Raw genomic sequence first — 144,179 nt, 5'->3', positions numbered from 1 at the left:
AGCCAGTTTGCCGTGGCATACGGAGCTCCATCGCAGTCTTTAACACTGGTAGCATGCCGCGACAGCGTGGACGTGAACCGTATGTGCAGTTGACGGACTTTGAGCGAGGGCGTATAGTGGGCGTGCGGGAGGCCGGGTGGACGTACCGCAGAATTGCTCAACACGTGGGGCATGAGGTCTCCACAGTACATCGATGTTGTCGCCAGTGGTCGGCGGAATGTGCACGTGCCCGTCGACCTGGGACCGGACCGCAGCGACGCACGGATGCACGCCAAGACCGTAGGATCCTACGCAGTGCCGTAGGGGACCGCACCGCCACTTCCCAGCAAATTAGGGACACTGTTGCTCCTGGGGTATCGGCGAGGACCATTCGCAACCGTCTCCATGAAGCTGGGCTACGGTCCTGCACACCGTTAGGCCGTCTTCTGCTCACGCCCCAACATCGTGCAGCCCGCCTCCAGTGGTGTCGCGACAGGCGTGAATGGAGGGACGAATGGAGACGTGTCGTCTTCAGCGATGAGAGTCGCTTCTGCCTTGGTGCCAATGATGGTCGTATGCGTGTTTGGCGCCGTGCAGGTGAGCGCCACAATCAAGACTGCATACGACCGAGGCACACAGGGCCAACACCCGGCATCATGGTGTGGGGAGCGATCTCCTACACTGGCCGTACACCACTGGTGATCGTCGAGGGGACACTGAATAGTGCACGGTACATCCAAACCGTCATCGAACCCATCGTTCTACCATTCCTAGACCGGCAAGGGAACTTGCTGTTCCAACAGGACAATGCACGTCCGCATGTATCCCGTGCCACCCAACGTGCTCTAGAAGGTGTAAGTCAACTACCCTGGCCAGCAAGATCTCCGTATCTGTCCCCGATTGAGCATGTTTGGGACTGGATGAAGCGTCGTCTCACGCGGTCTGCACGTCCAGCACGAACGCTGGTCCAACTGAGGCGCCAGGTGGAAATGGCATGGCAAGCCGTTCCACAGGACTACATCCAGCATCTCTACGATCGTCTCCATGGGAGAATAGCAGCCTGCATTGCTGCGAAAGGTGGATATACACTGTACTAGTGCCGACATTGTGCATGCTCTGTTGCCTGTCTCTATGTGCCTGTGGTTCTGTCAGTGTGATCATGTGATGTATCTGACCCCAGGAATGTGTCAATAAAGTTTCCCCTTCCTGGGACAATGAATTCACGGTGTTCTTATTTCAATTTCCAGGAGTGTACTTTGCACACCTTCCAAAAAGTGATTTATTTTATTACCACACTCAGACGATAAAATTTTGGGACTGTCTTTATACGCGAGACCAAGCACGCCAAGCATCCTCCACCCAAAAAATTAAAAATTCGGAATTCCTTGCGTCAGTGAAGGCGTTTCAAAATGTTCAAATGTGTGTGAATTCCTAAGGGACCAAACTACTGAGGTCCTCGGTCCCTAGACTTACACACTACTTAAACTAACTTATGCTAAGAATAACACACACACCCATGCCCGAGGGAGGACTCGAACCTCCGGCGGGAGGGGCTGCGCAATCAGTGACACGGCGCCGCAAACCGCGGGACCACTCCGCGCGGCGTGTTTCACATGTTGAGTGGTGCAACAATCCGTCGGATGCAGCAGCTAACATGATTCACACTGTGGTGTCCTTCCAGACGGGCTGATCTTTTCGATGACTCTCCTGGTCATCAGTAAGAGGCTCAAAGAAAGGGATAACAAGTTTCATATGGTGAAGCCAGATGCCTGGTTGTGGCGTAGCTTCCTTCAGCCACTCAGCTGAGACGAAGTTCTGTTTACGCGCTGCACATATGGGCATCACCATTTGACACACAGATTTCTTCTAAGGCAAGAGGATCCATGAGCATGCGATGCTTGTGAGGTACGCCCATTGGTGCACGAAGTTTTTGCGTAATACATTTAGTCTGATGATAAGAGGACAGCCCCTACTGAATTTTTGCTCTGCAGCGCAATGGTTGCTGATTTTAAACTTCCTACAGATTAAAACTGTGTTTGCCGGACCACGACTTATCTTTTGCTGGCAAGCCTTCTGCAGACTACCTATCCAAGAACGAATCACGACCCGCCAGAGTTGTGACAATACTTCCAACATTACTTCTTATCCTACGTTACAAAATTCTGTCTGGAACCAAGCGGCCATCGGACGTGCCAAGATGTGGAGTTATTTCGCGAGGAAGACTTTGTGCGGATATTGGCTCAATAGCTAACTCTGTATCTCTAATGAATAGGTTTGAGGCATTGTCTCCCGCAGGTAATGAGAAGAGCTGGTGGGTGTTGTCTCTCTTGTTCGTGCACCTGTCTCTTCTCTGTGACAATCGAAGAAACGGAACTGAAATTATATTAAAACAACTACCTGTTCTCTTACTCCTTTACGGATCTGAGGATTGGATAGCAAACATGAAAGACCTAAATCCAGTAGTGACGTCAGAAATGAAATTCCTCATATCAGTTAAAGGATATAAACAAGAAGGTAGATTAAGAAACGAAGATAATACAGGGTTATTACAAATGATTGAAGCGATTTCATAGCTCTACAATAACTTTATTATTCGAGATATTTTCACAATGCTTTGCACACACATACAAAAACTCAAAAAGTTTTTTTAGGCATTCACAAATGTTCGATATATGCCCCTTTAGTGATTTGGCAGACATCAAGCCGATAATCAAGTTCCTCCCACACTCGGCGCAGCATGTCCCCATCAATGAGTTCGAAAGCATCGTTGATGCGAGCTCGCAGTTCTGGCACGTTTCTTGGTAGAGGAGGTTTAAACACTGAATCTTTCACATAACCCCACAGAAAGAAATCGCATGGGGTTAAGTCGGGAGAGCGTGGAGGCCATGACATGAATTGCTGATCGTGATCTCCACCACGACCGATCCATCGGTTTTCCAATCTCCTGTTTAAGAAATGCCGAACATCATGATGGAAGTGCGGTGGAGCACCATCCTGTTGAAAGATGAAGTCGGCGCTGTCGGTTTCCAGTTGTGGCATGAGCCAATTTTCCAGCATGTCCAGATACACGTGTCCTGTAACGTTCTTTTCGCAGAAGAAAAAGGGGCCGTAAACTTTAAACCGTGAGATTGCACAAAACACATTAACTTTTGGTGAATTGCGAATTTGCTGCACGAATGCGTGAGGATTCTCTACCTCCCGGATTCACACATTGTGTCTGTTCACTTCACCATTAAGAAAAAATGTTGCTTCATCACTGAAAACAAGTTTCGCACTGAACGCATGCTCTTCCATGAGCTGTTGCAACCGCGCCGAAAATTCAAAGCGTTTGACTTTGTCATCGGGTGTCAGGGCTTGTATCAATTGTAAATGGTAAGGCTTCTGCCTTAGCCTTTTCCGTAAGATTTTCCAAACCGTCGGCTGTGGTACGTTTAGCTCCCTGCTTGCTTTATTCGTCGACTTCCGCGGGCTACGCGTGAAACTTGCCCGCACACATTCAACCGTTTCTTCGCTCACTGCAGGCCGACCCGTTGATTTCCCCTTACAGAGGCATCCAGAAGCTTTAAACTGCGCATACCATCGCCGAATGGAGTTAGCAGTTGGTGGATCTTTGTTGAACTTCGTCCTGAAGTGTCGTTGCACTGTTATGACTGACTGATGTGAGTGCATTTCAAGCACGACATACGCTTTCTCGGGTCCTGTCGCCATTTTGTCTCACTGCGCTCTCGAGCGCTCTGGCGGCAGAAACCTGAACTGCGGCTTCAGCCGAACAAAACTTTATGAGTTTTTTCTACGTATCTGTAGTGTGTCGTGACCATATGTCAATGAATGGAGCTACAGTGAATTTATGAAATTGCTTCAGTCATTTGTAGTAGCCCTGTAGAGATACGCTTAAAATATTTGCAATAATATATACTTCGACACACATGACTAGAGATGTAGGTTGGTTCAAATGGCTCTGAGCACTATGCGACTTAACTTCTGAGGTCATCAGTCGCCTAGAACTTAGAACTAATTAAACCTAACGAACCTAAGGACATCACACACATCCATTCCCGAGGCAGGATTCGAACCTGCGACCGTAGCGGCCGCTCGGCTCCAGACTGTAGCGCCTAGAACCTCACGGCCACTTCGGTCGGCAGAGATGTAGGGAACATGTAAACAGAGTGAAACAAGGCAAGTATCCTGCAAAGCTTTGGAGTCATATGCATGCGACAACATGCTTACCAATACGTTCCAAAACGCCGCGCATAAAAACGGGATTTTTTGGTCCTCACACCTCGGGTTCTACTGGCGTGGGAAGGGTAGGATCAAGTGTTTTGGACATTGCTTTGGCTATGGACCATTTGTATACACAACAGAAGGTTCATCTTACACTCACTGTCCCATAGTGCAAGGTCAAAGGTCAAAGTATGAATATTAAACACTTCCCCCTACTTAGGCAAATGGAATAAATGAGTTAGATCTTTTTCCATTTGATGTGAGCTACAATTAGCGTGATCAGAATTATGCAGGCACCATTAGTTCATGGACAGTTCTTCGGAAGCTTCCAAGAAAAGGGATTTTTACGATTTTTCGCTGTCACCAGCGGACCAAACCCCAACCGAGGATTCCGAGACAGCTATGCACAAAAATGGCAGAAATTTTTACGATGTATTCCTAACATTCCGATCTCGAACAAATTTGAAAGTTTTCGTGATATATTTATCTCTTTTCCAGATGTTGAGTTTCAAAACTACGTTACTCGCACACCTAAAATATGCACGTAAACATTAAATAAATTTATCAATGGTGGGTTCCATGTGGTTCCCAAGTCGTGCAGCGACCGTAAACCACAAAATTACCAAATATGCAGCAACCAATTGCGGATTCTGAGACGGCTGCCCACAGAAAATGGCTGCAATTTTACGATATATTCCTAAGATTCCGGTCTCGAGGAACTTTGAAAATTTTCTAGGTATCTTTATTAGCTTCCGAGATACAGAAATTCGAAGTTACCCTACTTGTCCACGTAGAGGGCGGCGTGAGGCGAAAACTTAGTTTATTAAGTGATGTATCACGAAGAAATACGATGTAGCGAGTCTCCGTCATCATCAGAAGGGTTCTGGGAACTCCAGGTTGAAGTACTGAAGCACATGCAAAATTCTGGTGCGTGTGAAATCCGATATGAGATGTAAAATTATTTTTGCATTATTTTAATTTCACGTAAGAAAATTACCTTAAATTCACTAACTCATCAAGTTCTTTTCATATGAGTGACATGCCCTGCTTGGCAGGGAAAAGAAGGGAACCAGAGGAAAAATGCTCGTACCAGAGAAAAAGAACCCGAATATGCCCCTCTTTATTAAAAGGCTCTGACTGAAAAGTGATGTAGCAGCGCTTCGTTCTCAATTCGTCAACACCGTTAAAAAAATTTCGCAAAAATATCGATATGCGAACATATTCGCACTTTTTTATGCTGAGACAGGAGACAGTGGCAGCGGAAAGAGATGGAGAAGCAACAGATACTGGAAGGTAGCAGACAGCGATATTGTGGGACAGAAAGAGCGAACGAGACAATGACAGTATGAGAGAAAGAAAGGGACACAGTGGCAGCAGAACGTAGCAGACAGTGAGACGACAGCGCTAGAAAAAGAGGGAAGGAGACGGAGCCAGAGGGAGAGGAATAAAGAGAAGGAGAAAGTGTAAGTGTGTGAGAGACATTGATAATGAGAGACAGAGTCTATGAGAATGACAACGGGGAAGAGATAGATAGATAGATAGATAGATAGAGAGAGAGATAGAGAGAGAGAGAGAGAGAGAGTGACAGTCAGAAGACACAGAAGTAATGGGAAGGAATGAATGAGATAGTAACAGTAAGAGAAAACAAAACAGAGACAGTGACAGTAAGAGGAGACAGTACTAGTAGGGTAGTAGGAAAGAACGAAACCAATTGTGGCTTTGAGACAGGAGACAGTGACAATTTTTCAGAAAGTGGTAATGACAATGAGTTGGTTTCGAATGGGTGGACTAGTGAGTGTGAACGATTTACGGTTAGGGCAGTCTTTGGGAGGAAAAGGTCAGTTGCATGTTAAGAAGAGTTCAAATATATTAGCATACCAATATATTTGCGAAAATTATTACAGCTGCTGAGGAAGATAGGATGAGGCAGCTGGTACCCCACTTTTCAAGTAGAGTCTTTTAATAAAGATGAGCATATTCGCTTTTTTGAGTTCCGATAGGAGTATTTTTCCTCTGGTATGCCATATACTCAAAGGATGGAGATACGGCGGGCAGAGGAAATATAAGAACTAAGAAGCTGAAGTCGGAACAGTTTCCTCGAACCTAATCCACGAATGAGGGTGGTGATGAGGTTGCAGTCAGCTGCAGATCGTCGCTCGTGATGAAGGCAGCTAATCTCAGTCTTGAGGTCTCTGTGGAGCTGTTGATTTGCGGCATCGTTCCGAAGACTGATTGTGGCTTTCTGGTCTGGCGCCGAATAGAGGGTTTAAACCAGACGCTTTACCTGTTCTATGACGAACTAATCTTCGACCTACGCTACAAAGTGGAGACTCGCAAAGTCTCAAAAGATGGGTCAGGTTAGCAGTAGATACCGGAAAGAGCTCTCGGGTGCAGAGTACGTATGGAATACACTTTATTATTACTGTTATTTATATTAAACGAAGTTCAGAGACTCCCAATAGACAAACCAGCAGCAGATAAGCCAATTATTTCAACAGGTGGGAGAGGAAATGTGTAGATTGAAGATCTCAGAAAATTATTAAGAACCGGAGTATTCACAGTAAGGTTTACGAATCTTGTAGAGTATAGTCGTCCCTACATCATACACGGAACTGATGAGAATTGGTTGAAGGCTGAGGTACGAAGTAGAGAAATTTTCGACAACACATGGAATGAATATCGAGAAGATAGACTAGACTCTCCGAGAGAAGGAGTGTTTATACTCGTAGCTACAAGCAGAATTATTAGGTATAGTGAGGTCCAAAAAAGATTCGATTGCGAACTGATATGGACAAGAGCAACCGGGGTGTGTGGACTTATAATAATAGTTGGGTGTTGTTACCGACAACCAGATGAAGGTCCATCGCTCGTAGACTCTTTCAAAGACAGCCTAAACTTGGCAGTACGGAAACACTCCGAGGAAATTGTAATAGTAGATGGTAACTTTGACCTGCCCATTACCGACTGCGAAAACAAAGCATACGTTATCGGCATCAAGCAGAAATAATATAAGATTTATAAGTGAAACAGTAACCAGTTACAAATTTGGTGTGACAGGGCTTATCTGAATCAAACGGTTTCGGATTTCTTACATATCCGTTTTCAGCTGGTTTTACAGGTTTGGTTGTTATTTTACTGGGACCTTGTTTTGTATTGGATATTGGTTTGCTGCACTAGGATAGACAGGGAGTTTTTTATTCACTATTCGATAAAATTTGCTAAAGACTTAGTCCTTTTGACCTGAATAAAAACTTTTATGTAAATGGTTTAAAGATATTAAAACGTGAAATCTGGTGCAAAACTTACGTGCTGTACACTAAAGTGACAAAAGTCATGGGACACCTCCTAATATCGTTTTGGATCTCCTTTTGGCCATCGTAGTGCAGTAGCTTGACGTGTCATGGGCATTGGAAGTACCCTACAGAAGCATTGAGGTATGTTGTCTCTAGCCGTCCATTATTGCGAAAGTGTTGCCAGTGTAGGATTTTGTGCACGATCGTTCGATGGGATTCATGTCCAGCGATCTGGGTGGCCAAATCATTCGTTTGAACTCTCCAGAATGTTCTTCAAACTATTTGCAAACAACTGTGGCCTGGTGATATGGCGAATTGTCATCCATAAAAATTCCATCGTTCATACAATGAAGGCTATCACGACCGGATGTTTCAGCTGCTAAGAATTTTTCCGGGTTGTATGGCCGTGGTCCGTGGAACTCTTCAATCCCTGACGTTTCGTCCAAGGCTACGTCGGACATCCTCGGAGGTGCTCCTGGTTGTGCTGAGTCTCAGCACAACCAGGAGCACCTCCGAAGATGTCCGACGTAGCCTTGGATGAAGCGTCGGGGATTGAAGAGTTCCACGGACCACTGCCATACAATACGGAAAAATTCTCAATTCCATCGTTGTTTGGGAACATGAAGTCCATGAATGGCTGCAAATGGTCTCCGAATATAGCCATTAAATATTCTCCGAATATAGCCGAATATAGCCATTTGCCGTTAATGATCAGTTCAGTTGGACCAAGGACCCAGTCCTTTCCATGTGAACACGGCCCACACCATTATGGAGCCACCAACACATTACACAGTGCCTTGTTGACAACATGGATCCAAGGTTTCGTGGTATTTGCGGCACACTCGAAGCCTACTATGAGCTTTTACCAACTGAAATCGGGACTCAGCTGACCAAGTGACGGTTTGCCAGTCGCCTAGGGTCCAACCGATATGATCACGAGCTCAGAAGAGGCGATGTCTTGCTATTAGCAGGGCACTCACCTTGGTCGTCTGCTCCCATTTTTTTCCCCATAGGGGCCTAAGAGAAGGGTCGGGGGCAAAGAAGTCAGGGGTCGTCTTCCGAGCCCTGGCCTCAATGTCCCGTTCACGCCCTCCCAGCGCTAAGGAAAGGAAAGGGGTTCGATAGGATTTAAAGAACTTTATTGGATCAAATTCACTGAGACCAGTGCTGACTGCAGTACGAACTGTGTAGCAGTAGCAGTAAGTTGTTGCTAGCGAGCAGTCGCCTGTCTGCGCTTGTCAGTCCTGTCTGGTGTATCATGTTCGTTGGTCCGGTCGCGATGCAGCGATGCCGGAGCCTATTATTGTATAAGGTAAAAAAGCAGCCTCGCGCATATGTAGTAATTATGTAAACTCACATGTAAATCTTTTAAAAATGTCCCAATAATAATCTTTGTCTAATTTCTAACAAGCATTCATTTCAATTTAAAGAATTTAATATTTTTTAATGCATGATCATTCCGATTGTTGCAAAAGAAAAATCATTTGCTTCCTTTCATAAATAACAAATGTATAGGCCAGTATTGCACAGAGCTGTGCCGGAAAAGAGCTATTGTAAGAGCAGATAGTTGCCGACTTTATCAAGGTGAGAATTTTTGCTTTTTATTCAGAATGATCTTACAGGGCCATGACGCAGTACTGCTGTCGTCCAAATTTTACCAGGTTACTGAATTTATTTTTTTTATTACGAGGTTTAGGAATTTTTCTGTTTCGAGCTTACATTAAATGGGAAACAAATTTTGTGTGGAGGTTAAATGTGAAAGAATTTCTGTAGGGAGGTTACAAATGTGGAACGAATGAATTTTGTGGGGACGTTACAGTTAAATTAGAATCATTAACTAAATAATATTTATTTTAGTATTTTCTGTTGGGAGGTTACAGTATACATATACTTTCCATGTATTTATATGCCGTGAATCATTTTTAAGTGTGCCTTCTAGTACTCGGAATGTCTCAATGGGCAGGAGGATCCTCGAATAATGCGCCTAAATAGTTTGATAGTCGTGTGCGGTACAATGCATGGTGGCGGAACGCCTCTTGAGTCGTTATCAGGTGGACCCACAAGTCCAGAGCGTTTTCGGGAGCGGCTTGCAAAGTGTAATACAGCACCATGCCCTTCAGCCAGTTGACGGCGTTCGTTCTTGTAGTGGGAAAGTAAGTGGTATCTGGGTGTAAGAGTTCGTCTGGCATGACAGACTCTGGCTATCGTCGCAACAGGAGTGCCAGCATACGTTGTACAAGATCCCAGCATCTGCCTGTCACAGCACATGTCAGGCGGTGGGCATCCGAATCGACGACGGCACAGTGCGGACACAAAGGGTCGTCGGTGAGATGGATGGAATGGTGGCGCTGGCGTGTGGCTAATTTTCCGTTCACCACCATATAACAGAGGGAACAAGCATACGTGGGCATCTATGGGGTGTGGACGGCTCGCCACACCCTGGTGCAGCGGATGGTTGGATGTTGTTGTTCGACGTTGTTACGGGGTTGTCGTGCCTGATAGATGCGGTAGTAATCTCTCGTGCTCGGCGTCCTCGTCGCCGGTAGAATGGTTCAAATGGCTCTGAGCACTATGGGACTTAACATTTATGGTCATCAGTCCCCTAGAACTTAGAACTACTTAAACCTAACTAACCTAAGGACAGCATACAACACCCAGTCTTCACGAGGCAGAGAAAATCCCTGACCCCGCCGGGAATCGAACCCGGGAACGCGGGCGCGCGAAGTGAGAACGCTACCGCACGGTCGCCGGTAGATCCTCGGTCATCTACATCTACATCTACATTTATACTCTGCAAGCCACCCAACGGTGTGTGGCGGAGGGCACTTTACGTGCCACTGTCATTACCTCCCTTTCCTGTTCCAGTCGCGTATGGTTCGAGGGAAGAACGACTGTCTGAAAGCCTCCGTACGCGCTCTAATCTCTCTAATTTTACATTCGTGATCTCCTCGGGAGGTATAAGTAGGGCGAAGCAATATATTCGATACCTCATCCAGAAACGCACCCTCTCGAAACCTGGCGAGCAAGATACACCGCGATGCAGAGCGCCTCTCTTGCAGAGTCTGCCACTTGAGTTTGTTAAACATCTCCGTAACGCTATCACGGTTACCAATTAACCCTGTGACGAAACGCGCCGCTCTTCTTTGGATCTTCTCTGTCTCCTCCGTCAACCCGATCTGGTACGGATCCCACACTGATGAGCAATACTCAAGTATAGGTCGAACGAGTGTTTCGTAAGCCACCTCCTTTGTTGATGGACTACATTTTCTAAGGACTCTCCCAATGAATCTCAACCTGGCACCCGCCTTACCAACAATTAATTTTATATGATCATTCCACTTCAAATCGTTCCGCACGCATACTAGCAGATATTTTACAGAAGTAACTGCTACCAGTGTTTGTTCCGCTATCATATAATCATACAATAAAGGATCCTTCTTTCTATGTATTCGCAATACATTACATTTTTCTATGTTAAGGGTCAGTTGCCACTCCCTGCACCAAGTGCCTATCCGCTGCAGATCTTCCTGCATTTCGCTACAATTTTCTAATGCTGCAACTTCTCTGTATACTACAGCATCATCCGCGAAAAGCCGCATGGAACTTCCGACAGTATCTAGTAGGTCATTTATATATATTGTGAAAAGCAATGGTCCCATAACAGTCCCCTGTGGCACGCCAGAGGTTACTTTAATGTAACTCAGTTCGACCAGAAAGTCGCGGATGTGGGCAAGAGACGGAGCTATGTGGCCCACGGCGACCGGTGGACGAAGATCTCGCGGCGCGACCATCTGTGAGAGCGTCCCCGTCAAACTGTTGTCAGTCGCAGTCCATGCGAGCCGGTTCGTCCGTAGGTACAATGCCAGCGCGCGGTTGTGGACGTTATAACCCTCCTAACTGCTACTACTGTACCATAACCTCAATGCTAGAAACAGGTTGTGACATAAAACTATTTCGTAAAAGCAACTATGGCACAAAGCAACAGAGCAGTGTTACCCTCTGAGAGGATTTTTGTTATGTTGACCGTGTTGTTCCTAACGGAGGTGGCTTATCGGAAATGAAAGTCAGAATTACGTAAATATTAGAATAGTAACAAACAAAATTTTGCCTAGCTATACTGTTTATAGAATAAGGGAAACGGTCGCCAGCCTAATTAGGCAAGAGAAAGACTAATGTTCTCGTTTAAGAAAGTAGGTATAAGTAACTATAATGGACAAACACAACCTAGACTTAACCACACGCGAGTGCAATGAACTCTGACACACACATATGTTTTAAGATTGAAGCTAACAGTTAGAGCAGCAGAACTATTTGCAAAATTATAAGAGATACCAAAACACCCTATTACTTTCAGGCTTACAGAAAGTGAATGGTCTTTATAACATTACTAATAACATGCACTTCTAATACACAAGATACACAAACACTTAGCAAACATGAATATTTAATGTTTCACAACTGCAGCTTTCTCACTTTTACCACAGCGAAACACAATACTGACCAAATTGCAAGAAACTGACTCACCTTTTAGAATTTACTACAGACAATAATGTGATCATTTGCCTTATAAGCCTCAGTCTTAAGAACTTTTAATATTGAAGTTAGCAACAGCACTTTAAATAGCAGTTTTAATAGGAAAAATTGTTTTGAGCAAATAACCTTTACTTTAACTCACTCTATTGCCACAATAACTTTAACTTTCTTTTTATTAAGTTCAAGAGGCATTAATTAGCAAAACTCTAGGCTTTAATTTCTTTTAGTAAGGACTCTCGGATATCACTTTAGCTCAAACGGAGAGGAACCGGAGAGGTGTTATGATGAGGAGAAAAATCAAGGTAAGTACATGAATTCAGAAACAAAATACCTTATATTTCAGCACATTAGCACGTCCATTAAGCTGATCCTTCACTGTACATCATTATAGTATTATGTTACAATGATTGCGCAATGTGGTGGCAACTGCATGTTGGTAGGTGGAATTGTAGGCAGAATTGCTGGACTCTGTCATTTCTTGGTGGCGATGATAGATACAAACACCAGAATAGTTCCAGCTATTTATCCATCCATCCGAGGCCTTGGAAAGAAGCAGGAAAAGCCTCTCTCGGAACCATCACAATATGCATCTTTTACATGGCAGTGCACGGACTCGTAGCTGGTCCATGACTGCTGGCTCGTCTCCGACCGACTATCAGTTCCACCTTTTCCACCTAGGCCAACCACAATTTGCGCGCGCTACACAGTCCCGTTCCCGAGGGGAGCCACTACACCTTTTACGTACAGAATAACTAAGAGCCCTAAGTGAGGATCAGCAATTTACATAACAGCAACCAAATGCATTAAATAAAACAAAACATTTACACATATTGAAATCTGTACAAAAAATTATTCACACAAAATTACAATCATATACAGTAAGTTTTGTTCCCTCCAAATGGGACAAAGCATTTACAGTACAGATACACTACTTTGCGTTGAACCAAACCATGACATCAAAGTTTGTACAAAGAAAAGAGTATACTATTTTGTGTTATCTATTCAATCAAAGACATTTACAGGAGCTTACCGATGTAATATTAAATAAAAAAAAATAAATAAATAAATGAGTAGAGCATTAGAGCTATGGTGTTACAACGTGAGTCAACCGCAAGCCCCCTGCCAGTCGAGGCCTCGTTAAAGTAGTGTAGCGAACTTTGAATGTATGACCTACACTCACAAATTGTCCGTACGTCGCCTGGAAAGTGCGGGCCATGGCGTTGTCCATTAACGCCACGTCCCGCCACACTGTCCTAACGGATACGTTCGTCGTCCGTCTCACACTGATTTCTGCGGTTATTTCACACAGTGTTGCTTGTTGTTGGCATTAACAGCCCTAAGAAAATTCCGCTGCTCTCGGACGTCAAGTGAAGGCCGTCTGCCACTGCGTTGTTCGCGGTGAGAGGTGATGCCTGAACTTTTGGTATTCACGGCACACTTTTGACGCTGTGGATCTCGGAATGTTGAATTCCGTAACGATTTCCGAAATGGGATATCCAATGCATCTAGCTCCAACTACCATTCCGCGTTAGAAAGTCCGTTAATTCCCTCCTGCGGCTGTAATCACGTCGGAAACCTTTTCACATGAATCACCTGCATACAAATGACAGCATCGTCAACGCACTGTCTTTTTATACCTTGTGTACATGATACTACCGCCATTCGTATATGCGCATATCACTATCTCGTGATTTTTGTCACCTTAGTGTATTGTTCTTGCGAAGTAATACGGAAAACTTTGTATGACAACTGCTCCGAACAACTAATCCGACAACACACACGCTAAATAAATATTCTAGAACTCCTAGTTATAAAAAGAACTGATATTTTTGAGAGGGTCACCAATGAGAGAAGAATTAACGAGCATTGTGTTATTACAGGAATAGTGATCACCGAAAGCACAAAAATCTTGAAGTAATCTAGGAGAGTATTGAGAGTTTGGGCGCACTGACAGACAGTCGCTGTTAACCAATTTAAAAGACGAACTGAGGATATTTGCTTCAGTTCTGGCAACAGCAGAAAAATTGTGCCTATAGTTGAAAGACTGGAGATATATGTGCCAGCTAAGTAATAAAAGTCGACGAAGACCCACCTTGGATATATTGCGAAAACAGATACTGAGTCAGCGGAAGAGCGCCTCTGGAGATGTCCAGCATAGTCCTGGGACCGAGCGAGGTGGCGCAGTGGTTAGACACTGGACTCGCATTCGGGAGGACGACGGTTCAATCCCGCGTCCGGCCATCCTGATTTAGGTTTTCCGTGATTTCCCTAAATCGCTCCAGGAAAATGCCGGGATGGTTCCTTTGAAAGGGCACGGCTGACTTCCTTCCCTAATCCGATGAGACCGATGACCTTGCTGTCTGGTCTTCTTCCCCAAACAACCCAACCCAACCCAACCCCATAGTCCTGGACGAAACGTCAGGAACGGAAGAGTTTCTTGGACCACGACCTCACATCCCGAAAGGTTTACCAGCAGCTAGATACTACTACACTCTTGCTGCAGGAGAGATTGCAGGTATCCTAATAGAGGAAAGTAAATAGCAGCTCGTGTATTTGTAGGAAGGACCATGTATAATTCCTATTGTCATTTTCATAGGGCGATCCTGGCGAAAGATGAGAAAGGTCTGGTCATACACAACGTCAATGAACGGATCTAAAACTTCTGTTCAATCTATTGTGGTTCCTCTAGCGTCGAAATGAACACACAATAAACGAAGTATAAATTTTAAATTCAGCTTTCAAAATCGAATTCACTCAAGACGACACGATGCCAACAACTGACCGCTGCACGGACTTACAGCACCCCGGGATTGAAAAACAAAACTATTTGAAGCGAACAAGGCATAAGAAAACGATGGGCTTGCAGTTAGATTTTAAATTTGCTGTTCCACGAATGAGCTCCTTTCCTAGCTCATATTTATTGAAAATTCCCTCAAATGAAAGTATTATAGGGGAACGTGGGTTGAAGTAGCCGTGACAGGAAACGTGGCCATTGCATACTTTTTGTTTTGAACAGTGCTACTTCCTCCCGAGAAGTGACCTACCAGTTCTAACATACACCATCGTTGTTGTCACTGAGTTTCACAGAGCAAGCTCATTCCGTTACCTTTTTCGTAAATTTTTTTTCTGGTTTTCAGTTAGTTGAGTTAAAATAAGCCATTTATATGATCCTTGTTACTTCATTTACACGCAGAGTTGCTTTCTTTACAATAACGTTTTATGGCATTAATTTCTTGTTATTTTTTCGATTTGATACTTCCATCTGAGAATCAATAGTGCCAACAAAGCATCCGATCGCGAAAACTGGTCACATTACTTGTCGGAAAAAGTAACCACTATGTTTACACCAACAATAGATTCTAGTTTTACTTCCAGATATCAAGCAGAATACAACATATCAGACTGACTTCTAAACCCTTCTATGTGTAAACCTAGAAATCTTACCATCCCTCATTCAATCCTTTTACGACAATTTTGAAGTGATTAATTTGTGTTATGAGGGGTGAACAGAAAGTTCCCTTTCGAAGGCAGTACAGTTCAGGATCGGTATGCCGATCAGACAAAATCGTCCCAATGCACCAGCTCGAACATACACTACTGGCCATTAAAATTGCTACACCACGAAGATGACGTGCTACATACGTGAAATTTAACCGACAGGAAGAAGATGCTGCGATATGCAAATGATTAGCTTTTCAAGGCATTCATACAAGGCTGGCCCCGGTGGCGACGTCTACAACGTGTTGACATGAGGAAAGTTTCCAACCGATTTCTCATAGACAAACAGCAATTGACCGGCGTTGCCTGGTGAAACGTTGTTGTCATGCCTCGTGTAAGGAGGAGAAATGCGTACCACCACGTTTCCGAGTTTGATAAAGGTCGCATTGTAGCCTATCGCGATTGCGGTTTATCGTATCGCGACATTGCTGCTCGCGTTGGTCGAGATCCAATGACTGTTAGCAGAATATGGAATCGGTGGGTTCAGGAGGGTAATACGGAACGCCGTGCTGGATCCAACGGCCTCGTATCACTAGGAGTCGAGATGACAAGCATCTTATCCGCATGTCTGTAACGGATCGTGCAGCCACGTCTCGATCCCTGAGTCAACAGATAGGGACGTTTGCAAGACAACAACCATCTGCACGAACAGTTCGACGACGAATCCAGCAGCATGGACTATCAGCTCGGAGACCACGGTTGCGGTTACCCTTGATGCTGCATTACAGACATGAGCACCTGCGATGGTATACTCAACGACGAACCTGGGTGCACGAATGGCAAAACGTCATTTTTTCGGATGAATCCGGGTTCTGTTTACAGCATCATGATGGTCGCATCCATTTTTGGTGACATCGCAGTGAACGCACATTGGAAGCGTGTATTCGTCATAGCTATACTGGCGTATCACCCTGCGTGATGGTATGGGTTGCCATTGGTTACACGTCTGGGTCACCTGTTGTTCGCATTGACGGCACTTTGAACAGTGGAAGTTACATTTCAGATGTGTTACGACCCGTGGCTCTACCCTTCATTCGATCCCTGCGAAACCCTACATTGCAGGACAATGCACGACCGTATGTAGCAGGCCCTGTAAGGGACTTTCTGGATACAGAAAGTGACCAGCACGTTCTCCAGATCTCTCACCAATTGAAAACGTCTGGTCAATGGTGGCCGAGCAACTGGCTCGTCATAATACGCCAGTCACTACTCTTGATGAACTGTGGTATCGTGTTGAAACTGCATGGCCAACTGTACCTGTACACGCCATCCAAGCTCTGTTTGACTCAATGCCCAGGCGTATCAAGGCCGTTATTACGGCCAGAGATGGTTGTTCTGGGTACTGATTTCTCAGGATCTATGCACCCAAATTGTGAAAATGTAATCAAATGGCAGTTATAGTATAATATATTTGTCCAATGAATACCCGTTTATCATCTGCATTTCGTCTTGGTGTAGCAATTTTATTGGCCAGTAATGTATATATTTGGTAAGACACTGTATCCTGGTGTGTGAAGAAGTCCATAACTACCCGCTGTACATCCACGTCCGACAGGCATCGTCGACCGTTCAAGACCTTTTTTTAAGGGACCGAAGGCTTGATAACCGCATGAGGAGGGATCAGTACCATTGGGGGGGTGTTCATTTGCCTCGAGCGCTGGCCTCACAGATCGGCCGGCATCTGGTGTCGAGCCACGACCAGCACTGAACTTGACACACCATTCCAAAACTATGGTTTTCGACAGACATGCTGCTCCACACAATTCTTAATTCTCCTATGGATGTCCACCGGTGTTTGTCCTTCGGTAGCCAAGAGAACAATAACAGCAGGGCGTTCCTGATTGGACGCATTTGATAGAAACGTTGCCGTAGTTTTCACATTTACACGACACGAATGCCACAGTAATCCCCTGACTACACGTCGGTGCTTATACACCCGCATAGGAGTCTCGCTAGTTGTATATTCGCTGCAGAACGATCTCAAATTGAAACTTTTTGATCTTACTTTACCGTGTCTATTTTGTTACATCTCTCACAACACAAAAATCTTATTGAAAACGGTCTGCTGCAGCCACATTTTATTGTTTCAAACACTAGGGCAAGTTTCCTAGAAAATATGCCTGGAAATTGAGGACAATAAACACGGTAAACTGTTTCGATGGCACTAGTTTCTTTACCCCTATAGGTAGGGAAAAATAGACACCGCGTAAGTCTTAAGAAAAATGCATACATTTTGTATACATTGAGGTGGCAATATTCGTGGGATAGAGCTAAGCACATATACTGATGGCGGTTGTATCACATACACAAGGTATAAAAGGACAGTGCTTTGGCGGAGCTGTCATTGTACTCATGTGATTAATGTGAAATGTACTCCGACGTGATTACTGCCTCACAACGCCAGTTGTCTGACTTTGAACACGGAATCTGAATTTGAATTTGATTTATTGCTCATTTAGAGACCTGTTGTCTAACATTTTATAGTATGTCGTTCATTTTACACTTTTCGTATGAATTAAAAAATTTGTTCCATATTACAAACAGCAATTATTTTTTCAGTAATTACAATACAAGTAATAATAAATTACGAGTACATTAGAAAAAAAACACAAAGAATTCATATTTTAAGAAAATATGATGATGAGACATGATAGGAAAGACTTGCTTTATGAGTCAACTTGATCTGAAAACCTCGAAATTACTTCTAGTCTTGCAGTTTAACGGATTAACATTTCTAAACACTACTTATAAAAACACGGCAAATGACCTTGTCGCAGTGGTAAGACCGGTTCCCGCCAGATCACCGAAGTTAAGCGCTGTCGGGCGGGGCTAGCACTTGGATGGTTGACCAACCGGTCTGCCGAGCGCTGTTGGCAAGCGGGGTGCACTCAGCCCTTGTGAGGCAAACTGAGGAGTTACTTGATTGAGAAGTAGCGGCTCCGGTCTCGTAAACCGACATACGGCCGGGAAAGCGGTGTGCTGACCACATGCCCCTCCTCATCTGTATCCGGTGACGCGTGTGGGTGAGGATGACACGGCAGCCGGTCGGTACCGTGGGGCCTTCATGGCCTGTTTGGGCGGAGTTAAGCTTTACTTACAAAAACACTATAACTATTACATACATTGTGGGAAGAGTAGTTGTGTGTCAGTGTAGAGTACGTTATTGCTTGAAGTTATTAATTAACTTTCAGTTCCTATATTATGTGTATTGAATTTTACCTATTAGGTTGCTTATATATTAAGTGTTTAGTTACAAGTGGTCCATCCTAACAGTGGTACAATGACCGCGGTATGGATATGCCTGCTGTTTATACTGCGAGGTGCTGGGGCTAGCAGTGTATTTAACACTAAATTCTTCTCGAATCTTCATATGGAAATGATGCTCTGGGCCCCCCCTTTTCTAACTCCTACTTTTACTGTTGCACATGGATTAAGAAGAAACGCGAACTGACTGTAATCGACCCTGCAAGTGGAGTAGAAAAGAGTTTGGCACCTGCAATAATTTAATTTGATAGACATTAATTAAATAAAGGAAACTTTCAGTAATGTAGTGAGAAATGAAAGGGTTGCTCTACCGATTAACAGAATGAAAGTTCTGCCGAAAATACCAATTTGATTTATTATGACTAAACTCAAAATCATAAACAAAACACATGAAACATTTACAATACATCAAATTGGATCAAATTGGATACTCAAATAAATGCTGTGAAGCTGAAGTTGTCCATAAACTAGATTGTGACATTTATGACCAAGTGGTATGTGGAGCCAATTCCTTGCAACTCAAATCTTAAGAGAAACACCCAGCCAACTCAACATTAATTGCTGCTACGGTAGTGATAACTCAGACAGTGAACACCCAAGACAGAACAAAGAAAAGAAGAACAGGCGCGCTCTGCTGAGTCCTGATTGTCACAGCGCAAATTCCCTAGTCTGCCGGTGCTGCGGACGTACATTACCAAGCTGTCTTCTTAACTGCAAGGACACGATCTGGCGTACCGGAAGCGATGGCTGGTTGCTTCGACGTCCCGTCGTGGTGATGATAATGTCGCGAGTATAGCCCGAAACAAATTGTCCTGGTCTGGTTGTTCCAGATAAAGACTTCCTATCAATACAAATACGCCTCTGAGGGAGACGAAGAAGGCTCGCCACACAATCACTGACGGTACGGTGATTGATTTTAACAAGCGAAGTCACACAGTAACTCCGATACAGTCAACTTTAGCCAAAACTGCCCAAGGCAGACAACATAGGCCGCTTGTATGCAGAACGCTCAATTGCCAACTGTACTCGAAAAGATACGTTGAAGTCGAAACTTCAGCAACTTCGTTAAACAGTTACTATCAAATAAAAGTATATTAGACAGCCAACGGAAGGCAGGCTGTCCAGAGCAGCGAGAGCTCAATCTTGTAACCTACTCCGACCGAAAGGCGAGAGCCGACACTCTCAAGAGCATCTGTACAAGCCGAACACAGAACATTCCCGCCCCCACGACAGTGGCCGTAGTTAAACGTTCCAATCAGCAACTCGAAAACAAGTGGAGAATTCCACTCTATTGCCGAAGCACTACCATTCCACCAATGGAGATTTCTGCGCCGATTTTGCTACGTCACGGAGCTATGCCCTGAACAAGCCAATCACAGTTACGATTTTGCAGAAAACGCGGGAATTTGCCCGCCATGACTGCCTGGGTACAAAAGTCATTCCCACGCCTCGCTGGTAGCCCACCAGAAAGTGTTTTCGATAAGTTTCTGTGAAGTAACGAAACCTCTAGCCCAGCCGCTCCTTCAGGCCCCTGCGGGCGTGTCTCCGCCGCTATTACGACAATGTCGGCGTCTGGAAAGCATTCACTTGACTCCCTCACACCTGTCGGCTTAACCCTTTCAAGATCAGAAGAGCCCGCCTGTCACTGGACCACCCGAGTGACGAGAGATGCCGCATGGGAAGTCCGCGTGTGAAGGAACAGCAACTTTTCACTGCAAGCAACTAGAGAGGAAAATCGAATTACTCAGGGTAAGATAGAAATATGAGAGGGGGCTTCTGCCACCTCTCAATACTTAAGCTATAACGGGTTTACAGGTTGTATTACACTGTTTATTCTTATACAGCTTAATTATTCTTGATGTTGTGTAAGGCTGTCGGTGGTACGTGTTGATGAGCGTGTTCGGTGTTTGAGTGTGTGTTTTGGAACTGTTCTCTGTGTTGGTGTACGAATTGGAACTGATATCTTCCATGCTTCGAGTGGCCTGCATTTCTCTGTTATACGGCCATGTCTGTAGGTATTCTTCATTTAATGTCCTTGAGACATCATCAGTGATTTTGTTTATTATCTCCCACTCGTCTTTATCTCTTATCGCCCGTATCATGACATTGTCGTACTGCGTTGTGTCTGTTGTCCCGCTCTGTATCAGTGACAATGAAAAAGTATGTGTTCTGGGGGGGTTCATGTTCCCCACATGTACAAGTAGTATTCTCGTGGCGGCCTATGTGGTTTAAGTGCGCAGTATAAGGTCTGTGAGCTGTCAGAAAGTAAACCATAGTCTGGGTGGGATTCATATGGCTCAGTCTCAGACGTTCCTCGATGTTTGGGCGGAAATGATATGCCCTACGGCCCTTATCGCTTGACTCCCATTCCCTTTGCCAGGTATCCATCAGGCGTTTAACGAGCTGGCGCTTCTTGGTGATGTACTGTCCGGTAGTCTCGATTACCTTATCCTGTCTTCCGCTCCTACGCCAGCACATTGCAGTGCGAGACCGGATGTTTAAGTCAATAGGGAGGTTCCAAACACCATGCAGAGTGATTCCACTGATGTGGAATGGGAATTGGGGCTGGATGCATCAGACATTTCGAGAAATCGTTAGGGAATTTAGTGTTCCGAGATCCACAATGTCAAGAGCATGCCGAAATACAAAGTTTCAGGAATTACTTCGCACCATGAACAATGCATTGGCATTCACTTAACGGCTGAGAGCAGCTGCGTTTACGTAGAGTTGTCAGTACTAACAGACAAGCAACACTGTATGAAGTAGCCACAGAAATGGGCTATGGCAGCAGACGACTGATGTGAGTGCCTTTGTTAACAGAACGACATTGCCTGCAGCACCTCTGGGCTCGAGGCCATATCGGCTGAACCCTAGACGAGGTAAACTGTGGCCTGGTCAGATGATTCCCGGATTCAGTTGGTAAGAGTTGATGGCAGGGTTAGAGTGTGGCACAGACCCCACTAAGCCACGGATCCAAGTTGTCAACAACGTTCTGTGGAGTCTGGTGGTGACTCCATAATGGTGTAGGCTGCGTTTACTTGGAACAGACGAAGTCCTCTGGACCATCTGAACCGATAATTGACTGTAAATGATTATATTCGGCTACTTGGAGACCATTTGCAGCCATTCATGGACGTCATATTATTGATGACTATACACCATGTTACCAGGCCACAGTTGTTGACGATTGGTATGATGAACTTCTTCAACAATTCGAGCGAATGATTTGGCCACTCAGATCGCCATACATAAATCCCATAGAATATTTATGGAACATAATAGAGAGCTCAATTCGTGCACAAAATCCTGCACTGGCAACACTTTCGCAGTTATGGACGGCTATAGAGGCAGTAGGGCTCAATATTTTTGCATTGAACTTCGAACGACTTTTTCAGTCACGTCGAGTTACTGCTCTAGGGCAGGCAACACGAGGTCTGTCACGACAGTATACATGGGAATGAACAGTCAAGATCGCAATAATATTTGTTTATTTACCGGTTTCAGATTATGCAAAAGCCACCTTCAGAATTTTTGGCCCTTTAAGGGTAGGAACAGCAAAGTTACAAACAGCTTTATTACATATGGCTTTAAAATAAGATACAAAAAAGCTGTAGTATAAATTACAAACAGTAGTATTGTATACGACGCTAACAAATATTTTATTTTTCACTTAAGAACATATGGTGTGGTGTGGTTCCTTATAATTAATGTAGATTCAAAATGTGTAAGTGGCAAGATTCTAGGAGTAACCAGGGTTTGGTGAAAAGTCAACTTGCGTTAGAGCGGCAACTTCACTCCACCCTTCATACATATCACCTTCAGTAAATAATTCTGTTTAAATCGCGCACTGTGACGTTTGGATTCTTTTGATCCATCTTTTTTTCTCACATTGGCTTCTTTGCTCATAGTGTTAACAAGTATCTTCGTAAACCAATTCATGAGTCAGGCTAATCACGCAAAGTAACTCCCAAAATAAAGAACCTTATAACGTAGCATAGCAACTTCAGAACACTAAACTTGGGGACTCTACCCAATATAAACATCTCAACATGTTCGTACACTACTGGCCATTAAAATTCCAATAGCAGGAGGGACAGATTACAACTAAATTTCAGGTATTAAGTATGTAAACCGTAGTAGGAAGAATACATTATCAAAATTTTATCTCATCTGAGAGTATACAGCGTGATTGCTATATTTATTACATAGAGCTGCTACCTCTCTCAGCAACAGTGGCTCTAATGCAGCTAGGCATCGAGTCGAATTGAGCTTGAATGACAAATGTGGGCACGTCATTTCATGCTGCTTCAGCTGTAGCCAGAGTTAATTAATTGTAGTGCCTAGTTTTTCTTTACCAAAACTATGGGTCCGCAATTGAGTACAGTACACAAATGACGTAGTAAATGGTAGGATTAGCCCTCAATCAGTTTCTAGAGGGTTCATTGATCGAAATGAGGTAACGCAAGATAGGTATGCAAAGTACATAACGTACAGGTAACGCGGGCACGACTTTAACTGGCCATTGCTATTAGGAAATATACGTGAGTCTACGTTTACTTATGATAATCTATGGTAGCCTACTTTGGTTTTACAACTCTAGTAACGTCAGTCTCTCGGCAACCCACGGCATGAAGTTTCCAGCGTGTGAGAAAAATGGAGGACATACTGGCCAGAGCAGCACCCTCTGTACCAAGGTGCGCTATGACAGTACGAGTAACATGCGGTCCTGTATTATCCTGTTGAAAGATAACGTCACAGAGAAATCGAAGACAGAGCACAGAACCAAGTCTTAGCACTCCAGAGATGTAATGGCTGTTGTCCAGATCACTGCTTATGTGGACTACAGGTGATACTATTGCGTACCAAATGGCTATCCGATACATTCACACCAGGTGTTGTGCACGTTTGTTTTAGCGAATGCTCTCTGACAACGTTCGTTCTCACTGGAGCCTGTACACAAAGATATGTCCATTGTGAATCTGTATGCAGAACAGTGACTCGTCTGATAATGCGTGGTCTCACTTCTGTGTCCAGTGTTGTCGTTGAATATGGCACTAATAAAAATAATAAATTCCTGTGGCTCAATGGCCTGCTGCTAGTCATCCAATTGAACATCACAGCCGCGTTTTGCATGTCCATAACCTACCCCATTTATCCAACTGGCGACATGGGAACAACTGTTTCACGTGGTAGGCGAACCAAGTGTCGTTTGTGGCCACTTCTCACGTCGTTGAGAGGTGAAAGCTAGGTTGAAACGCAGACTGAAAAGATCCGTGGTTCGACCGGGCTGCACTAGGCTATGCTGTTCCATTACGGGAAGCCACACTAGTTGTCGCCTGGTTGACAATCTGTGGTGCATCGGACGTCGTCATACTGACCGTGTGGGTACTTGTTCTGCTGCAAACAAGCCCATTCCATGACTCGGTCTCTATAGGCACTTTTGTGCTGCTGTGTATTCTAACACGTGTATGTATAGATCTCTCCATCACACACGAGCATAACACAATCTTCAAACAAACAATATTTAAATGCTGTTTGTGAATGACAACCTCCTGCATGATCCTTCTTTACGTACATAATGCAGATAGCGTTACTCCTACTTAATGTGTTAAGATACGCTGAAATGCTAATTATATGCATATCCAAGGGTGTAATACATTCAGTTTGACATTTGTTGCTTGCCACCTTCGTGCTAGTGCAGTTTCAGTGGACAGAATTGTACATACGTTTATTTGAATCGCAACGGTTATAGGTATTCGAACACCAGTGGATAAAATTAAATACCCTTTTCCTCTTCACTTCACTAACTTAATTTTTCAGCATTGCATTCATTAGGCTTTATCGTATAATGTTGTTCTTGCACCATTGTAAAAGTATCTATTTCTGAGGGCTACGAGTTTCACAGTACACGCCAATCACCCTTGAGAGACCCATTTCAGGAGATGGAGCCCAGTCGATGTCGTACCCAACTTTGTCCAATGTGATACGTTACTCTTGGACGCCCTGAGAATTTTGCACGAGTTACTGAACCGCCCGCCTCAGATAAACCCATATGCCACTGATGAATGGTAGATCTACTGGGAAAATCATTTTCATAGATACGTAAACTGCATTTCACAGTTGCTGAACACTTTGATTCTTCGATCTAAAACACACAGAGATCACGTTTGGGTCCAGCAAGCAACTGGCGTCAATGCTTTTGATGGTGTAATTCACTTCTGTGCTTCTACATGAGCCAAAACTAGATAAATCTTCTTGAGAAACCAGTTCTGAGAATCGTCATAATAAATATTTATATACCGTAGCGTCCATACTGATACCCTCTGCATTTGAAGTGAGCTATTTATGCTTGGGACAGCCTTGATAAAACCAGAGCTGGAACGGTTTAGAGATCATAAATTATTTTGAAGACTTTCGTTATTTCTGCTTCTTATGGTATCTCTTAATAATCCGTCTAAGTTTTTCCCTTAATAACAATGTAGTGGCAACAATAGCTACGTTAGAATCCAATGTTTGCACCATGAATGCTCATAGGGAACTATTATTATCACCACACTTCCTACTTATGCGTGCAAAATAACTTACCACTCCCCGTGAAGGAAAATGTGAGCAAGCTACTCTTGCTTCGCAAGTACAATGCATTCGCATGTTAGGCTGCAAAAATTCACCTGCGTTACTGCTAAAGCGGACGTGATAAAAGTAGGTGACGATTACTGAAGTCTATATTATTGTACATCGTTACCAGACACCTCGAGAATACTTCATAGATTAACTTCAAATTTTTACACGATGCTCTGTCGAACATTCTCACGGACATAGACTATATACATTTATTAATATATATAATATGTAAATAAACGGGGTAGTCAGAAACAGTCTGAAAATCTTATAAGGCTGTTGCAGGGTAGGCTGTGCTGAGAAATAAATATTAAGAAAAAAGTTCGATACGTTGCGCCGTTTCCCAGCATGGAAGTTAGCCATTCAGGTCGTTGCTTCAAGTCGTTGCGCTCACGAATTCAAGCAGCATGTCAGACACGGTGTTGCCAAATGTGATCTTTGTTAGGTTTCCTAAGACTGAACAAGAGAGTGATACAAAAATTAGACATGGACAGTAGCAAGGATCGAGCACCAGCCAACGGCTGAGAAGTCTCGCGGCGCAATCATCTATGGCTACCCTATGAAGGACAACTGACGCTAATTGTATCTGGCAGTTTGCTTGAATCGGCACGCACAACTACCTGATCGGCTAAGTTCAGTGCTAATTAAATCGGAAACGGTGCAATGAATCGAATTTTTTTCTTGACTACTATTTTTCAGCACAATCTATCCTGCAACACACTTACAAGCTTTTGAGACTGGTTCTGACCAAACCGTATATTTATATCTGTAATACTACATAAAGAGATGTAGTTATTTGAGGTTTTTACCAAGAGTCTCCAAACGTTCTAGGCCAATTCACTTCAAAGTTTTACACGATACTCTAATAAAGTTTCGTACGGACAAAGCCTACATATTTGTAATACATATACGTAGTACGTGAATATATAACATGCTATATGAGAGGGAAACATTGTTGGCAAAACCTCGAAACGCTCTTGAACAGTTTATTTCAAATTTTTGCACTACGCTCTTACATTACCGGACGGACGTAGGCTAAAAATTTTTGTGATACGTCACTGGGTAAATTTGTTATAAAAATCTCGAAATGTTCTTGACTTTACTTCATAGTTTTATATGATACTCTAATAAACTTTCGGACGGACATAGCCCACTTCATAGTTTTATACGATACTCTAATAAACTTTCGGACGGACATAGCCCACATTTTTTAGATATATACGGTACATAAATGTATATGAATCCATATTTGATAATATACGAAGAGGAAACGTTGTTAACAAAAATCTCTAAAAGTTCTTGAACGATTTACATCAGATTTTTAGACGATACTCTAAAAAACATTCAGACGAGCGTAGGCTATGTGTTGCCCTAAGTAACAATGTGTAGGTGTTCTGTTAAATACTGTGCTATGCTGTGCTGTGAAAATCTGCGGTTTCGTTTTGTTTCTCGCAGTCATTATTAACTAAGACAGTAGGGTATTTAACCATTAGAAAAATTGTTTCTGCCATATAAATTCTTTCTCCTTGTATATAAATTCGAACAAATATTGTATATACAACTGTGAGTTATTCTGTTGTCTTCCTTGCAGCAAGTTTTAACAGAAAACGGTAATGTTGTATTTATCGACCTATCATTGAAATACTACTACAGAATTTGAATCGTCCGGAACTTTATAATCCTACCCGTTTTCAGATTAAAATTTTACGAAATTCTGTCAGTATAGCTACTGTCGTAGATCTAGCAACATGAGAGGTCTCTCACACTGCTTTTTCCAATGATCCCAACCGAATTACTCATTCATTTTGAGCAACTTCAGTTTCTTTGGCAATAACAGTAATCAAGGCTCAATGTCAGAGTGACATGGCAAGAGTAGTAGATAGAAAGGGACGATGAGGAAATAGACATAGAGCGAAGGAGAAGATGGACAGAGAGGAGGAGGTGATGAACAGAGAGAAGGGGAGGAAAAGGGAATAAAGCGAAGGAGAAGATGGACAGAGAGGAGAAGGAGGTGATGAACAGAGAGAAGGGGAGGAAGAAGAAATAAACAAAGAGAGCGTTGAGGAGGAGATGCAAGGAGAGACGTGAGAGAAGAAGATTAGGACGAATATCCAGTTCTCATACATATTTAGCAATTGTAAAGCATTAGGGTATTTTATAAAGGGGAATGTTGTTACCAAAATTCTGGAAAAGTTCTTGACCGATTTACTTCAAATTTGTACACGACACTTTAATGAACATTCAGATGGACATAGCCGTTGTACTTTGTTAAACGACAATGAGCAGGTTTTGTGTTAAAGCAAACTGCGAGAAAGAATATGCTGTGGAGTGCTGTTTCGATTTCTTTCTCACAATGTTTCAATTACGATAGGAGGTCATGTAAACCATTAGACAAATTGTTTCTTCCATATTATTTTTAGCCGTTATATATACTTTCAAACAAAAATTGTGTACACAACACTGCGCAGTTCTTTTCTTCTTCAAAGTAGGAACGAAAGCTGTATTTATAGATTATCTGTTTATAGTTAGAACTTCCACTGACCGAAACTTTGTATCCTACCAGTTCACAGATTAAAACTATGCGAAGTACTGTCCTTGAAGATACAATCCTCACAGACCAAGCATATAAAGAGGTGCCCCTCGTACTCCATGTACAACGGTCCCAACCGATTTACCCGTTCATTTTAAGCGACTTCAGTTCCCAATAAATGATTTGTTTGCAGTAATCTTTGTCATCCCAACACAACATTGGTGAGGGGGGAGGGGGAGGAATAGAGGGAGGGGACGAGCGAGGAGATGGGCAGAGAAAGTGGGGCTAGGAATTTAGGATCTATATCCAGTTCCTATAAATATTTAGCGATTGTGAAGCATTGCCATGTTCGCCAGTGATTTTATGTAACCGGAACTTAAGTGTTGTGGCTAAAAGTTACAAAACACCATTATAACATCTACTTCGCACAAACCTGAGGTTGGAAATAAGCGCTTAGAAGTCAATACTAGACGATTTTGTCAGTTTCTCGAACGAAGTGCCAAATTTTACTGCGCATGTGTACCTAACTTGTTGTATACATGTATATTTTATAAGTAACCTTATGTAAATAACAGCTACCGTGATGTCAACGACTTGCAGCATTGTAACTCGTTAATTAGCCCCGTCTTAATGATGCTTTACTGAATCTGTAAATGCGTACACCTGCTGGTGAAATTCGAAGCTCTGATTCTGGGAACGGTAGTCCATGAAATACTACAGTGCACGGGGCACAAACGTGTTAAAATGAAAGACTCAGCACTGCACAGCTGCTTTCCATCGCTACCGGTGCTCTTGTGAGAACTGGTCGTGTGTCACGACTCGGTAAGTTGGCTCATTTCCCGGTAGTGCAGTTAACGTCACGATGGAGTCTGCGTTAAGGTCCCAGCCAATGGTGCACTGCAGGCCTGTCAGCTTTCTCTGAATGAAAGCGCGTGTCATCGTTTGTAGTGACCACAGCCTCACAGGCATCGGAAGATTGAAATAGCCCTAATATTAACGATTATACGGACGGCTGGAGGAAGGACTGACTAGTATGAGAACTGTGAAGGGAGTAGGAGGTTCACGAAAATGAAAACAAGAGGAATAGGAGTAATTTATTAAATGTGTCTCAGATTATCGTTGTTGTCATTGTTGTTGTTGTTGTTGTGGTCTTCAGTCTTGAGACTGGTTTGATGCAGCTCTCCATGATACCCTATCCTGTGCAAGATTCTTCATCTCCCAGTACTCATTGCATCCTGCATCCTTCTGAAACTACTTAGTGTATTCATCTCTTGGTCTCCCTCTACGATTTTTACCCTCCACACTGCCCTCCAATGCTAAATTTGTGATCCCTTGATGCCTCAGAACATGTCCTACCTACCGGTCACTTCTTCTTGTCAAGTTGTGCCACAAATTTCTCTTCTCTCCAATTCTATTCAATACCTCCTCATTAATTATGTGATCTACCAATCTAATCTTCAGCATTCTTCTGTAGCACCACATTTCGAAAGCTTCTATTCTCTTCTTGTCCAAACTATTTATCGTCCATGTTTCACTTACATACATGGCTACACTCCATACAAATACTTTCCGAAACGACTTCCTCTCACTTAAATCTATACTCAATGTTAAAAATTTCTCTTCTTCAGAAACGATTTCCTTGCCATTATTATCGTTAGAGAGCCTTAAAAAATACACTGCCTGTGAAAAATGTGAAGCTTCCAGAAGACGTGGTCTAATGTCAACGTAATGTATATCGGTGGATGTTTTAATGATTAGAGTTGCAATTCTCCATGACAAGTAGAATGGCCACTATAGTGTGTTACTGTTGCTCGTGTTCGGTGTTGTTACAACGCCTAGTAGGGTATGTAAGAGGAAGGACAGCGTTAGTATTGAGTGATCACTGTGAATAATACGGAGATGCCACGTACTCGTGTGAGACAGCGTTATCAGCACCTCACTGAGTTTGAAAGGGGTCTAATTTTCGGTCGCCATTTGGCCAGCTAGAGGAATCGTGCAATATCCGGATTGTTGGAGCATTCGGATGTGACAGTGGCCCTATATTAGACTACATGGGAAAGTGAGGGCAGGCACATTGGTCAAGGTTCCGTTCAACCACACGTGGTCACCACCAGGGAGGATCGCTGTATCGTGCACCCAGCACACAGTAACAACTTCACATCTGTGCCTACCAGCCGAGAGCAATAATTGGCTCTCTGCGACAGTCTGTGTCATCCCAACACACTGGTCCGAGACTACTGCAGCCGGACTCAGGAATTACCGTCCCGTGCGTAGGCCGCTGTTAACACCACAACACGAACGGCTGCGTCGGGTGTGGTGCCGTGACCAAAAAGAAGGGACTGCTGATGAACGATGCCACACTGTGTTCAGCGATGACTCACCTTTCAACGCTATCCTGGCTGACCACTGTCGACAAATACGGCGGCGATCTGGGGGAGAGATCCAATTCTTCCAGCGTTTTGGAAATACACAGCGGTGTTAGCCCTGATGTCATGATACGGGGAGCAATCGGGTACGATTTCAGATCGTGGCTGGTAACGGCAGAGGAACTCCGACGGCATGACTGTACGTCACGGATATCTTGCACCCTTACGTATTATCTCCCATGCGACAGTACCGTGGTACTGTTTTGCGACAAGACAACGGTCGTCCACACATGGCACGTGTATCCATGAACTATTGGCGTGATGTTGAGGTCGTCCCGTTGCCAGCAAGGTCCCAGATAGGTCCGCGGTAGAACATGTGTGGGACGAGCTCTGACGTCAACTGTGTCCCAGTGCCAGTATCCAGGATGTCAACGATCAGTTATAACAGTTGTGGGCCATCTTGCCTGACGGACAGAAAACAACCGTCGAGGATTGCGGAGTGCGGTTGTAAAAAATTGCATGAAACCGTCAAGAGGAGTCACTCGTGAGATCCAGATTGCTACCAGCAGTTTTTGACTGTGTGTAGGGAGTTGAAAGTGTGATATACACTACTGGCCATTAAAATTGCTACACCTAGAAGAAATGCAGATGACAAACGGGTATTCATTGGACAAATATATTACACTAGAACTGACGTGTGATTACATTTTCACGCAATTTGAGTGCATAGATCCTGAGAAATCAGTACCCATAACAACCACCTCTGGCCGTCATAACGGCCTTGATACGCCTGGGCATTGAGTCAAATAGAGCTTTGATGGCGTGTACAGGTACAGCTGCCCATGCAGCTTCAACACGATACCACAGTTCATCAATAGTATTGTGACGAGTCAGTTGCTCGGCCACCATTGACCAGACGATGTCAATTGGTCAGAGATCTGGAGAATTTGCTGGCCAGGGCAGCAGTCGAACATTTTATGTATCCAGAAAGGCCCGTACAGGACCTGCAACATGCGGTCGTGCATTATCCTGCTGAAATGTAGGGTACGCAGGGATCGAATGAAGGGTAGAGCCACGGGTCGTAACACATCTGAAACGTAACGCCCACTGTTCAAACTGCCGTCAATGCGAACAAGAGGTGACCGAGACGTGTAATCAATGGCACCCCATACCATCATGCCGGGTGATACGCCAGTATGGCGATGACGGATACACGCGTTCAATGTGCGTTCACCGCGGTGTCGCCAAACACGGATGCGACCATCATGATGCTGTAAACAGAACCTGGATTCATCCGAAAAAATGCCGTTTTGCCATTCCGGCATCCAGGTTCGTCGTTGAGTACACCATCGCAGGCGCTCCTATCTGTGATGCAGCGTCAAGGGTAACCACAGCCATGGTCTCCGAGATGATAGTCCATGCTGCTACGAACGTCGTCGAACTGTTCGTGCAGATGGTTGTTGTGTTGCAAACGTCCCCTCTGTTGACTCAGGGATCGAGACGTGGCTGCACGATCTGTTACAGCCATGCGGATAAGATGCCTCTCATCTCGACTGCTAGTGATATGAGGCCTTTCAGATCCAGAACGGCGTTCCGTATTACCCTCCTGAACCCACCGATTCCACATTCTGCTAACAGTCATAGGATCTCGACCAACGCGAGCAGCAATGTCGCGATACGATCAACCGCAATCGCGATAGGCTACAATCCGACCTTTATCAAAGTCGGAAACGTCATGGTACACATTTCTCCTCCTTACACGAGGCATCACAACAACTTTTCGCCAGGCAACGCTGGTCAACTGCTGTTTGTGTATGAGAAATCGGTTGGAAACTTTCCTCATGTCAGCACGTTGTAGGTGTCGCCTCCGGCGCCAACCTTGTGTGAATGCTCTGAAAAGCTAATCATTTGCATATCACAGCATCATCTTCCTCTCGGTTAAATTTTGCGTCTGTAGCACGTCATCTTCGTGGTGTAGCAATTTTATTGACCAGTAGTGTAGATTGGTTTGACAGATTCTAATAAGCCTTACATTTCTGTTGTTAACGTAAAGTGACGCTTGAGGTGGTGTAAAGAGCGCCCCCCATTGGACAGTGGATAACTGGAAACGAATGATTTACGATGATAAGTCACACTAGACTGTGTGGCAGCCCGATGGAACAGTTTGGATTTGCTAATTTCTAGAGAAAGTTACCTGCCATCATGTGTACTGCCAACACTGAATTACATTGAAGGTTGTATTACGGTATTAGGATGTTGTATGCGGTTAGTGAGGAGTTTCCTTACTGCGCTTAAACAAACGCTAAATGTCGAAGAATCTTAAAACATTTTGTACTGCCTACAGTAGAGTAACAGTTCGGAGACGATGAATGTTTGTATCAGTGCAGAAATGCACCCTGTCATAAAGCAGCATCTGTGAGCTGTGGTTTGTGGACAAAAACATTGCTGAAGTGTACTAGCCTGCCCAGAATCTCGACATGAACCCAACTGAACACATTTGGGATGAGTTAGAACGACGAGATCGCTCCAGATCACAGCGTCCACATCACTGCCATCTCTGGTTTCGAGTCTTGGGGAAGAAAAGGGAACCGTTACTCTACAGAGTTTCAGACACCTCACTGAAATCCTCAGCAGAGTTCAAGTTGTCAGAAAGGCAAATGACGAAGCACACCCCTTACTAATGTCCACTAATAGATCTCCAAATATATTTAATCAGATGGTGTAATTTTATCTACTTCACTACGTAATTTCCCATTACTTTAGAAGGAGAATTTTATGTGTGGATCCATAGCTGATGAAACATTTTTCCGGAAATAAAAGTCATGAAGCGACACTTTATTTCTTTTATATTCTTGGTTTACATCACTTTCTTTTCGATTACTTTCGGGATAGCAGCCTTATGTTCAAGCACTTCATCTACATCTACATTTACATCTGCATGAATACTCTGCAAATCACACTTAAGTGCGTGGCAAAGGGTCCACTGAACGACTTTTACAATAATTCCCTGTTATTCCAATCTCGAAAAAACGAATACCCATATCTTTCCGTGCGAGCTCTGATTTCCCTTGTTTCATTAGGATGAACGTTCCTCTCTCTGTGGGTGGCATATGCAAAATATTTTCGCATTCGGAGGAGAAAGTTGGCGATTGAAATTTCGTGAGAAGATTCTTCCGCAACGCAAAACTCCCTTTCCTTAGTGATGTCCACCCCACATCCTGTATCAAGGGCAAGCGACACTGTCTCCCCTATTGCCGGCCGTGGTGGCCGAGCGGTTCTAGGCGCTACAGTCTGGAACCGCGCGACCGCAACGGTCGCAGGTTCGAATCCTGCCTCGGGCATGGATGTGTGTGATGTCCTTAGGTTAGTTAGGTTTAAGTAGTTCTAAGTTCTAGGGGACTGATGACCTTAGAAGTTACGTCCCATAGTGCTCAGAGCCATTTGAACCATTTTTTCTCCCCTATTTCACGATAATACAAAACGTACTGCTCTTCTTCGAAGTTTCTCAACGTACACTGTTACTCCTATCTGGTAAGGATTCCAGACCGCGCAGCAGTACTCCGAAAGAGGACGGACAAGCGTAGTCTAGGCAGTCTCTTTAGTAGATCTGTTACAGTTTTTAAGTGTTCTGCCAATAAAACGTATTCTTTGGTTTGCTTATTCTCATTGCCATCCAAGTTGGTAGGTCAGCTGCGGTCAATGATGACGCCAGGTGCCATCTTCACAGTTCCTCTGATAATAAGAAAGAGCGCTTGAGCATATAACTGCGGTCCCGAAACTTGTCTAAAGGAAGGGAATTAAAACGAACAAACTAAAAACAATGAAACGTCGCTGTGAAACTGCTATTTGTCATACCACTCAGTAAGTTTTTTAATTCTGAAGTCGAAGAAACGTGCCGTCTGTGAAGAAACCCAATCCATGACTGCACTTATCACACCTTCGTCATCGTTGAACCGCTCCCCAACACAGAACGCCATTAATAACTGAAAAAAGTGAATGTAAGATCTTGACTGTAAGATGGATGATCGAGTTGGTCCAATCAAAAAGAGATGATTAATCCTTATGTTTGTGCTGAACATATGGCTTTGCATTGTTATGGAGCAAAATCATACTGGAAGAAAGTGGGCCATGCGGCTTGTTTTGTATGGCAGCCGGAGTAGCCTTCTACTCAAGAATCGAATTTCAAATCGTACCTCACTGTCGGCGGCTGGCTCAACTTCTACTGCACAACACACAAACAGACTATACGGCTGCAAATAGCGTCTAAGAATGCTGGGAATATATGCGAATCATTTTAACTCTTATTCATAAGCGGACCTTACTTAAAAAATGCAAACCACACTCTCTCGCTAAAGAGAATTATAGGCAGTAGGTACCTGTTAACAAGGTACTCTTAAAATTTTTTATGAGTAATAAACGCAGCTTTAAATAGTTCTGGGTTTTATTTTGCAAACAACTGCGGTCCGTTGTCTCTCCATCTCTTCTCCAAGTTAATACGAGTAGCCCCACCTCCTCACCCCAGCTCAGATCCTGGGCACACCCTTGGTCAGACGATGATTCGAGAATCAAAGTGCACAGAAACTGTCAGGGTTTAAATCAGTTACATAAATTTCTGTTAGAGGTTACCTGCATGTGCCCACATTCGTAGCTGAGTAGTCAGCGTGACTGATAGGGATATAGAAGACCGCGGTTCAATTCCCGGTAATGCCAGAGGCTTTTCCTTGGTGGGAGGACTGGAACAAGGTACACTCAACAGCGCGTTGCCAATGGAGGAGCTATTGGAATCAGAAGTAGCGGCTCCAAGGTCTATGAAGCCGATATCTGCCGAGAGAGCAGTGTCCTGCCCCTTGATATCGCAACTGAATGACACCTTCGGCTGAGCGTAATACTGCTATGTCTAATCAAGAACGGCGGAGCTTACCTTCTCATACCATATGGAACTCAAATAATACTTTCAGAAACTACGAATAGACGTTACTGAAAAGGTGCCCCGCACTACATTAGTGCTATGTGCCACGCGCGATCTTAAACCAGCCCTTACTGGACGGATATTATTCATGTGGCCATAGCGGATGCTGCTGTTTCTTCCAGACAGACACCATACTGCTGTATGCCAGACGACAAGCTGTCTGGAACTCAGAACGGAAATTAGCTTCTGGTAGCGGAGGAGGTATTGTGGTTCATGATCTTCCCCATTATTTTAGAAGGAAAACTGTATGTGTGGATTCATAGCTGATGAAACATTTTTCCGGACAGTTCGTTGATTTTATTTTCTTGATTTCCATTTCTTTTTCTTCGATTACTTCCGGGATAGCAGCCCCACGATCAAGCGCTTATTCTTGTTACCAGCCAAGCTGGCAAACCAGCTGTTGCCAGTGATGATGCTAGGTGCCATATTTACAGCTTCACTGATAACAAGAAAGAGCGTTTGAGCACAGAGCTGCGATCCCGAAACTTGTCGAAAAGAAAGAAATGTAAATCGTCGTGGTCTCAGACAATTTAAAAATTCAGTTGAGTCAGATCAAAAAGAAAACTATTTGAGGCTGGAGTAAGTGCCTTGCCTCCAAGGAGTACTTGACGAATAGGACAGCTAACGAGATATCTGGAGAAGATAACGCCACTTTAACTGGAGGCCACTCGTCATTTAACCAACAAGCCAGTACACAGACACTAGAGCAGGCGCCAACACACTGAGGGAACAAGGTTAATCTAACATTAAGGCAGACACATCGAGACGGAATTCTCCCAAAGAGAGAGTCCAACCAAGCAATACACCATCAATGCATGCAATGCACGACAGTACTGAGGTCACACGAGAACGCCGTGTGCAGCCAGATCAGTTGTAAGACTGATATAAAAGGGGCCGTTACCAGCAGAGAGGAGGTTCGCAAATCAGATGCAGTCCGCAGTGGGGACGCCGCCGTTACAGCTGATGAAGACTTTAATTTATTCAGCCACGAGAAGACTCTAGAGACGCATAACAACTGCGAGATAAGTAGTTGTTCATTTCCTGGAATAGTATTGAACAGAGAATTTCTGTTTCTGTCACAACGAGTCAGTTAAAGGACCAAGTTATAACTGACGACTTGTCCTCTGAACTGGAAAGGCAAGTGACCATACAGTAATACTGAATCAGGCTCAAGGGGCCAGCAGTTAGCAGAACGTTTGTGACTAAGAGCACTCGTCTCTATTTCATTTCGATGGTTAACTGACTGTATATTAAAGGGTAGTAGATTTGATACCTCACCTACTCTAATTATCTACAATCTCACTTGTATCTAACAGTTCAATAAAAGTGTTAATCACTTACAACTTCCGCACAATCTGTCTACGACACTGCTGCTTTGTAGTCGACAATGCTGACATTACCAAACTCCCAATTAAATGGTTCAAATGGCTCTGAGCACTATGGGACTAAACATCTGTGGTCATCAGTCTCCTAGAACTGAGAACTACTTAAACCAAACTAACCTAAGGACATCACACACATCCATGCCTGAGGCAGGATTCGAACCTGCGACGTAGCAGTCGCGCGGTTCCCGACTGAGCGCCTAGAACCGCTAGACCACCGCGGCCGGCAAACTCCCAATCAACGAAGGAGATTCTTTTTCCCTCTCATCTCCGTTATAAAGGTTGTGAAGAGTGAATCCTATTTTAGAAAACCACCCCGATGTCGCCAACGTCTTGACTTCGCGACGCAGGTAGCAGCCACTCAAGGTCGGTGAAAGCACCACCTGTGCAGGGACGCCACAAGAGCAACAAGCCAAAAACAATAAAGTGTCGCTGTGAAATTGCTATTTGAGGGAAAAAATATAGTGCTGCATGCTTCAGGCAACACTAAATTTCCGAATAAACACAGAAAATGACCTGAAGTATTCCAACCAACAATATCTTTCAACATCTTTCTTCATTTTTGGTCCGCAGCTCGTGGTCGTGCGGTAGCGTTCTCGCTTCCCACGCCCGGGTTCCCGGGTTCGATTCCCGGCGGGGTCAGGGATTTTCTCTGCCTCGTGATGACTGGGTGTTGTGTGCTGTCCTTAGGTTAGTTAGGTTTAAGTAGTTCTAAGTTCTAGGGGACTGATGACCATAGATGTTAAGTCCCATAGTGCTCAGAGCCATTTTTTTTCTTCATTTAGTTACACATGTCGCCCTACTCACGAGTGATTACTCCATACGACTTCGTGCGTCTTTTTACAGCCACACTCCGCAATGCTCGACGCTTTTTTTTTCTGCCCGTCACTACACGAGGTCTAGCTGGGGTTGGTTGTTCCTTCTAGTTTCAACTTCACAAGCATGTCACCCACAATCGACTTGGACGACTTGAGAAGGTTTTAAATCTCTAGGTGACATCCTATGGTTAGTGTATGTTCGTAGTCTCTGAGCAGTGAACGACCTATTCTGTTGTTATCGATTCTTTACTGACAATACAATACTCCCCGCCTCCTTTTATACAGGCGGCTTCGCCTCTCGTCACACCTAGTGGTTAGTTCCGCACTACATAGCGGTGTTGGCATACCTTTGATCAGACATTGTTCAGAACACGGACAAAAATATGTTTTAAGTTTATGGTATTTTTTCTTATTAAAAAACCAACTACATCTAAAAAATACCCAATATATTACTTTAATGTCTGACAGCTAACGGTCTGTTACTTGCAAATATGCAATCTCTTGTCCGCGGCTCGCGCTCCTGCGGTAGCGTTCTCGCTTCCCGCTCACCGGGTCCCGGGTTCGATTCCCGGCGGGGTCAGGGATTTCCTCTGACGCCAGATGACTGGGTGTTGTGTGTCTTTCCTCATCATTTCATCCTCATTCACTCGTAAGACGCCGTAGTGGCGTTAAAGAACTTGTGGAGCGGCGGCCGAACCGCCCCACGAGGGGTCTCCCGGCCACCAATGCCAGACGCTCATTATTTATTACATTCTTTCTTTATTCACATTTTAGAAGTTTTCGACTTTGGCCGCTAACACCAGAACAAACATTAGGAACTGAAACTAGAACGTCAGTAGAGGCTTCTAGAACCTAGAACCATCGGGTATTTTCAATTATCAAAGAGAACAGAAATGAACGCGATACATTTGTGAGATTTCAATATCCACAGCATCGACAGCACTTGCCACTAGTCAGTATCCATACTCCGTTCCGACTTTCTTCACATGGACACCGAAATGAAATGTTTGTGTGAGCTGGAAGATTCGAGTTCATTTTAGAGATCATAATTTTTGTTGCCTAGTGGTGGTGGGACTAGTAGTTCCTGCTCCTAGTTTTGACTATGATCAAGACCCTAAACTATCAGTCATAACTGATCTTCACTAACTCCATTCTCACAGCAAGGAAAAACCCATGTTTAAATAAGTGAAGCATACAGCTTCTGATATACTGTGAAGATGTATGTAACAGATGGAAATGATGTTCGAGGAACTGACTTGCTTCTTCTTCTCCATCCTTTTCTTCCAAATGTCTACCCAGAATAACTTCCATCAACACAATTATAACTGTCAAAGCCAGCAGTTACATACACTAAAACACAGGATTTGTGATGGAGGTGAAATGCCTTTCAATGGCAGGCTTATGGGGAGACTGTCTGTCTTAAATACAACTCTTGGCTTACTGAGTCTTACAAAATCATCCACATTACCACCTAACAACAATGACACCCGATTTCACTTACTAGTATGTTGATAATACTGTACAATGACCAACTGCAGCCGTCAAACCATTGTATATACTCTAACGGTCCAAGATTTATATAACAGCTGGAAATAATGTTGGAAGAACCACACAAGATGTGTGCGTGGAAGTGAGGGAGGGAAAAGACTGTTCCTCGCAAGTTCGACCTTACATACAGTATACAAAAGCATATTAGCCAAATAATATAGTATAGCACTGTACCCGGAAATGATAGAGCAGACAACTGCAAGTGCGGAAGCAATGTTTACAAATTACTATCGTCAGCATGGAGCAGGGACAGATGTTAAATGATATATATATATATATATATATATATATATATATATATATATATATATATATATATATATATATACTGTACTGTACACTGTATATCGTAAGATACATGCAGATGTTATGCATCTGATTTTCTTTTCAGTACAGTTCACATTATCATTGTCTGTGGGGGCGGGAGAACTAGATGGTGCATATGTACAATTTTTGTCTATCATAGATAGTGCATGATGCATACACTAATATTCAGAAAAAACAGATCACCTTGAATGACTAGATATAGGAAGTTCATATTAACAGGAAATGTTCATTAGTATGTTCTGAAGAAATGATTAGCATTTGAACCATGTCAGCCAGCGGGTTTAAGGTCAACATAGATATTGCAGCGCCAACACCACGTACCAGTAAAATGTGCCTGCAGTTCTTATTGTCGCTACAAACCGAAGGTAATCGATTAGTGTGACTTCAGCATATGTGGGAGATGCCTCGCAGACATATGCACGAACTGTACCATCAAATCAGTGAGCTTGAAAGAGGGAACATTATTGGCATGAGAAAATTGGATCCATCCATCGGGAAATTGCTCCTCATGTGGGACGAAGTGTTTCAGCAGTGCAAAGTGACAGTCTGTCACAGTTCATTATGGTGTGGGTTACGTGCGCATCGTCCACTTCTGTTCCTACCTTTGACGAATGTGTAGGAACATGCTAGATGGCAATGATGTATGGAACGACTTCACTGGGGACAGCATCAGATAGCGTTTTCGGACGAATCCAGGTTGTTTGAAAATTGTGGCTGCATTTTGGTTCATCACAGATAACAGTTACCACATTTGCACAAGACATAAGTGCCAACTCAAGGCCTTATGGTATGGGGTGCTATTCGGTAGAACCGAAAATCACTGATGGTGTCTGTCCAGAGCACTGTGACCACTGTGACGTACAAGAATGACATCCTGCAACCTGTAGCCATAACTTTTCTGCGCAACACAACAACAATTTTTAAGCAACACATTGCACTGCCAGAAGTTGCTACAGGAAAACGTACGTTCTTAGTGTCACCACATGTCAGCCTTTTGCCCTGGCTCGCTAGATCACCAGACTTGTTGCCAATCGAAAATGTGTGGTGTACGGTGAAACGACAGGTGAAGCGCTGTGACAGAACGTCATCACAGGTGAACTTTGGAACCAGGTGAATGCAGCATTGATGGCTATACCACAGGACACTATTCGCGCCTTATACGCATGGAATAAGTTATCATGGCCCATGGCGAACCCTGTGCCCACGAGGCATATGCTGAACTAAGGTGACTGAATTCTAATCATTTCTGCTGAACATTCTAACGGACATGTTCTGTGAATATGAAGTCCTGTCTCTAGTCGTTCAGGGTGTTCTTTTTTTTACGGAAACGTGCATTTAATGTTGATTTGCTGCTGCATTTTCTAGCAGGGGACTTTTGGGTGCGAGGTTTCAAGTTCAGTCTTTAGTATTCCTCATTTGAAAGTGTTTTGTTAACAATTATGAGCCGGCCGCGGTGGTCTCGCGGTTCTAGGCGCTGAGTCCGGAACCGCGCGACTGCTACGGTCGCAGGTTCGAATCCTGCCTCGGGCATGGATGTGTGTGATGTCCTTAGGTTAGTTAGGTTTAAGTAGTTCTAAGTTCTAGGGGACTGATGACCACAGATGTTAAGTCCCATAGTGCTCAGAGCCATTTGAATCATTTTTTGAACAATTATGACATGAAAAATATTAGCTGCTAATGATTCACCATGTGCATCAGGAGGGCTACAGAAAATGAATGTCCAACAGGTGCAGAAATAAGTTGCCTGTGGGATGTATGTATTACACTTCAGAAAATGGTCATCATGGATATTCAAAACATGTTCAAACCAAACCATAAAATTCCACCATGAACACCGAATGAAAAATAGCGAGCCACGGTGATCATAAAGGTTTGCAGCATCAAGATCGAAGGCGAACTCCTTGGGAGTTGCAAACCGTGCAGGACGTTTGGCTGTGTATCCACTCTTAGAGAATGCGTGCAGAATCATATTGGTGTAACAAGGTGATAAGAACTGATGGAATGTGATGACACGCAAATGAAAGAAAAACAGCTTGTCATGGAGCTTATCGTGAAACTGGCTATCCTGTAAGTCGTAGCTGCAGACATTGTGATAATATGTTCTGTAAGCACGGAATAAAAGAAACTTTCAACAGCTGAATTTGACCGTTGGTTCCAGGTAGTATGAACTGCAACGTCACATACTTTCCAGAAGGGATAGTTTGCTGTAAAGGAATATGATTTTTACACGCAGACCAGGAATCAAGCATAGGAAGTCATTTTGAGCAGCTATTGGCCAAAAGCAGTGCTCGTACCATAGTTGTAGTTCTCTTACGTACATTTTCCCAATATTGCTTGCTGCGACCTCCAACTTCTCGCAGAACAATAAATATTAACAGTGGGCATAATTGTGTTAAGGCATTAATGTTAATTGATCTTGATACAACTGTTTTGGTACCATTAATTTCCAGGGTCCTTTCAAATGCATTTACCCTTCAAGTCCCAATTGGTTGGAGTTGAAAAAAAATTCCTTACTGAACGATTGGATAAGTTTATCTCGTCCATAAATTTTCAGGCCAATTCCGCAATTTGCTGTACATTATCAAATTGATTCTTTGTTTGAAATTTCATTATCTTACGTCTTAAAATTCTGTAGCATTAATCAAAATATCCACGGGTGTACTGGCGGTCTACAGTGTCCAACGGGCACAATATTTCGGCGATCATACATGTCGCCATCATCAGGCGAACTGACGGACTGAGCTCCTGTGAACGTGCCGGCACGGAGATCCGCACGCTATGGCTGCTCAGGGCGAACTGGGTTCGGTCGCGGCGGCGGCCGATTTAAATACCCTCCGCCCGCGGCGCGCTCCCTCTGCCGTCCGCGTCCCGCGCCACGGTCGCGCGGTGGAACAGCTTGCGACGGCGTCTGAGATGACGTCGGTGTGATGGCTCTGTCCGCCGTGGTCGTCACAACTATACGTTTGCTCGATTTACTCTTGATTAACCCAATCGCTGGTTCCCAAGCCTTGCTAAGATTATAGCCACAGTTACGGTTTATGAGGTCGTCATTGGTGCGAATTTCGATGGCCTCTCTAACAACGCTGTCCCGCGGGACGCGGGACGCGGACGGCGGAGGGAGCCCGCCGCGGGCGGAGGGTATTTAAATCGGCCGCCGCCGCGACCGAACCCAGTTCCCTCTGAGCAGCCATAGCATACGGATCTCCGTGCCGGCACGTTCACAGGAGCTCAGTCCGTCAGTTCACCTGATGATGGCGACATGTATGATCGCCGAAATATTGTGCCCGTTGGACACTGTAGACCGGCAGTACACCCGTGGATATTTTGATTATCAAATACGCCGGGAGAAACTCAGGAATCACAATTCTGTAGCACTGTTTGCAGTCATGGAAGCATCCAGTGCTTTCCTTTAAATAGCTGTAATCTCTGTTGTGTGCAGTTTGATGTGGATAACGTAGTACGTCACTATCATGCACATCCTGTAAATTGTATCGAGCATCCTTGAAACGCCTTGGCAATGGATGTGTGTGATGTCCTTAGGTTAGTTAGGTTTAATTAGTTCTAGGCCACTGATGACCTCAGAAGTTAAGTCGCATAGTGCTCAGAGCCATTTGAACCATTTTGAACCTTGAATATCTGTAGTCTTCCTTATGCACTACAAAGTCATATTGCTACTGACTTATTTTGAATTCTGAATTGTCATTTTACTATGCTGCAGACGACCTTCCATGTACACAATTATTTTTAGTACCCATTCCTTGGACAATGGTTGTTCGTTATTGCGTTTCACTGGAGATGGATTTGTGGCAGCATGTCCGACAAGGATGACGACCTACATGACTCGACACCTGTTCCAGTATCACTTTCACTTGTTGGGCAAGTATTGTCGTCATTCTACTCCTCATGTACATTGTCTGCACAGTCGTTCATATACAACACCATACATTCCGATGACATCTTGCAGAAGCACGAATATTTCACCTGCCACTTCTTTCTCACTCTGCAAAATTCCTTCTGACAGGCATGTCATAACAGTGGGAGGTCACAGACCTTTGTAAAGGTAACGTTAGAGTGCAAGTGGGCTACTCAGAGAATGATTGAAGAGGAACATGGTAACTTCAAAGGGACCTGTCCGCAGCTCGTGGTCGTGCGGTAGCGTTCTCGCTTCCCACGCCCGGGTTCCCGGTTTCGATTCCCGGCGGGGCCAGGGATTTTCTCTACCTCGTGATGACTGGGTGTTGTGTGATGTCCTTAGGTTAGTTAGGTTTAAGTAGTTCTAAGTTCTAGGGGACTGATGACCATAGATGTTTAAAGGGACCTAGATGAACAGGCGGGTCTTAAATAAATAACCGATAAGAGCTTAAGTGATTTTTTTTACTTTAGAGAACAATGGACTCCTTGTCCCAAGGAGTGACCTTTACATGTCATGGTTGGAGGGGACGGGGATGACTTTGAAAGTGACAAGTAGTGTTTCCTTAGATAAGAGACATAAATGAGTGGCCACAAACCTGCACTGGCCCCCGTACTGCCATCTTTCATTATTTTTGTTGTTCCAGATATGTAACCGTATATTTGCCGGCCGCAGTGGCCGTGCGGTTCTAGGCGCTACAGTCTGGAACCGCGTGACCGCTCCGGTCGCAGGTTCGAATCCTGCCTCGGGCATGGATGTGTGTGATGTCCTTAGGTTAGTTAAGTTTACGTAGTTCTAAGTTCTAGGGGACTGATGACCTCAGAAGTTAAGTCCCATAGTGCTCAGAGCCATTTGAACCATTGTAACCGTATTTAAACTGAGACTATGTTTTGGAATTCTGCTAGGGGATAAATGGTACAGACCGGTAGGTCTGAGGATTAGTCGTCTTTATTGGATGAGCTGGATAAAGTAACACAACGTATTAACTACTAGGTGGAAATGAATGAAAGTAAAGAAGCATGTTGCCAGAAGTCTCCCAGTCGTGCATAGAAAGTTGGACGTTACACGAGTGGGGACAGCGTGACTATACCGCCAGATGAGACTGTCCCGACAAGACGAGGCACTTGAGGAAACAGAGAAAGACAGTGTGTGTTAATTAGCAATTACAGTGTCCTATGGTTGTATTTTTCATTACAACATGACCTGTAGACAACTTTACATGAGAAAGAAATACAGGTGAACTGGAAGAATTACGAAGTGTGACTCGCGTAGCCCTGGAATCTGGTATTGCTCAGAGCGTAATTTCATGTGCGCGGGGGGCATTCCGAACCACAGGCTCCGCTGACTGACGGAGAGGAGATGGTCGACCACAGTTAACTACGGCAGCAGGCGACTGTTACATCGTACAAAAAATGGACTCACGTCAAACAGCGGTTGCAGTTATAACCACCTTTAACAGGAGTGCAAGGCACGGAATTGCACACTGCACAGTGGCACGGCGACCGTATGGAGTCGATCCCTTTGCTACTCGACCAGTAGACTGCAGTGCCAAGAACTGGAACTGGTCCAACGAGGAATGGGGTCTCATGCTCTTCTAGGAAGATAGCGGATCACTCTGAGTGGTGGTTCTGGATGTACCGTTCTAGGGCGAGATGTGAGAACACGTAAAGCATCCAGGAATAGTGTGGAACATGATCGTCCTGGTGGTCCAGGTGTTACTGTGTGAGGAGGCACAAATTCCATGGGCGCTGAGCCGTGCTCGGCTCGCGTTTATCCCATTTATGGTTTGTCATCTTCTATTACGGTACTACCACCTCGTTTTCTTATTCCATTTACTGGCGTCACTATCTTCCTGCCTTACTTGCCCATGAGCGGCAGTAGCAGCGCGTATCGATCAGTGCACTGTCGTACCATCTCTGGAGCTACCGATAGTATTTCCTGGTCGTCATGTGTCTGGCAGTCAGTCGGAAACGGACCAGCAGTGCAGTCGGGACGCAGCAGCAGTGAAGTCGGAGACAGAACGCCGATGAGGCGCCGACAGCCAGTGCTCGCCGACCGCTGGCGACACACGTGAACTGTCCGAGGGAGGGAGATTGGAGCGGGACGACCGTTGGTTGGTCGTTCGGTTGGTCGTCTCATCGGCCGACGTATATTTGGGTCCTTTCACCATTTCCGGGCCTGGGCAGTTGGTCGGTTGGCGTGGAGCAGCAGGAAATCTCCGCTGCACGCGAATTTGGCCGGGCCCGCTGGCGGGATCTGTGCAGTGTCGGAGAGTGTGGTGCTGTTCCCATTGCTACGAGGTTCAAGGCTCACCGAGCCTGGCCATTAAAGTTGAGTTCTGACTTAATCTACCAGCAAGTCACGACTGTTCACATTGTGTCGTTTGGAGTTCGTTGTCGGCTGTTGGGATATTCCCGCGAGCAACAATGTGTGTTTTCAAGTTGGCAAATTTTAGCCACTCTCCGGTGGAGTTTAACTATACTTGGTTATTTTGAATTGAAGTGCACCAGCGGAATCTTCTGCCTTGTGGCTGTTAACGTTCCGGTTACCTGCCCTGGCCGTTGACGTAAATTCAGGCAGTGTATTTTCCTCATAGTGTTGTCGCTGTCCAGCACGGCGTGTAGTTTGACAGCTCAATGTATAATTGGTTGTGGGCGCCAATATCTTCTACGTTGTTCCATTGAACTTCCTGTTGCGTGCTGGTCTGGTGAAGTGGAGGTTAGCTTGTCGGTGGGTACGTTGACTGTCTCTCGGTTGGTTGTCGTCAGATCGACAATGGTTGGGCCGACTGCCTGTCTCACCTAAGCGAGCATTAGTGTTTGAATTCCAGGCCGACCTTCGGAACTTCTGAGCGCCCTTGGGTGAACCGCTTTTTCTTGTTTGTTCTTGTTGTTTGTACAGGTATTACTTCTAGCTGATTTTTAGATTAAGGTTGTTTTGCCATTAAGGCATCAGATGGTTTGGGCCTTCAGCCTAATTTAAGAACTGTTTTACATAAAGCCTTTGGAATTTTTTAAAAATTAATGTTATTGAGTCTCAAGTGTTGGGCCCTACCCGATTTTGAATTTAAGTTGTTTGCTCAAATGGTTCAAAAATGGCTGTGAGCACTATGGGACTTAACATCTATGGTCATCAGTCCCCTAGAACTTAGAACTACTTAAACCTAACTAACCTAAGGACAGCACACAACACCCAGCCATCACGAGGCAGAGAAAATCCCTGACCCCGCCGGGAATCGAACCCGGGAACGGGAAGCGAGAACGCTACCGCACGACCACGAGATGCGGGCAGTTGTTTGCTCTTAAAGTGTCAGATTCTCTGGGCCTTCAACCTAATTAAGGAACGGTTTTAAGATAAGGCTTTGATTTTTAAATTTCTGATTTTGGTTGAGCTTTAAGTTATTGGTTTTCAGCCGTTTTTAAATTAAGGTAGTCTTGCCCTTAAGGCATAAGATTGTATGGCGCATTCAGTCGCTAATTAAGTTCCAAAACTAAATTTTTTCGTGGATCTCGTAATGTTTGATAAAATAAAAGGTTTTATGTTAGAGTGTAACTGACAGCCTCATATTTTGGCCCCTTTCCACAACTTGGACTGCTTGTACTGTCCTGCGGGATTAGCAGGGCGTCTCAGGCATACTGGTTCAAAAATGGTTCAAATGGCTCTGAGCACTATGGGACTTAACATCTATGGTCATCACTCCCCTTAGAACTACTTAAACCTAACTAACCTAAGGACAGCATACAACACCCAGGCATCACGAGGCAGAGAAAACCCTGACCCCGCCGGGAATCGAACCCGGGAACCCGGGCGTGGGAAGCGAGAACGCTACCGCACGACCACGAGATGCGGGCAGGCATACTGGTCTTGAAATCTTTGAACACGACACACTCACTGGTCAACGTTATTGCATTTGACACGTTCCACATCATAACGGTTTTTCCGTGCTATTGATCAATGGAACACGTAACTAACTAAATAACTTACTGTACTATACGTGCCCATTCCCCTGACTTAAATCCCATCGACCACATGTGGGATGCGTTGATGAGACGTATTACAACATGGCCAGGTACATCATCAACCACGCAGGAACTGTCAACTGCACAGGTGGAGGAATGGAAAACCGTACCATAAGAACTCCTTACTTACCTTATGGCCAGTATGGGAGCACGTTGCACAGCATGCTTTGCCTTCCACGGTGATCACACACCCTATTACGAAAGGAATCCCGCCTTTTGTAATTTGCAGGGGCCGTGATAAATCGTTATGACTTCTTTTTAATTACCATCTTTGAATAAAAGAATCGTTTCTGTTCGTTTCATTGTGTGTTCCTTTCAATTACCATCTGTATTACATTGGAGTAGTTCTTTCTACGTATGGTCCAAATTTCGTCGAGCTATACTACTTGGCAGTGACACGTCTCGTAAAAGTTACTTTTGTCCATAAGTTTTGCACACCAATGTAATTAGTTTATAAATTCTATATTTAAATGTACAGTAGCTGCTTCGGGACTACGGTGTGTTAAGCATCTCAAACTCCAAGAGTACTAACGTCTACACTGGTTTACCTTGAGGTAGTTAGTAAATTGAATAATTTTGCTTTATAGATACATTGGTCCGTAAAAGCAAAGGAGGAACTCCCAACCACCAATTCAGAATGCGTTTGGTGTATAATCAGGCTAGGAAACAAAAACACTGAGAAATAATGAACGTGTCCGATAAAATTCTGTGCGAGCTGCCCATACATTTTTTTTTCAGTCTAAAGTTTCGTTGCAAGCTCTGAGATTTTTCAAGTACATCTTCATGGTCAAACTTCAGTTATTCAGCTTTGGATAGGAAGGAGCATCAGTGTTTACCGCAATAAAAGGAACGAAAGAAAGCTAAGATTTAAAAAATAATTTATTACAATATTTTGTGTATAAAACGTTGAATAATTAAATTATAAATAATAAAAATAAAACAATTACAAAATAAAATTTCCATGAGTAGCACATTTGTTAATATTGCACATGATGGAGATGACTGTGAAGAAGATGTTTTCTTCACTGTCGTCTTTGGCGACGATTACAAATGTCTTTTGAGTGATGTACGTCAGCTGTCAATATGGAAAGTGTTAAGTCAATAGTTTGAATGGAACAGCAGCTGATTAATGCCCATGCTGTCTCGAACTGCTATCATTACAGCAACCTGTTCTTCTTGGACTTACAATATTCACTGATAAAAAGGACGCATGTGAAACTCTGAATATGTCCTCTGGTGAAAAGTCCATTGTCGGATAGGAAACTTTTCATTCTGGGTATGGGATAGTTACGAACTTGTATTGTCAGGCAAGGAAACACTCTTACTGTGTGACGTTATAGGTTGGCTCGCCATTGATTTCGACTTCCGTTTCTGAAAGTCTATCATTATGTGGATTTCAGACACACACACATAGTTGACTGTGCTGGGAATCGCTGTTCGTGACACAGCCCACTGCCACCTGTAAACCAACAACAAGTACAGATTGTTTCGGGAAAATGGTGCAGCTAACCACTACGGAGAAGCAAGTGGGTTATCGATGGATCTTGTGAGAATAAACGCGTGTACACGACCTGATTTTTTCATTGTATTGTACATTCTTAAGTTTTGACCTAAAACATATCGTCTGTGTCCTGAAGGTAATTTAGTCACGCAGCTCTTCCGTTGATTGACAGTTTTCTAAATCCATATAATTTCGAAAGATTTGTGTTGTTACATGTGAACCTTGAATCCTGATCCAAATTTGTAAGAGATGATCTGCTGACATCAGTTTTCAATCCTGTGGTAACCAATATGTGATAGATGTAATCTGGGGGGAAATATTAGTTCTCTTGGAGAAATCTAAATTGTGAATTTTTTTTGCACAACACGTGCTCCAAACCAACTTTCTCCTTCCACTAGTGATATACTATTATTTACTCTGATAAACTGTCCAAGTATCACTATTACAGCCTTCTGAAGCAGAAAATTGGTCCAGAAGCTGCAAGGGTGTGTTATGAAATGATTTGAGTTACACAGTTTGCCAAAGATAGAACTTCTTCTTGTCTTACAATCTAGTGTCACTATAACGAAGATCAGAATTATACAGACTACATAAGGTTATGTATAGGTTTCAATTTGTGACTAAGAAGAAAACTGAGTACTTTGGTTGATCGGGTAGCAGGAGTACGACTGTCTGAAAATAACAAAATAAACAGTTTGGTCAGCTGCATCAGAAGTCCCTCGATACTTTCGAATGGCAAAGAAACCGGCGAGTTTGGCTGCGGGAAATTTAATAAGCGTATTCACTCAAAACACTTCTTTGAGAGCGAAGCAGGTAGTGTGAAAGATGAATCATGCTGGTGAACTGAAATGAAGATGACAGTTCGCCTATTTGTACAGCTGTCTGTAGAATTGCGTTAATACTTTGATTTATTTCGTCACACAGTACGTTTGGTCTAGCTCTCAGCATGGAATACACTAGAAAATAAATTTTGTGAGCTGTTTCAACAATTCATCAACAATTTCACATCACTGATTATGGGCTTAGGACATGCTAGTGAATAACTTTTGTGAGCTGTTTCAACAATTCATCAACCATTTCAGATCACTAGAAGAAAAATGAACTAGGCTGAGAAGAAGCACTGAAGAACAGACAGAATTGATTGGTGGTCTGATTCACTGCCTTTAGGAGTTTAATATGGGTGCGCCACAAGATGTCCGATGTCAGAGGGGAGACAGGAACGGTAAAAGAAAAGTGTCCTGTGTACATGTGCAACACGAGTAGCTAAGTCCTTCAGACAGATACCAACCATCTCACTGTCGGACTGGTAAATGGGGCAGCGTTAGTAGCTTAGGCGAGGCTCTGTAGCACAGGTGCCAAAAGATCTGCTGTGGACCTCTCCTGGTGCAAGGATTGTGGAATGAGTAAAGTTGGTATAGTGAGAGAAAGGGAGATTGGAAAATGCGTGGACAGCTGACGGATGGTTTCGTTGTACTGTTGTGTCTAGCATTTCTGCTTCTCTGCAGAATCCTCAGTCGTTATTATGGTCATATGTCCCCTCCTAAGTCCAGTGGAGGCTAGTAGGGGACCTGTTGCTGAAAGTCACACAGTTATAGCAGTAGCAGCAGGTGTCAAGGGACCAGAGTAGGTAGTCAAAGCCAGTCATGGTGTACGTCAGCAGCGGTGGTCAGGTCAGAGAGTGCTCAGTAGGCACTGTAGCCGTATCCGTAGCCCTGCTGTGGGTACTGCTGCTGCTGTTGCTGCTGCTGCTGTTCGTACAGCTGCTGCAAGAGCAGCTGCTGCTGCTGCGCCGAGCTGACGCCGGCAGGGCGCGCCGGCTGCTGCTGAGCGTCCTCAGCGTTCGGTGGGAAGAGCACCGGCCCCTGATTGGTCAGCGACGGCCGCTGCGCAGCGGGAACCACGACTGTGGGCCGTGGGACATATGCTGGCAGCACGGGCTTCGCCACACTCACCTGCAGACCAACCACAATCACATTACGCACCATCTCTCAGCAAGGCGCAAGGAATCCTGAACACGGTGGTATCACTAGGTGAAATACACATTACAGTGTAGCTTCGTTCTACAGTTAACACACGCTGACAATCGGGCTTTCTGTATCATGCTAGTGGAATCAGATGGGGTGATGTTTGCTATGTCGGGACACACGGCCCACCAGCACGGCAGTACTGTACGGCGAGCTGCCTACCCCCTAGAGCACAGGGGCCACGACAACGCAAGCAAATCAGTGTGTGTCAGTGCGTCAATAACAATAACAAGCCACGGAGAACTCCGGACGCCACCGGCAATGCTCGTACGAGACGCAGCTAGTGTGAGGCTGTTTGCCTCTGCCACAGATGTAGCCACAAATATTAGGTTGGTGCAAAAGTTAGTAGCTTTTTACCGTAAGTTCAATAAAAACCACAGATACAGAATGAGATTTTCACTCTGCAGCGGAATGTGCGCTGATATGAAACTTCCTGGCAGATTAAAACTGTGTGCCGGGCCGAGACTCGAACTCAGGACCTTTGCCTTTCGCGGGTAAGTGCTTTACCATCTTTTTTACTCCAAAATGGTTCAGATGGCTCTGAGCAGTATGGGACGTAACTGCTGAGGTCATCAGTCCCCTAGAACTTAGAACTACTTAAACATAACTAACCTAAGGACATCACACACATCCATGCCCGAGGCAGGATTCGAACCTGCGACCGTAGCGGTCGCGCGGTTCCAGACTGTAGGGCCTAGAACGGCTCGGCCACTCCGGCCGGCTTTTTTCCCCCATTTTGTTCGGTATCGTTCGTTACGTTTGGTCTGGACGGTCGTCACAAGACATCCGTTCAAGTTGATCGTTGATTCCTTTACTCAGTTTTTTTATTACAGAGGGTGAGCAGCACTCTTTTTTTTCGTAATTGTGTTTGATTTTGTTTGAAACTTCCTGGCAGATTAAAACTGTGTGCCGGACCGAAACTCGAACTTGGGACCTTTGCCTTCTGCGAGCAAGTGCTCTACTATCTGAGCTACTCAAGCACGACTCACGCCCCGTCCACACAGCTTCAATTCTGCCAATACCTCGTTTCCTACCTTCGAAACTTCACAGAACCTCTCCTGCGATCCTTGCAGGTAGAGCACTTGCCTGCGAAAGGCAAAGGTCCCGAGTTCGAGTCTCGGTCCGGCACACAGTTTTAATCTGTCAGGAAGTTTCATATTAGCATACACTCCGCTGCAGAGTGAAAATCTCATTCTGGAAACATCCTCCAGGCTGTGACCAAGCCATGTCTCCGCAATATCCTTTCTTCCAGGAGTGCCAATCCTGCATGGTTCGCAGAAGAGCTTCTATGAAGTTTGGAAGGTAGGAGAAGAGGTACTGGCAGAACTGAACGGGATGGGGTGTGAGTCGTGCTTGGGTAGCTCAGATGGTAGAGCACTTGTCCGCGAAAGGCAAAGGTTCTGAGTTCGAGTCTTGGTCCGGCACACAGTTTTAATCTGCCAGCAAGTTTCACCACAGATACAAATAACAGAGACTTTAGCCATCATTTATATACTCTCCTCCAATATTTACAACAGTCTGCCTATGCTGAGGTGGATTTTAGATTTCGCGATTGTAGACATAACGTGGTTTTGAGATGAAGTACTCGTTGGGCCACGATCGGAGCGCATTTTCATCCGGAAAGGAAGTTCCCTGAAAGGTGTTCGACAGAGAGTGGAAATGTGAAAATCTGAGGATGCAAGATCAGATAAATAAGGTAGCTGCAGGATGACTACCCATTGTATTGTATCGTATTGTATGTTAACCGGGGACCTAGAAACGACGGAGAGGCTCCGTCCCCACCGCAGCCGCAATGGTCCACAACCCACGACGACTACCACAGTCCACTTCATCCCTCCGCCGCCCCACACCGAACCCAGGGTTATTGTGCGGTTCGGCCCCCGGTGGATCCCCCCAGGGAACGTCTCACACCAGACGAGTGTAGCCTCTATATAATGATGGTGTACAGGTAGGTGGAGAACCTGTTTGCGCAGCAATCGCCGACATAGTGTATCTGAAGCGGAATAAGGGGAACCAGCCCGCATTCTCCGAAGCAGATGGAAAACCGCCTAAAAACCATCCACAGACTGGGCGGTTCACCGGTCCTCGACACAAATACGCCGGGCGAATTCGTGCCGGGGACCAGGCGCTCCTTCCCGCCCGGAAAGCCGTGCGTTATACCGCACGGCCAACCGGGAACTACCCATTACAACTCTTGTATACTGTTTTTTGTCGGTCTAGCAGAATGGGGCGGGCGTTGTCGTGGAGTAGCAACACTTCACACAGTCTTCCTGGTCGTTGTTCTTGGACTACATTTGCAAGATGTCTAAATTGCTGCAAGTAAATGTCATCAGTGGTGGTTACACCTTGGAGAAATAATTTCTGGCACGCCACACCGTCACTGCTCCGTAACACGTACATTATCTTTTGTGTATGCGCTTAGATCTTTGTATGGACTCAGCTATCCCTTTATTTTCCTTGTGTTACCAAAAAAACACCATTTCTTGTCATCAGTAATAATACAGGATAGGAATGGTCGTTTGTTGTTGACGAGGCATTGATGCAAAGCAAGCAGAGATGTGTGCATGTCGAGAGGAGAAGAAGGAGGAGGTTATATTTAACATCCAGTCGACAACGAGGTTATTAGAGCACAAGCTCGGATAAGGAAAGGATGGGGAAAGAAAACAGCTGTGCCCTTTCTGAGGAACCATGCCCGCTTTTGCCTGAAGCGATTTCGGGAAATCACAGAAAACTTAAATCAGGATTGCCGGATGTACATATGTCCATTCACTAATTTTTGTGATTTTCGTCTTAGAGCATGCGGCACCCACACAACCGGATTTTATAATCCTCCCCACTGCATGCAAATGTCGCAGGATGGTTGGAATGATCGCAGTTCATCATATTTGCTAGTTCTCCACTACAGTGATGTGGATCATTGTGGAGTAATGCGTTTAAACGGTCTTCATCAACCCGCGAAGGTCTTCCTGAATGTGGAGATTCACTAATGTCAAAATGATCTTCCTTAGAACGAGAAAACTATTTTCATGCCGTGTTCTGTCCAATGGCGTTATCCCCACACACGGCGCAAATGTTCCTGGCTGCTCCACTGCTTTCACCCCTCTACTGAACTCAAACAGAAGCATATGTCGGAAATGTTCTGCTTTCTCCACTTGTAATTCCATTTTCTAGCGTCCATTGCTCCTCTCACTATCTTTAAATGGCAAAGTGACAATATGTAAACTCAAACAGCAACAGTGAACTACAAATAAAAAATGAGAGTCGATAAATAAACTCATGGCAACCGGGATACTAACATGCAAAACAAAAAAGATACGAACTTATGCACCAACCCAATAACTTGCGAACAACGCATCTGCCTGCCGATACTTAGCTGTCGCACGGCTGAGATCCGGCAGCTGCACCAAGCCAGTGAACCTAGGATCGCCGTCTTCTGGATCTACATGGGCTACCCAGTGACTTGGCTTACGACGCTCGGGTCTACTGGACTTCGATATCTTGGCTCATTACTGTGATTATGTTTAGAGGCAGTCGTCTCACCCTGTGGCTGTTAAGACTATGGCTCGTTATTCTACGTAAACAGTTAAAGTCTGACTTAGACCATCAAAAGTGTCTAGTAAGACAGAGCCTTCGACTGTTAAACTATAATGGCGTTCTTGTGAATTTATGCTTCAAGAGTGAATTTATGTTATTTTTAATAAGCATGGTGTTCATTGTCTATGTGGGCGTTAGTTTTTCTGCAGTGAACCCTGCTTGAGCCACTTCAGAGTTAGATTTTAACGAAGACTTTCATATTGGTAACTTCAACATTTTACTCGCGAAACTTTGAATCTTAATTATTTTCCACGTACATTACAATGATTTCCCTCGTGTTTGACATCTCGACAGCAATGCTTCATGTTTAGACTATCAATTCGCAAAGAAGACAGCTAATATCAGGCTCTCTTCAGTGCTCGATAATACGTCGGGTACTCTTTCCATTGAACGTCAGAGACCTGTCGTGAGCTCTGCCCTCTGTAAATGGCATCTGAATACAGCTGCTCTCAATTTAGACTTAACTGTTAAATCAGTTAATCAGAAGACAGCTATCGAGAACGTTAATGTTGCCCTGTACGGTTTATCAAAACTGGCAAGGTGTATAGTGTTGCAGCTCACTCCGCTGAAAACCCAAGCTGTCCTGGCTGGTCAACACGACGCATTATCCCTAATTTACGAGAATCCCATCTTTAATCCAAAATGAGATGAACATAAACATTTCTCCACTAGCGACTTTAAAAAAGGACAAATTGTCATGGCCCGGTGCGAGCGGGCATATCGGAATGACGAAGCTGGTAGGCGATTCGCGCGTGTCTGTCTATGGAATGCTGTTGATGCATGGTCAACTCGCGTGTGGACGAAAGGGTGTTGGACACACACATCTCATCACAGAACGTGAAGGACGGAGGCTTGCCAGCTCTGTAAAGCAGAATAGGCAGCGATCTGTGGTAGATCTGATGACAGAGTATGATACTCGTGCAGGCACAAATGTTTTGAACATGCCGACTCCGTGAAGATACGGGATAAAGGTCAGGAAAATAATACACTCCTCGAAATGGAAAAAAGAACACATTGACACCGGTGTGTCAGACCCACCATACTTGCTCCGAACACTGCGAGAGGGCTGTACAAGCAATGATCACACGCACGGCACAGCGGACACACCAGGAACCGCGGTGTTGGCCGTCGAATGGCGCTAGCTGCGCAGCATTTGTGCACCGCCGCCGTCAGTGTCAGCCAGTTTGCCGTGGCATACGGAGCTCCATCGCAGTCTTTAACACTGGTAGCATGCCGCGACAGCGTGGACGTGAACCGTATGTGCAGTTGACGGACTTTGAGCGAGGGCGTATAGTGGGCATGCGGGAGGCCGGGTGGACGTACCGCCGAATTGCTCAACACGTGGGGCGTGAGGTCTCCACAGCACATCGATGTTGTCGCCAGTGGTCGGCGGAAGGTGCACGTGCCCGTCGACCTGGGACCGGACCGCAGCGACGCACGGATGCACGCCAAGACCGTAGGATCCTACGCAGTGCCGTAGGGGACCGCACCGCCACTTCCCAGCAAATTAGGGACACTGTTGCTCCTGGGGTATCGGCGAGGACCATTCGCAACCGTCTCCATGAAGCTGGGCTACGGTCCCGCACACCGTTAGGCCGTCTTCCGCTCACGCCCCAACATCATGCAGCCCGCCTCCAGTGGTGTCGCGACAGGCGTGAATGGAGGGACGAATGGAGACATGTCGTCTTCAGCGATGAGAGTCACTTCTGCCTTGGTGCCAATGATGGTCGTATGCGTGTTTGCCGCCGTGCAGGTGAGCGCCACAATCAGGACTGCATACGACCGAGGCACACAGGGCCAACACCCGGCATAATGGTGTGGGGAGCGATCTCCTACACTGGCCGTACACCACTGGTGATCGTCGAGGGGACACTGAATAGTGCACGGTACATCCAAACCGTCATCGAACCCATCGTTCTACCATTCCTAGACCGGCAAGGGACCTTGCTGTTCCAACAGGACAATGCACGTCCGCATGTATCCCGTGCCACCCAACGTGCTCTAGAAGGTGTAAGTCAACTACCCTGGCCAGCAAGATCTCCGGATCTGTCCCCCATTGAGCATGTTTGGGACTGGATGAAGCGTCGTCTCACGCGGTCTGCACGTCCAGCACGAACGCTGGTCCAACTGAGGCGCCAGGTGGAAATGGCATGGCAAGCCGTTCCACAGGACTACATCCAGCATCTCTACGATCGTCTCCATGGGAGAATAGCAGCCTGCATTGCTGCGAAAGGTGGATATACACTGTACTAGTGCCGACATTGTGCATGCTCTGTTGCCTGTGTCTATGTGCCTGTGGTTCTGTCAGTGTGATCATGTGATGTATCTGACCCCAGGAATGTGTCAATAAAGTTTCCCCTTCCTGGGACAATGAATTCACGGTGTTCTTATTTCAATTTCCAGGAGTGTACCTTAACAAAATTGTTAAGGTATGTTCTTTAGTAGGCGCCGGTTATTTTCATAGAGACGGGTTGTACCTGCAATACGGGTCTCGGTACTTACTATGACGGGCGGCTGCGGCCTGGGGGTGACGAGCACCGTGGTGGGGGGCGGCGGGGGCGGCCGCGTGACGACCACCACCGGGGGTGGCAGGGGTTTGGCTACGACGACAGGCTTCTGCACGAGCACCGGAGGCACCGCGGGCGGGTGCGCGCCGGGGTTCGACTTGGTGACCACCGCGTTGAAGCCGTTCACGTCGTCCGCCGTGTAGCTGACGGTGCGCACCGACCCATCGGCGTCCAGCACGCTGTAGCTGCCCTGAGGACACACAACACGTCCCCAGGTTCAGGTGAATAGCACGGCTACAACTCCTCGCTGCACGATTATCTGCCAAATTACCTGTAAACACGTAAACACCACTCTCCTCCACAGCACTCTAAAAAACTTGTTGCATCTCTCTACAGTGTTTGACTATACACACTACAGCATTTCGTGACACAGCGAGCAAGCAGTTAACGTTATACACTGAAAAAAATCGCAACACCAAAAATTAATTGATATACAGGGTGACACACGGGAGACGGACGGTTTTGATCTGCGTAGTACTGAGGGCGCGGTGGTGGGAGGTGGTCGTGGTGCGGATAGTTCTGATCCACACAAGACGCCATTTCGTTTACTCAGTCACTATGGAGCAGTGGGACTTGCAACGTCGAGTGTTTGTCTATGACAGTTTCGTGAAAAATGATGAGTCTATTATTGCTACGCAGCGATTGTTTCGTGCGCGGTTTAATGTCGGTCGACATGGAGCTGTTCCGAGCCGTAACACAATCCTCAGGTGGGTGGAAAACTTCAGATCAACTGGAAACATACTGGATAAGAAGCATCCTGGCCCGAGGAGCAGAGTAACGACACCAGAAAATGATGAAAGGGTAAGGCAAGCGGCAGTCAGAAGCACAGGACGGTCAGCTAGACGTCATGCTAGAGAGTTACGAATCAATTGTGAATCGGTTAGACGAATTTTGCTTAAAGATTTAAAATTCCATCCCTACAAAATGATCATTGTCCAACATCTTACGGAAACTGATTTTGCCTTACGAGGAGCGGTCTAAGGCGGTGCAGTCATGGACTGTGCCACCGATCCCATCGGAGGTTCGAGTCCTCCCTCGGGCATGGATGCGTGTGTCTGTCCTAAGGATAATTTAGGTTAAGTAGTGTGTAAGCTTAGGGACTGATGACCTTAGCAGTTAGGTCCCATAAGATTTCATACACATTTTTCTTACGAGAAGACTTCGCTTACAGAATGCAAGTGATTTTGGGATCGAATGAAAATGAAATTTTATTGAGAGCGATGAAGCTCATTTTCATTTAAACGGGACCGTGAACAAGCAACATCTACGTTACTGGGCTCCTGAACATCCACACCTTAACCACCAGCGTCCTCTACACTCAGAAGAAGTAACAGTCTGGTGTGCTCTTGGCTCTGTTGGCTTCATTGGACCTCTTTTTTTTTTTTTTTTTAAAGAGAACGGGGCCACAGTTACTCTTAATTCGTATGGCCAGCCGGGGCGGCCGAGCGGTTCTAGGCGGTAGTCTGGAACCGCGCGACCGCTACGGTCGCAGGTTCGAATCCTGCCTCGGGCATGGATGTGTGTGATGTCCTTAGGTTAGTTAGGTTTAAGTAGTTCTAAGTTCTAGGGGACTGATGACCTCAGAAGTTAAGTACCATAGTGCTCAGAGCCATTTGAACCATTTGAACATTCGTATGCTTGAAACATTCTTGAAACCAGAACTAAGAAGACGACGAATCCCTTTAAAACGCGTTTGGTTCCAGCAGGATGTGGCAACATCGCACACCGCAAACACTTCAGTGACAGTTCTTAGACGCATGTTTCCTGGCCGGATTATCTCACGTTTTGGCAATGTTCCTTGGCCTACCACGTCTCCCGACTTTTCAGTATGTGACTTTTTTTTGTGGGGGTACCTTAAGAACTATGTCTATAACCACAAACCACGAAATCTGGACGAGATGAAGAATGCAATCATTCAAGAAAGTTCTACCATCCGTGCAGAGATTTTAGTCAGTGTGATGGAGTCCTGCATTCGAAATGATGGACATCACCTTGACGACATTATTTTTCATAAATAACTTTGTTAACTAAAATGGCAAATAATGAGCTTTGATTTTGTGTAAATAAACATGCATTAATTTTAAAGTTGGCTGAGTATTTTTTATAAAAAAACTCTCCGCCTCCCGTGTGTCATCCTGTAGAAGTAATGAAATTTCGGGAATACATTCGTGTTGGTAACATATGTAAGTGATTAACCTTGCAAGATCACAGGTTAATGTAAGCGCGAGATTAGTCTTTGCAAATGTGGAATGCTGGTTCATTAATAACTAGTGTAACCGCCAGAACGTTGAATGCAAGCATACAAACGTGTATGCATTGTGTCGTACAGGTGTCGGATGCCAATTTGTGGGGATGGAGTTCCAAACCTGTCGCACTTGGACGGTCAGTACAGGGACAGTCAGTGCTGATTGTCGTCCGATGAGGTCCCATATGTGGTCGACTTGGTATAGATCTCGTGATCGAGCAGGCCAAGGGAATCTGTCAACACTATGTAGAATGTAGAGCTGCAACAGCGGTGTGTGGTCGAGCGTTATCCTGTTGGAGAACACTCCCCGCAATGCTGTTCATGAATGGCAGCACAACAGGTCGATTCACCAGACTGACGTACAGATCTGCACTCAGAGTGCATGGAATAACCGCGAGATGCACACAGGTTGGCTGCATGCCCCCAACTGGCCTTCTTCAAACCAATACTCGGCCATTACTGGCACCGAAGCAGAACCAGCTTTCATCAGAAAACATGACAGTGGTCCACCCTGCTTTCCAGTGAGCTCTCGCTTGACAACACTGATGGCAAAAATAGCTCTGGTTTGGGGTCAGTGGAATGGATGCTACAGGGCGTCTGATTCGTAGCTGTCCTTGAATTAAACGATTAGCAACAGTTCGTTGTGTCACTATGGTGCCAACTGCTGCTCAAATCGCTGCTGCAGATGCAGTACCATATACCAGAGTCATACGCCGAACACGATGGTCCTCCCTCTCGGTTGTAGCGTTCTCGCTTCCCACGCCCGGGTTCCCGGGTTCGATTCCCGGCGGGGTCAGGGATTTTCTCTGCCTCGTGATGCCTGGGTGTTGTGTGATGTCCTTAGGTTAGTTAGGTTTAAGTAGTTCTAAGTTCTAGGGGACTGATGACCATAGATGTTAAGTCCCATAGTGCTCAGAGCCATTCCTTTCCTTCTCGGTTGTGACATCTGACCGTCTGGAGCCCAGTCTTCTTGCGACCGTACATTCCCGCAACCACCGGTGCTATCAGTCATGCACAGTAGCTACATCCTGCCAAGTCTTTCTGCAATACCACAGGAGGCACATGCAGCTTCTTGTAGTCCTATAACACGACCCCTTTCCAACACGGTGAGGTATTCATAATGGCGTATTTGTCACCGTAAAATCATTCCTCACTAACACCAAGTCATCACGCCCAGCCTCAAGAGTAACTACCGCTCACGACCGTTACAGCGTGTATTTAAAGCAAACGTAATTTACATCTTCATTGTGGTCCTACTAATGCCACCCTCATGCGGCTGGCGTCAAATCTGAACAGATATCATCTTTCAGATGCAGAAATAAGCCAACCAACTTTATGCATGTCGTACAACTCCTTCTTGGTGTTGCGGTTTTTTTCGTCGGTTTATGTAGCTAAAAGGCAGCAGTGGCTAAAAGTAGACGCCTCAAGCAGTTTCCATACTGGACCATACCCAGAGTAAGAACAAACTACTTCTGGTGCCCCGCAAAGTTCACTATTGAGGCCAGTCCCGTTCTTGTTACTTACACACGATCTTACATCAAATGTGGATAAAGCGTAATTGTACTCCTTGCTCATAATGTGGGCATCGCAGTCATGTCTAATTGGAGTGTAGCAACGTAGTGAGCATTGCATTAAATATTTAGTAAGATTATTGTACCTGTCTCATTACATTGCCTGTCAATTGAAAGACAAAAGCACGGTTGATTTAATTTCGTACGAGGCAATGATCATTAATAACAGAGCATGAGCAAAGTATGTACGTGAAATACAATTTCAGAAATTCCCGTGTATGCGTATTGATCACATACTGACCTGGAAGACACACATTAAAAAATTTATCTAACGCAAGTGCCCAGCAAAATTTGCTCAACGTTTAAGTGCAGATTTTTGGTGATGAAATACCTGGTGTCCATCCTCATAATTCATGTAGATAACTGCTTAAAAAAATTAGCTATACTAGGGGAAGACTCACATCACATTTACTCTCTTATGAATTTTATGGGGAAGAATCAGTTCAAATTTCAGAGTAGTTGTAGTGTTAAAAAATGTAGTACCAATAAAAAATAGTTACTGTTTCTAGAAAGTAGCTTCACTCTTTCAAGAGCGAAATATGGAGCTATAAAAATATTTGACGACCTATGTTGTGAATTAAAGTTCAAATGGTTCAAATGGCTCTGAGCACTATGGGACTTAACATCTTAGGTCATCAGTCCCCTAGAACTTAGAACTACTTAAACCTAACTAACCTAAGGACATCACACACATCCATGCCCGAGGCAGGATTCGAACCTGCGACCGTAGCAGTCCCGCGGTTCCAGACTGTAGCGCCTAGATGTGAATTAAAGGTACTGACACAATGAAACTGTTTTTAAAAAAAGTTGAAATCATTTGTGCTTGACAGCTGCTTCTGCTGTCTAGATGAATAGATTATATCAGCGTGTGATTGAACTGCATTTGTTAATTCTTATTTTAAATTAAGATTAAAGTAAAAATTCAATTATGTAAATGATTATAATGTAGACATATTTTCACAGAGGAAATGTATCTTATTTTTAAACAAAATAACATGTCCATCATAGATTGTTATGGCCCACAGAACATAAATAACTAACTCTGTATTTGGAGAAGGAGGAAGCCAATCAAAAAATGGGTGTGTGGGGAGTGTATCGGAAGTACTTGAACGAACTCTGGGTATGAATTCCGTACATAAAAAAGAACAAAATATTCCGTTACATATACGTCAAAAAATCCTTGTTTTCTGTATTATTACTGAAACTTCAAATTATACGAATGTCGAAGTGAAGCTGGAAATTACAACCAATAAATTTCAGTTGCGTATTTTTTTCACAGTCAGCATTTGTGGGTGTATGCAAATCGTCTTTATAGACTTGTCTAGACGCCAGCAGCAGTTTGGGATTAATGTCTACGGATGGGAATTGCAGAAGAGAGTATGGGTCGTCCATATATTCTTCATGTGAACCGTCCGTCCAAAAAGTACCGAACTGATGTAATTCCTGACGTACAGACGATGTCAGCGCAATAACTACGGTGGCAGCTTGAACTAACAACTGTAAACAACAGATGTGCGTTAGCCCACTGATTTGTGAGTAGTCAGTGCCAAGCAGTGGACGTGCGGCCATAGTGTGTCGACATTGCTGTGTCACAAATCCCAATGGAGCAACGAACTGAACACGTTTAAATCAAATGTTCACTACATTTTCCAGGCTGTTTTGAAGAAGAGAAAATTGTGTGCTAAGTTTGTTCCACAGAACTTTGCTCCCAAAGAAATGCTACGACCTGTGGACACCTGCCGCGACTTGATTGAAATGAAAACCGCGGGCAGTTCTTTTCCGAAAAAATGGTGACGAATGACAGGACCTGGTGTCCTAAACACGAGCCGACGACAACACAGCAAGGTGCAAAATAGGTATCTGTTGGTTCTTCAAATCGAAGAAGTAGCGAATGTGACGAGCAAGTTGAACAAATCCCGAAGAAGGACTTTTCTGACAGTTTCAGGTGGTGCTGTGAACGTGCTGTGCGGGGAGACTGTAGAACACCCGAATTATTAAAATCGTCATATTAACTTTTCTCTATTTTTTGTTGATCTAATCCAGAAACTTTTCGGACTCATTGAGTATGTCTTACAAATGCGGTCTACGAGGGTATACAGGAAACTGCCTGTTGAGTCTCACGCTGCTATGTGACGTTGCAACAAATGCGATATAGATGAAATTAATCACGACAGATGAATAAATAAGGAACGAAACGGCCTACAAAATCCGCTCTCTGGAGTACCATCTTTCGGACCATATAAAACACATGGTTAATGCAACACACATTTCTATTGCAAAGAGATTTGAGCAAAGTGTCAATTTTTTACGTTTAATAATATGTGCACTGATGAACCAAGGAAACTGGTACACCTCCCTAATATCGTGTAGGGCCCCCGCGAGCACGCAGAAGTGCCGCAACACGACATGGCATGGACTCAACTAATATCTCCAGTAGAGCTGAATCCTGCAGGGCGGTTCATAAATCCGTAGGAGTTCTAGGGGGTGAAGATCTCTTCTGAACATCAGGTTGCAAGGCATCACAGTTATGTTCAATAATGTTCATATCTGGGGAGTTTGGTAGCCAGCGGAAGTGTTTAAACTCAGAAGAGTGTTCTTGGAGCCACTCTATAGCAATTATGGACGTGTGGGGTGCCGCATTGTCCTGCTGAAATTGTCCAAGTCCGTCGAAATGCACAATGGACATGAATAGATGCAGGTGATCAGACATGACGCTTACGTACGTGTCACCTGTCAGAGCCGTATCTAGACGTACCAGGGGTCCCATATCACTGCAACTACACACGCCCCACACCATTACAGAGCCTCCATCAGCTTGAACAGTCCCCTACTGACATGCAGGTGTCGGGGATTCATGAGGTTGTCTCCATACCCGTACCGTCCATCAGTTCGATACCATTTGAAACAAGACTTGTCCGACCAGGAAACATATTTCCATTCATCAACAGTACAATGTCGGTGTTGACGGGCCCAAGCTAGAGGTAAAGCTTTGTGTTGCGCACTCGTCAAGGGTACACGAGTCGGCCTTCGGTTCCGAATACCCACATCGATGGTGTTTCGCAGAGTTGTTCCAGCGCTGACACTTGTTGGTGGTCCAGCATTGAAATTTGTAGTAATTTGCGGAAGGGTTGCGCTTCTGTCACGTTGAACGATTTTCGTCAGTCGTCATTGATCCCGTTCTTACAGAATCTTTTTCCGACACAGCGATGTCGGAGATTTTATGTTTACCGGCTTCCTGATACAATCGTGAAATGGTCGCACGGGAAAATCCTCAAATCATCGCTTCCTCGGAGATGCTGTGCCCCATCGCTCGTGCGCCAACTACAACACCACGTTCAAACTCACTTATATCTTGATAACCTACCATTGTAGCAGCAGTAACCAATCTAACAACTGCGCCAGAGACTTATCTTATATAAGGGTTGCCGACCGCAGCGCCGTGTTCAACCTGTTTACATATCTCTGTATTTCAATACGCCTGCCTATACCACTTTATTTGACGCTTCAGTGTATATAAGGATGAAATGAACTAAGGAAATAATAGATTTTTTCTTCTAACCGGAGTTGACTTTGGATTTGTAACCGGCAGTGATGAGAAATAAATCTACACACCGAAGAAATTTTACTGAAAAACCTCATGATTCACTGCCAAGAGCTGCTGATAAAATTTTCTTCATTAAGCTATACAGGCAATTTCGGTTCACAGGTATCCTGTATATCACTGGGAAGATCACATGAAAAACATTAGGAAATGAAACGACTGTATATCGCTAACTGCTGTAAATGTATACGAAAAACTCGCAAATTGAGGTGCCACACGTTTATATAAATTCAAATGTGTACAGGCTGTGAGGCACCACCTCCTTAAAATACGAGGGTTATTCGGAAAGTAAGGAACGATCTGTCGCGAAATGTAAACCACAGTAAAATACGATGAAGCTTTGCACAGATGTGTTGAGCAGTGTCTCTGGTATGTCCATAGATAAAGTCACGTCGCTCTTCTCAGTTCTAAGTGCACAGTGAGCGCGTAAAGATGCCTAGGAAACAGTGTGCGCCGTCGAGTATCGAAACCCGCCGCGAGATTTCGCCTGATTTCATGCAACCCCACATAATGTAACTGCCACGCACTTCCTCCGTCACCACAGTTCTCGGTCGCACACCGCTGGGGCAATGACGGCGCTTCTGCAGCGTTTTTGATGGTAAGCGTTTGATCACACGCCATACAATCCGGTCTTGGCTCCCTCTGATTTTCGTATCTGCTCAAATGAACCACTGGCTATGAAGACAACATTTTGGCACACACAACGAGCTGCAGCTCAGCGCAGAAAATTGTCTAAGTCGGAGCGGCGACTATGTAGAGAGGTAGCTGGAAAGTGCAGCAAACTGTTGCAAATAAAACAGTTTTCATTTTCACTTTGGTTTCCATTTCGTGACCGATCTGTCCTTACTTTCCGAACAGCCTCGTACATTGAAATTTTACTGTTTTATTTTTTTTGTATCGATTCTATCATTTAAAAGGTAACAGAGTTTAGAAACTATTATGGAAAATGTCTCTTACTATAACGATCTTAAATGGTGTTCGAATACGGATTTTCAGCGCGGTTTTGAGGGCGGAGGCGTGGATGCCTCTGGTGAACTTACCTTGACGATGCCTCCCTCACGAGCCTCCCACTGGGACTTGAGGTCTCCCGTGCTGAGGTCACGCACGCCGTAGTTGAACCGGTAGGCCTGGTGCCCCTGTAACAGAAGAAATTACAACAGTCTTCACACAACCATTCCATAGCAGTTCCGGTGACCAGGAAGACACGAATTCGAAGATTAAGAGTATTGTATGAAGAAGCGAAAAATATTCTGTGTGATGTATCTATAAATAGCCTAGAGAAAGCCGGTCGGAGTGGCTGAGCGGTTCTAGGCGCTACAGTCTGGAATCGCGCGACCGCTCCGGTAGCAGGTTCGAATCCTGCCTCAGGCATGGATGTGTGTGATGTCCTTAGGTTAGTTAGGTTTAAGTAGTTCTAAGTTCTAGGGGACTGATGACCAAAGAAGTTAAATCCCATAGTGCTGAGAGCCATTTGAACCATTTAGCCTACAGGACAGACAACTCAACACGGAGAAAACTAAGGACAACCAATACAAGCACAGACAAACACAACGCTTCTGTTATTTGCCAACTAACATGCCAGGACTACAAAGCACTTTAAATAGGGCAGACAAGCAGAAACTTTAATACCAGATACACAGAACACAGAAGAGCATTAAAAAGTAACAGCTGTCATTCCAAATGAAACATAACCCAACAAACATCAGTACGGATTTGAAAATTCTCAAATGCAGCAACAGCCCCCCACAAAAACTAATAATTGAAGATAATTGTCAGATACAAAAAGCCATAGTGGAAGGCAAACAAGTGATAAATCAATACACAGCTCTCTGCAATGGCATTCTGTTCTCTGCCCTCAAGGAATTATTAGACAAGACCAACCAATAGAGCTCTCACCCACCCCCACACCATCCCCCCCCCTTCCACACACACACACGCGCACACACACACACACACACACACACACACACATACACACACACACACACACACACACAAAATCAAAATAAAATAAATCCCTAAACCTACTGTCACCCTCACTCTCTCCCTCCCTCTCTCTCTCTCTCTCTCTCTCTCAGAACAACCGCCAGGAATACCTTCAACTGTTCCACATTCAGCCATCTTGTTTTTACACCTTCAATTGTTACACTGCCCGCCATGTTTGTTTTTACAGCTGGTAAAGCAGTGAAACAGTTACAGTGACAGTGACAACTCAATATATAGTGTTCGACAGCGATGAAGATGATTAAAAGGAAAACGTAAGTGAAACATTATGTAAATAGACAATAGAATGAAATAATTTCAGCCATAGAAATAACAAGTTTCAGATCGTAATTTTGGCTTAAACAATTTGTCTACTTTAAGGTATAAGTGGTTGCAGATGACACTGTGCAAAAAACGGCCACTGTAGAAACACAACACATCAGAAAAACTACACCATGTGGTAAATATCTGTAATTACGATTTAAAAACTTATAGCTACATATATACAAACAGCAGAGAACATTCTTTATCTTTAACAGATGGAAAATAAAAGCCCACTGAAGATGCTGCAACTGCAGTGAAACATATTTGGGTAAAAAAACAAAAAATGTGTTTTGCTAAAGGCGGACCCTATCCAAAAACATACATATTGTTAAAGCAAACACGGAAGAAAAGAGCTTCAACCCCAAGATGATTATACGTAAACATTATTGCGGACTACCTGCATTCCTTCATTCTTGACGTTTTCCCGGACGGCGATTACATCCTCCAGCAGAATAACTCTCCGTGTTGCAAGATCAGAAAAGTGCTCTTGCATAATTAGTTTGAGGAACTTGGCAGCGAACCTACGTTGATGTCTTTGGCATCAGATTTGCCTGATATTAACCCTACGGAACATAGCTGGGACGCTATCCCACGCCACCTTCGCGCCCGCATACCACCGGCCCGTAATTTACGAAAACTACGTGACCTATACCTAGATATTAGATACCACACAACTCCAGAAACCTACTAGGACTTGTCGATACCATACCACACAGAATCACAGCTCTATTGCGTTCCAGATCTGGACGAACACGCTATTAAGCATTGTTGGTAATCTCCTTGCGTTCGCAACCGGATCCTAGAATCAACATTACTCGATATTTCGGCGATCCGTCTGTTCTCCATATTCCGTAGGGATGCTGTTCCTGCTGAGTTTCGCTGAAAAATCATTAATTTCCAGTGGCACTCAGTAGCAACAACGTCTTTCCTAAAGATGGAGAACAGATGGCTCGCCAAAATTTTCAGTTATCTTGATTTTAGAATCAGGCAACAAACCCGAGGAGACTACCAACAATTATTACGCCGAGCATAATTATGCAGTCATGGGATTAAACAGATTGTCATAATGTTTTGTTTTAGTTTCAATGGACAGTCAGGATCTAACTCACCTAAACATGATTATGTGTAAAAATATGTTGTGTCTACAGAATATGCCAAGTCAATAACCGACTGTCTAAATCTTTCAATTTACTCTCTGTTATAACGCCTACGAACCTTTTGAACTAGTAACAATGATTGCCTTGTCTGTCTTCCACATTTTATGGTGGGCTGTCATCGTGTGAAATACTCCCGCGCCTCTGGCGCCACACACTCTATTACCGCACTTAACATCAACGGAGTAGCCGCTTTCGCTCTCGAGTCATTATCTGGGCAGCCAGCAATTACTGGTATAATGCGCTAATTAGAACCTGATTTATGCAAGCGACTCTGTTCACGAGTACGTGGCAGGCAGAGCAGTTAATGCTTCTAAGGCTCTTATGCACTTAATTACCTTCTTTACTCCTCACACCTTCTAATTACGACATTTGTTGTCTGCGGGTAAAGCGACTTCGTTGCACACGTTGATGAAAGACAGATGTGGCAGTGGCATGTTATTACCATATCCACCCTTATTTCCAAAAATGATACGTAATCTATTAAGTAGCCTCGTTACAGAACTGAAGCCTGTGTTGCCTCGATAATTTGCGCAGTCATCCTTGCTTCCCTTTTTAAATATATTTGTGATGAACCCATCTTTAAACTCCACAAAGATTTCTTCTCCTCTAAGACAAAGGTTTAACAGCTTTGTGAGGTGTTCAAATCACACGTTTAGCCCGGCCTTCAACAACTCTCTATATACAGCTCCAGGTGTGGAGCTTGGCATTTTTGAATGGTTTTAGTATATCCTGTACTTTCGCCCTCATCTCCTGAATTCCTGTGTCATGCTAGTTGCAGGAAAAGAGCAGGTATTCTGAAATTCGGATCGATCTTCTTTAAACAGTCCTTCGTCGTATGTCTCCCGTCTACCTAGGCTTATCAGTTGTAAGTTTATAATACTTCGCTCATTTCTTCCTAGCTGTCTTAACACCTTCCATGCTTGGACTTTTAAATACCTATGCAGTTATTAAGGGAAGCCGGAGGTGCCTATGCTGCCAATGTTAAAGTCACTAAGTTTGAGTAACATTTGTGAATAAACTACCAAATAGAAAAATTTGAATTTTTTTTACATATAGAGTGGTTTAGTATTGCAGTTATGACAGAGGGATTTTGGAGTATCTTTTCTAGTTTCCTTCCAATTTTTTTTATTAATGACCCAATTTTTTTTACAAATAATTGCTTTATAATTAAACTGAAATGAAACTACTGAACATATTGCCAAATGGCTGCGTTACAATGTAAGTTTGACCACTAGGAGTGTTGTATAAAAATCTCATCTCTCTAGCTTGAGTGGATTTTGAGAAAATGTTCCTTATATTCGAAAAATTCTAATTTACGGGAAATGGCTATCAAAGTTTCTCAATACATTCCTGCACTATAGGATGGATTATCAGGGTCTTCTTCTTCATCCTCCAAAAGCTTCCTCTTCTGTATTCTTTTCTGGCCTGTTGTTCCATCATACTTCATATGCCTTTCTCTTCTTTCTGCTCCTCTTATCCTTTCTCTGTCAATATTTCTTAGTGCTCGTACAGTGTTCACCCCAGCTATAAATCCTAATGCCTTCAGAACTTCACACTTCACACTGTTCCCTTGGTTGTAGGTTGCTATTGCATCATAAATTCCAAAGTGCAGTGTTTTTATGCTTACAAACACCCTTTTAGGAATCACTTTCCAAATCAAATTGTTTACGATCTCATTAGGATTCTGCGTCTTTCCATGTAGACATTTGTGTAACAATTCTGGCTGTGCTAAGTCATGAAAAATATCATCACTGTCACTAACATATTCACGAAATCTGTCACTTCCACCAGTCAGCTTCTTGCTAGAAGATGTCACAGGGCTATGGCCGGCCATGTGTTGCTTAGCAGAAGAACGCACTGTTTCAGTAATTGTAGTATCGCAACTTGGTATTAGTGTTAATTTTCTTTTCCCTACGTTCTTCCTCTTCTTAAATACACGGTTACTAAAACTTGGCATCGTAACCAGAACAACGCTTTACACAAGAAGTATAATACTACCAACAACAGGCGCAACACTGAACTAATTCGAAACGGTAAACAGCAAAGAGACGATGTTCCGCGCTCTTAGCGCTTCATTTGTCACAGAAAACAATGCAGCCAACCCTTGCACACTCGCTGTATGCGTAACATTAGGCGCTGTATGCGTAACAGGCCGAGAAAATCCCAAGCAGTTCGCCAGGAAGTCACGAGAGGGTGTTAGATGCATTCAGCGCCCGCCCATTTCCTCTGCAGGCGTGGGGGAAAATGGTAATAACTCCACTTCCAGGGCGAGTAGAACAATAATTCTAAGTTTACATTAAAGAGGAATGTTCCAATTAATTTTCGGTAGCAAAAAAAATCGTAATATTTTGGATTTGACCACCTCTGGCTCCCCTTAATTTCTCCACATTTAAAATCCCACATAGCATTTTTTGTTCTAATTACTGCTTTCTTTGCCTCTTCCCTCTGTGTTACATAGGTACCTGTAATATCAGTCTGATTGCTCATAAGCCATCTATAATAGGCATTCTTTTTCTTCTTCAAGTTTGGGGCAATATATTCGTTGCACCAATCACTCATAAATGTGCCTGACGTGTTCTCAACTACTCTGAGACTTTCAAAGCCAGCTTCATGCATAACTCTCACAGTGTCTTGTACGCTACGTCCACTGTTGTATCATCTGTCTGATATACTCGTAGCTTCACACTCAGTCTACGCTTGTGTAAGAACGCACTGAAGGATCCTACAGTAAACTTAATTTATATTGCGGTTGGTCCAGTTTCTCTCAATCCTCATTACAATTGTTTTGGCACCTACTAATTTCCTATGGTAGATAGCAGCTGTTGGCCTCACAGTGGTTGGGGTAACGTAATAGTAGTGCTGAAACTTATACTGAATGGTGCCAACAGTATCTTAAATATTCTGTATAGGCAGAATATTTTGTATGTGTTTTGTTATCTCCCACTGACGTCCCTAATTCGTGAGAGTACGCTGGCGAGACGAGTACTCTAAATTAATGCCTCTTGTGAAAGCACTTTGAAATCTGGCGTGACGCACAAGTATTTTAGGTTTTGAATATGATACTTATGTATATAAACTTAATGTAAGGACACAAGGTCTCATCAGTATCGTTCGTTTTTAACAGACGCATTAGGTATATGTTTGATGACTAATCAACCTCTTCTCTGGTCAATGATTTAAATCAAAGTTTAAGCTTGTGCCACCAGCAGGAGCGCAGTGCCTGTGATATGAACGAGAGGCAGGTGAGTTTTGCTGGTTGTTCGCAGGTTAGTTCGCTTTAGAGCGTTATAGTGGGTAACCGTAGCGCAAACCGCCGCCAATGAGGAGAGCTCTTTTTGACAGAGACGTTGTGTATTGTGCTTGGCTTGTGGAAATAGGCTGAATATTTAGAGATAGGTGACTAAGCTACAAGACGGTGTCGTTGGACTTATACAAGAGGCTGTCGGAGCGAAGTTACTAGTGACGAAATATTTATCTTTGTCTTTGGGGCGATAAATGAGAATAAATATTCAAGTTTTCAAAGATAATGTCTAATCGGCTGTTTAGCACAGCAGCTCCAAATAAATAACCTTCATCGTCTCTGTCAGGAACAACTGACTGTCGTCTTGTTGTCAGAGATCGTATTGCTCTCTGCAAGACTAGTGGCGCCCATTGGAAGGTAAATAACAAAGGGGCGAATTGCTCTCTAGTGTCTCATTGTCCAGAGACCGCTTGCATGCACCACTGATTTTGTGCCACAAGAACACCGAGAATGATCTATTCTAGAAAGTGGTTGAGTCAAGCGCTGCACAGTTCTTTGCGTGGGTTGAATTCAGAACGACTCTACTAGGTTTGGCGGTGATACTAACAGAAATGTTGCAGTGGTTATGACACTGGACTCATATTCGAGAAGATCAGGATTTAAATCCCCATCTTGTAATCATGGCCTAGGAAAGCCATGATCAAAAGTATCTAGACTTGTGTGCTCTTTGTATTAAAGACTCAGTGAATAGTAGATTTGCATTATTAAAGGAGTCGAGCTGTCATGTGACAACCATGTGACAGTCGCGCAACGCAAACCATAACATAGCATCAAAACAAATGTTCAATTCCTAGTGCAGTGAAGGGTCGGAAACAAAAATCCAAATGGCAGTTATAACAAGAAGAATAGCGCCAAAAATGGAACGAAAACTCGACATGTAGAAAATCATCCACGGAAAGTGCCACTGAAGACACCTTGCAGAGAATAAAGGCAAAACGCGTATGGCCCGAAAACTGTGTTTCATTCAGTTGTAGTCAGACGGTCCAAAAAGTAAAAATTATCAATATACCGTAGCCATAAAATGTGTCTTTTGGGTGTTCACATTCGGATCTAGGTAACTGCTGCAATACCCTATTGTGCTGACAAGTTGCTGAAAACCAATGATACAATCATCATTGTATCATCAGCATAGCGTATGCTGTTGATGGAGAATTCACCACCTTTTATGACTTCCTCTATATCATCAAGTGCTTCCTGAAAGGTACGCTCTGGGAACAAGCTGAGTAATGGATGTGACAGTCTTTGTCGGACTTCTTTACAGATATTAATAAAGTCGGCGCCCTCATTATCAAACTCAACCTGTTCTGCCTGATTCCAATATCAGTTCTGTATACAGCAGATGCCTTTCCGATTTACATCTATTTCTTGTGTATTTCCATAAGTTTATGATTATGAAAAGCATTCTCATAATCAGTGAAACAAAGGTCTACATTTTTATCCTGATCATAGCATTTTTGCCCTGGAACTTGTGGTGTAACTATAGCTTCTCTTGTACGTAAAACTTTCCTAAGCTCGGACTGTGTCTCGCCAGTGAATTTCTCACATTTTTCATATTACGACCTTTGATGGATGAGTTGCGGAATATTGCAAAGACTGGTACGTAAGACTAAGGACTCTACGATATTTACATTTTCGCCTATTTTTCTTTTTTGATAAGGAAATGATAGTTGATAGTACCCACCGGGCAGGATAATTATCTGTACCGTAAATTTTGTTTAATAGTTTGTGTGAGACTCTAGTATCTTCTTCACGAAGAAGTTTAATGAGTCCGATTGGAATTCAACCACATCATATTGCTTTGTTGGGTTTTAAATTTCGTATGATTTTATCGATTTCTTCTTTCATAATTAGAGATCAAATTAGATTATAGTTTCTAGAAATCTCAACATTTCGACTGTCATCTGAAAAGAGGCTCCTAATTTAGCCTTCAGGTATCGCTACAGCTACGTCTGGACTCTGCAAGTCCCCTTGCAGTGTATGACGGAAAGTACTTTGTGTATCGCTATTATTTCCACCCTTCCCTGTTCTATTCGCGAACAGTTCGCGGGAAGAACGATTGCCGGTCAGCCTCCGTGTGGCCTCCTCGAATCTCTCTAATTTTATCTTCATGTTCTTTTCGCGAGATATCCGTAGGAGGAAGCAATACATTTGTTGTCTCTTCTAGGGAAGTACGCTGTAGGAACTTTAATAGTAAACCACACCGTGATACAGAACGCCTCACTTTGCTCCTGGAGTTGGCTCAGCGTCCCTATGTCGCTTTTTGGCTTATTAAATGCACCTGTAGCGAAACGCGCAGCTCTATTTCGTCTATGAGTCCAATCTGGTATGCATCCGACACTGATGGGCAATATTCAAGTATTGGTCGAACGACAGTTTTGTAAGCTACTTTCATTACTGGTGGACCACAATCCGTGAAGATTCCTCCAATGAATCTCAACCTGGGAACTATCTTACCGGCCTGGCGATTAATTTTTTGCAATGGTTCCACTTCAAATCGGCCTGTATGCATACCTCTAGATATGTGGTGACAGTTATAGAACTATACGCAAAAGAAACGTAAATTAAACGATAATTAATTGAAACCCTCAGCTGCCGACAGGTGTTGTTGATATACCTCGATGGAGACAGCTGAAAATGTGTGCCCCAACCGGGACTCGAACCCGGGATCGCCTGCTTACATGGCAGACTCTCTACCCATCTGGGCCAACGACGACAGAGATGAATAGTGCGACTTCAGGGACTTATCCCTTGCACGCTTCCAGTGAGACTCACATTCCCAACAGTCCACAATCTACATATGTAATGTTCCTAATAGATATTTGCCCATCCACTCATTACTCGCGCACACAAAGGTGACGATTCCCGTAAGAGGAATTGAAAATTAACTATCGTATATTTTAGAGAAGCTGCACGGTCATCAATGGTATCTGTTCTTTCGAGAACAGCTACTATATATATATATCTGATCAACAGCCACATCACGTCCCGTGTGCGGGATTGGAAATGCTAGTGCGTGACCTCCACCTGATCGACACGTGGCGCCACATCCATGGCCCAGCTCCTGGTTACACCCATTATACAGGTCATTCATCAAGTCGGTTGGACAGGATTTACGTCACAAGCACCCTTTCGACGGCGACGAGAGGAGCAGAGCTCTGACCCACTGCATTCACCGACCACACAGCCTATATTTGCACCATTGCCCTCCAACCTGCACGTGTGTGACGCAGTAGGCCCCCCTGGAAACTGAACGTCGCCCATCTGGACGAGCCGGCATGTAAAGGTGCTATCGAAGAGTCGTGGAACGCGTCCTTCCAGCGTCGTGGTCGTTACCGATCAACCCTCAGTTGGTGCATTGAATGTGCGAAGCCTGCTATTAGGCGCACCTTCATGGCTTACGGCCGGGTAGCGGCGGCATGGAGGAGGAGCACGGAAAACTTTTATTACACCGTCCTACGGGAATTTCTTGCTATGGAGCCCTCACCTGACAGGCAGATCATAGTCAATCGCGCGAAAGCGCAGCTCGTCTCCTTAGCACGCCATCATTTACAAGGCGCTGTTATAGGGTCGCGTGCTCCAGACACGATACAATTAGAAAGGCCATCTATGCACCACGTGCTCCTAGAACGCAGGAGGCGCCTTAGGGCACTGGTAACCGACATGATAACGGACGACGGACGACACGTGGCAGAACAAGCAGATATAGCAGAAGCCTTCTATGGGCATTACGCTCAACTTTATTCAGCAGTGCTCCCTGATATGGCGACGGTAGACACCGTTTCAGCACATGTCCACGGTACAGTTCCACCAGACATGGTACCGACTTTACTGGGAGAAGTGACAGAAGAGGAAGTGCTCGACGCCATTGGTAAAGGTGCTCCCCATAAATCGTCAGGAATCGATGGATTACCATTAGAGTTCTATCGAGGATTTAAACAACTGTTGGTACCGTGTTGGGTTGAAATTTGTCAGGAAGTGATGTCCCCGGGTATACCTTTGCCAGCACCGTTATTGGAAGAACTGATTGTCCCCATCCATAAGCCGAAGGGACGGAATCATGTCCGCGATTATATATATATATATATATATATATATATATATATATATATATATATATATATATATATATAAGGCTACCCAGCCATTGACCTTCTTCTGTGTGAATGCGCACAGGTTGCCGGAACTCTTACGGGAATCGTCACCTTAGTGTGCGCGAATAATGAGTGGATGGGCAAATATCTGTTAGGAACATTGCATATGTAGATTGTGGACAGTTGGGAATGTGGGTCTCACAGGAAGTGTGGAACGGATAAGTTCCTGCAGTTTCGTTATTCATCTGTGTCCTCGGTGGCTCAGATGGATAGAGCGTCTGTCATGTAAGCAGGAGCTCCCGGGTTCGAGTCCCGGCCGGGGAACACTTTTTTAGCTGTCTCCATCGAGATATATCTACAACACCTGTCGGCAGCTGAGGGTTCAATTAATTATCATTTATTCTACACAAGCTGCACGGTCATAAATGGTATCTGTTTTTTCGAGAACAGCTACTATATATATAAACGTAAACTAGTTATAAACTAGGGTGTGTGACCGTCTGAATGGCTGTTTCCAGCTCAGCAGTGGCTTTAGGGTTATCACTGTACACCTTGTCTTTAAGACAGCCCCACAAGCTCTTCCAAGATGGCCGACGAAATGCCGATGACGAACCTCGCTCTGGACGCCCGAGCACATCAACAACAGGTGATAACGTCGTAGCTGCGAAGAAAATTGTTTTGAAAAATCGTCGAATTACCGTAAGAGAAGTTGCTGAGGATGTTGGCAAATCGGTCGGCTCGTTTGTGCTATTATTTCGGGTGTTTTGGGCATGAGACGTGTGCCAGCGAAGTTTGTTCCAGAACTTCTCAATTTTGACCAGAAGAACCGTCGAATGACCATCGCTCAGGTGCGATCCTGATTTGCTCAAAAAAGCCATAACTGGTGACGAAACGTGGGTTTACGGTTACGACGTCGAAACCAAAGCCCCATCCTGGAGAGCCAAGACCGGAAAAAGCACGCCAAGTTCGATTAATTCTTAAAGTTTCGCTCACTGTTTTCTTTTCAATTACCGTGGCGTAGTACATTACAAAGTTTTGCATCAAGGTCGTACGGTCAATAAGGAGTATTAACATGACGTCATGTGCAGTTTGCGAAAATCAGTACGCAGAAAACATCCGGAATTGAGGAAAAACAATTCATGGCTTTTGCTTCACGACAATGCACCTGCTCATTCATCGTTGTTTGTGAGAGATTTTTTGGCCAAAAACAACACGACAATCATGCCTCAGCCAACATATTCACCGGATTCGGTCCCCTGCGACTTTTTCCTGCTCCGAAAACTGAAGAAACCTATGAAAGGATGCAGCTTTTCAACGATTGAGGAAATAAAAATTGCATCATTGGAAGTACTCAAGGCTGCACCAAATAGTGCTTATGAGAAGTGCTCCGATGATTGGAAGAAGCACTGCGCTAAGTAAATTGTATCTGATGGGGAATACTTTGAAGGGGACAACATGAATATTCCAGAATGAGATTTTCACTCTGCAGCGGAGTGTGCGCTGATATGAAACTTCCTGGCAGATTAAAACTGTGTGCCGGACCGAGAAGGTCCGAGAAGGTAGAAGATGAGGTACTGGCAGAAGTAAAGCTGTGAGGACGGGGCGTGAGTCGTGCTTGGGTAGCTCAGTTGGTAGAGAACTTGCCCGCGAAAGGCAAATGTCCCGAGTTCGAGTCTCGCTCCGGCACACAGTTTTAATCTGCCAGGAAGTTTCATATCAGCACACACTCCGCTGCAGAGTGAAAATCTCATTCTGGAAACATCCCCCAGGCTGTGGCTAAGCCATGCCTCCGGACCGAGACTCGAACTCGGGACCTTTTCCTTTCGAGGGCAAGTCTCTACATCTTTTTATTTTTTAAAATCTCATTTTTGTTCTATATTGTTCATTGAATATGTGGGTGGTGGACGTACGATGACACCCGTTCGGGTTGTTCGTTGACCCGTTCACTCAGTTTTTTTATTACAGAGGGCAGCTAAACCCTCTGACCCAACACGCTGAGCTGCCGTGCCGGCATCCATCTGAGCTACCCAAGCGCGACTCACGCCCCGTCCTCACAGCTTTACTTCCACCAGTACCTCGTCTCTTACTTTCCAAACTTCACAGAAGCTCTCCTGCGAAACTTGCAGAACTAGCACTCTTGGAAGACATGGCTTAGTCACAGCCTGGGGGATGTTACCAGAATGAGATTTTCACTCTGCAGCGGAATGTGCGCTGATATGAAACTTCTTGGCAGATTAAAACTGTGTGCCGGACCGAGACTCGAACTGGGGACCTCGGGAATATTGATGAATAAATAAATATTTTTCATAAAAATATAAAGTCACCTTACTTTTTGAACACACCTCGTATTTTATTGTCGCCGTTGACTGCCAAGGAGGCTTTTTCCCTTCTGTATATCCCAGCAGTGTTTTAAAACTTTTCATGAAAGTTCAAATCATTATGGAGGCGTGAAGGTTTCAATTTCTTCGCATTTGCGTTGAATCAATACATTTTTTGCTGCTGTAATTTTTGACCTTGCAAGTTTCCGAATACTACCGTAATTATGAGTCCTGTCTGTGCTCTGCGCTTTCAATGTACATCCATCAGTGAAAGAATTTTACTGCTTTTGAACCAGTGCAGTTTGGGTCGCTCCTGTTCTTTCCTGTTCTCAGGTCGCAGATGCGCCGACCATCCTGTCCGGCGGACTTTCCTCGCAGTGCGTGTCAATCGTAACTGCGGCCGGCGCCGGCAGGCTGTTACAGTGTATCGGCAGCCGTGCGTGACGGCTCGGCGGCGAGCCCGCACGTGCCGGTGAAAGCACAACAGGACAGCCCACAGCCCTGGAGAGCGCGTAGCGCTCCGCTGCCCGCCAAGGCAACGCCGGCGTCTGGAGCAATTCGCCTCCTAGCCGGAATCTACGCGCCACTTGTCTCCTGCGGAGCGGTACCTGCTTTAACTTACAACCTTCCAGAGCACTATGTGGCATTTCGTTTAAGGGGCTCCGGAACGCCCTATACTTGCAATGTTAAAATAACGCTTATAAATTACATCTTTCTTCACAAAGTATTTGAGGTAGGAAGTTGAACTTTTTACAGATTATTTATTGGAATATGAGCTGCAACTTAACACAGGGATTTTACAAAATTTTAGTTCAGTTATTAAAGATGATTTTGTTTAATTGTAATGGAAATTCACAACATTTTTTTGCAATTTTTTATTTATATGTTCAAAAATATACAGTTTTTTGGAAAAAGGCTGTGTTAAATTATGCAGAAGGTACTGTGTAACATTTACTGAAAGTTTGAAACAAATATGTTTGGAAGATCCTTAGAAAACATGTAATTAGTATGAGAAAATAAAAGTTTTCGGAATCGAGCAACAAAGATTGGAATAACTTGTTAGTGCATTCCAGGTCCATAGGATGGATTATCTTCATCCTCTGCAAACTCCTCCTCCAGCTTCCTCTTGTTCCTCCTCCTGTTTACTCTTGCTTGTATTTCTAGACTCTTTACAGCCCTGTCTGCAGCCTGAAGGCGTTCCTTGTCTAAAGCAAGCATCGCTCATACCATGTTAGAACCTATCTTCATTCCCATATTTCTAAATACCTTGCACCTTACAATGTTGCCATCATTGAAAGTCGCAACAGCAACTTTACTTTTACTCATTATTATACTTCAACAAAACAGAGACTCAAGAAACAGAATTAATTACGAATATTTTCGAGATAACGACAGAGTAAATAAACATGAAACAATCGACAATCACACCAGCGATATATATTGAACCATCACAGGTTAGCCACAACACATACATTATCTCACATCACTAAAATGTACCTGATGAACACGGACATTAATAATAACACCATTTGACAGCAGTTTAACAGCGCCACAGTGGGTCACGCCCATGTAGAACACATTTCAAAAAAAATTTAAAAATAGTTGTAGTCTTCGGAATTGAATAAATTATATATCTATTAAAAGGTAATAGTCTGCAGATTCAGAAAACGCAAAAAAGTAAAAATTGAACTTTTCATGATTTTGAGCCTTTCCGGAGCCCCTTAAGAGAACCGTGCAAACTTGCTCACGTAGTAGTGCAACACTGTCTTGTTCAAATGGCTCTAAGCGCTATGGGACTTAACATCTCGGGTCATCAGTCCCCTAGAGTTAGAACCACACCGAGCGAGGGGGCGCAGTGGTTAGCACACTGGACTCGCATTCGGGAGGGCGACAGTTCAATCCAGCGTCCGGCCATCCTGATTTAGGTTTTCCGTGATTTCCCTAAATCGCTTCAGGCAAATGCTGGGATGGTTCCTTTGAAAGGGCACGGCCGAATTCCTTCCCCATCCTTCCCTAATCCGATGAGACCGATGACCTTGCAGTTTGGTCTCCTCCCCCAAATCCAGCCACCCACCACCCACTTAGAAGTACTTAAACCTAACCTAACCTAAGGATATCACACACATCCATGTCTGACGCAGGATTCGAACTTGCGACGGCAGCTGCAGCGCGGTTCCGGACTGAAGCGCCTAGAACCGCTTGGCCATAGCGGCCGGTCACTCAGTCTGGGTTTTAACTGAGAAAGGTGTCTTAGGTACTTCAAGTGCGATGAAATTAACAGTCTAATGTGTATGGGCTATTGGTTGAGAGTGAAACCTGCCTCAGAAAAAAAAAAGATAGCGTGGACAAAAGAAAGAGAACATAAAAAGTAGAACAGTACAGGCAAAGAACATTCCTGGCCAAAAAAAATCTCCTACTATCAAGCCTCAATCTTAATTCAACCAATAAATTTCTGAGAATGGAGCACAGCATTGTAAGGAAGTCAGTGACAGACTGAGGGAAAATTGAAATAGATGAAGTAGAATTATGTCGAAAATGTTGGAAACTAGGTGAACTGATTAGATAAGAAATAATGAGGTTCTCCACAGAAACAGAGAGGAAATGAACATATGGATAACACTGACGAGTAGAAGGGATAACATGATAGGAAATGTATTAAGACATCACCGAATTGTTTCTGTGGTATCTGAAGGAGTTATATAGGCTCAAATTTGTCGGGGGAGACAGAGATTGGAATATCTAATCTTCGGTGATCGATTATGGATCGTGGGACGACGGCTGGTATGAACTTCTTGATGCAATAATTTACCAACAGCCGTATGTATTGTACAATTTATTTTGTTTTATGAACTTCTATGTGCTATCTGTTTCGCCACTATATTGTTGCCATCTTCAGGCCGCACTCGTCGTAGTCGTAAAATCGCTATACACGGAAGGAGCCATATAACTGGATCCGTGAATCAATTCGTCCTGCAACAGCTCTTGGTGGCCAGGCGACACAGACTCCATAGAATAAAATAAATTTCTACAATACATACGGATGTTGGTAAGTTATTGCATCAAGGAGATTGGAATATATCCAACAAATAATGAATGAAATGGGATGCAAGTGTCGCTTTGAGATCAAGAGGTTGACACAGGAGAGGAACTTGTGGCGAGCCCCATTAAACCAATCAGAAGATTGACGACCCAAACAGATTAACACAAATGCGACGTGCAGAAAGCGCCGATAATACCACTGGTCTTTGTTGGGAAGAACGCCTTCGACCTGCTTCCGATCGTGGGATGCATCGTTTGTCCGCAAACTGTAGTGCATGTACTGGTGATTGGGTCGCCGGGGGGATATTGCAACTCACAGATGATAGTTTCAGGACAGGCTTAACTGCCAGAGGGGTTGCCATGACGTCACTGGCACTTCTCTAACTTCGCACTTTCGCAAATACACTCCTGGAAATTGAAATAAGAACACCGTGAATCCATTGTCCCAGGAAGGGGAAACTTTATTGACACATTCCTGGGGTCAGATACATCACATGATCACACTGACAGAACCACAGGCACATAGACACAGGCAACAGAGCATGCACAATGTCGGCACTAGTACAGTGTATATCCACCTTTCTCAGCAATGCAGGCTGCTATTCTCCCATGGAGACGATCGTAGAGATGCTGGATGTAGTCCTGTGGAACAGCTTGCCATGCCATTTCCACCTGGCGCCTCAGTTGGACCAGCGTTCGTGCTGGACGTGCAGACCGCGTGAGACGACGCTTCATCCAGTCCCAAACATGCTCAATGGGGGACAGATCCGGAGATCTTGCTGGCCAGGGTAGTTGACTTACACCTTCTAGAGCACGTTGGGTGGCACGGGATACATGCGGACGTGCATTGTCCTGTTGGAACAGCAAGTTCCCTTGCCGGTCTAGGAATGGTAGAACGATGGGTTCGATGACGGTTTGGATGTACCGTGCACTATTCAGTGTCCCCTCGACGATCACCAGTGGTGTACGGCCAGTGTAGGAGATCGCTCCCCACACCATGATGCCGGGTGTTGGCCCTGTGTGCCTCAGTCGTATGCAGTCCTGATTGTGGCGCTCACCTGCACGGCGCCAAACACGCATACGATCATCATTGGCACCAAGGCAGAAGCGACTCTCATCGCTGAAGACGACACGTCTCCATTCGTCCCTCCATTCACGCCTGTCGCGACACCACTGGAGGCGGGCTGCACGATGTTGGGGCGTGAGCGGAAGACGGCCTAACGGTGTGCGGGACCGTAGCCCAGCTTCATGGAGACGGTTGCGAATGGTCCTCGCCGATACCCCAGGAGCAACAGTGTCCCTAATTTGCTGGGAAGTGGCGGTGCGGTCCCCTACGGCACTGCGTAGGATCCTACGGTCTTGGCGTGCATCCGTGCGTCGCTGCGGTCCGATCCCAGGTCGACGGGCACGTGCACCTTCCGCCGACCACTGGCGACAACATCGATGTACTGTGGAGACCTCACGCCCCACGTATTGAGCAATTCGGCGGTACGTCCACCCGGCCTCCCGCATGCCCACTATACGCCCTCGCTCAAAGTCCGTCAACTGCACATACGGTTCACGTCCACGCTGTCGCGGCATGCTACCAGTGTTAAAGACTGCGATGGAGCTCCGTATGCCACGGCAAAGTGGCTGACACTGACGGCGGCGGTGCACAAATGCTGCGCAGCTAGCGCCATTCGACGGCCAACACCGCGGTTCCTGGTGTGTCCGCTGTGCCGTGCGTGTGATCATTGCTTGTACAGCCCTCTCGCAGTGTCCGGAGCAAGTATGGTGGGTCTGACACACCGGTGTCAATGTTTTCTTTTTTCCATTTCCAGGAGTGTAGCTGTTGTCCTTTACACAGTAGTGTGCACAATTTAAGAACGAAAGAAACTTTCGCATGAAGTGTCAGTGCCAAGGATGGATTGATGGAACTTGGACCATACACAGAGCTACTACAGTAGAGTACAGAAAGCAACTGAAAGAAATACGAAATTGAGACTAACTGAAATGAAACTTTTATTCAGAGACAATAATTACACTGAAGTCACTGTGACTCACGATGGTACCCTTGCGGCGGCGCGGTTCCTTCCGTCCCTTTACGACGAACCTGCACCTACCTGTGAGCATTGTCTCAGCATATAATCAGTAGGGAAGCCGAGCGATACCTACTGTACTTCGTAGTGAACCAGGCTGCAATTAAAGTCACTAATCTACGTTTCGGGAGAAAGTTTTCACACGAAATGAAAGGTTGGAAATTTTGTCCTTAATTAACATATTCTGAAACTTAGGTGAACATGTATCACTGCCAAGCCCGTGCTAGTCTTAACACAGTCACTCGCAATACCTTTCACTCACGTTAGCAAGTTTATGGTGTTGCATTTCCCGAAAACGTAATAGCTACAAAAATACGGATTGTTTTTGATTGAGAATGCTCGACAAATATTAAGTCTGTCGGTACCTAATGCATTCACAGTTTTTAGCCACCGACCTGCTCAATACGCCACGCGGAATTTATGTCTTTTCTCGTCACAAAATTCACTTAAAAATTCCGAAATTTCTACACACTCATCGGAATAATTATGCCGTCACTTTACAACACTTTTAATGTATGAAACACTGCTAGAGCCAGCAACTTATCATTTCCATCGGAACTACTATTACACACGTCCGAACTGTTTCATCATGGCTAGGCTCCGACTCCTCTCTAGAATACTCTAAGTCTTCTCTACCAGCAGAGAAAGGCGCGCGAAGAATATTGCTTTTTCATTGGTCAGTTTACTCAACAGCCAATAGCAAAACAACATTCTCCCGCGCCAGTCCGCGCTTTTCATCAATAACCAATCCCAAATAATATACCTAACGACTGCACTTTTTACCGACGTAATTATCTAATATGCTGAAGTTTTGTTTATGCATAAAGTTATTTATACCTGAGTTAACTTTCCGTTTACCATAAACTATTCTACAAAAATCCCCTTTGTCCACATCCATACTTCTTCGAAATGTTCCCACACTAAATACCACTCCAATTTTCTTCATTTTAACGTTAAACCACACTCACGCGTCATTAATACTGCTAAAACACATTTATAACATTTTACATACACAAAAAACATAATAAAACTTTATGAAAATACTAGAACAGTTTCTGAAAAATATTCTATTACTTTAGTGCTCTCTAGTGGGCACAATCGAAACTGAATCACAGTCCTCTATCCAATACTGTACTCTATCGGCGCTACTACGCTACTACGTGCGCGTCCAGTCTCGCGTCACCATCTGTCACTATCCAGCTCTGAGACACATCTCCCACCTAACCGCCTCCAAGGCAGGATCGGTTAAGGGCGCTACGCCTCTCCCTGGACATTATAAACGGCGGTAGATTGTCCTTAATAGGGTGTGTGATCACCACGGACGGCTGTGGATGCCCTGAAATGTGCTCCCATGCTGGATACGAGTTTGGGAAATAATTTTTGTGGTAGGACGTTCCGTTACTCCACCAGCGTCGTTGACAGCTGCTGGATGGTCATTGGTGCATGTGGATGGACTGCAAAACTCTTACCACGACATCTCATACGTGCTCGATGGGGTTTAAGTCGGCGGAAATGGCAGGGCACAGTCCATTCGCCGAATATTCTCTGGCTGCAAGGCTTCAACCACCTTCGCTGTTCGAGGCGAGCGCACATTGTTATCCACAAAAATGAAGTCAGGGCCAAATGCACACCAGAAAAGAAGCGCATAAGGAAAGAGTACAATCTCACAGTATTGTTGACGTACAAATCTCTAAACGGTACACTCACTCACTGGTCAAAGTTATGCCGGCGTGTTTTTAGGAGTGCATTTGGTCCTGATTTCATTTTTATGGACGATTGTGCGAGACCGATTGCAACAGCGCAGGTGGAAGAGGTGTTAGAACGAGAGACCTCTCGGTAAATGGACGCCGCTGCCCGTTTTCCTGACTTAAATCCCATCGAGTACGCATGAGATGCATCGGGGGGACTTACTGCGGCTCGTCAAACATGCACCAACGACTGCTCAGCAGTTTTCAATCCCGCTGGTACAGGAATGGAATGCCCTACCAAAAGACCTACTTTCCAACCTTATGAGTCCACGTTACAGAGCATGAATTGCCATCTGTGACCGAGCGAGGTGGCGCAGTGGTTAGACACTGGACTCGCATTCGGGAGGACGACGGTTCAATCCCGCGTCCGGCCATCCTGATTTAGGTTTTCCGTAATTTCCCTAAATCGCTCCAGGCGAATGCCGGGATGGTTCCTTTGAAAGGTCACGGCCGACTTCCTTCCCTAATCCGATGAGACCGATGACCTCGCTGTCTGGTCTCCTTCCCTAAAACCAACCAACCAACCAGCTATCTGTGATGATCGTTTTTTTCTTTTTATTTTATTTTATTTCTTTGTATCGTCCAAGTTTCATCTAGCTATATTACTTGCAAATGACATATCATGCGAAACTTAAGTTACTTTCGTCCTTAAGTTTTGTACACCAGTATATTATGAATTAAGGTTCCATACCCCTTTTTCCTGTCTCTACATGAAGGCGAATCTCAGGAACTACTGTAGGGATTTCGTTACGGTTGTCGCTAATAGACCGACTCATTCAGAAGGAAGATTTGTATTTACAGGGTGAGTCACATAAGACGTAACGCGAGCAGTAATATACACTCCTGGAAATGGAAAAAAGAACACATTGACACCGGTGTGTCAGACCCACCATACTTGCTCCGGACACTGCGAGAGGGCTGTACAAGCAATGATCACACGCACGGCACAGCGGACACACCAGGAACCGCGGTGTTGGCCGTCGAATGGCGCTAGCTGCGCAGCATTTGTGCACCGCCGCCGTCAGTGTCAGCCAGTTTGCCGTGGCATACGGAGCTCCATCGCAGTCTTTAACACTGGTAGCATGCCGCGACAGCGTGGACGTGAACCGTATGTGCAGTTGACGGACTTTGAGCGAGGGCGTATAGTGGGCATGCGGGAGGCCGGGTGGACGTACCGCCGAATTGCTCAACACGTGGGGCGTGAGGTCTCCACAGTACATCGATGTTGTCGCCAGTGGTCGGCGGAAGGAGCACGTGCCCGTCGACCTGGGACCGGACCGCAGCGACGCACGGATGCACGCCAAGACCGTAGGATCCTACGCAGTGCCGTAGGGGACCGCACCGCCACTTCCCAGCAAATTAGGGACACTGTTGCTCCTGGGGTATCGGCGAGGACCATTCGCAACCGTCTCCATGAAGCTGGGCTACGGTCCCGCACACCGTTAGGCCGTCTTCCGCTCACGCCCCAACATCGTGGAGCCCGCCTCCAGTGGTGTCGCGACAGGCGTGAATGGAGGGACGAATGGAGACGTGTCGTCTTCAGCGATGAGAGTCGCTTCTGCCTTGGTGCCAATGATGGTCGTATGCGTGTTTGGCGCCGTGCAGGTGAGCGCCACAATCAGGACTGCATACGACCGAGGCACACATGGCCAACACCCGGCATCATGGTGTGGGGAGCGATCTCCTACACTGGCCGTACACCACTGGTGATCGTCGAGGGGACACTGAATAGTGCACGGTACATCCAAACCGTCATCGAACCCATCGTTCTACCATTCCTAGACCGGCAAGGGAACTTGCTGTTCCAACAGGACAATGCACGTCCGCATGTATCCCGTGCCACCCAACGTGCTCTAGAAGGTGTAAGTCAACTACCCTGGCCAGCAAGATCTCCGGATCTGTCCCCTATTGAGCATGTTTGGGACTGGATGAAGCGTCGTCTCACGCGGTCTGCACGTCCAGCACGAACGCTGGTCCAACTGAGGCGCCAGGTGGAAATGGCATGGCAAGCCGTTCCACAGGACTACATCCAGCATCTCTACGATCGTCTCCATGGGAGAATAGCAGCCTGCATTGCTGAGAAAGGTGGATATACACTGTACTAGTGCCGACATTGTGCATGCTCTGTTGCCTGTGTCTATGTGCCTGTGGTTCTGTCAGTGTGATCATGTGATGTATCTGACCCCAGGAATGTGTCAATAAAGTTTCCCCTTCCTGGGACAATGAATTCACGGTGTTCTTATTTCAATTTCCATGAGTGTATATCGAAACGCGGCTTTCGGTAAATGTTAGAGCATCAAGGGGCACGTACTTTTTTTGTTTGGTTAATGTTTTTAGCGCTGGTACCAACGGAGATATTGAAGAAAGTACTTTTTTTTTTTAATGGAACCGTATACTTTTTATAACTACATTCGATAGCTCTCGAGAAGACAATTACAGTGTTAATGTTGGCTTTGAAACCCATCAAAAAAAAATCGAGAAATTTCCTAAAATGTCAGAGCACGGTGGCCCGAAATGGTATTTGCGGTTCAAACACTGCCAAGCAGGCGTCCCGGACCAGGCTGCGTAGTTGTATCTATATCAACATATATACTCCGCTAGCCACCAAGCGGTGTGTGGCGCAGGGCACAATTCGCGCCAAAGTCATATTCCCCCCCCCCCCCCCCCCGCCCTCTATTCCACTCGCGGATTGCACGAGGAAATAACGACTGTCTGTACGTCTCAGTAGGAGCTATAGTTTCCCTTATCTTTGAATGGTGATAATTGCGCGATTTGAATGTTGGTGGTAATAATACATGCTCGGATTTCGGAATTTAGTGAGCAGCCCCTTCTGGTTAGCGCGTCGTCTATCTGCAAGTGTCTCCCACTTCAAACTTTACATGAGATTTGTAACGCTATCGCGATGGCTAAATGTACCAGTCACGAATCTTGCTGCTCTTCTATGGACCTTCTCAACCTCTTGAATCAGACCCAACTGGCAAGGGTCCCATACAGACGAACAATACCTTAAGACTGGGCGAACTAACGTATTGTCAGCAATTTCCTTTGTTGAAGGACTGCATCGCTTCAGGATTCTATCAATAAACCGCAATCTAGGGTTTGCCTTGCCCGTTACTTATATAATCTGATCATTCCATTTGAGATCATTTTGGATAGTCACACCCAGATACTTGACGGATGTTACAGCTTCCAAAGACTGGGCACTTATTTTGTACTCATACATTCAAAATGGTTCAAATGGCTCTGAGCACCATGGGACTTAACATCTATGGTCATCAGTCCCCTAGAACTTAGAACTACTTAAACCTAACTAACCTAAGGACAGCACACAACACCCAGTCATCACGAGGCAGAGAAAATCCCTAATCCCGCCGGGAATCGAACCCGGGAACCCGGGCGTGGGAAGCGTGGACTCATACATTAATTGAGATTTTCGCCTAGTTATACGTAGTAGGTTACACTTACTAGTATTGAGAGGTAACTGCCAGTCATTACATCACGCATTTATTTTTTGCAAATCCTCACTGATTTGTTCACAACTTTCCTGTGATACTACTTTCCTGTACACTACAGCATCATCGGCAAACAATCTAATGCCGCTGTCAATACTATCAAGGTAAGGTAGGCTTGCGCTACGAGAATAAAGCATTATTTCCCGTTCAACCAACTTCTGGCCTAGAAGGACCTTCACTTACCAATACTGTATATGGAAATACGACTTGGCCGAGAATCTAGCGTATCACAAAGGGATTAGGAAAACTATTTCACATTTGTGTATCCTCCCTGATTTACGTTAGCTGAAAACAGACCAACTGTTCATTCTTCAAAAATAAAGAGGTCTTATACGCTGCAAAAAGCAACTACTGTATTAAATATCCAAATGTTAGAAGGAAGATTGACCTATCTTTTACTGTATGTGGTTGTGTGTTTCTTACAGCTAAAATATATGCTGCCAGACAACTGTCTCTACCTACACTGCTCTAAATTATATCATGTGGGATACATTCGTTGAACTAAACAATTTTATTAAAAATACACTCCTGTAAATGGAAAAAAGAACACATTGACACCGGTGTGTCAGACCCTCCATACTTGCTCCGGACACTGCGAGAGGGCTGTACAAGCAATGATCACACGCACGGCACAGCGGACACACCAGGAACCGCGGTGTTGGCCGTCGAATAGCGCTAGCTGCGCAGCATTTGTGCACCGCCGCCGTCAGTGTCAGCCAGTTTGCCGTGGCATACGGAGCTCCATCGCAGTCTTTAACACTGGTAGCATGCCGCGACAGCGTGGACGTGAACCGTATGTGCAGTTGACGAACTTTGAGCGAGGGCGTATAGTGGGCATGCGGGAGGCCGGGTGGACGTACCGCCGAATTGCTCAACACGTGGGGCGTGAGGTCTCCACAGTACATCGATGTTGTCGCCAGTGGTCGGCGGAAGGTGCACGTGCCCGTCGACCTGGGACCGGACCGCAGCGACGCACGGATGCACGCCAAGACCGTAGGATCCTACGCAGTGCCGTAGGGGACCGCACCGTCACTTCCCAGCAAATTAGGGACACTGTTGCTCCTGGGGTATCGGCGAGGACCATTCGCAACCGTCTCCATGAAGCTGGGCTACGGTCCCGCACACCGTTAGGCCGTCTTCCGCTCACGCCCCAACATCGTGCAGCCCGCCTCCAATGGTGTCGCGACAGGCGTGAATGGAGGGACGAATGGAGACGTGTCGTCTTCAGCGATGAGAGTCGCTTCTGCCTTGGTGCCAATGATGGTCGTATGCGTGTTTGGCGCCGTGCAGGTGAGCGCCACAATCAGGACTGCATACGACCGAGGCACACAGGGCCAACACCTGGCATCATGGTGTGGGGAGCGATCTCCTACACTGGCCGTACACCACTGGTGATCGTCGAGGGGACACTGAATAGTGCACGGTACATCCAAACCGTCATCGAACCCATCGTTCTACCATTCCTAGACCGGCAAGGGAACTTGCTGTTCCAACAGGACAATGCACGTCCGCATGTATCCCGTGCCACCCAACGTGCTCTAGAAGGTGTAAGTCAACTACCCTGGCCAGCAAGATCTCCGGATCTGTCCCCCATTGAGCATGTTTGGGACTGGATGAAGCGTCGTCTCACGCGGTCTGCACGTCCAGCACGAACGCTGGTCCAACTGAGGCGCCAGGTGGAAATGGCATGGCAAGCCGTTCCACAGGACTACATCCAGCATCTCTACGATCGTCTCCATGGGAGAATAGCAGCGTACTAGTGCCGACATTGTGCATGCTCTGTTGCCTGTTTCTATGTGCCTGTGGTTCTGTCAGTGTGATCATGTGATGTATCTGAACCCAGGAATGTGTCAATAAAGTTTCCCCTTCCTGGGACAATGAATTCACGGTGTTCTTATTTCAATTTCCAGGAGTGTACTTTGGTGAGCACTTGTACACCGCAAAATAAATATTCATCTTAACGAAACGTTGTTTCAAACTGCACCTAGGCGCGTAATGTCAGTGTCACCAGCTACATGCAATACACGCTATCGACTTTTTTGACATTGCAGTGCAATTTCGTACTCACATGAATGAAATAAATAACGTACTAACAATGATTTGGTAACCACCCAAATCACGTAACATAAATTTTCTCTAACAAAATAAAGATAACTTTATCCTTTATTTATGCATATGCTCGAACTGTTGACCATGTACTGATAGGCACATTTGGAATCGCCGTTCGAAAGAGCGATGAACAGATGTAATTGCAGTGGATGATACAGTGGAGCATGCACTGGTGATTCGACGACACATATTGTCTGGCGTAGTTGGAGTTTCGCCATAGACTGCATCATTGAGTGTTCCCCAAAGAAAGAAATCAAGAGGAGTCAAATCGGTGAACCTTGCAGGCCATTTGACAACAGAATTTCGTCCTGTCCAACGTCTCATTCAGTATTTGCGTTTGTGTACGGGACGAGTGAGCTGGACAACCATCCTGTTGCAGCCACAACAGTGGTCTCTTCGGGAAGAAACGGCAGAATGTTCATCAGAAAGTGTGCGTAAGAATTTCCACACAGAACGCCTGAGATGAAATAATTGTAACTTCCTACGATGCCGCACCATACGTCTACGCTCCACGGTCGTTGATGTGTCACCCGATGAAGCCATTGTGGATTTTCGGGTGTCCAGTAGTGCATGCTACGCAAATTTACATAAGTGTGGTTAGTAAACGTTGCTTCATCGGTAAAGAGCATACGTTGGACAAACATAGGGTCGTCTCTCAGTTGCTGAAGGGCACACCGACAAAATACTGTACGACGTCCGAAATCACGGTCGTCGAGTACCTGATATAGTGACAGATGATAGGGGTGGAAATTTTGTCTATCCAGAACGCGAGTGACACTCTTCTGGCTGATTCCACATTCCTTGCCAATACGTCTCGTACCACTGTGCGGATTCAGTAGCGTCCTAGCCAGACCAGCCTCTTCGTGTTCTCTGCCAGTTGCAGTCTTCTTTCTTGTCCTTTTTTTGACGTTCAAGCAGCCTGTCCGCACTAGCGTCTTAATAATTCGTGGAATTGCCTGGCGCGTCGGACATTGGTGGCAGGTTGGTTGGTTGATTGGGAAAAGAGACCAAACAGCGAGGTTATCGGTCTCATAGGATTAGGGAAGGATGGGGAAGGAAGTCGTCCGTGCCCTTTCAAAGGAACCATCCCGGCATTTGCCTGGAGCGATTTAGGGAAATCACGGAAAACCTAAATCGGGATGGCCGGACGCGGGATTGAACCGTCGTCCTTCCAAATCCGAGTGCAGTGTGCTAACCACTGCGCCACCTCGCTCGGTCGGACATTGGTGATACGGATAGATAACCCTATATGCTGTACTGTTTTTACGGCATTTCTCTTACGTTCTCTATACAAAAGTAACATATCCAGCTGATTCTCATTGGTGTACATGTCTGCACACAACGAATGTTGAACCAGAAATGAGCGGCCTGCAGTGCAGACAAGTACCCAGCAGATGTGTTGAAAATAATGCACAGGGTAGTACGAGAGCTCTACTTGGCGGTGTTTGCACCGATAGTTGCCGGTTCCGGTCACCGTGCCTTCAAATTCTAGACCATTTCTTGATTTTCTTACGACAGCATTAACAAATACCATATTGCTGTGATTGTCTTCTCAAGAGGTATCGGACGCAGTTATAGAAGTATACGGTTCCATTAAAAAAATAAATAAAACACACTTGCTTCAATGTTTCCGTCGATACCAATGCTAAAAGCACTAACCTGTGCGTGGGGTAGCCGCGCGTTCTGAGGCGCTCTGCCACGGTTAGCGCGGCTCTCCCAATCGGAGGTTCGAGTCCTTCCTCGGGCATGGGTGTGTGTGTTCTCCTTAGCGTAAGTTAGTTAGGCACCGATGACCTCAACAGCTTGGTCCCATAGGAACTTACTGCAAATTTACAAAAAACACTAACCAAATAAAAAGTACGTGCTCCTCGACGATCTAACATATGCCGAAACCGCCTTTCGATATGTGTAACCGTTCACGAAATAAAAGGGGTGTCTAACGTGACTCATCCTGTACACTTTATAAATTGTTCATGCAGTTGGAGGAACTACGGTGATATTTGTTAAATCGTGCTTCATGAGAAATATCCCAGCGTGTACAGTTTCAATCGTTCACGTTATACTAGAATTTGTTGTTATTATTCTGTTGTCTATTACTGATCTCTGGATTTTAAACATAGCCCTGCACAGGCTATACTCAGCGAATGGGTGTATGAGCGGAGACTCCGGAATCCTTATCGCCGATCTAGGCAACGTTCTAGTGGAAGGGGTTTTCCGCCACCTTCCTCCGACCCGTTATGAAGAGTCAAGTGAGTAGGGTAGGTGGAGATATACCCCTGAGTGGGGTAAAAACCCGCACCCAGGTTTTGTAACGACTGCCATCGACTTAGGACCGAGTCACGAGGTGACAGGTTGGTCCTATTGTAACTTAAAATGGTTCAAATGGCTCCGAGCACTATGGGACTTAACATCTGAGGTCATCAATCCCCTAGACTTAGAATTAATTGAACCTAACTAACCTAAGGACATCACACACATCTATGTGCGAGGCAGGATTCGAACCTGCGACCGGTATCACAGCGCGGTTCCAGACTGAAGCGCCTAGAACCGCTCGGCTACAGCGGCCGGTTGATGTAACTTACTGTTCCACGAAGTTCGTCCCGCCAGGTCGCTCCAGAGGAAAAAAAACGAGGTAAGTCTGTTTTTTACTACTTGCATGTAATTTTTCTGATGTTTTACTTGGACGTTGTATGGCGCAGAGTTTGGAAAGAAGAATCAATGAATTACTCGTAGACAGTAGTACATTTAAGCTTCACTTTCGCGAAGAAATAATTGTTACAATTGGTCCCCAAAATAAAAAATGGCGCATTTGTCAGAAAATGGCGAAATGGAGCAAATATGGAGTTGCCTTGGGGTAAATCTCAGCAGGTGCAGCAGTGTGACGACGATTCCTCAACGATAAAGACTGCAAAATATGTCAATCACCCGACACTGTGTCAGATTCTCCCTCCGCTTAGGGGAAGTTCAGGCAAAGCATTGAAATCTGCGCTTCTAACACCGACATCCAATAAGGAACAAATGGAAGAAGAAAGCACGGGAAAAGAAAAGCTTACCACGCTGAAGGAAAGACCAAGGAAATAAAAGAGCGTGTCACAGAAAGAAAACGACGTAAGCTGGATTTCATTACATCAGTGTAAAAAAAGGAAGAAAATAAGAACAGCAGCGGACATGTACTACGCGCAGAGAATTATATCATTGTAAAGGCAGTACATGCAGTGGTAGTCATAGGAAAAAGAGTCAAGGGACGACCAAGACAGCGATGGCCCGACAATCAGCACGACTACCTGAAGGCTGAAAATCTTCTCCCAGACATGCCCCACGATCGAACAAAATGGGGACATCGAATCCACTCATCGGACCATGGCACCAGGAGGAGCAACGGCTAAAGAAAGAAAAGAAGACACAAGGGAAGCGAGACTACTACATCGAAAAATTCACGACAAACTGTAGAGTGCATGGTACATATAAAACTACCAAAATTCATAACTGACAGCGTCAAGCGAGAAAGAAAATAAATAAAAAAACTCGCTGAAGAATGCAAAGAAAGTACTGAAACATTTGTGGGCAAAGCAAAACAAATCAAACGAAGTCTTCCATACAGCGGAATTTCGTTCCAATCGTCCGCCTGCTTAGCTGGGTGGTAAAGTGCTTGCCTTTCATGCAAGTGGGCCCGGCTTCGATTCCTGTCTGTATTAGAGATTTCTCATCTCGGGTACTGGGCGTTGTGTTGTTCTCATCATCATTTCACCCTCATCTATGGCGCGCAAGTTGCTCAATGTGGAATCGCCTGAAATAAGACTCGCATTCGGCGGCCGAACTTACCTAAAAAACTGGCTCTGAGCATTATGGGACTTAACTTCTGAGGTCATCAGTTCCCTAGAACTTAGAACTACTTAAACCTAACTAACCTAAGGCCATCACACACATCCATGCCCGAGGCAGGATTCGAACCTGCGACCGTACCGGTCGCGCGGTTCCAGACTGTAGCGCCTAGAACCGCTCGGCCACCCCGGCCGGCCGAACTCCCCCGGATGGGGCCTCCCGCCCAACGATGCCATCGGCTCATTTAATTTTTTTACTCTCCAATTTAACCCCAAATCAGCTTTATTAAAAATGGAAAGATAGACAGCATCACAGCATTATCGGGATACGTTGCGTCAACTTCACTTCCAGGTTTTAGGTAACTAGTTGAGCCTGTCGGTCTAAGGGGGCACAATGGGATATGCGCCGTAGTTCGGACTGCGTCACAAATACACAACGCTGCTGCGTACAGTTGGTGGGAATGCTCGTAGTGTCAAGTTGTTTTTGAGTCTCGCCACTACCGATAAGATTTGGTTAAAACATCTCCACGACTTCCATCCCTCCTCCACGCCACCTGGCAGCTTTTCTTGAAGCTAGATGCAGCTCATATTTTCTCCCCTGCTCTTTTGGGTGCAACTATGATTTCAGTAGCATTATTAAAGACCTCTGTTTACATATGAATCGCTCTCTTACTGGTGCCTTCACGTAGAGCGTACAGGTAGAGTTGAGGAATGATTTCATGTACTCGACGTCCGCCGCGAACCCCTCCGCAGATATTTGACGGCTCAATTCCAGCCCGAGTGTAGAAGATGTCAACGGAAGTAGGTCGGTGGTAGCCTCTTATGATGCGAGAGGTGGAGTCACGTGCTACGTGTACCTATTTGGTATGTGCAGAGTGACTTCAGACCAGAATTACGCATTCAGATTCCTGATAACGCAATGACAGCCCGGCCGTACGTAGCGTGCAACGGTGGCGCACCATGTTGTGCTGGATGTCTATTAATTACGTGAACTCAAAAGCGGTGTGTGGTCCAGCAAATCTAACTAAATCTCATGTAAGGGACGGAGGACATGGGAATGAAAATCTTACATCAACTTTTTAATTAAGAAATATACCTTATTACAACCAGTGACATTAATTCCAAGCATAGACAACATTAAAGTGCCCAGCAATCTTTATAGCTCCTCTGAACTGAACGCTTTACACGTGTGCACGCCCAGAATTCCCCCATTTTAAACAAATGCCGCAGTGCACGAGTGCCATATTTCGTTCGAGTAGTTCCCCTTCCGCGCCGGTTGATATCACTGCATGTCAATTCGTGAGTCAGTCGTGATGTTATGCAACGCACATATCGCCTATGTTATTGCGTTCAACATGAGTTTGTGTCAATGCGTACGTTAAGCTGTACGCCAAAGAGCCGAAACAAACGTTCCAGCAAGAAGTTTGCGGCAGAAAAATTGGTTCAAATGGCTGTGAGCACTATGGGACTTAACTTCTAAGGTCATCAGTCCCCTACAACTTAGAACTCCTTAAACCAACTAACCTAAGGACATCACACACATCAATGCCCGAGGTAGGATTCGAACCTCCGACCGTAGCGGTCGCGCGGTTCCAGACTGTAGCGTCTAGAACCGCTCGGGCACCCCGGCCGGCTTTAGGAAGAAAACTGACCTGAAATTCACCGACAAGAGTTCTCTCAGTGATCATGAAAATCAAGACATCGAAAAGCTACGTAATCATACTGTCGAAGGAAGGTACGAACTACGTTGTGTTTCATCTGCGAAGTAAGTAAAGGTACAGTGACATTTAATCTATACATCAACTAAAGTTCAGTGTTTCAGAGATTCGTCAAAACTGCTAATACTATTCTCGCGGAGCCTTTTTGTACGTCTGTCTTGTCTGCCCGAGTACTATTCAGGATTGGCGTGTTTAAAATTAAGTGTTTTTAATCATATGTTAAAAACAGTGTTTAATAAACATTCTAAATCTTCGTGCAACACTTTTTCTGTGATATTAGATATGAAAAGGTGCACTACAGCAGCTTAATTAAACAAATTGTCTTGGAAGCTGCCAAATGGCAGGCAAAGTTTTAAAAATAGCCATTATTATAAAGTATAACGCTTTGAGGCTTTGTTTTATAAAATTAATTACGAGAAACCTGGTAGGTATTTTAGTGCTATGAAGGGAAAATGTGAACACATCAAATAAATATAACTGTTTAAAAATTATAGGTAAACCTCAGGTGAGGGGGATGGGCGGGTTCCACCACATCTCACCAAGGGAGGAGAGGGGCTCCAAACTAAAAGAAAAAAAAAGAATTGAAAAAACCCCGCTTGTAATTAATGTATGCTCTCTTACCAGCTTGTTGTACGTAATGAATTTTTGTCTCGTGCGCTGACTTGTAATATGTACGCAAGATGTCGAGAGCAGTGTAAAGTTTATTTTCAAGCTCTTCAAAAGAACTGTGCTTGATCAGCGGATACATATTTTTCTTGTGTATGTTGACACATTCTGCACTATACGCGATTTCACTAGCGTGCTCGTATCTAAAGTGCACTACTGTTCCAAAGGTAACCGATGTAACAAACTGAATGGTTTATTTTGCAACGAGACACTGGAAGGCAAGAGTTCCACACACAAAAGAATATTCGATAGAGTACGCTCTTGCCCTATACGCAGGGTGTTTCAGTTGCCTCTAACCATGGGTTATATGCCACACACAATGCCGTCAAATACAATGAGCAAGATTCTTACATTCTCTCCCTCACTATGTGCAGACTATTAGTCCTACAGAAAAGATGAACAGGACCTTTTTTAGGAATTTAAGTGTAGTAAATGTTGTAGTAGGATACGTCTTCGCCAGACACCGTAGTTTTCGAATTATTCAGGGAAAACATACAAAAATATCTTTCAAACGCGTTTTTCTTGAATAACTCGAAAACTGTGGCCTCCAGACAAAACGTATACCCGTTCTTGAAACTGATAAAAAAAATCGAGTTCATTTTTGCTGTGGAATTATTAATTTGCACGTAGCGAGTGACAGAATTTGAAAATATCGTGCTTCGTTTTTGAAAGCGTTGCGAGTTACGTAAAATACGCAGGTAGGGGCACAGTTTAATCACCTTGTACGTTTACATAGACTTAGTTCGAAATTACCGTGGCTTCGACTTGAGCTGAAATTTGAAAACTTAGTATTCGTTTTCGGCTACAAAGATCCTATTCAATATGTATGGTCATGTTTGTAGAACCGAATACAAATAATAAAGTTCAAAATTTCAGACATGAAATGAATTCAACACGGATAGAAGTCAGAAACGAATTATAAGAAGACTGTCATGATATTCTGTAGATAATGAGGCGATTATAGACTGAAAACCAGTTCGGACAGTCAATCAATCATTCGCAGCATTTTCAAAAGAAACATCCTGGCATCTGCGTGAAGTAATATAGTGAAATTAAGAAAAACCTAAATCTTAATGGCTGGAGGGATATGTGGAGCAACATTCCGGGAAGCCTGAGAGCTCTCTCCCCAGGTTTCCATCGCCAGGGTAATGTAGAATCGCGATTCGTAGTTGAAATGAACATTCATCATCAGCCCGTGATTCACGGTCACAGCTCCACTTGAAACACAAACGCTTGTGTTCTAGTATAAACGGCAGCCTACACGTGGAACGATGATTCCATGGTTTGGCTGTTGCTTCTCCCGACCAGCGGTGCGGGATGATACAGGAAGTAGCACGAGGCCATTACTTGTTCTCCGATTGCAAGCACAGATGTGAAGGGGTTTTTCTTGAATAACTCGAAACGCAGGTGGTGGTCAGACGTGGTCGACGAGTATGCCTGCCTTCATGTTCCCATGTGGTCTAACATCGGGCCACTGTCATTTCCGAATGCCCTACAAATCTGCATTTTGCACGATTCGCCCAGTCGGCCAAATGGATACACACAAAGTGGTCCTTTCAGAACTCTGTCTGGAGCTGATAACGCTGTCTCACAGAAGTACGCGGCATCTCCGTGTCCTTCGCAGTGATCCCTCGTCTGGCGCTGTTCACGCCCCTTATACAATCTGATTCGGCTGTCCCTGCCGATCTTGTTTTATACCACCTCTATGTTATATCTTGCCTTCATAAATCACGAACAATATTTTCATACTATCTCGCTGGCTACGCGCAAGCTATTACTTCCACAGAGAAAATGAACCGGACATTTTCGTAGGAAATTTAATGTACTAAAATTTTGTTCTGGGACACGTTTTCGATGGAGGCCACGGTTTTCGCGTTATTGAAGAACAACGAACAAATGTCACCTTCAAATGCCCCTTCACCTCCACACTCATTCCTCGCCAGTCAGGATTTCCAATTCGTGGCACTCCCTCCTACCAATATACCAAAATATACTGACTATTTCCAGTATTCGAACTTTTCTGGTCTCTACTTATTGGACTATTACGGTACCAGCATATTTCGTTAACATTACTAATGCAAATGTGCCAGTGAGGGTAAAGAAAAAACTGCTTTTTTAAACGTTACGCTAAAACAAATTGTGTTGACAATTCGCCCCATACTTAGTCCTTACAAGCACATTAGTTTCGTAGTCAGAAGGCCTGACGAATACAACGATTTCATTTTTTATTTTATGATGTTAAAATTCACTAAACTGTTAGGTAAAATTTAAACAAACGTCCGTTTTACAGTTTTTAAGTACTCGACTAAGCCAGTGGCATAAGAAGGCCAGTCAATGAAGACCGTAAAAGCCCGAATGCGGAAAATAATTCATGCAGTCGCAAATTTTTCGTACAGTAGCAGCAGGGAGTGCCGTGAACAACGTACTAGATATCCTGACCTGTGGGGACCGAATTTGAGAGAAGGAATGCATTTCAAGGTTTTTGTATGTTTTTCTTGAAAAATTTGAAAACTACAGGGTCTAGCGAAAACGTATATAAGTGCAAAATTTAAGTACATTAAATTTCAGAATGAGACTTTCACTCTGCAGCGGAGTGTGCGCTGATATGAAACTTCCTGGCAGATTAAAACTGTGTGCCGGACCGAAACTCGAACTCGGGACCTTTGCCTTTTGCGGGCAAGTGCTCTACCAACTTCTTTTTTTTTTCTTTAAATCTCATTTTCCTCGCTTTTGTTCGTTGCTTCTGCTCAGGCCGGACGTCGTAAGACATCCGTTTAAGTTCGTTGTTGACAGTTGTTTTATTACAGAGTGCTGCTAACCCTCTGACCTAACACGCTGAGCTACCGTGCCGGCATAGCCTGAGCTACTCAAGCACGACTCACGCCCCGTCCTCACAGCTTTACTTCCGCCTGTACCTCGTCTCCTACCTTCCGATCTTCACAGACGCTCTCCTGCGAAACCATGCAGGACTAGCACTCCTGAAAGAAAGGATATTGCGGAGACATGGCTTAGCCACAGCCTAGAGGATGTTTCCAGAACGAGATTTTCACTCTGCAGCGGAGTGTGCAAAAATATGAAACTTCCTGGCAGATTAAAACTGTGTGCCTGACCGAGACTCGAACTCAGGACCTTTGCCTTTCGCGGATAAGTGCTCTACCAACTGAGCTACCCAAGCATCGTGCTTGGGTAGCTCAGTTGGCAGAGCACTTGCCCGCGAAAGGCAAAGGTCCCGACTTCGAGTCTCGGTTCGGCACACAGTTTTAATCTGCCAGGAAGTTTGACATTAAATTTCCTACACTCCTGCTCACTTTATCCGTTGGATTAATTTTATGCGCGTAGCGAGCGACAGAACATGAAAACCTCGTATGTGGTTTATGAAGACCAGATATGACATTGCGGGTTGCATAAAACGTCATCGGTAGGAGCAGTTGAATAACCCTGTATATCCTGGTAAGAACGTTCTCCACGAAATACACTAATGCACTCTGGTGATCGTTCTGCCGCAGAGATATCCGACTCTGTTGCTGCAGATGTGTACGTGTACATCCGAACATGCCTTCTGGGTGCTTCACTTTTTTTCAAAAAATGGTTCAAATGGCTCTGAGCACTATGGGACTTAACATCTGAGGTCATCAGTCCCCTAGAACTTATAACTAATTAAACCTAACTAACCTAAGGACATAACACACATCCATGCGCGAGGCAGGATTCGAATCTGCGACCGTAGCGGTCGCGCGGTTCCAGATTGAAGCGCCTAGAACCGCTCGGCCACACCGGCAGGCTCACTTTTTTTGTCAGAGTCTATTTAGCGGAATACCGACAAAAGAGGTGCGGGTCTGTCCTAGCACGGAATACTGTTTTGACTTGTAACGCAAAATTATCTTAATGTCTTGTTAGTTTTTAAGTTCGTTTGCTAGGTAGTCATCCACATGTCGAACGTGCAGCAGCCTGTGAAATCAAGGAACATCTCCACCTTGTGAGATCCGTTAGGTGTGGCACGAGACACCGGCGTTTATAACGCTCCTCATAGTCGCAAATCCAGTTTAGCTGGACCAGTTCATAGCGCAATTTTACAGCCATGGCGCTAATTACACATTACTCACCACCGTGAAAGCTAATCTGTTGGGAACAGACACTCCCATCGCTCCGGATTGCTGCCGGCGACCGCGTTCATCGGTCCACTGATCCACTTGCCGACATTGCGTCACGAAGGCGTCCAGCCGTCCATTACTGACTGCGGGCGGCAGATCCGCGACGCGGGCAGTACGTCCTCAAGCGACTTTCTCGGAGGCGTCGTTCGGGAACTGTTGCTGGCGCTGTTAGTCTTGTTTACCGTCCTCTGCGGTCGCTCGTCTCCGCCCGAGATGCGTGCGCCTCCAGGAGACAGAGAGAGAGTCTGCAGATGGCCGGCAAGCTGGTCCTGCGGAATTAACTGCCGCGACATTCCAGGTGAGGGTAAGCGGCTGTCCTATGGTGGCCGCTCCGAGACGTGGAACGAGGGCGCGCATGCGGTGACTTTCTGTGCCACTTGCTGATGGCGAGCTCTTCACTCTCGAGGGAAGGTACTTGTTAAACGTCTTGTCGACAACGAGGTCGTCAGAGACGCGCCGCCAGCTCAGCTGGAGAAAGGATTTGTGCGTGTTGAAGTAATCGTCTCTACGGCCTCGTGAAATCGTTCGCAGAAGCAGTGCAAAACGTGAGACGAAATTTGTATCATGCTTCTCCGGCTCTATCACCAATTTGCTACCTTCTTCACTAACGACATACAGTACCTATTCTGAGCGGTTCTAGGGACTTCAGTCTGGAACAGCGCGACCGCTACGGTCGCAGGTTCGAATCCTGCCTCGGGCATGGATGTGTGTGATGTCCTTAGGTTAGTTAGGTTTAAGTAGTTCTAAGTTCTAGGGGACTGATGACCTCAGCAGTCAAGTCCCATAGTGCTCAGAGCCATTTGAACCATTTTTGTAACTTTTCTAAGACAGGAGCAGCTGCGATAGCTGTGGTATTTCTCCAGTTCGCTGACGACCTAGTCCTTCTAGACCCAGAAGAGCTGTTGAAAAGAATGGAGAGCAGACCTTGCAACCCCCTTCCCTTATAGATTTCTGACAGGCAATCGAAAAAGTTTCACTGCTGTCATTGGACACCGGTAAGCCATGTTTACTAAAAACAGCACGCTTCGTACAAAGCCTGACCTTGTTGCCTAACCCGAAAATGTGTGGTTTCTTTACGAATATTTAAGTTCTTCGATTTTATGACAAACAAGGTTTCACGTTTTTAAACATGACTGAAACAGCAACTGTTGGAATTCTCCACGGTAAATGATGACAGCCAAAACAGTTACAGGATAAAGATTTATTAAAATTCTTGACCACGGTTTCGGTATATCTAAATATACCTTCATCAGAAGTAAAATACACTAAACTCACATCCTGCAATGGAGATTCATAAAACATATATGAAGTCTTCACGGGTTGTCAGCCGAGTAGCATCGTCGTCTCGTAGCTACGATTCGATGGAATGCGTCTCCATCATCTTCAGGCGAAAGATGATGGAGACAGTTTTAATGTGCCAGGAAGTTTCATATGAGCGCACACTCCGCTGCAGAGTGAAAGTCTCATTCTGAAATTTAATGTACTTACATACGTTTTCGCTAGACCCTGTAGTTTTCAAATACAAAGAAAAACATACAAAAACCTTGAAATGCATTCCCTCTCTCACATTCGGTCCCCACAGGTCAGGATATCTAGTACGTTGTTCACGGCACTCCCTGCTGCTACTGTACAAAAAATTTGCGTTTGCACGAATTATTTTCCGCATTCGGGCTTTTACGGTCTTCATTGACTGGCCTTCTTAAGCCACTGGCTTAGTCGAGTACTTACAAACTTCAGGCGAAAGATGATGGAGACGCATTCCATCGAAACGTTGCTACGAGACGACGATGCTACTCGGCTGACAACCCGTGAAGACTTCAAAGTAGTGAAGTACTCTTGCTAAGCTGTGTTCGCATCGACCCTCTGTCCATAACCATATTGTATAAATGAAGATGATGTTTTAACTACTGACGACGCCTTTTGCACAATTGTTTTATGAATCTCCATTGCAGGATGTGCTTTTAGTGTATTTTACTTCTGACGAAGGTATATTTAGATATACCGAAACCGTGGTCAAGAATTTTAATAAATCTTTATCCTGCAACGGTTATGGCTGTCATCATTTACCGCGAAGAAACAAGGTTGCTTTGAAAGGGTAACACTTCATACCATTTACTTTATTTACTGAATTCTTAAATAACACACTTCCTAACAGTATATAGATCCAACCAAGCTCACATTAGAAGATAAATTTAGTTTCACTTCCGCACTGAAGTTTTACATTGTCACAGTAAATAAATCATTCTTCAGCAACAGAGCTCCTATCAGATACTGATATCGAAATCAGTACTTGTGCTATTGGAGTGTAGGATTGTACGGAAGGGAAGTGTGGGCCATGTCAGGTCGAGAGAAGAACACGCTGGAAATATGGCGCTATCGACGAATGTTAAAAATTAAGTGGGCAGATAAATTACGAAGTGAACAGATATTAAACAGAATAGGTGAGAAAAAAAAGTTTGTGGGAAGGAGGGGAACGTTGATGTGACACCCCATGCGGCATCCAGGATTAGATAACTTGGCTGTGGAGGTATTCGTAGACAACAAAAGAGACCGTGAGGGATCTTGGCTGTAGTAGTTACGTAGCGATAAAAATGAAGTTAGAACAAGACATGAAAAAATGGAAGAAAACATCAAACGAATAGAAACACTGAAGACTTTAAAAAATGCGAGTGGTCAGGCAGAGGCTGTTTCTTACTTCTCTAAAGAAATGGTACGTCTGACTGACTTGTTTGAGAAGCGTGGTGTTGAACGAGTGGGTAGGTACGGAAAGGTCTCACGCCAGAAAGACCGAATCCAATGGACAGTGAGGGGAGACGCTTTAGGCTGATTATCAAACACAGGTCTCTAAAATGTTGAGTAGGCAGAAATAGACCTCAAATCCTTCATCAAAAAAATAGATTCGGTAACATTTTCAAAGTGTGAATTTATGATGAGATTAAAACTTCAGAGCGAGTATAAATTTTCTCTTTTTTCCCGGATGATGCTGTCGATAAAGCGTTACCGTATGCCAACCTGGTTCAGGTTTTCCTTTCTCAAACTTCAGCAGCTGCTCAAGGTAATTCTACGGTCCTCTCGAGAGAAATGTCAATTCTTAATGAATAGTTCCGTGCTCATCCGGTCTAAATGGCTTTGAGCACTATGGGACTTAACATCTATGGTCATCAGTCTCCTAGAACTTAGAACTACTAAAACCTAAATAACCTAAGGTCATCACACACGTCCATTCCCGAGGCAGGATTCGAACCTGCGACCGTTGCAGTCGCGCGGTTCCAGACTGAAGCGCCTAGAACCGCTCGGTCACTCAGGCCGGCTCATCCGGTCTAGAACACAACTATGAAATAACCAGTTGATCCACTGTATATAGCAGCCAACAGGACGAGAGAAACAGTGATCGGTTTCAAGTCTTCACATTAAATTCAGAGTCTCGCCCTGGTAACCTTAATAACAATTATCACAAAACTAGAGGTGAGAGAAACTGCATTGCCAAGCAAAATTCTAAAAAAAAACCGTCTGTACAAGCAGGAACCGCCCAAAGAAGCAAAACATACGCACAAACAGCAAATTCGACATGTCTTGGCACCGAGACGTTCTAACCATATACAAGAAATCGAGACGAGTTTAAAGTTTAAGGGCAAGAATACGCATACAAAAGTAAACGATAGTGAAAGAGAACCACGACAGGATCTTACAGTGCAGTTCAGTAAGGAGAAGAAAGGTAATGTTTGCTAGATGTGTCACTGCCAAGTAACATAGCTCAATGAAACTCGGACCATACATACTAAAGAACTGCTACAATATAGTACAGAAGGTACCTGAAATAAATACGCAATGAGACGAAGAGAAATCACACGTTTATGCAAAGACAATAATTACGGGGTCTCTGGACATTACAGATGCGGGACATGGTTCTTCAAATGGCTCTAAGCACTATGGGTTTAACATCGGAGGTCATCAGTGCCCTAGACTTAGAACTACTTAAACCTAACTAATCTAAGGACATCAAACATATCCATGCCCGAGGCAGGATTCGAACCTGCGACCGTAGCGGGCGCGCGGTTCCGAACTGAAGCGCCTAGAACCGCTCGGCCACAACGGCCGGCTTATTGTTCTTAATACCGCTTGTGATCACCATGGACGTCTATAGATGCTCGGCAATGTTCTCCCATGCTGGTCACATGGTTCGTAAGGAGTTCTTTTGGCAGGGTGATTTACTCCCTCGGCACTGCGGTTGAAAATTGCTGATTGGTCGTTGGCACATGTGGACATGCTGCGTACTGACATCACTGAACAAGCTGCACTCACCACTCAACTTCATTGTGACACTGTACTCCTTCTCCATGTGCGTTTTTCCAGGGGTGCTTTCTATGAATGACAATGTGTAACCGCATCGAACTGCACAGTTGGTGGGTATCTAAAAACGAGAGATATTCTGCGAATGGTCTGCCTGTTGGCCCGACTTAAATCTCATGTAGTAGCACGTCCATATGCGCCAATGACCGTACTGGTTGAGGAATGGGACGCCCTGCCTTACGGAACTTGTGTCCAGCGTAGGAGCACGTTGCATAGAATGCGTTGCCGTCCGCGGTGATCACACTCCCTATTAGGAACCACTTCTCACCTGTTGTAATGTATAGGGGATCACTATGATACGTGGTGACTCCAGTGTAACTATTGTCTTTGAATAAAAGTGTCATTTGTGATCGTCTCAGTTCGTGTTTCTTTCAGTTACCTTCTGTACTGTACTTTACGATAGCAGTTACTTCTACATATGGTCCAAGTTTCTATGTTTCTTGGCAGTGTCACATCACGCGAAGGATAGCATCATCTTTTAGTTTTGCACATCGGTGTAGAAAAACTAGTGAAAGGCTACTATTACAATCAGGGTATTAGAGTGAAAAATACTAAACGTTCTTTGCATCTCATTTCGACCCTATACACTGAAATATCGAAGACTGATTGAATTAAATATCCTACTATTTCTCTTTATTTAATTCAATGGACGGTTCTTCGGTGTTCAAATCTCCCCTGTCGACCCTACTTTAAGTGTTCCTTGTCTTAAGTGAATAACTTCATGTGTATGTCGTGGTGTTACTATCTCTCTATCTTATCTAATTCACCTACGTCTCTACATCTGAAGAGCTGAGTTCTGCAAGAGGTGAAACTCTAACTTTCCTTCACTGTGTACTTCCTCCCTCGTACCCTTTACGAAATGACTACAAAGAGAAAAATAATAAAAAATACCATACGAAATGTTACTTATAGTCTTTCTGTTCGCGTATGCAAAAGGAAAGGGACGTGATGACAAATGGTGCCAGAAGTGCCACAGCCGTAAGGTGTGATTCGTGGATTATATAAAGAGGTGACAAAAGTCATGTGCACATACAGGTGGCGATAATGTCACGTACACAAGGTATAAATGGCTGAGCTGTCATCTCTACACAGGTTATTTACGTGGAAAGACTTACAACGTGATTATGGCCGCACGACAGGAATTTACAGACTTTGAACGTGGAATGGTAGCTGGAGCTAGTAGACACGTGAGACATTCCATTTCGAAAGTCGTTGGAGAATTTGATATTCCGTGATCCACAGTGTCAAGTGTATGCCTAGAAAACCAGCTTTCATGCGGTACCTCTCACCATGGAGAACCAATGGCCGACGGCCTTCACTTAACGACCAAGAGCAGCGGCTTTTGCGTAGAGTTTCCGGTGCTAACAGACAAGCAACACTGCGTGAAATAACCACATAAATCAATGAGGGCCGTCCGACGAGCGTATCCGTTATGACAGAGCGGCGAAATTTGGCGTTAATGGGCCATGGCAGCAAACGACCGACGCGAGTGAGTTTGCTTAACAGCACGACGTCGCCTGCATAGCCTCCCCCGGGCTCGTGACTATATTGGTTGACACCAAGACGAGGAAAATTGTGGCTTGGCCAGATGAGTGCCGATTTCAGTTGGTAAGAGGTGTCGGTTGGATTCGAGTGCGGCGCAGACCCCACGAAGTCATGGAGCCAGGTTTACAACAAGCCACTGTGCTAGCTCGTGGTGCTCCGTAATGGTGTGAGCTGTGTTTTTGTGAAATGGACTCGGTCGTATGGTGCAACTGGACCGATCATTGACTACAAATGGTTATGTTCGATTACTTGGGGCCATCTGGACCCTTTCATGGACTTCCCAAACAACGGTGGAGTTTTTATGGATGACAATGAGCCACATAAGCGGGCCAAAATTGTTCGCGATTGGTTTGAAGAACATTGCCGAGAATTTGCGCGAATGATTTGGCCAGCCAGATTGCCCGATATGAATTCCATCGAACATTTACGAGACAAAATCGAGAGGCCAGTTCGTGGACACAGTCCTGCACCGGCAAGACTTTCACGATTATGGACGTCTATAGAGGCACCAGAATGAACAGTCTAATGAGTGCACAGTAAGAATTGAGAGTAAATGGAAGAAAGACGAAGGTAATGAGAAGTAGTAAAAATGAGAACGGCGAGAAACTTAACATCAGGATTGATGGTCACGAAGTCGATGAAGTTAAGGAATTCTGCTACTAATAACCAATGACGGACGGAGCAAGGAGGAGATCAAAAGCACACTAGCTACTGAAAAAAAGGCATTCCTGGCCGAGAGAGGTCTACTAATATCAAATATCGGCCTTATTTGAGGAAGAAATTTCTGAGAATGTACATCTGGAGTACAGCATTGTATGATAGTGAAACATGGACTGTGGGAAAACCGGAACAGAAGAGAATCGAAGCATTTGATATGTGGTGCTACAGACGAATGTTGAAAATTAGGTCGATTGATAAGGTAAGGAATGAGAAAGTTCTACGTACAATCGGAGAGGAAAGAAATATGGGGAAAGTACTGATAAGGAGAAGGGACAGGACATCTGTAAAGGCATGGTGGAATGATTTCCATGGTACTAGAGGGTGCTGTAGAGAGCAATAACTGTAGAGAGAGGGAGACAGAGATTACAATACATCCTGCAAATAATTGAGGTCGTAGGTTGCAAGTGCTACTCTGAGATGAAGAGGTTTGCACAGGAGAGGAATTCGTGGCGGGCTGCATCAAACCAGTCAGAAGACTGATGCCCCCCCCCCCCCCCAAAAAAAAAGTACAGGCACCGTGGCTCAGGAGACTTCCAACGACTTGTTGAGTCCTTGTCACGTCGAGTTTCTGCTCTTCGCTGGGCAAAAGGAAGTCTGACACGATGGAGGTACCCCCTGACTTTTGTCAACTCATTCTAAGCGGCTCTAGCATTAACGTACTTCCACTTCACTACGTTAATCTAAATTACTACTGTCACTGAGTTACTGCTTTGCCTGACCGTGACCGGCGCTAGCAGTTGGGACCTGTCGGGAGCGCAGTCCGGACCTGCCTGTTGGGGACTTGCAATGCGGCACTAGTGCAATCGGGTTGGAGCTGCAGTGAGGTCTGTGTCGACATGGCTCACTCGACCATTGCTGCCATGCATCACTTGAGCCGAGCCATGGTCTTGGTAGATCGTCGGGCGGTCGTCCTACCGGACGACGCGTTTTGGCTCGCCGATCGTTTATAAGTCGGCTGTGTGTGTGTGTGTGTGTGTGTGTGTGTGTGTGTGTGTGTGTGTGTGTGCGTGTCTGTGTGTGCATCGACCCCGATTTATCTTCGTGCTTGCTTAGTTTGTAAATCCAATGAATTTACTCTAAGTTATAATAAATCTCACATTATAAGCTCAAACTTTCAAAACTAATTTGAATAACTGAACAAACTCTCCAGTCAGGAAAGTTTGCGTGTGGCTTTGAAGGCAGAAACCTCGTTGATCATATCTTCATAGTTCAGACCGTTATCAGTTAGGAGGTCGGCTTCGATGTGAAGGATGGACAAGGCATTCAATCTCTCCTCAGACAATGTAGAACGTAGGTACGATTTCAGTCTTTTAAGAGCCGAAAACTGGCGTTCTGCTGAACAATTTGTAAGTGCGATACATAGAAATATTCTAAAAGCAATGTCAACATTCGGAAACACGAACAGTAACCTCTCTTTTCGTAAAAATTTACTCTTTTCGACTGGTATATCACTAATCTAAGAAGATTTCAAAAGTTCCGCGAAACGTACCCATTCAATAGGGAAGGAAGGCTCTAAATCTGTGTCACATAACGCTTGGAGTTTTGCTGCACGTTCAGCAATATCGTCAGGTGAACTGTTCTTAAGGTTACTGAAAACTGTGATGGATTTCAACAGTGTTCGATAGCTTTCCTTCTTCATTAATTTGGAGTACAAGTTGTCGAGTGCTGGGAGAAATGTTACACGACTCTAAATTTTTCCTTTCCAGTCAGAAAAACGTCTTCAGAGTCCGCTTCTTCGTCATCATGAAGTTATCGTTTTCGTGATCTTTTATAGGTGCTGAACCGTGCGTGGCTCGTGTTCCCGCCATCATGAATTTTGTACCCTGTTTTAAACCGTGAAGACTGTGCCACGCTGCAGCACGGCAGTCGCGTGAGGTACAGATCGTCGGCAGTCGTTGTGTCGTGCCCTGGTATATGGAGATTTACGCTGCATCGTCCATCGTGTTAACGCCTTTTGCTTGGCCAACGTTCTGGTGGTCAACGCTCTGTCGTGGTGGCCTTGGCCTAGACGCGGCACGCACTGCTTTCCCCTGCAAGGCCGGCCCGCAGGCACACACACACACACACACACACACACACACGCAGCAGGGACAGGTGGGCGGCGCGCGGCGCCCCGGGCTATTCGCTGCGAGTGACGTTGCGTGCCGGAGCTCTGACTGGGGTGTTGCAGTGTCTTTGCACACTGCAACTTGTCTTCAAGAAACGCTCTGTGTTTCTTCATTAGTGATTACCTATACGTTGCAAGTAAACCAAATTGATGCGTATCCCAGCGATGGGATATAGTTAGATTGAAAGAGGTTTCCACCCAGCATATGCATAAAGTATGAAGAAGAGCAGATAGAAGAGGTCGACGATCTTAAATTCCTGGCATTTCAGCTTGATAATAAATTCAGTTGGGAGGAGCACACCACAGAACTGCAGAAACGCATTAACAAATCTGTATTTGCAATTCGAGTGTTAGCCGACATAGGCGACATAAAAATGAAAAAGCTTGCATACTTTGCCTACTTTCATTCCATAATGTCATGTGCTGTTGTGGTCTTCAGTCCTGAGACTGGTTTGATGCAGCTCTCCATGCTACTCTATCCTGTGCAAGCTTCTTCATCTCCCAGTACCTACTGCAACCTACATCCTTCTGAATCTGCTTAGTGTATTCATCTCTTGGTCTCCCTCTACGATTTTTACCCTCCACGCTGCCCTCCAATACCAAATTGGTGATCCCTTGATGCCTCAGAACATGTCCTACCAACCGATCCCTTCTTCTGGTCATGTTGTGCCACAAACTCCTCCCCACAACTTGACTAGAAGAAGGGATCGGTTGGTAGGACATGTTCTGAGGCATCAAGGGATCACCAATTTAGTGTTGGAGGGCAGCGTGGAGGGTAAAAATCGTAGAGGGAGACCAAGAGATGAATACACTAAGCAGATTCAGAAGGATGTAGGTTGCAGTAGGTACTGGGAGATGAAGAAGCTTGCACAGGATAGAGTAGCATGGAGATCTGCATCAGACCAGTCTCAGAACTCAAGACCACAACAGCACATGACATTATGGAATGAAAGTAGGCAAAGTATGCAAGCTTTTTCATTTTTATGTCGTCTATGTCGGCTAACACTCGAATTGCAAATACAGATTTGCTAATGCGTTTCTGCGACATCTTATCTCCTATATTACGTGACATAATTTTGCACGTACATCCAGTGGCAAATGTGGATACTGCCTGCGTAACGTGTTGCTTATAGATTTACTAGTAAAGAATTAATTAATTAAAACATCCCTGATGCTGACGTTCTATTGTGAGCATAGTGAAAATGTAGTGCGCGATAAACTTTTTTCTTTTCATAGTTTTGAGGGTGTTTGTCAGCGAGAAAAAGTTTCGTAAAGGTTTTGAAATTAAGTCTAACGCCTGTGGTAAGTGTCCTCATTCTGAAATATTGGGCTAATATAGTCTGGTTGTCAATTGAAGACATAAAATCTGTATATGAGTCCACGATCATTTTAGTTTTAGCACTTTTATTTTCACAAGCTCGTCTTGATCACATAGATTTCTTTACACTTTATGGCTTTATATTGTGTAGCTTACACAATATTTGTATTTATAACTGATCTGAAGATGGTGATAAGCCGAAACCGGTCTTAAGGTGTAAAGAAATCTGTGTGATCAAGACGGACTTGTGAAAATAATAGTCTGGTTAATTTGCCCGTCATGAGCTACGCTGTCTCAACATATATTCATAGTTTCTTGCTGTAATACCTGTCTTTTATTGTGTTAAACCTTTAACATAAGATTATGTATGCCTCTTAATGAGTAGATTATGACAGCATTTTAAGTTTTCAAATTCGGTCAATAATTGTATGAATTACTGAATATTAAATTTTTGTTGGCCCTAGAAGCCGCTAGATAGGTAACATGCAACTGGGTGCGTACATCGTGCACCGGATTAGTCATTTAGTAATATAGGTAAGGCCTTATGAGCTATCTAATCAGTTTTTCAACCAAATCGAAAAAGCACGACGCAGCACATTACCCTGTACGGTGAATGAATAGTAACTTGCAATAGTATACGGTGTATCCCATAGGAGAGTAGTAGGACCGTATCTGTTGACACAATACGTTAATAACTTGCGGGCCATATTAACCGCAGTATTAGGCTTTTCGTAGATAATGCAGTTATCTTTGAAAAAATTTTATCTTTAAATATAGCAAAAGTAGCCTCTTAGATCTTGAGAAAAATCTATTGCAAATACCGTCTATTAGCTATTCCTGTAGAGAAATGTAAAGTCGTGCACGTCACAAAATGTAAAAGATTGTGTACTTTGACTGCATATTTAATGAGTCGCAATTTGAGTGAGTCGTGTCATAGAAGTATTTGGAAACAACAGTTTGTAACAATATGAAGTGAAAGAAACACACAGGCTCACTTGTAGTAAGAGAAACAGCACGAAACTTTCTGGCAGATTAAAACTGTGTGCCTGATTTGGACTCAAACTTGGGACGTTTGCCTTTCATGGACAAATGCTCCTTTCTTTCAGGAGTGCTAGTCCCGCAAGATACGCGAGAGAACTATTGTCAAGTTTGGAAGGTAGGAAATGGGGTACTGTGGGAAGTGTAGCTGTGAGGACGGGTCGTGAATTCTGCTTGGGTAGCTCAGTCGGTACAGCATTTGCCCGCGAAAGGCAAAGGTCGTACGTTCGAGTTCCGGTCTGGAAATTGGAAATTTGTGTTAAGGCCTTATGGGACCAAACTGCTGAGATCATCGGTCCCTAAGCTTACACACTATTTAATCTGACTTAAACTAACTTACGCTAAGGACGACACACACCCAAGCCCGAGGGAGGTCTCGAAGCTCCGACGGGTGGAGCCGTGCGGACCGTGACAAGACGCCTCAGACCGCGCGGCAGTTCCGGTCTGGGACACACTTTTAATCTGCCAGGAAGTTTCAAATCATCGCACACTTCGTCTGAAAGTGAATTCATTCTGGAGAGCAAATGAGAGGCTACGTTTCATAGGAAAGTTACTGAGAAACTACAGTCTGTCTGGTAACAAGTTGCATACGAAGCACTTGCACGGCGCATGCTTGAATACCGTTCAGAAAACTCAAATTGTGAACGTCATGATACGCATAGAAAGTCAACATTGAAAACAATGTTACGGAAATTCTCAATAAGCTGAACAGATTGGTTTTTGAAGATAGATGTCAAGTAATAGAATCCGGTACGTTGTCCTCGATGGCGAGTGTTCATCAGAGATACGGGTATCGGCAGAAGTGACAAAGGAAAGTGTAATAGGACCGCTATTATTTTCTATGTACATAAATGATCCAGCAGACAGAGTGGGCAGAAATGTACGGTTGTCTGCTGAAGATCCTGTGGTGTATGGGGAGGTCTCGATGTTCAGTGACTGTAGGAGGATACAAGATGATTTACACAAAATTATTAGTTGGTGCAATGAATGGCAGCTAGCTACAAAAGTAGAAAAACTTAAGTTAATACAGATGAGTAGGAAAAATAAAATGGTTCAAATGGCTCTGAGCACTATGGGACTCAACATCTTAGGTCATAAGTCCCCTAGAACTTAGAACTACTTAAACCTAACTAACCTAAGGACATCACACACACCCATGCCCGAGGCAGGATTCGAACCTGCGACCGTAGCAGTCCCGCGGTTCCGGACAGCAGCGCCAGAACCGCTAGACCACCGCGGCCGGCAGGAAAAATAAACCGGTAGTGTTTGAGTACAGCATTAGCTCTGTTCTGCTTGTCACAGTCACGTCGTTCAAATATCTGGGCTTGATGCTGCAAAGGAACATGAAATGGAACGGGCATATGGGAACTGTGGTAGGGGAGGCGAATGGTCGACTTTGGTTTATTGGGAGAATTTTAGGAAAGTGTGGTTCATCTATTAAGCACTGTCGAGAAAATTTAGAAAACCGACATTTGAAGCTGACTGGAAAACGGTTCTACTGCAGCCAACATACATTTCGCGTAAGTACCACGAAGATAAATGACAAGACTGGACTAATAACAGCGCGAACTCATGCATTTAAGCAGTCATTCTTCCGTTGCTTCACACGCGAATGGAAGGGGAAGAAAATCCAAAATGTTGTACAGTGCCACGACTTGACAGCAGTTGGCCGAGTATGGAGGGCGATGTAGATGTATAAGCGTATGGGACGCGCATAACGTCGGCCTAACAGGGTCTCTACCAGTTTTTCTTTTTTTGTTACAGCTTCTCAACAAAAGAAAGAACAACATTCATCCTTTATACTTACTTATACTGGCCACACACACTGCAGCCGGTTCCTGGCCTCACTCCGTCCAGTCTTCCACACTTCCGTGTCATCTGCATCTTCATCTCCCAGACCCTGTAGCTGCATGTCTCCCATGGTATTATCCTTCAGTCTTATTCTCGGCCGTCCCAGTGGTCTCTTTCCTTCAGCTTCTCCATCCATTACAGCCTTTATTACCCTGTTCTCCCCTCTCCTCCTCACATGTCCGTACCATCTTAGTCTCTTTAATTTTCACACTCGACTACGATGTCAGGCAGTGTGTATAATTGTCAGAGCTCTCTGTTTTTCCTTATTCTCCACTGTTCGTTTTCTTTCACTGGTCCATATATTTTTCTAAGTACTGTATTTTCAAAAATGATGAGTTTTTTCTCTGTTTTCTTTGGCAGGTTCCATGTCTCACTTGCGTAGCACACTATTAGCTTGATGATGCTCTGATATATTTTTAGTTTTGCCTGCCTAGATAATAACTTCGATCTTATGATGTTGTGCATAGCTCCTAGACATCTCCCCGCCCCTCCCCCCTCTCCCCAGCTTGAATTATTATTACTATCTCTTGTTCTATAAGGTTTTGTTGGTTGATGTTCACACTGAGGCACGTGGATGTGTCTGTCTTCTGTATTGTTAGATTTCCGAATTTTAGATGGTATCCTTTATATGACAGAAAAATTACGTGTTGCAGAAACGTGATTAACAAATCGAGCGGAAGTCGTCACAAGTACACTATTTGGTCGAGCACAGATGCGGAATTTAGCGACGAGTTGGCGTGGCTTAACAACTATACTAGCTGCACGTACTCCACGTCGTGATGAAAGTACGTACGACGTCGTGCTGGAAGAGAAAATGGTTCAAAAATGGTTCAACCGGCTCTAAGCACTATGGGACTTAACATCTGAGGTCACCAGTCCCCTAGACTTAGAACTATTTAAACCTAACTAACCTAAGGACATCACACACATCCATGCCCGAGGCAGGATTCGAACCTGCGACCGTAGCAGCCCCGTGGTTACGGACTGAATCGCCTAGAACCGCTCGGCCACAAGGTCCGGCACTGCTAAGAACAGTACATATGCTCACGTGACGGTTTTTATTCAGAATCACTAATATTGTTACCTCTGAAAGCATGTCCGTTGCTCGTGTCGCATCCTGTATATGAGTATTTTCCACTGCATGTTTGAAACATTATGACTGTATAAGACAAATAAATCGCAAATGGAGTTTTCTTGAGAATTTTATCCTCTTCACCATCATGGAGAATGCATCAAAAAAGTTCAAGATAAGAGTATAGTAAATGGGAAAATATTACAAGTTGCTTCACGCTCTTCTGAAACAGGAAGAAAGCGAAAACACGATTACAGCGAAAACCAGTGCGGAAATCCTTCGTGTTGAAGTCCGGAACAAGCAAAGGACGAGTGTTGGAATTGCTCGTGTAAAAACGTAGAGGGAGAGAGAGAGAAGGGCAATATAACGCTACCTGTGACGCAACCGTTACAGAGACAGCGTGCGAATTCTCTCTGCGCCAGCGTGTGTCTGGTTAAGCGAAATTTCGCCGAGTAACGAGCCTTGACGTTGCGTAAAACCACGGCTGCCTTAACTAAATGGCTCGTGGGTAAGAATTCTCATTGTGGAATATTGCTGCTAAAACTGGTCATCCTCATTTTAGGTGTAATCTGCGTCCGCGTTGTTCGACGATAAATTTAATCCGTGTTGTCTCTAGTATTTACCATAAGGAGGAGGAGGATATTAGTGTTTAACGTCCCGTCAACAACGAGGTCATTAGAGACGGAGCGCAAGTTCGGGTGAGGGAAGGATGGGGAAGGAAATCGGCCGTGCCCTTTCAAAGGAACCATCCCGGCATTTGCCTGAAGCGATTTAGGGAAATCACGGAAAACCTAAATCAGGATGGCCGGAGACGGGATTGAACCGTCGTCCTCCCGAATATTTACCATAAGGGACTAAAGTGTTTTTCGTTGCAATGCCCTAACACGGCAAACATTCCTGGATGTTCTACAATGTTTCTTATTACTGGTTCTCTTTTCTTTTACCGATGAAGTGATCGTATGACATTATTTGCCGGGTAACACCGTCTGGGGTGGTTAGGCCGCATGATGTAAGTCTTCCTGTTTGACGTTACGTCGATGGCATGCACGTTGTTGAAGATCAGAACTTTATCGATGACATTTTGCAAATACCTAACTCATAATTTATAGTCTTCTGAGGTTTTCGCGCGTGTTTACGTTCAACAGAAACAATATGACATTAAAAGTGGTAGAGATAGATTCACAAACGGAAAAACGACTATGGAGGGGTACCGTAGATCGCCTGGTGCAGGCGTTAAGTTTTTAAAATTGAAGGAAACAACGCCATCCGCTCTTCTCGATTCTTCATTGTTACTCTTCTATATTTTATAGCAAACTGAGCATATTAAAGGTAATATGAAAGATAAAAATACATGAGCACTGTCTGTTACATTTGTAATTAATTTACAAGGTAATACACTCCTGGAAATGGAAAAAAGAACACATTGACACCGGTGTGTCAGACCCACCATACTTGCTCCGGACACTGCGAGAGGGCTGTACAAGCAATGATCACACGCACGGCACAGCGGACACACCAGGAACCGCGGTGTTGGCCGTTGAATGGCGCTAGCTGCACAGCATTTGTGCACCGCCGCCGTCAGTGTCAGCCAGTTCGCCGTGGCATACGGAGCTCCATCGCAGTCTTCAACACTGGTAGCATGCCGCGACAGCGTGGACGTGAGCCGTATGTGCAGTTGACGGACTTTGAGCGAGGGCGTATAGTGGGCATGCGGGAGGCCGGGTGGACGTACCGCCGAATTGCTCAACACGTGGGGCGTGAGGTCTCCACAGTACATCGACGTTGTCGCCAGTGGTCGGCGGAAGGTGCGCGTGCCCGTCGACCTGGGACCGGACCGCAGCGACGCACGGATGCACGTCAAGACCGTAGGATCCTACGCAGTGCCGTAGGGGACCGCACCGCCACTTCCCAGCAAATTAGGGACACTGTTCCTCCTGGGGTATCGGAGAGGACCATTCGCAACCGTCTCCATGAAGCTGGGCTACGTTCCCGCACACCGTTAGGCCGTCTTCCGCTCACGCCCCAACATCGTGCAGCCCGCCTCCAGTGGTGTCGCGAAAGGCGTGAATGGAGGGACGAATGGAGACGTGTCGTCTTCAGCGATGAGAGTGTCTGTCTTGGTGTCAATGATGGTCGTATGCGTGTTTGGCGCCGTGCAGGTGAGCGCCACAGTCAGGACTGCATACGACCGAGGCACACAGGGCCAACACCCGGCATCATGGTGTGGGGAGCGATCTCCTACACTGGCCGTACACCACTGGTGATCGTCGAGGGGACACTGAATAGTGCACGGTACATCCAAACCTTCATCGAACCCATCGTTCTACCATTCCTAGACCGGCAAGGGAACTTGCTGTTCCAACAGGACAATGCACGTCCGCATGTATCCCGTGCCACCCAACGTGCTCTAGAAGGTGTAAGTCAACTACCCTGGCCAGCAAGATCTCCGGATCTGTCCCCCATTGAGCATGTTTGGGACTGGATGAAGCGTCGTCTCACGCGGTCTGCACGTCCAGCATGAACGCTGGTCCAACTGAGGCGCCAGGTGGAAATGGCATGGCAAGTCGTTCCACAGGACTACATCCAGCATCTCTACGATCGTCTCCATGGGAGAATAGCAGCCTGCATTGCTGCGAAAGGTGGATATACACTGTACTAGTGCCGACATTGTGCATGCTCTGTTGCCTGTGTCTATGTGCCTGTGGTTCTGTCAGTGTGATCATATGATGTATCTGACCCCAGGAATGTGTCAATAAAGTTTCCCCTTCCTGGGACAATGAATTCACGGTGTTCTTATTTCAATTTCCAGGAGTGCATTATGTTTGTCATAATAAATTGTGGGCACTGTGGAGTGGCAAATAAAATTGCATGAGCACCGTCTGTTGCATTTGAAATTCATTTACAATTCATATTCGAAGTCTCAGAAAGAAAAAAGAAACTTTACATTACTAAGGGACTATTCGTTGTGGATTATTAATGTTTTCTCGACCTTACACTGAGTCCCAACGTTGTGACGCAATATCTGTAAAACAAGAGGCAGTTGATGAGCTGTCTACTGCCAACGTGTTCAAAGTAGGACCCATTCAAGTTTGACGTTTGCATTCGTTCGTATCATTAATCAAAACCTTCCTACATGACGTTTTATGCAAGGATGCTCAAGAACTGAACAATTTTTGCGTTCTGTTGGAGCCCAAGAAAGAGTCCATTGTCACTGAGTTGAATGATGCAGATGAACCTTTTGGTTACTTAAGGACACAGACGAAGGTCGAAAATAAGTTGCACGATAATATACCAGGATAAGTAATTCATTAGTAATTAGTGATGTCTCGTTCATTTTGTGTCCAGATATGTATGCACCCTTAGTTTTACACAAATATCAGTGAAACAGTTTTGCTAATTAACAGATTATGTAATTATGCAAGGCGTCTATTTTATACTAGTTGCCCTACTTGCAGGCTTCGAAAGCTACTAATGAATACATAACGTTACTGAAACGAGATGCACTAATATTAATCATGAAGGAATAAGCTTTGGAACAGTAGTAAAGTTAATATGGATTCCATTTACAAGCGACATGATTTTCGATAATTTAAAATTCTTGATAACCAAATCCTAGCATTTATATTTCAAGTTGTAGAGAAACACAGTTTGTATAAAAACAACCCATGTCAACATATGAACGTGGGCAATGACCACAAACGGCAATGCAGTAACAAGCTGAAATAAATGATAGAGAGTTCAGATGGTTCAGATGGCTCTGAGCACTATGGGACTTAACTTCTGAAGTCATCAGTCCCCTATAACTTAGAACTACTTAAACCTAACTAACCTAAGGACATCATACACACCCATGCCCGAGGCAGGATTCGAACCTGCGACCGTAGCAATCGCGCGGTCCCAGACTGTAGCGCCTAGAACCGCTCGGCCACCCCAGCCGGCTATAGAGAGTTCAAAGTTTTATAGTTGGTATAATCACATACTGTATTTTATGGACTATAAGACGCTAAGGGCTCTAAGACACACCTTAAATTTTAAGCATTTTTTTAAATAACAGTTTTACCATTTTTATTATTAGATTACAAAGCTAGACTAAATGAATTTCACTTTATAAAACCGAACTGACCATTAAAATACAATAATATCGTCATCTGAACTTTCTTCTTCTTCCACATCGTCATCATCGTTTACCTCTTCATATGTAAGATGGTGTTCACTGACATCGAGAACGTTACTTATGCTGCACTTCTCGAAAGTTTTAATAATAATGTCTTCTCTCGTTCTAGACCACGACTGTATCATCCTCTGGCACACTTGTTTGATTGTAGGTCGTTTCAAAGCTTCCTTCGGTGTTAATGCATGTTGGGGGTCATCCCCCGTCCATTTGTTCCATTCCTCTCTCATGTACACTTTAAATGGTTTATCTATCGAGATATCAGGATATTGCAGTTGTGAAGCAGGTCCTCCTGGAAAAACAGCAAGGTCTGTATTTCCTTTCACAGAATTTTTCAAATGGCTACACTACAAACCGATCTAGTACAAAAAGAGAACTCTTCTTCAGTAAAGCACTTTTTCTTCTCTCCCACACTCTGTTAACCCATAAGTTCGTAACAGCTTCGTCCATCCAACCCTTTTTATGTACGTGAACAACACCCGGTGGTGTTTCAGATGGTTTTGGCATTGTTTTGCGCTTGAAAATTGTCATTGTATTAAGATTAGCATCATGAGCATAACATGATAGAACAAGTGGATACTGCATTTTTTCATGTTCAGTGCTTTTTATAGTTACAGTTTTTAGAACCATTTATGGCAACAGTTCCGTTACTCGGCACATCAACTGTCAGAAGCGTTTCATCCACATTCGCTGTTTGGATCAGTTTCACACTGGTTTTCTATTGATGTTGAATAATAAAGCGATGGAAAGATAATATTTTCTCTTCATACTCTTATGGCTTTTTCTGAAATTTCGGTTACTGTTTGCATGTTGAGTCCATGACGCTTCATAAACCTGTGACACCAACCAGCTCCACCCTTAAAGTCTGCTAAAATCCACTGTAGCGTTAGCTTACGAGCGTGTATTTGTATCATTTTTGTATTAATTCCAGTGCCATTTTGACGGTGTCCTTGAATCCATTTCGATACGTCATCTTCTACCGTTGACCATTTTTACACTCAGTCCTCTATTTGCACATTTAGTCTTCCTCAGTTTTTTTCAGTTCTTCTCCAGTCGCGAACGGTTTTTTCTGTTGATGGAGGGCCGACCGCTCAGCTGCTCTTTTTCCATGTTCTTCTGCATACGCTATTACTTTCAATTTATAATCCGTATTATTTGAATACCTTTCATTTTTTTCGATTATGAAAGTAGGTACTAACAAAAATATTATACTGTTACCGTCAACACAAATCACTTCAGTTCAAGAAGACCCGGGTTCGAGTCCCGGCTGCAGCACAAATTTTAATTCATTTCGTCTGCTTCGATCAGTGTCGTAGATAATAAAAAGAGATTTAAATGTCTGAGGGAAACATTTAATTATAAGATCTGTAAGATCACCAAAGGTACAAGGACGTCCCATTACGTCCAATGCTGAGGTGCTTGCCAATATCGGAGAGCGCTGGCAGTAGTGACAATATATAAGGGAAAAATGAATTCAAGTTTGTCTTTGGGAGAGCACTCAGCTTAGGTAGTTCGTGCAGCAATGTTGATCATCTTGCTATGGTCGTGTAATGGTTAGCATTTCTGCCTAGCAAGCAAGAAGACCCGGGTTCGAGTCCCGGCTGCAGCACAAATTTCAATTCATTTCGTCTGCTTCGATCAACTTCAAGTTCATTGGCACCGTAGACCGCAATGACGCGTCATAAGCTAGTCAGTTTTCTGTGCTTGTGATGGCAGGGTGGGAAGGAGACAATGGTAGTAAGCTTATGAATCCACACAATGTTCGTCACATAGGTGCAGTCCTGCTGCCAGTTGAATCCGATGTTGCCATATAGAGCTAGGATTCCCGTGACAACGAATATACGGCCATTTTTAAAACTGACCGGAATTTTAAATCAAACACTGCACATTTCTATTTTAATTTCAAATGTACGACACACCTGCATTTTGGAGGCAATTTCAAAAAAAGTGTATCTTATAGTCTGTAAAATACGGTATTTGTATACTTCTCATTTATAAAATTTGGCAACAAGTCTATGAGGGGACAGTACATTTTCGAAATGAATTTCATTGCTCCGCTCATCTTTTAGCTAATCCTGCTGGTTTCATAGTATACCTCTGGGGATGAGAGCCTGTTACTCCGTATATTTTCAGAGTCGATTCCAGCACTGTGCAAAGAATGGTCAGTGGACAGATTTTGTCTCTTCCTCTCCTGACGTGGAGTATTCGTACGTCCGTGTAGTGAAGGGAATTACGGGCTGAAGTGCCACGCGCCCCTAATTATCTGTGTGTTCCGGTCTCTCTACAACGGAGTTCTCCGTAAGAATGAACAGGTTTTAATATCTTTGGTGACGAGTCTTTCCAACGTGTGTTCTTCCATTGCGAATGTATCACAATTACACCGCCTGGCAGCTTTACAAGGTTCTTTATGTCGCACAAAATGCCCCTGGTTACATTTAGACCACAGTGTCTTGTAAGGAATACTCACATAGTTGGCGGGCTTCACATAGGTGGGTGCGTAGGCGACGAGATGTCCAGCTGATGCTAGGCTGGCACAAATTACGAGGCCCAGGACAGTCACCTGTAAGAACACAACAAATTACCAGTAAGTACCTGATCAGCACTGTGATACGCTGTCACGGTCAATTGAAGACGATCGTACTGAGATGTAGTGAACTCTAGAACGACGTCATAACATCCACATGGAGACTTTGTGGGCATTTTCCCCTAAACGTATGATTCCCGCTAAGAGGTAATAATAAAACGGTGAAATCAAGCAGGGTAACATGTTTTGCTTATAACCGAGTTAACATTACAGGTACGTTATGCAATGTAAGAAGAAATGAAATAAAACAAGTCGTTCTACGATTTGCCCTCTAATGACGTCACTGACTACTGCTATTCACACCATCACTATTTTGTGTTCTGCATAGTAGCATGTCGAACGACGTAATTTGTGATTTGTCTTCTTCACTATCCCATATCTTATGCTTACTTATTTATTGCTTGTTTCTTCCTAGTTGCTTTTACTGGATTTGAAGAAGAATGAAATCTGTTCGTTTACATGGTTTTAAATTCATTGTACAAATTACGATTATCAGTTTGTTTCTACTAATATTACATTTCACGCCCTATCCAACCCTGCTCACACTACCTGACGTTTGACGTAACAGGGACTGTCACTATTCACCCTATCAAAACAGAAAACCGTGAATTCGAGAAAACCATAAATTCGAAGCTAATGTCGGTTTTTAAAATTATTTTACTATGTCACTCCCTTCTTAATCTCACAGGTAGCGGCACTAGTGGTGTTTGAGCCTCACAGTACATCTCTCTACATAAAAGATGTATGTGTAATAAGTTTAGTTAAATGTCTGCAGGCGTTCAAAATTATGCTCACATGGCACCTTCTTCTCTCCTACTACCTACACCCCCATCCAATGCTGGGTCTGGGTTATGATAGTCCCACGGTACTTAGTTTTACAGACAGAAACTCATGTGTGCCACGTTTGATTACAATTGCTCCAAGCGTTCCAGAGTTACGTTTCCATGTCATCCCTTGCTATCGTCAAATACTCTGCTAGGCGTCTGATGTTATTGAGAGTGTCACCAAATAACGGTGGAGTACCGAAAACTATGTATTCAACCCTGATAAACGAGGTGTTACGAATAGATTCACTCGATTCCGCAAGATATTTTCTACATTGCGTATCAAAGCTAAAAGATCACCTTGGCGCCAGTTGGAAGTCACCGGTTCACGTTATTGCTCGTAGAGGCCTCCCAGGAGAGGTTAATTCGCTGTGTTACAGGCATGACATACTGGATACGTTGGCGATCTCATTTTTTCCACTGTTGCGACAATATGCCGGAAATAATATTTTCAACAGGACGCTGCATCATCACAGTGACAATTACACGAAAGAGCATTCAGTAATAATAAGCGGCTTCAACGGCGAATCAACCGTAAGGGGCATAGCGATCAGGAGGCACTGTACCACTGGGCAGCAAGGTCGCCTGATCTTACGGTATGTGATATTTTCTTGTGAGCGTTTGTGAGAGACTACGCTTATGTTCCTAACCCTTGAATATATTATAAGTTCGAACATAACATCCTGCAAACCAAGGACGACGGGCAACCGTAGATTCCATAGTCATGGATTCCCGAAAAACGTTTGACAGGGTACCCCACTGCAGGCGGTTAACGAAGGTCCGAGCATATGGTTTAGGTTCCCAGGCGTGCGAGTGGCTCGAAGACTTAGTAAGTAATAGAACTCAGTACGTTGTCCTCGACGGTGAGTTTTCATCAGAGACAAGGGGCGCCCCAGGGAAATGTGACACAGTCGCTCTTATTCTCTATATACACAAATAATTTGACGGACAGGGCGAGCAGCAATCCCTGGCTATTTTCTGATGACGCTGTGGTATATGGGAAGGTGTTGACGTTAAATGACTATAGCAGGATACGAGATGACTTGCTGAGGATTTATACTTGGTGTGAGAATGGCAGCTTGTTCTACGTGTAGATGAAAATGTAAGGTAATGCAGATGACTAGCGGATAGAATTCTGTAACGTTCGAATGCAGCATTAGTAGTGTGTTACTTGACATAGTCACTTTGATGAAATACGAGGGCTATTCGGAAAGCGAGGAACCACAGTGAAAATCCGACGAGGCTTTTCACAGACGTTTTGGGCAGTGTCTCTAGTATACCCGTCGATCGCATCAAGACGCAATGTTCAGTTGTGAGAACACTGTGAGCGAGTAAAGGTGCCTAGGACAACAATGTCTCTCGCCAAGTAGGAGGGCCCGCTGAGAGGCTTCGCCTTAATGAACGCAGCCCACATAACACAACTGCCACGCACTTCCTTCTTCGTGGCAATTCTCAGCCGCACTCTGCAGGGGCAATGAAGAAGCTCCTGCAGCCTTTTCGATGTGAAGTGTTCGATAACCCACAACACAGCCCTAATTGGCTCGTCCTGAGTATCACCTCTGTTCACATGAAACGCTGGATACGAAGACAACACTTGTGAGCAGGCTACGCGCTATAGACCAGCAAAGAGAATTATCGGAAAGTACAGAGCGCTGCCTTCTATGACGATGGTGTTGGAAATTTGGTACAACGCTCCGACAAATGTCTAAGTCGCAGCGGCGACTATTTAGGGAAGTACCTGGAGGGTGTAGCTAAATGTGCAAAGAAAACAGTTTTGATTTTCACTGTGGTGTCCATAACGCGATCGATCGTCCCTTACTTTCCGAACAACCCTCGTATCTACGCGTTACGTTGTAAAGTGTTATGAAATGGGACGAGCACGTAAGGACGGTAGCAAGGAATGCGAATGGGCGATTTCAGTTTACAGGGGGAGTTTTAAGAAAGTGTAGCTCATCTATACAAGAGACGGATGGAAGATGACGTTTTTTCCGCGATGCACTATTGAAAAAATCTAGAGAACCGGCATCTGACGCTGACTTGAGGACGAATCTACTGCCGCCAATGTACATTGTGCGTAAGGACCACGAACATAAGATATGGCAAATTAGGGCTCATACGGAGCCATGTAGATAGTAACTTTTCCCTCGCTCCATTTGCAAGGAAAGGAATTGACTAATAATGGTACAAGGTACGCTCCGCATAGCTTGCGGAGTGTGTATGTGGCTGTAGATGTAGGACCCTTCCAACGAATTTGGTAAACTGCGACATCGAATAGTAACAGGAACGAATACATTCACCCCGGACATGCTGGCAAAAGTATGGGACGACTTTGACTATCGTTTGAATATTATTCTTGCGTCCGGTGAAAGGCATAATGAACGTTTCTTTAAGGTAAATGAAAACTTTGATGCTAAATATAATTGTAAAAAGCACCTCAAGGTTGTCTGAGCCTGCATGTAAAAGATATAGCCTTGTAAAATCGAATACTTCTTTTGAAAACGAAAGCCTTTCAATATTACACAAAAGTGAGAGTTCAATTCATTTAAAAGATGTCCTCTTGTAAAGACATAGTCTAGTAAAACCGGATGAATATTTTTAAACAACTTACTGGTCCATCTCAATTACTTTTACGTGCCATCCCATCGTATCTCCACCTCATTCGTAAGGGTGCTACGGTATCGTGTCTCAATAGCAAATTTTAACAGATAGTAACTTGTATAAGCACCAAGTTATGTTAAAACTAGTCCAGGCGCTCTAGAGCTATGCTGGATAAAGCACACACACACACACACACACACACACACACACACACACACACATACACACACACACACACACACACACACACACACACACACACAAATAGAGATAGATAGATAGATGGAGAGAGAGAGAGAGAGAGAGAGAGAGAGAGATACTCGTATCTTTTTAAGTCAGCCACTATTCCAGATCAATTTCTATCCAATCTACAAAACGAGGATAAGCCTTAAAAACAGTTTCCATCTCGTAGAAATAAGAAGTACTGCTGTCGCCACGCCAAATAGGAAAGGGTAGCGTGTCACATGTGTAGGCTGTCGGACTTTTTATTGGCCAACGGACTGACAGTCGCTTTGAAGACGGATAAGGCGCGTGATACTGCGGGTGGCCGATGCGAGAGACAATCCCTGTTTGACGTAGTGCAGGCTGTTGCAGACAAACTGTGGTTCCACAGTTCTGATCGAGCGAGGTGGTGCACAGTCTCGTTGGGGAGGAACGGGAGCAACATCTTCATTTGGCAATATAGATTTAGGTTTTCAGTAATTTCCTTACATCATTTAACTCGAATGCTTTGATGGTTGCTTTGAAAAGGACTTGCCCTACTTCCTGCGCCATCGTTCTATCTTTAATAAATTATTGGTAGGTGGTTCATTAATGCCCTGGGATGAATTCGCATAAAAGCTCTGTCGCAGCCTTAGAAAGTTTTTTCGTAACAGTTGCCTGTCTCAAGAAGAATAACACTTTGCTTTGAAATTCATCGTTTAATTACCAGTGATTACCGTGTTGAACGTGGCCGAATCATATTTGGTTTTGATACTGATTGCTTCATATACCAGCTGATTATACGACTTACGGTATTGCTGTAAATATGGTTGCGTTCTTTTATTTAGTCACAGTAATTATTTACAACTGTTTCGTAATTTTAAAAGCGATCTACAATAATGTAACTAGTAAATTCGTGTATAAAATGATTTATGACGTATCTCATACTTTTCTTAGGTAAGTAGGATACACACTGAAATATTTCATCTGAGGCGACTGAAAATTGTTGATCTGGTGTATCCTCGGGGTTGGATGTACGCGTCTGAAAATAATTAATTCTGCTATCTCCTCGGGAGTGGATGTACAAAATTAATAGACTATTAAGATAATTTCCAGTTAATTCCCTGATAAATTGGAAAAATCTCTGGCGACCGGAAACAAATCAATTTGGGTGTTGTTTCTAGTAACCAAGAAATAATCTACATTCATTCTATTTTGTGGGTCGACCTTCACATCCAGTATTTGCCTGTGTCAAGATTCAGCAGAGAAAGAAGCGAAAGGTGTTTGTTTAGCGGAACTCCTCGGTAGAGAAGATTTCGGTTCTCCTACTTTCGAATTCACGAGATACCCATCGTTAGACCAGGCGCGTCTTTGTCTTAATGAAGCCAGTGGCCGTCTCCTTTCTCTAGGCTGATATAAACTTGTTAGAAGTTCTGATTTCTAATGACGCCCTACTCTGGCTCCATTTCAGTCCCTGATACACTGAGGTAGACATCGTGCCTGCACCTGCATCTGAATCTAGATCCATGCTCCACAAGCCACCGCTCGGTTCGTGACGGAGCGTATTTCTGTACTTCACTAATGCAACAGAACGGTGGAAAACCAACAACCGGTAAGCCTCAGTATCAACTGGGACTACTCTGATTTTCCAGTCTTTATCATTTCGCGAGATGAACATGGGAGGAGAGGATACGTTTCCGGGATATTCTTAGAACGTAGGCTCTTGAAAACAATTACGTTAAACCTGTCCCTGAGGCACAACGCCTCTCCTGCAGCCTCTGCCACTAGAGTTTCTTGAGAACCTTTGTGACGCTCTCGCACTTGCTAAACGAACCCGCGACGAAACGCTGCACTCTTCTCTTGACGTCCTCTATCCCTCGTATTAACCCTACCTGGCGAGCATCCCATACTGACCAACAGTATTCATGATCCTGTCGAACGCGGGTTTTGTAAGCTATATCTTTCGTGGATGAATCACACTTCCTTAGGCTGCTTCAGTGAATACTAGTCTCATATCTGTTTCCATAAGTAAGTTACTTTGTCACTTCACTTTAGGTTGTCAAGGACGGTCATCCCCAGATATCTTACCATTCAGTTGCAGCATAAGAACACTGATGGTGATCCCATCATTGTATATCGATACCTGCTACCTCTGTACTGAAGCAAATTTCTTCTTACATCTGTTGAGAAGTGAATGATTAAGTTGTTGCCTCAACATTATCAGTTGATTCGGATGTATCTTGCTTATCTTGTAGCTGTGTCCCTAGATAAGGACGATAACTCACGTTATTGTGGTAGCACTTAAAACAGTGGAAGAATGACTCGAATTCCGATTGTTGGAGAAAGTTTCATCACCAAAGTTCGACTTATAATATACTCTCCATTCATAATCACCAGATTGCATATAAATGTTCCCAGGTGAATTCCGAATTTATCCACACTGTCTCTGCGTATATATACTTGTTGTTGTTGTGGTCTTCAGTCCTGAGACTGGTTTGATGCAGCTCTCCATGCTACTCTATCCTGTGCAAGTTTCTTCATCTCCCAGTATCTACTGCAACCTACATCCTTCTGAATCTGCTTAGTGTATTCATCTCTTGGTCTCCCTCTACGATTTTTACCCTCCACACTGCCCTCCAATGCTAAATTTGTGATCCCTTGATGCCTCAAAACATGTCCTACCAACCGATCCCTTCTTCTAGTCAAGTTGTGCCACAAACTTCTCTTCTCCCCAATCCTATTCAATACCTCCTCATTAGTTACGTGATCTACCCACCTTATCTTCAGCATTCTTCTGTAGCACCACATTTCGAAAGCTTCTATTCTCTTCTTGTCCAAACTAGTTATCGTCCATGTTTCACTTCCATACATGGCTACACTCCATACAAATACTTTCAGAAACGACTTCCTGACACTTAAATCTATACTCGATGTTAACAAATTCCTCTTCTTGAGAAACGCTTTCCTTGCCATTGCCAATCTACATTTTATATCCTCTCTACTTCGACCATCATCGGTTATTTTACTCCCTAAATAGCCAAACTCCTTTACTGCTTTTAGTGTCTCATTTCCTAATCTAATTCCCTCAGCATCACCCGACTTAATTCGACTACATTCCATTATCCTCGTTTTGCTTTTGTTGATGTTCATCTTATATCCTCCTTTCAAGACACTGTCCATTCCGTTCAACTGCTCTTCCAAGTCCTTTGCTGTCTCTGACAAAATTACAATGTCATCAGCGAACCTCAAAGTTTTTACTTCTTCTCCATGAACTTTAATACCTACTCCGAATTTTTCTTTTGTTTCCTTTACTGCTTGCTCAATATACAGATTGAATAACATCGGGGAGAGGCTACAACCCTGTCTTACTCCTTTCCCAACCACTGCTTCCCTTTCATGCCCCTCGACTCTTATAACTGCCATCTGGTTTCTGTACAAACTGTAAGTAGCCTTTCGCTCCCTGTATTTTACCCCTGCCACCTTCAGAATTTGAAAGAGAGTATTCCAGTTAACACTGTCAAAAGCTTTCTCTAAGTCTACAAATGCTAGAAATGTAGGTTTGCCTTTTCTTAATCTTTCTTCTAAGATAAGTCGTAAGGCCAGTATTGCCTCACGTGTTCCAACATTTCTACGGAATCCAAACTGATCTTCCCCGAGGTCGGCTTCTACCAGTTTTTCCATTCGTCTGTAAAGAATTCGCGTTAGTATTTTGCAGCTGTGACTTATTAAACTGATAGTTCGGTTATATATACTTAAGAGCCAAAAAAATGGCTACACCTGCCTAATATCGTGTAGCGCCCACGTGAGCACGCAGAAGTGCCACAACACGACGCGGCATGGATTCGACTAGTGTCTGAAGTAGTACTGGAGGGAACCGACACCATGAATCCTGCAGGGCTGTCGATAAATCCGTAAGATAACGAGGGGGTGGAGACCTCTACTGAAAAGCACGTTTCAAGGCATACCAGATTTGCTAAATAATGCTCATTTCTGGGGGTTTGGTGGCCAGCGGAAGTATTTAAACTCAGAATAGTTTGCCTGGAACCACTCTGTAGTTATTCTGGACGTGTGGGGTGTCGCATTGTCCTGATGGAATTGACAAAGTCCGTCGGAATGCACAATGGATATTAATGGATGCAGATGATCAGACAGCACGTGTCACCCGTCAGAGTCGTATCTAGACGTATCACAAGTCCCATATCACTCCAATTGCACACGCCCCACATCGTTACAGAGCCTCAACCAGCTTGGACAGTCCCCTGCTGACATGCAGGTCCATGCATTCATGAGGTTCTCTCCATACCCGTATACGTCCTCCCGTTGGATACAATTTGAAAAGAGATTCGTCCGACCAGGCAACATGTTTCGAGTCAACAACAATTCATTGTCGGTGTTGACGGGTCCAGGCGAGGAGTAAGGCCTTGTGTCGTGCAGTCATCAAGTGTACACAAAAGTCTATATTGATGATGCTTAGTTGAATGGTTCGCACGCCGACACTTGTTGATGGCTCAGCATTGAAATCTGGAGCAATTTGCGAAAGGATTGCACCTCTGTCACGTTGAACGATTCTCTTCAGTCCTCGTTGGTCCAGATCTAGCAGGATCTTTTTCCGGCCGCAGCGCTGTCGGACATTTGATGTTTTACAGGATTCCTGATATTCACTGAACACTCGTGAAATGGTCGTAAGCGAAAATCGCCACTTCATCGCTACCTCGGAGAGGCTGTGTCCCATCGATCGTGACCGCAGTGCCGTATTCCGCCTGTTTACATTCCTCTGTACTCGAATACGCATGACTATATCAGTTTATTTGGCGCTTCAGTGTATGTCGTTGGCTTAACAGATAATATAAGTTCTGATCTCAGACTCTCAGCAAATAATATTCTCATTTATGAGTAAATGTTAGCTGGTAAAATTTTGTGTTAATATTCAGATATATCTGAACAAAACATAAATTGGTTACAATAATTGGTGACTGAGTCCTCACTTAAATACCGTAAAACTTTTATTTCGCCAAAATTTAAGTGCAATAAGTTATAACTGCACGGTTAATAAGTCATCTCATTCTTAATACCTGTGATTAACAAAGTGCAGAGACATACATTGCTCAGCCAGAACATGATGACTACCGTCCTACTATCGATATAAACCTGTCCACGTGATAGGAGAGTCACCTGGTGAGGGTTGACTGCTAGTCAGACACACACACGGTGCATGTAGTATGTTAGCGTGCTGTCCATGTGTAGAATCGGAAAGGCGCGCGATATAGCTGAGGGCTGATTGTGATAGCCCGCAGGCTCGGCACGATCATTTCGGAATCTGCACGACTTGTCGGATGTTCGAGGAGTGCTGTGGTATGTTCAACACATGGTGAAACCAAGGTGAAACCAAGGTGAAACCACGTCTAGACGTCGTGGGTTTGGGCAGTCACCTCTCATCCCCTCATTACAGACGTCGGATGTCGTTGGCTGGACAGAGTGGTAAAACAGGACAGACGGCGAAATGTGGCGAAACTAGCATCAGACTTCAATTCTCCGCAGCCGTCGATCTATGCATGCGCGAATGTTAACACCACGGCACCGGCAACTACGACTGAAATGGCAGCGTGACCATCGGTATTGAAAGTTGGCGCAGTGGGAGAACGTTGCATGGTCTGATGAACCCGATACCTTCTTCATCGTGCCGATGGGAGGACGAGAATCCGTCGTCTTCCAGGGGAGCAGCTCCTTGACACTGCTGGACGGAGATGAGCTGACGGCGGCTCCATTATGCTCTGCGGAACATTCACGTGGGCATCCATGGATTGAGTGGAGCTCGGCAAGGCACCATGGCGGCCACGGTGTATCGTGCACTGGTTGCAGACCATGTACACCCTTTCATGACGATCATGTTTCCCGACAGCAGTGGCATTTTGCAACAAGATAATGTTCCATTTCACAAGGCCAGGTGATGGAATGGTTCGAGGAACAGAGTGGTGAGTTCCAGTTGATATGATGGCCCACCAACTAGCCTCATCTGAAGCGATCCAACACATCTGGAATGTAACTGAACGTGGCGTCAGAGGTAGTCGCTCTCCTACCCGGAATGTACAGGAATTAGGTGACTTGTGTGTGTAGATACGGTGCCAGAGCTCTCCAGAGATGTACAACGGTCTCATTACTTCCGTACTACGACGCGTCGCCAACGTTATCCGTGCCAAAGGTGGACATTCCAGCTATTAGGTAGTTGGTCATACTGTTCTGGCTGATCAGTGTAAGTCGGTTATGGCTAAAGGTCTGATTGGTTGTCAGGAAACTGCAGGACTGAAGGTAATCTCTAAAGGAGATTGCACACAAAACCATAACACATATACAGTCTGTACTGAATTACTACTCAAATGTGTGGAACTAGTTCCGCATACTTGGTGAACAAGTGAGGAATAGTTCCGAATATCTCACGAAAACCTACTTAGAAAACTGCAAGAACTGGTTTTGAATACGAAGTCTACGAATTTTCTTAAGCCCATTCTCCCCCTCCCTCTCGTGCCGCATAACGGCCATATGCACCGTAAACATAAAATTATGTTAGTGACAGAGCAATGCACCCCCCTCTCCTACCGTTACATTAAAAATGTTCATTTAGCGGCTGCAAATTTAAACGAGCTCTCCAGAATTGCTTAGTTTTGGAGGAATAAGTTTCATACATGTTATAAATGAAACACATATTCTACAATTGTAGAATATTACACTAGTGCTGGGTCTGTTTCATTCATAATGAATAAAACATTTTACCAAGAACCAACGGACTAGTTAATCAACGCAATTACATTTATGAGAACAAGAAGAGATTAAGAGCTGTGACAATGTTCCAGTTACCAATCGTACGTCCCTGTTTCGATCTTTTGATAAAGTTCTCTCGACATATTTATGTCAGAGTTTAATAGATAATGTAATGGTATTGGTTATGGTTAGTAATTAATAATAAGTTCTTGCAGTTAAAGTCAATGTTTGTTAGACAACATTTTCAGCCCAGCAATATTTCAGTTCCACTCACACTTTTCACTATCTTTACGACACTAGTTCCGTTTCGGTTGTCTTCACTCGGCAATACTTCCCGTGAAACTCGCTGAATCTTGACAAATACCATTATTCATGCATGCGCGATTGTTCATGGCCACTATACCTGAGCCACTACACTTTCGTTCGTTCATAAAACCTCGTTGTATTACCTTGCCCTGAATTCTTTAATTAACTTGTTTCCTTTTATTGCACTTCCAGTTCTTACGTTCCGTCGACACTTATCTCACTTTGAGCAATCGCAGTATTCAATATAACGTGTTTCACTTGAGATTCTGTGTACCTCCCCTTCGCCAAACTTTCGCATTCATAATTCACTTCCTGTCCTCTGAATTGTACTAGCTACCTGAAAATGCATTTGCGGTCACCTCGAAAAATTACCATGACCTGCGAATGTCAGTCTCGTAAAGAATTTGGCATCTCGATGAATACATAGTCTTTTTACAGCAGGAGGCCCAGAGTCATTATTGACGTGCTTTGTTTCTGAATGCAAAGAGAACAAAAAGTAATACACAGTATCCCATTTAGTTTGAGCACTTTTTATCCAGAAGCAAAAAAAAAAAAAAAAAACAGATATTACCAAGCAAATGTTGTTTAACTAGCAGGGTAATATAACCAGTATGATTACTTTTCTTTTAATTTCGTTACGAAGACATTAACTGCAATATGTCTTGTTTAAAAAAAACATCTTATACTTTCTTCGGTAATCCAATTCTTAAAAGCTGTTCGAAACGTCCCACAGCGTACCACTCGCGTAACGATGACGTTATTAAATACATAACACAAAACTGACTTTGAGTCTCCTGTAGTACCACACAGTGCAAGTACCCGAGTACAATATCGTTTAAAAGTACTGCAGTACTTTGCTACAGGTGCCTATATTGTAAATAAGAAAATAATATAGCAATTACTGCTCTGTTAACTTACGTTCACCGTATATGAGTAACTTTTCTACCTTCTCTTCATCGGTGTACAAAGTACTCACGCGACCTTTCAATTGAAGACGGTTACGTGAATGACTGGCGTGCATTTTCCTTGTGCTTTCATTTATTTACTGTCAGCTGCAGCAAGTGAACGACTTACGTCATCCCGGATATCTGCACTGTCTGCTGGTATAGGGGAGTCAGTCAGTTTTGTGATAAGTTTTTAATAATGCCATACTCAACAGACACAGTGGCAGACGTAACAAGAGGAGTTATGCATCTCGGAGAGGTTTACTGTTGAAATTTCAAAGATTACTTACCGCAAAGAGTCGGAAAGTATTTTATTTCCTCCCAAATACATTTCGCGAAACAACCACGACGAGAAAATTCGAGAAATTAGAGCTAATAGAGGGCCTTATCGATAGTCAGTCTTTCCAAGCGTCATTTGCGAGTTTATTAGGGACGATGGTCCCAGAAGTACACTCCACCAAACACCGTCAGGTGACTTGCGAAGCATTGATGCAGATATAGATGGTACAGTGTGAGACGTTTCTGAACAGTTCTTGACGAGAAGTAGTGGACTGTTGAATAAAAAATATAGGGTGGTTTTAAAAAATAGACGTATTGCTCTTCATATCTCTGTAATAAACAAAGATACAAAAATGGCAGTCACAATCTTTGATGTCTTCCTGGTAGCTATACAGCATGTGTTCGATACATTTATTATTTTGCTTCCGTACAAAAAATGATTTGAGGTGGTCAAGATAAACAGGACACCTAGTACAACAATGAAAAGTATCGCGTGACAAGCACTTTACAGAGGGTTAAAGAGGGTAGATCAGTGGTTCAGAAGTTTCGTAGACCATTACCCCTAAGAGTAATCAGACATTAGCTTCCCCTGCTATCTGTTGCTCCCCGCCCCCTCCCCCACATTTTCGCCAACTTTAGCACATAGCTGCACTTTAGAACGAAAGACTTTTGATGGGACACTTTTATTTTTAAAATGATGAAATATGAATGATGTTTAATTTGTGCGTGCACACGTGTGAGTGTGTGTATGCGTGTGTGTGTTACAATGAATGACGAACGAATTCGTGGGTCATCGCAAGTGCTGCCCACAACTCCTTCTCGGGAAAAATAACTAAGCATCCACGGTACACACTTGTTACACAACATGCTTCCTCTGCATTACTCCTCCCAATTGCGGAAGTTGCTTGACCAGCATATTGCAACCCCATTTAAAATCAAACAAGTTCAGATGTGTGCACTATACATACTATTCGTAAATCACTTCACTGCTGCACTTCTTATTTCTGGACTGGCAGAAATTGGACAACTTCGGACTGTTTGTGCTTTGTGTCTAAACACTAGAATAATAATAGTAAAACTGTGTACAGCCCTTGTATAGTTCCTGCTGTGTCGTGTTGTCAGTTAATCCATTTAGCTGTTTCGAAGCTCGCAATAAAGCAATTTCTGGACTACTGCAGGTACTATCTACAACTTGGAGAAGATATGTTCTTGAGCATTTGTTGCATATATGTCTCACTTTTATCATCAGCGATGTCGGTACAAAGCGCAGCATATGTACATAGTAGGTGGGTTATCTGAGGAACCTTTGACTTCCGCCGCATTAACGCTACTAACTGAGAAAAAGTAATTATTGATAACTTACATTATCAATATTAGAGTCTTACAAAATTGTGATAATAGTAATGATCTTTTAAAAATAATTTAGTTTCGTGACTGACACAGAATGGGATAGATTGATTTTGACCCCTCAGAAAATTTTATTTTTACTCCTCAGGGATAACTACCCGCAGGTTGGAAACCACTGGCGTAGATGCAGGAAATCACAGAAATGAAGGAAATATACATAACTGGTGACGTTGCATGCAGCAACAGTGAAACAAATAACTAGCTGTGAAGTTAACAGAATAAAGAACGGAGGAGATTGTGAGTGATAGTTTGGTGCGAACAAATGAAGAAGGTGATATTGTAACGACAGCGTTGAATGACGTGACGATGAGGTCGCGATTTCGTCTGTTACAACTACGAACGCGCGTACCACAGCCTGCAGCGACGATACGATTCTGGCACTTACCGTGAATGCGCGGTAGATCCCCATGGCGTCTGAGAGCGTGTCGCGGCACTGAATGACGGTGAGGCTATTTGCGTGGGCCCGCCGCCCCCTCGCTTTATATGTGAGCCCCCACTCTCCTTACTCCTACACGCAGCGTTGTGCCCTGTCTCCTCCCTCCCTCCCCTCTCTCTTTCCTCTCCCTTTCACGTTCCCCACCGCCGTCTAGCGTCGCCGTCGCCACCGCAATCGGCGCTGTCAAAAATTTCTCCCGACGCCTAAATTCGCGCGCGAAAACTCGCAGCTTTCTCGCGCTGCGTACACGCGTGCGCTGTGAACCAACGCCACCCGCGTTGCCGCCGTCCGTCATCTACGCTGTAGAATGAGATACAGTTCCGAAGTAGACGCAAGAGCGCATTATCTCCCGTAGAGTTTTGTAACTTTATTAAAGCACTCATGAAATGACTTCCGCAAGAAGACTGAAACATGTCAAGACGGTTGGTTCAAATGGTTCAAATGGCTCAGAGCACTACAGGACTTCTAAGGTCATCAGTCCCCTAGAACTTAGAACTACTTAAACCTAACGAACCTAAGTACATCGCACACATCCATGCCCGAGGCAGGATTCGAACCTGCGACCATAGCGGTCGCGCGGTTCCAGACTGTAGCGCCGAGAATCGCTCGGCCACCCCGGCCGGGCAAGACGGCCGGGAGGCATTCATTTTACTGCAGTTCAGGCCAAGAACCTACTAACATTTTGGTTCCACAAAACAAACTATAGCAGAAAAAGCATATTAAACTTCATAGGGATTCGCTGACGTATGATAATCTTCCAAGTCATCTGCGTCTTCGTAGAGAGATGTGCCACTGTGAGTGCGGAAAAGAAATAGTTAGCAACTTTAACTACCTCGTTTTCACGTGTTTTCTGATAAGAACTCAACAAGAAGAACGAACTGCGAACTTTATGAAGATAACCTTTCTTCCTCTTGTGCCTCCTAGTGCTCGTCTGCGACCAAGAGAATTTTCTATCTGTGACCCAGTGGAAAACTGAAAAGAAGTAACCTTGCTTGCTACTACAGATTATTTCAGGATATTTATGCAATTTCGGTGTATGATATTACCGTTATGTTAGTTTCAATTATTTACCTACCACCTTCAATATTCTATCTATACACTCATTGCTATTAACTTTTCTATTCAATTCCTTAATACTTCTGGGCTTTTAATATTCGGAATACAAATTAAACTGCATCACAAGTTTACTACTGGATGACACGTTCCATTTCCAGTGTGTATGGAGCAGTAAAATGAAAACGAGACAAATGTAAAGAAAGCAGGTAAACTGTTTATAATTTAAAAGGTCCTCGCTGCAACTGTTAACACATATCGCGAGACAAAGAGGTCAATGCCTCCTCGAAAAGATGTTATCGGTTGCCCAGGCAACCATGATTGTGACGAGGCGTCCCACCTCATCGTCTGAAGTAAAGCGCGACCATGAATGTCTTTCTTCAGGGCAACAAAGATATAGAAATCGCATAGGGAGAGATCGGGACTGTGTGGAGGATGTGTAAGGGCTTTCCAGCGAAACGTCTGCAGCGTAGTCGAAATAACCTCTTCAATATGTGGGCCGGCCCACACTACAGAAGACATTCGCGGCCATCTATTTACTTCGGGCGAAGAGGTGCATTCTTCGATGCAATCATGGTTCCGTAGCCATCGGCAAATATTTTAACGCGAAGGCACTGGCCGTGTTGTCTCACAGTGGGATAAATTTATTAAAAATTATAACGATTACCTTTTAAATAATAAACACTGTACTTACTTTTTAGTTTTCTGTACCTCAATCGGTAAAACAGAACCTCTATAGAGTTACTTTGTTGTCCGTCCATCCGTCTGTCTCTGTCTGTCTGTCCAACTGCTAAATACCCTTCTTCTCAAGGAACGGGTAAATGCATCAAGTTGAAATTTATGTCACACACTAAAGTCTACAATCCCTTGGCGGTGTAATAAAATGTAAGCTAAGTCAATACAGTCAAAAGTTACGGCCATGTATGTCACACGTTTTGATACTCATAATCCCATTCATCAAATTCTATAGGGTACTTCCCGTTGACCTAGAACCAGACTAAACACCGCTTAGGCTACTCTGCTAATAAGTGTCTGATCTTTTTCTCTTTTTGCCCTAATTAGTATGCTACCTAGCTTGACACTTGTAGCAGTCTCGAGCTATACTTTTAAACACCACAATTGCACTACACAGTCATCCACAAACTGTTTTACTGTTTGTAGTTAAGCTTGGCAAAGAACATAGTGTATTCGTTTCTGTAAAGATTCCAGAAATCTGGAATTTTTTACTGAAAACGGCCCTTAATGTCATTTTCTCAAATATTTCAGGCCACAGATTTCCGCTCTTTAGGCGAGAGTACGCTATGTAGCAACATAAAACTGTGTGCCAGAGAGGGATTTCTACAAATGTTTATTTCAAAATAATGGCGACGTTTTTGAGATTGTAGATAAGTCGAATTGACCTCTTGTAGTTACTCTGTGAAGTACGGAAGGTATAGAGAAGAAATGAGGAGGAGCTAGATCTTTGGGTCTGTCTATGAGCCAACACTCCTGTTTTGAGTTCCTTGTTTTTCTTTCTTTCTTTTTGAGATAAAGTTTTAACTTGGAAATATTAGTCTCAATATTTGTATCACTGCCGGATAATCCGTTAGCTCAGTATCGACTTATGAGCCCAGTCATTCTTAGGGGCTTTGTACAAAAGTTTACTGCTCCTTTTAGAAAGAAAGTGTAGAACTTCTTCGACGATTTCTCGATAGGAAACTTGCTGGCAGAGTAAAACAGTGTGCCGATAGGGACTCGAACCTACGATATTTTCCATTCGCAGGTAATTGCTCTGTCGACTCCTCTGCAGAGAGAAAATTCATTCTGGAAACATTCCTACAGGCTGTGGTTAACCTATTTCTTTGCGATGTCCTTTCTTCCAGGAATATTAGTTCAAGAAGGTAAGTAGGAGAACTTCTGCGAAGTTTGGAAGATAGAAGCTGAGATACTGACGGAGATAGAGCCCTGAAGGCACGTCATTAGTCGCGCTTGGATACCTCATTCATTAGAGCACTTAACCGCAAAAGGGAAAGGTGCCACGTTAGAGTCCCGGTCTGGTACACAGTTCCGGTATGCTAGGAAATGTCAAATCAGCGCACACTCCGCTGGGGGGGGGGGGGGGGGGGAATCATTCTGGATTTCTGCAGTCTTTAACATTACAGATGGAACTGTCAATGACCAAAAGAAGAGAAGATAAAGACTCGCTACACGATTCCATGAAAACTGTTGTGTGCACATTAGTAAACTGATCTTGTATGTCCGAAGGAACATTGCATCATAATTATGAACAACACAGGCGCTGCAATATCGTATTTATCCGCCGATACCGGGCAAGCAACTTTCAATTAAAATGTCTTCTTGCACGGGAATATACACAAAGAATGTACGTGTCCAGGTTGTTGATACATGGTTGACAACATGTAAAGTTTGGGTCTGGGCGTAAGTCGTGCCGGGTAGCCTAAAGATAAGGAAACAGGACATCCTAGTTGTATTCCCGGTCGGCCACGAATTTCCAATGTCGTCATTCCATCATACATCTGATGGTTGTCCATTCTGCTGCCACCAACGTACATTTCACAGATAACCGGGAAGATAAGGAGAGAAATTACGACTTGTATGGAAGCATGTAGCCCGTAGCTTTTCCCTCGTTCAATGTTCGAGTGCAGCAGGAAAGGGAATGACTAGTAGTGGTAAAAAGTACGCTACGCCACGTTTCATACGGTGGTTTGCGCTGTATGTACGAGGGTCACTCCAAAAGAAATGCACACTATTTTTCTAAAAATACAGTTTTCATTCCGCATGTTCAAAGTTTTACAGTGTGCAGATACATGCTTCCCGTTTGTCTTCAAACTTAGTTCAACCTGTTCCCGTGAGTGGCGCCGTCACAGCATGTCTTCGAGATGACTGCTACACTTGACGTTCGTCAGATCAACGTGCTGTCATAGAATTCCTGTGCTGCGAAAACGAGACGGTGGGAAACATCCACGAGAGGTTGAAAAAGGTGTATGGAGATGCTGCTGACGATCGCATTACAGTTAGTCCGTGGGCAAGCAGGTTACGCGAAAAAAGTGGTCACGGCAATATTAAGGATTGTCCTCGCAGTGGCAGGCCTCGTACAGCACACACTCCAGACAATGTGCAGAGAGTTATCGAATTGGTGACTGCTGACAGACGCATCACAGTGAACGAATTGTCACCCTACGTTGGGATAGGGAAAGGAAGTGTTTGCAGAATACTGAAAGTGTTGGCGTTAAAAAAGTTTTGTGCCAGGTGGGTTCCCAGGATGTTGACAGTGGCTCACAGAGAAACAAGAAAAACGGTATGCAGTGAAATTTTGGAACAGTACGAGAATGGTGGATATGAATTTCTTGGAGGAATTGTGACAGGTGATGAAACATGGCTCCATCATTTTTCACCGGAGATGAAGAGGCAATCAATGGGGTGGCATCATGCACATTCATCCAAGAAAAAAAACATTCAAAACCACACCTTCTGCTGGAAAAGTTGTGACTACAGTGTTTTTCGATTTCGAAGGACTCTTGCTTGTGGACATCATGCCAAGTGGAACCACCATAAATTCTGATGCATATGTGACGACACTGAAGAAACTTCAAGCTCGACTGAGTCGTGTTCGATCACATCGGCAAAAGCAGGATGTTTTGCTGTTGTACGACAATGCACGGCCACATGACAGTAAAAAAAAACCCATGGAAGCAATCACAAAACTCGGATGGACAACACTAAGACACCTGCCTTACAGTTCTGACTTGGCTCCATGTGACTGTCATCTCTTTGGGAAACTGAAAGACTCTCTTCGTGGAACAAGGTTTGAAGATGATGACTCCCTTGTGCACACTGCCAAACAGTGACTTCAAGAGGTTGGTCCAGAATTTTACTGCGCTGGTTCCAAGATGGCGTAAGGCAGTTGGGAGGGATGGAAATTATATGGAGAAATGAAAATATTGTTCCTAAAGGATGTATCCACACACTGTTAAACTTTCAAACATGTAGAATAAAAGATGGATTTAAAAAAAAAGTAGTGTGCATTTCTTTTGGAGTGACCCTCGTATGTAGATGTAGATGTAAGTGGCAGGTACTCGCACGTCCTGCCTGGTACGTCCTCACTGACGGGTGCAATTGCAACTCTGATGCGAGTTCGAAATTCTTGCAGGTCCCGCATCGGGATCTGGGAGACAGTATCCTTCACAAATCCCCCCCCCCTCCCCAAAAAGAACAGTCTAATCGGGTATGTTAGGAGACCTTGGTAGTCAGGAAACGGCCTCTCCTCCGCCAGTCCAGCGATATGGAAACCTGTCTCCAAAGTTTTCCTAACGATAGAGGCCCAATGAGGAGGGGCACCATCTTGCTGAAGCACGATTTCAGAATGCAGTTCTTCGACCTATGGGAATGAAAACTTTTACATGTCTAGATGAACAATCGTGCTTACTGGGACGTCTGCAAAAAAAAAAAAAAAAAAAGTCAGCGGTGCCACCACATGATCATGAAGCGGACCACACCACACGTTTACCTTTGGACTATCGAACACATTATTCATGCCAAAGTGGAATTTCTGTGAGCCCTAGATCCTCACATTGCGTCGGTTTACCTTCCAGCACACACGAAAAGAAGCTCCGTCCGTGAATATCACTTTTTGCAAATAGTCTCAGAGTCTCAGATGCAGATGTTTCAAGCTTTGGTCTGCCATCGGGTTAAAGCGCATGCTGCAGCAGCATCTCAGACGTGAAGCTCAAGTCTCTTGCGTAGCACCGATTGGTGGTAGCTGCAACTGTCGAGACTCTTGGCCGAGTGATCCGGTTGTGCTCCGGATAAATGCATTGATACAACCACTCCACCTCTGTATCACTTGTGCTCGGACGTCCAGAACTCGACCTCTTCATGACACTTCCGGATTCCTTGAGCCTCGTGTACCACTGTCTGATGGTTGGACACGATAATGGGGTGCTTCTGCTGTAACGTGTCCGAAAGTTCTGCAGAACTTGGATGCCAGATTTGGCCTCTATCAACCACTCCACACACTGCAACACCTGCTGGAGTGTAGCCATTCTCGTCAATGACTAATCTGTAGAAAAAAAAGACAATAGAACTTAAGGTTTGTGAACATTATGCTGAAAACCACACCTTTATATCCCCATTTCTGAAATATACCTGATTATAGTTGTGAATATCATTTTGGAATAACCTGTACTCTGGCAGCATTAGGTGTTTATGAATCTCTAATGGTCATTGAAATTATTGGTCAGCCGAGCATTTTGAAATTAAAACTTCTCAAAAATTGTCATTTACTATTTTCTGATATGATCACTGAAAACGGCGTCTTAGATAATAGAAACTCTGGCGATATTACGAAAGATTTTATTTTAAATTATATGAGAAAAGCTTTTGTTTAATACAACGACCGATAAAGACAGAAAAACGTCACGAGCAACTTTATTTAATTCATTAGAATTCAGCCAGTTTGCAATTAATAGGATACAATTAATGTATTTAAACTAACGTATATATCTATACGAATGTCCGCCTCCGTAGCGCAGCGGTAGAGTTACCGCCTACCACACGAGGAGGCCCGGGTTCGATTCCCTCCAACGGACTGGGTGTCGTGTGTCCTTCATCACTATTTACACGCAAGTCGCCGAAGTGGCGTCAACTAAAAAGACTTGCAATACGGCGGCCGAACCCCGAAGGGAATATTCAGGCCAGTAAATGCCATACGATCATTTATCTATGTGAACCATAAGTGTATGTGCGCATTTGATTGTATATGCCTTTTAATTTATGGCATATCATGTATCAGATACTGGTTGAGTGATCATGTCCAAAGGCCGAAATAAAGATCCACGCCAAATCTAGAAATGTAGACCGCGACAGCATTCACCTTGCATATGGAGTGATTCATTGTTGAGACACGCTGCCGCAATCTTAGTGGCAGGCTTTTTCGCCCTGCCGCGCAAAGAATCACGTCCACATCCTCGTTGAAATGGAGGAAAGCAGAAATCTGCTGAAAAAAGTGTCTGCATACAACTGAATGAAATTAGTTTCCCTTGCTGATGTAGTTTTTCGAGAAACGTTTTACTTCGTGTGTAAGAAACTGAAAGCCACGGATTTTGGATTCGCATGTATTTCGCTATGCAATTGTTGGCAGAGGAGTCCCTGCGATATTTCGAAGTTATATAAGTCACTGCCTGTTATAGGAAAACCTGAAAGCGACGATTTGTTTACCACTCTTATGTATAATTTGAAATGTCTGCAAACAAAATAATATGTCAACACGTTAAGTCGCGTTTACACTGTCTGCGCCGCGCCGAACATTTGCCGCCTGTTTCAAAAAATTCCGGAACTTTGTCCACGAAATTTTTCTACGCTTATCTTTAACTTATTCTGCATGGTCTCCTTCGAAATACTCTCCTTCACAATTGATTCACAGCTTCCAGCGCCGTTTCCACGTCTGTGCATTGCCGTCTGTGAAATTTCTTTTATCTCATCTATTGTTGTAAGTCTTCGTCCTTCCAACGGGTTTTTAACTTTGGAAATTATAAAATGTCCGCAGGGACCAGGTCTAGAGAGTACTGAGGACGAGGCAACACAGTGATTTCGTTTTTTGTGCAACAGTCGCGCACCAAAAGGGATGAATGTGCGGTAGTCACATTCAGGCCGTTTCCTTCTCACATTTTCTCGCAGGCGACGTAACACGTCCCAATAATACCACCGATTAACAGTTTGTCCCTCTGGTACGAATTCATGATCCTTCACAGTCAAAGGAAACTATCAGCATGACTTTGACGTTTGACCTGTCCTGACGAGCTTTTTTGGAGAACATTTCCGGACCCACTGCGAAGATTGAACCTTGGTTTGAACATCATAACCGTAGACCCATGTCTCATCACCAGCTATGATACTCTTAAGGAACATCTCGTTCTTATTTGCGCCATCCGAAAGCTCTTCAGAGATTGCGAGACAAAGGTCTTTCTGGCCTTGGCTCATGAACCGCGGGACGAACTTAGCGGCAAAGCGATGCGTTCCAAGATGCTGTGTCAGGGTTTCATGTCACGATCTAACTGAAATGTTACATTTCTTTTTCAATCTCTCGGACAGTCAGCCTTCCATTGGTACGCACAATTTCGCTTACGTTTCTGATATGAGCGTCGTGGGTAGACGTCGAAGGGCGCCCTGAACGAGGATCATCTTTGACTTACGTCTGACCATTCTTAAACCGTGTGAACTATTCATAACACCCACTACGGCTTAAGCACTCATCACCGTAGGAGTCCTACATCGTTTGATGTGTCTCTGTTAAGGTTTCCTTGAGATTCACGCAAAATTTAATGCAGACGCCCCACTTCTCTAACTCAACCACCTCGAAATTCGCAAACTGTGCGACACGACGTTCTGCTCAATACAGCTCTGAACAAAAACTAACAGACACACAACAATGAAACTTCCAGCTGTTACACATTAAACACAGGCGTGCACATGGATACCAACCGCGTTTCGTTCCTACATATCATTGGCACGTAATTACGAATGTTCCGCAATATTTTGAACAATGGATAGATACACGTAATAGTTCAACCAACTAGTAGTTATAAATTATACACACGAGCCTTCATTATGACTCTGTCTGTTCATTAGTGAAAACCGCATCATGCTGTCTGCAGTAGTTGCTGAGATTAACCTGAATATACAAACAAAAACGACTAGGTAACTTCAGTTTACATCTACACTACGTGATTACTCTACAATTCACAATTAAGTGCCTGGCAGAGGGTTCATCGAATCACCTTTAAACTACTTCTCCATAGTTCTACTCTCGAACAGAGCAATGGAAAAACGAACACTTAAATCTTTCCGAACGAGCTCTGATTTCTCATATTTTATTAAGGTGATCATTTCTCCCTGTGTAGATTTGCGCCAACAAAATATTTTCCGGCTCCGAGGGTAAAATTTAATGAGAAGATCCAGCAGCAGCGAAAAACACATTTGCTTTAATAACTACCACCCCAATTCGTTTATCATACCCATAACAGACTCTTCCCTATTTCGCGATCATACGATACGAACTGCCTTTCTTTGAACTTTTTTATGTCCTTCGTTCAATTCTATCTGATGCGGATCCCATACCGCACAGCAGTACTCCAGATGGCGGACAAGCATAGTGCAAGCAGTGTCATTAATAAACCTGTTACACTTTCAAAGTGTAAATGGCAGACTTAAATTTGCTTTCCCCACAA

General features: G+C 44.4%; 1 protein-coding gene and 2 non-coding genes across 3 annotated transcripts; 2 read left to right on the top strand and 1 right to left on the bottom strand.

Annotated features, from left to right (window-relative positions):
- Positions 1 to 48,175: 48,175 nt before the first annotated feature.
- LOC126101029 (cuticle protein 19.8-like) lies at positions 48,176 to 134,905 on the bottom strand. The gene is made up of 5 exons (XM_049911694.1): positions 134,851 to 134,905; positions 121,034 to 121,126; positions 65,419 to 65,514; positions 56,897 to 57,151; positions 48,176 to 50,728 (listed from the first exon to the last, which is right to left on the bottom strand). Exons 1-5 carry the CDS (start codon positions 134,872 to 134,874, stop codon positions 50,459 to 50,461), a joined length of 738 nt encoding a protein of 245 aa, XP_049767651.1. The 5' UTR covers positions 134,875 to 134,905; the 3' UTR covers positions 48,176 to 50,458.
- On the top strand, positions 75,485 to 75,558 carry Trnat-ugu (transfer RNA threonine (anticodon UGU)). Its single transcript has one exon. It is a non-coding gene; the product is annotated as a tRNA-Thr (tRNA).
- Positions 120,103 to 120,175, top strand: Trnaa-agc (transfer RNA alanine (anticodon AGC)). Its single transcript has one exon. It is a non-coding gene; the product is annotated as a tRNA-Ala (tRNA).
- Positions 134,906 to 144,179: the final 9,274 nt, after the last annotated feature.

The sequence above is a fragment of the Schistocerca cancellata genome, chromosome 9, assembly GCF_023864275.1.
Source record: "Schistocerca cancellata isolate TAMUIC-IGC-003103 chromosome 9, iqSchCanc2.1, whole genome shotgun sequence".
Classification (NCBI taxonomy): domain Eukaryota; kingdom Metazoa; phylum Arthropoda; class Insecta; order Orthoptera; family Acrididae; genus Schistocerca; species Schistocerca cancellata.
This window is presented reverse-complemented; position numbering and strand designations above follow the sequence as displayed.

Bases quoted from the DNA above. Each gene is read 5' to 3' on its own strand.
- LOC126101029 (XM_049911694.1), bottom strand. From the start codon at position 134,874: ATGGGGATCTACCGCGCATTCACG. The intron at 57,152-65,418 runs GTAAGTTCACCA...GTGTGTCCTCAG, and splicing joins GTGAGGGAGGCATCGTCAAG to GGCAGCTACAGCGTGCTGGA. The intron at 50,729-56,896 runs GTAAGTACCGAG...GTTGGTCTGCAG, and splicing joins GGCCGCAGCCGCCCGTCATA to GTGAGTGTGGCGAAGCCCGT.